Genomic DNA, 144,179 nt, shown 5'->3' with positions numbered 1-144,179 from the left:
ACAGTATTAACCCTATACATTTCTCCTATTCACCTTCCTTTCTGTATCACCCATGCACTTGGGTCTGTATTCCCTAGTGCTCTGCACACAGTAAGTGCTCAGTAAATACTATTAAATGAATGAATGATCCTCCACACTCAACCCCATAGCACTTAAGTATACATCCCTGTACTCTTCCCCTTTCCTTGTCTGTAATCTATTTTAATGTCTGTCTCCTCACTAGATTGTTACTCCTTGAGGGCTTGTACTCTCCCAAGTGCTTAGTAGTGTTCTGCACTAAGTAAACCCTCAATAAGTGCCAATCAATCCATAATATTCTTTGAGTGCTTTGTGCAGAGCACTGTACTAAGCACTTGGGAAAGTTCAATACAACAGAGTTGGTAGATACGTTCCCTGCCCACAAGTATCTTACAGCCTAGAAGAGGAGGCAGAAATCAATATAAATAAATTACAGGTATGTTCACAAGTGCTGTGGAGCTACCACTGATTGATTATGGGCTGCAGGATGTATTTTGGCTATCCTTATTCTAGAACATAATGCTCCAATTCTGCCCAACTCAAATGTTCAAACTTTCTAAAGCAGAGATATTCACATATCCCAGTTCACTAGTGGACCACCTACCTTCTTCTCCTTTTGCAATTCCTTCATAAATCCCTATATTTCTTGGGTCTTAATGAAGATGTGAAAATTCCTAGTTGCTGATAGGCTGCAGATGGCTTTATGTAAGTCAGTCAGTGGAGAGTAAATTATACAAGGCAATAATATGATGGTCAGGAAAGAGCACAGGCTTGCGAGTCAGAGGTCATGGGTTCAAATCCCAGCTCCGCCACTTGTCAGTTGTGTGACTTTGGGCAAGTCACTTGACTTCTCTGTGCCTCAGTTACCTCATCTGTAAAATGGGGATTAAGACTGTGAGCCTCTTGTCCAGAGCTTAGAACAGTGCTCTGCACATAGTAAGCGCTTAACAAATGCCATCATTTTTATTATTATTATTGTGGGACAACCTGATCAACTTTTATCCTCCCCAGTGCTTAGAACAGTACTTTGCACATAGTAAGCACTTAACAAATACCAACATTATTATAATTATTATGTACAAAATGTTACTATATAATTGAATAATGGAATTTGATTCAGGGAAAACTATTGTTCACACCTAACAGGCCAATCCGAGCAGCAAACACAATCTAATGAAGCTATCCTTGGTGCCCATGGCTCATTTTTAATAAAGTTGTCAAAGGATAAATAATCATACTTTTGAAATTTGTGCCATCACCAGTTTTTTCAGCGGCAACTGTACTTGTGTGGTACTTTGTGAGTGAGAAATTGTGCTCATTGTGTCCTGTCCTTAGCTCCAGATTTGTCCAGCTGTATGAGTGTATTTTGATTAGTGCATGAAAATTTTCATCCCCAATATTTTGCTGTAATTCAAAGAAACCTAAAAGGGTTTCTCAATCCTTTAAACTAGAACAAAAAATCAGAATAAAGGTCTAAAAATTTGGTCTTTTTGAATGTCTTAATATTTGGATATTGAATAATCTTTCAGAGTATCTGAAAGTATTATTTTTCTTTTGACCCAATTTAAGTCAACACCCTAGGCTAAACCTCTCTTTTGGTGATTAACTATTAATTTGCCTGGAATAGAGAATAAACTGGACCAGATTATTTTTTGAGCATCCCCTAGGTCTATGATTCAAAAATATAGCCGCAATCTACTAAAATGCTACTAATCTGATTCATTCCAATCCAATTTGGGGAAAGAACTCCTTTGAAAATTCAAGGCATTTGCATGCACAACTTTACTGACCTTGTAAGAATATGATTTTTGTGCCACAGAATACTGTGGTTTATCTAAGAATGCTCATTGAAATTTTTGGAAGTGAAAATCAAGTAGGCAATACTAAAAACAATTTTGGGGGTTAAAATCAATTGATACAATTATTTGGCATAATTCTGTTTATACCAGTTCACCATCAAGAAACACTGTATAGTAGAAACAAAATTAATTAATTATTTTATTATTATTAGTAGTAGTAGTAGTTAATGTTTTAATTGTGTCACAGTGGGCACTTAATAAATGATATTGATGAAGCTGAAGATAATGATAATAGTGATAAAAATTATTTATTTCCATTATCGACCAGAAAAATCTCAGTGGAGGAACACATGACTAAGTCTTGAATCTGAGGCACTAAGGAGAGTCAGAGATGTTTATGAAAATAATGGCAGTGGTAGTGGTGGTAAGTAGTAATAGTAGTAGTAATAGTGGTAGTAGTAGTAGAATTTATTGAGCCACCATTTGGGGTGGGACACAGTATTAAGAGCTTGGGAAAAGTGACTAGTTCCCTGCCCACAAGGAGCTTACACTTTAATGGGGAAAACAAACATAAAAATATTTACAACCTGGGTTCAGAAGTTAATAATATGCATGAGTACTAAGGAGGGTTCAAATAAATGTATAACTGGTAGAGTTGGTTAAAGGAAGGATATGGCTGATAGTGCTGGGAAATTCACTGGGGAAGGATTGTTCGAGGAGGTGGGATTTAGAGGGGCTTAGAATGGGGAAAAGCTGTGGTCTAATGTGGTGTGAGAGAGCGTTCCATAAGGAACTTCCTGAAGAAAAAGACTGTGCCTCTTACTTGTACTAGTCTGTGCTTTGTACTCGTTATGGGCAGGGAACGTTCTGCTAATTCAGTTGTACTGTACTCCCCCAAATCTTTAGTACAGTGCTCTGCACATAGTAAGTGCTCAATGCATACCACTGATGGATTGATTATACTGTGTCTCACACACAGTAAGATTCCAATGAATACCTTTCATTGATCGTTTGATAGCCAAGAGCTGCTGTGTATGGTTTCCTTTGTATCTGGAATTGTGTTCACTTCACATCCTTCCAGATCAGGAAAAGAAAAAAGCTTCCACACTCTCAGTCAGTGGTATTTATTAAGTGTCTACTGGGTGAAGTAGACAAAGTAAGTGATACAATAGAGTTGGTAGACATGATAGCTGCCCACATGGAGTTTACTATCTATGGGGGAAGACTAACATTAAAATAAATTACAAATAGGGATAATAGTAGAATATAAGGACAGGTATATAAGGCCTGTGGGACTGGGGAGAGTATCTAAGTGCTTAATGGGTACACAGCCAAGTGTTGACTGTAAGGAGAGGGAGGAGAGGGCAAATGGGAACTTAGGGAAGGCCCCTGGGAGTAAATTTTAGGAAGGTTTTGAAGGTGGGGAGAGTGGTGATCTACTGGATATGAACGGGAAGGGAGTACCAGGCCATAGTGAGAATGTGGATAAGGGGTTGACGGTGGGATAGATGAGACTGTGGTACACTGAGTAGATTAATGTTAAAGGAGTGAAATGTGAGGACTGGGTTTAGTAGGGAGAGGACTCCGCTCTCTCATTCACCCCTCACATCCAAGCCATCACCAAAACCTGCCGGTCTCAGCTCCGCAACATTGCCAAGATCCACCCATTCCTCTCCATCCAAACCGCTACCCTGCTCGTTCAAGCTCTCATCCTATCCCGTATGGACTACTGCATCAGCCTTCTGTCTGATCTCCCATCCTAGTGTCTCTCCCCACTTCAATCCATACTTCATGCTGCTGCCCAGATTGTCTTTGTCCAGAAATGCTCTGGGCATGTTACTCCCCTCCTCAAAAATCTCCAGTGGCTACCAATCAATCTGCACATCAGGCAGAAACTCCTCACTCTTGGCCTCAAGGCTGTCCATCACCTCACCCCTCCTACCTCACCTCCCTTTTCTCCTTCTCCAGCCCAGCCCGCACCCTCCACTCCTCTGCCGCTAATCTCCTCACCGTGCCTCGTTCTCGCCTGTCCCGCCGTCGACCCCCGGCCCACGTCATCCCCCTGGCCTGGAATGCCCTCCCTCTGCCCATCCGCCAAGCTAGCTCTCTTCCTCCTTTCAAGGCCCTACTGAGAGCTCACCTCCTCCAGGAGGCCTTCCCAGACTGAGCCCCCTCCTTCCTCTCCCCCTGGCCCCCCTTTCCATCCCCCCCATCTTACCTCCTTCCCTTCTCCATAGCACCTGTATATATGTTTATGTTTGCACATATTTTTTACTCTATTCATTTATTTTACTTGTACATATCTATTCTATTTATTTTATTTTGTTAATATGTTTGGTTTTGTTCTCTGTCCCCTTCTAGACTGTGAGCCCACTGTTGGGTAGGGACTGTCACTATATGTTGCCAACTTGTACTTGCGCTTAGTACAGTGCTCTGCACACAGTAAGCACTCAATAAATACGATTGATTGATTTGATTGATTGATAGTAGGAGATCAGCAAGGTGACATAGGATGCGGGTGAACTGAGTGAGTGCTGTAAAGTCAGTGATAAGGAGTTTCTGTTTGATTCAGAGGTGGATGGGCAGTTACTGGAGGTTTTTGAGGATTAGGGAGGTATGAACTGAATGGTGTTTTAGAAAGATTACCTGGGCAACAAAGTTAAGTATGGCCTGGAGAAGGGAGAAACAGGAGGCAGGGAGGTCAGTAAGGATGCTGACTCAGTAGTCAAGGCTAGATATAGCCATGCTTGACTCAGAGTGATAGGCAGATTGTAATATCAGTATCAGTAGCCACGGCTGCTGCATTTATTGCACTATGAGCTCAAAATTACATCAGTCTTTTGAGGAACATGCAATAATAAACTAGTTAATCAGTGGTATTTATTGAGTGCTTATTTGGCACAGAACACTGTAATAAGTATGATAAAGTTTCTAGACATGATCGATACTCTCGAAGAAGCTTATCATATAACAGGGAAGACAGACATTAAAAAGAAATTACTGGTATGAGAAGCAACTGAGTACAAGGATATGTACATGAGTGCTGACAGGAGTTTACCATCTATGGGGGAAGACCAACATTAAAATAAATTACAAATAGGGATAATAGTAGAATATAAGGACAGGTATATAAGGCCTGTGGGACTGGGGAGAGTATCTAAGTGCTTAATGGGTACACAGCCAAGTGTTGACTGTAAGGGGAGGGAGGAGAGGGCAAATGGAAACTTAGTCAGGGAAGGCCCCTGGGAGTAAATTTTAGGAAGGTTTTGAAGGTGGGGAGAGTGGTGATCTACTGGATACGAACGGGAAGGGAGTACCAGGCCATAGTGAGGATGTGGATAAGGGTTGACGGTGGGATAGATGAGACTGTGGTACACTGAGTAGATTAGTGTTAAAGGAGTGAAATGTGAGGACTGGGTTTAGTGTAGAGAGGACTCCACTCTCTCATTCACCCCTCACATCCAAGCCATCACCAAAACCTGCCGGTCTCAGCTCTGCAACATTGCCAAGATCCACAATTGGGTGGCAGGACCCAAGTACTGGGAAGGCTGTTGGTAAAGTGGTCATTGGAGCTGCAGTTGTGACTATGGATTCTGAATTTTTATGGTATTTGTTAAGCACTTACTATATGCCAGTCACTGTTCTAACTTCTGTGGGGGATACAAGTTAATCAGTCTAGATATAGTCCCTGTCCCACGTGGGGTTCATAGCCATAAACTCCATTTTACAGATGAGGTAACTGAGGTCCAGAGAGTGAAGTGACTTGCCCAGGGTCACAAAGCAGACAAGTGAAAGATCCAGGATTAGAACCCTGGTCCTTCTTACTACTAGGCCCTTGCTCTATCCACTAGGCCATGCCACTTTTTTCCAGCACTTGGTATAGTGTTCTGGACATAGTAAGTGCATAATAAATACAATTACTCCTATTACTACTATGTGCTTGAGGTTGGGATTAAGTACAATAGGGAGAGAAAATAAGGTGAGGAGATAAGAATTTAATCCAGGAAGACTTCCTGGAGGGGATGCAATTTCAGTAAAGTTTTAAAGATGAAAAGAATGGTCTGTCAGATATGTAGGGAGAGGTAGCCCAGGCAGGAAGGCGGGTATGAGCAAGTTGTCAATGGAGGATAAGGCCAGAGTGAGGGACAGTGAGTAGGTTGGTACTGGAGGAGCAAAGTGTGCTGAACTGTAGTGGGAGAGGAGTGAGGATAAGTAAAGGGGAGAGAGCTAATTTAGTACTTTGAATCCAATGATTAGGAATCTCTGCATGATTTAGAGATGAATGAGTGATGAGTGGATCATTTGAGAAGGGGGGAGACGTTCACAGAATGTTTTTAAAGAAAAATAATGAGGGCAGCAGAATGAAGTATGGACTGGAGAGCTGAGAGTCAAGAGTCAGGGAGGTTTGCAAGGAAATGGTCAACAAGGAGATGGGATAATGAGAAGCAGCATGGACTAGTGGCAAGAGCATGGGTTTGGGAATCAGAAGACGTGGGTTCTAACACCGGCTCTGCCACTTCTCTTCTGTGTGACCTTGGGCAAGCCATTTAACTTTTCTGTGCCTCAGTTCCCACATCTGTAAAATGGGGATTAAGACTGTGAGCCCCAGGTAGGGCAGGGACTGTGTCCAACTGGACTACCTTATACCTACCCCAGTGCTTAGAACAGTGCTTGACATATAGTAAGTGCTTAACAAATGCCATTATAATACTGATAACAATAATCAAGTATTTGAACCAGTGTGGCAGCACATTAAATGGGGAGGAAGGAGTGAATTTTGGAAATGTTGTGGAGGTGGAAGTAACAGGACTTGGTGACTGACTGAAGAGTTAAAGGTGAAAGATGAGTCAAGTATAATGCCAAGATTGTGGGCTTGTGAGACAGGAAGGATAGTGGTGCTGTCAACAGTAATGGGAAACTAGGCCAGGGGACAGAATTTAAGAGGGAAGATGAGACATTTAGTTTTGGACATGCTATTTTGAGGCATCAGTGGGTCATACCATAGAGATATCCTGAAGGTAGGAGGAAATGCAAGATTGTACAGAAGGGCAGAGGTTGATACTGGAGTTGGAGATTTGGGAATCATCCATTTAGAGATGGTAGTGAAAACCATGGGAGTGCACAAACTCTCTAAGGGATTATAGAAATAAAGGGAGTAGTCCTACTTTAAAAGATCTCATAATTCTCTATTCTACAGTGCCTCCAGAGTTTTGGCAGAATACATTATGCAAAATGCAAGAATTATGTTTACCAACTCCATTGTACTTTCCCAAGTGCTTAGTACAGTGCTAGGCACCCAACAAATGCTTATTAAATACCACTGATTGATTGATGTAATCATAGAATCTCTGAGTTGAAGTAATCTTGAGCGGCCATTTAATCCATTCCTATGTCTTTAGGAAAAACTTTCTAAATCATATGAGAATCAATGCTACAATTTTTAAAGACCTCAGAGGGAGAGATTCAAAAGGCAGCATGAGAAGCAGCATGTCCAAGTGGAAAGAGAACAGGCCTGGTAGTCTTTGGGCAAGTCACTTAACTTCTCTATGCCACAGTTACCTAATCTGTAAATGGGGATTATAATAATAACAGTAATGATGGTATTTGTTAAGCGCTTACTATGTGCCAAGCACTGTTCTAAGCTCTAAAATAATGATGGTATTTGTTACCATTTGGTACTCCAAGTGCTGTTCTAAGCACTGGGGTAGATGCAAGGTAATCAGGTTGTCCCATGTGGGGCTCACAGTCTTAAGCCCCATTTTACATATGAGGTAACTGAGGCACAGAGAAGTTAAGTGACTTGCCCAAAGTCACACGGCTGAGAAATGGCAGTCAGGATTAGAACCCACACCTCTGACTTCCAAGCCAGTGTTCTTTCTACTAAGACACACTGCTTCACGGTATGAGCCCCATGTGGGATAGGAACTATGTCCTATCTGAGCAGCTTTTATCTATCCCAGCACTTATTACAGTTCCTGCTGCATAACAAGTGCTTAACAAATACCATTAAAAAAAAATCCCTCTCAGAAGCCAATTTCTGACTCTCATGGTCAGGAAATTCTTCCTCGTAGCTAAGAGAAATTCCTCATAGATGTAGCAAGTCGTCACGGGATCCATATTCCAAAGGACAGCTTTAACTCTGTCCCATGCCTAAGAAGTATCAACCTCAAGATCAGTCTTTTCAGCCACACCCATCCATATCCAGAATGAGTCACTGTCTGTTTGTGGTCTTCAAATATGGACAGTGCTCTAATCCCTTCCTCCAGTAAGAAAAAAACCCTTTAGATCCACCCTCAAATTCAGTCAATCAGTAGTATTCATTGATCACTATACCAATCTTTTGGCAGAGAACAATAGAGTAGGTAGCCCTAATCCCTGCCCTCTAGGAGTTTACAATCTAGTGGGAGAGGCAGACACTAAAATAAATAGAGGCAGGGGAAAGCATTAGAATATAAAAATACATACGTAAATTCAAATGTGGAGTTTGTGTGTTTGTGTGTGTGTGTGTGTGTGTGTATGTGTGTGTGTGTGTGTGTGTGTGTGTGTGTACCTGAGTGCTCAGGAAATAGGAAGAGATGAAGTGGACAAAGACACTGAGATCAGTTTGTCCCTCTCCTCTAAGCCATCTACCATCTTGAAGATCATTGGCATTTTTGATCTGTATATTTTTCTTGGAAAAATACATTGTCTCAAAGCAACGTGTTTTGAGTATGCCTTTTGTATTTTTTGTTTTTTTGTATTTAAAATTCCAGTGAGTGTTTAAAGTAAGAACATTTCTCTGCTCAAGGGAATCCAGAGTGATTCTGCAGCCTCAGTAATCTTTAAGTCTCCTCTGATAACTAGTCATGCTAACTTGTGCTCACTTGTTTGTGTTGCTCTTTGCTATCTACTTTTCAAAGATCCAGAATTTCCACTTGCTGTTTCATCTACTGGAAAGTATGCATTTACCAACGATTTGCAAGTATGCTTTGCTTATGTTTTTATTCCAAAATGTTTTCCTGACATACCTAAAAATCCTCACCTTACAAAACTCAAGTGCTCTACTGTGAACACTGTACTGCTCTACGATCTGGGAAAATTTATTGGAAATACCAGCAAGTTTGTCTCTGATCTTAAAGTGTTTTCACTCTAAATCCCATAAGCATGTCTATTCATTTTCCAATTTTAAATTAGATATGCTATTTCTTAAACACTAAGTACATTACAACCACTGAATTAATTTCTGGGGCAGTTAAAAAACAATCAGATCAGATGCAGATCAGACACAGTGCGTGTCTAAGAGGCTAGTCCCACTGACTTGTAACTAGGTAATAATAATAATATTAATGATAATTGTAACATTTGATAATAATAATAATTATCATGGTATTTGTTAAGTGCTCACATGCCAAACACTTTTAAGAACTGGGGTAGATACAACATAATCAGGTTGGACACAGTCCCTGCCCCACATGGGGCTCACAGTCTTAATCCCCATTTTACAGAGGAGGTAACAGGCACAGAGAGGTGAAGTTCCTTTCCCAAGGTCACACATCAATCAATCAATCAATCAATCGTATTTATTGAGCGCTTACTATGTGCAGAGCACTGTACTAAGCGCTTGGGAAGTACAAATTGGCATCACATCAGACACATGGCAGGGCTGGGATTAGAACCCATGTCTTCTGACTCCTAGGCCCATACTCTTTTCACTAGACTATGCTGCTTCCTGTGCCAAACACTCTATAAAGGGCTGCGGTACCTACAAGAAAATACATGGGGCTCACATAAGTGGGGAGGGAGGGACAACAGGTATTAAATCCTCTTTTCCTAATGAGGAAACTGAACAATGGAAAAGTTAAGCAACTCACTCAAGGTTACAGAGCAGGCAAGCAGTAGAGTCAGGATAAGAATAAAGTTCTCTGACTCCTCCCACGATTGAGCTCTTTCCATTAGTCTGTGTTGCCTCTCCAACTTTCTTCCCCATATGTGGAGCTGCTGCGCTCTCTCCATTCCCTAATCTGATTTTTCTAGGCTATATTCTGTATTTCAATTACTACTGCTTTGCCCTGAGGACAGGAGTCGGTGGAGCTGTGAGCTGTTTGGCTACTGCCCTGAATCCTGAGCCCGTAGGATATGTAATAGTAATAATAATAATAATGATGGTTTTTGTTAAGTGCTTACTATGTGCCAAGCAGTGTTCTAAGCCCTGGGGTAGATACAAGGTAATCAGGTTGTCCCACTTGGGGCTCACAGTCTTCACTCCCACTTTGCAGATGAGGTAACTGAGGTACAGAGAAGTTAAGTGACTTGCCCAAAGGCACACAGCTGACAAGTGGCGGAGCTGGGATTAGAATATGAACATAGTGGCTGGAGCAGTAGCCAGAGATGGGTGGTCCCTGAGAACAGACAACCCCTTTACTTTTAATTGCTCTCTCATTCTATTTCCAGTGAGAAGAGGGAAGTATCTGAAAGATGAGAAAAGTCACCAGCCATGTTACTATGTAATTCAAGAGGTTCAAACATTTATGGAATTTCACATTTTAAGTTTGTAATGGATTCAGTTGGATCATGACATCACTGGAACTGACAATAATGTTCCCCCACTAGATTGTAAGCTCCTTGAAGGCAGGGATTGTGTTAACAATTTGAATTTATTTGTACTCTCCCAAGTGATTAGTACAGTGCTCAATGCCACTGATTGATTGATTGACTTCAGAAGCAGTAAACAACCATATCTAAGGATGGTAAAGTGATGAATGTGGCAAAACTCTTTTGAGAAGTACTAGGGATGTACCCTAGGTATGGGCCCTGGCACAATTAATCATGGGACCCAGGCCTACATACAGCACCCTCCCTCCACCCCATTCCTGGGCACCAACAGAAAATCAAGGATCCCTGAGATCATGCCACCTCTCTCCTCAAAGTAAGGATGAAGTTATAAAGGAAAGGGGGAGAGAGAGAGAGAGAGAGAGAGAGAGAGAGAGAGAGGTAAAAATCAGAATGGGAAAGAGGGACTCTTGAGAAAGAACAACGAGTAGGAAAAAGAGGAAGGTAAGGAACATCAAGAATAATAACAAAAAAACCCCAAAAGAACAAGAGGGAAAATCAGAGAACAAAGAAGAGGAAGATATAAGGAAAGGGCACAAGAAAGAACTCAGTTAAAAATGAAAGGAAAAATAGGCTGAAATAAAGGATGCTGGAAAATGGAAGAAGAAGAAATGGGAGGAATATTTAGGAAAAGGGATGGTGTGCTGGTGTCAGGGACAGAGTTTTGGATGGGTGAGAGAGGCCTCAGGCCTGAAAATGATGAGGTAAATCAGATGGGAAAACTCTCCCATATATTGAAATAGGTGAGTTTTTTTCTGCATTTTAGAATCAATCATTGCACTCAGGGAATTCAGTTTTTGGATCACCTGAATTTGAAGATCCTCCTTACCTTTTCTCTCTCCCCCAGAAATACTGTCTAGCAACATAATTTGATAAAAGTTCCCAACTCTCTTTTTTAAACCAGAAAAAAGGTCCCACATATCTCCGTGACAAGGAATATGAGAACATATAAAGTTTTGCCTTCAGCTAAAAGGAATTGTTTGTACTAAATCCTAAAGCATTTTTTCATGTGTGCCTCTTGCTAATTCCATTCAATTATACATGTTGTAAATCTTCAAGGGGGAAACACTTGATATGGTGAAGAGTACTCTCTCTGCCAGAAGTTGAGGCCCTGTGTCTTTCAGAGCTTACAGATGCTTAGTGCTTCTTTTGTCTGTAAAGGATGGGTTTGATCCTGTCTAAACTGCTCAAGGATCCTCCCATTAACAGTTGGCAATTAAAGAAGGAACCACCTGTGGATCATTGTTAATTGCCTTGGTTATGTATTCAAGGGCTTTGGTTATTTAGGGCAGGGTGTGCAAGTGGGCCTTTATATATTTATTTACTTATGTATATTAATGTCTGTCTCCCCCTCTAGACTGTGGGCAGGGAATGTGGGCAGGGAATGTGTCTATTTATTATTATATTGCATTCATTCATTCATTCAATTCAATCATAGTTTTTGAGTGCTAACTGTGTGCTGAGCACTGTACTAACTGCTTGGGAGAGTGTAAGAAAGGAACCACTAAATCCTGGACCTTCCCTTTTTTCATCAGAGTTATCAGGACAACCAACCACTGATGGTCTTTGTGGATACCACATACCCAGAAGCACATGATATTATGGGCATTTCTCTGGGCATGCAGCATAGCACAATGCTATTTCCTGGAACATTCAATGGACAGTTGACCATATCTAGAGTGTGTTGAAAAAGCACACCTAACTCCCCCCTGCTTGATCCAGATCTGTTGCATTCTCCTGCCAGATCAATGGGAAAATTGGACTCTGCTTCTAAGACATGGAACTATGCGGCATAACTGGAGTTGTTGGGAGGCTGGACATTAACAATAAAAATACTGGACATGAGGTGTCCAGTGCCTTATCAGGTCTGGGAAGACCAAATGAAACCTGGACTTTCCTTATAAAACCAGTGAATTGGTTACAGTATTCATTGTTGAACTCTCCATTCTACAGAACAATGGAAAGAACTGAGGCATGTAATTATTGTTTGTCACTTAACTGACTTTTGATTCTTCCTTAAAAGCAGTTGGTATATTGAAGTCATGTATAGTGTATATAATAATAATTAAGAATGCATAGATATACCATTGTGTAAGTATAGAAATAGAAGTTGAAATTTTTGCATCTGTAGGACTTGCAGTTACGGATTTGCTCTCCCCCTCTAGAATGTAAGCTCATCATGGGCAGGAAATCTATTTATTGTTATAGTGTACTCTCCCAAGCACTTAGTACAGTGCTCTGCATGCGATAAGTTCTTATTAAATATGATAGATTAAATGAATGAATGAATGAATGGCAGCCCCACTATTACACTATTACCCTAGAGGCTCCACATCATCAGCACTTATTGTGCACTTAATGTGTGCACAGCACTGTACTAAACACTATAGTAGAATTTGTAGATATAACCCCTGCCCTCATTACCAACAGCATGAATGGACTGAGGACCAGCAATGTGCTGAACTCTGAACTGGGCACCTACCACTGTGGGCAGAGATCACCATAGCAGATGCCCATTGTTTGAACAGCACAGTTCTCAGCACTTGAGAAGTAGTGTGGCATAGTAGACAGAGTGCAGTTCTGGGAGCCAGAAGGACCTGGGTCCTAATCCCTCTCCACCACATCTGCTGTGTGGCCATGTTGCCGATTTGTACTTCCCAAGCACTTAGTACTGTTCTCTGCACACAGTAAGTGCTCAATAAATATGATTGAATGAATGAATTATATATGCTATTTCTTAAATAGCAAGTGCTCAATAAATACAATTGAATGAATGAATGGGCTAGTCACTTAACTTGAGAAGCAGCGTGGCTCAGTGGAAAGACCATATAGTCTTGGGAGTCAGGGGTCATGGGTTCAAATCCCCATTCTGCCTCTTGTCAGCTGTGTGACTTTGGGCAAGTCACTTAACTTCTCTGTGTCTCAGTTACTTCATCTGTAAAATGGAGATAAGACTGTGAGCCCCACATGGGAAAACCTGATTACCTTATATTCTCCCCAGTGCTTAGAACAGTGCTTTGCACATAGTAAATGCTTAACAAATGCCATAATTATTATTATTATTAGTAGTAGTAGTAGTAGTAGTAGTAGTAGTATTAACTTCTCTGGACCTCAGCTCAACTGTAAAATGGGAATTAAGAGTGTGAGCCCCATGTGGGACAGAGACTGTGTCCAACCTGAGATTAACTTGTATCTACTCCAGTGTTTAGAACAGTGCTTGGCACATAGTAAGCACTTAACAAGTACTATTATTATTATATCATTATTATTATTTTTATAATTATTGAGAACAGACCAGAGAAGTAAAAAACTTGGACTTTGCCCCCAAGGAGCTTATAGTTAAATGAGGGAGGTGAACATTTTAAAATTGCCAAATCTCCCCACCTTCAAAGCCTTACTAAAGTCACATCTTTTTCAAGAGGTCTTCCCCAACTAAAGCACTCACCTCCCCTGCTCCCTCTCCCTTCTGTATCATCTATGCACTTGGATCTGCACCCTTTTTAGCACTTAATAGTCACCTCACTTTCAGTCCCACAGCATATAAGTACAAATCCATAATTTATTTTAAAGTCTGTCTTACCCTTTAGATTTCAAACTACTTGAGGGCAGGGATCACATCTCCCAAATCAGTTGTATTGTATTCTCCTAAATGCTTAGTAAGGTGCTTTGCAAACAGTAACTGATTGATATACATCTATATTATATGTATACATATAGAGAAGCAGCATGGCTCCGTGGAAAGAGCACGGGCTTTGGAGTCATAGGTCATGGGTTCAAATCCCGGTTCCGCCAACTGTCAGCTGTGTGACTTCAGGCAAGTCACTTAACTTCCCTGTGTCTCAGTTACCTCATCTGTAAAATGGGGATTAAAACTGTGAGCCCCCGGTAGGACAACCTGATCACCTTGTAACCTCCCCAGCGAGCGCTTAGAAAAGTGCTTTGCACATAGTAAGCGCTTAACAAATGCCATTATTATTATTATATATATGTATATACATATATACATTAGGAAAAAGAACAAGAGCACAGATACAAATGATAAAAAATGAAACAGATAAATAAAAAGATACATGCCCAATGGCTAAATTGGCTGAAGGGTTATAATGACAAGAGGGGTGCGAGGAGACCCTAAATATGGACAGAAGAGCACAGGTTAACCAGGACACCCTCTCTCTTCCCACCAGTTGACTGAGGCCTCTGTAGTTGGTGGGTCCAACCTGGTTTATGTTCATGAACCTGTTGGAACATGTGACAAATGCCTTCAGTAGAAGGAAATTCCTCTCAGAGACCTCTCTGGTACTGGGACTTAACCAGATGATGACAGAGGAGGTTAAAATATAAAGTAGCAGGCAGAAAGTTGGAGATTTACCATATATTTTATTTCACTAAAATTCAAATATTGGATAGAATATGGGCATGGGAGACAGAAAGACCTGGTTTCTAATCTCAGCTCTGCCATTCATCTGCTGTGTGACCTTTGGCAAGTCATTTAACTTCTCTGGACCTTAGTTACCTCATCTGTAAAATGGGGATTAAGACCGGGAGCCCTATGTGGGACAGGGACAGTGACCATCCCGATTATCTTGTCTCTATCCTAGTGTTTAATACAGCGCTTAGCATATAGTAAGCATTAAACAAATGCCACAATTATATAGTAAAGTGCTGATGCACAGCCATTTTCTAGGCAATAGGTGGGAAGGATATCATAGAAAAAGTGAAATCTATAGATAATACTTAAATCTCATAGAAGTCAGTGGTTTCAGCTGAAATAATCATTTTACCTTAAAAAGGTATTATTTTCTCAGAGCTGGTTTTACATCAGAAAATTGAGAAGTTTGTCATTTATATAGCTTTATTTCCCTGCCCTTTGGTGGGATGGCAAGCATTAGTAAGCAATGAAATAAAGTTGTAAATAATCATGTCTGTCTTCCTTGATACAGTGCACTAATGTAAGTGGTCAGGGAGCGGGTCTTGTGTTTTTGTCATATTTTCCCCAGAGCGTAATGCAGTTCATTGTATCCAGTAGGTGCTCAATAAACACCACAACTGCTATTTATTACTAAAGGCAGAGAAACAGTGAAGAAATAAAGAAAAAAAGGGCACAAGGGTTGTGTCTAAATTGTCCATGCCTGAACATACTTTGCTATCGTTTTATGATTTGCCTTGTTATTTAAAAGATAAGTGGTTTCCACTTTGGTAGCTACAAACAGCTGCAAACATTCAAGTTAACAGTAAACCGAACATGAGTAACTATGGCGTATTTTTGTCATTGGCATTATAACCGAGGCACCCAGTTGTGACAACAGACAAAATTATTTCCTCCTGCATATCAAGTCTTGTCTAGAGTTATTGTAGGTCAACAAAAATATAAAATTGTTAATAATGTATCAGTAATTATAGTGCACCTCTGACGACAGTGTCTAGGATTATTTTTGCAGTATGTCTGGTACAAGGGAGTGGTTCCAGCTAACAACTCTCTCAGTAAGCTATTGGCACCATATTCAGCTTAACAACAAAGCCACTTATGATGAGACTCTACAGGTTTGTTGCCACTCACCTTAAGTCAGCCGAAGAAAGAAAACATGACATAGGGATGTTTTGTTGAAGTTGAAGAATAGGCTATTTGGGTAGGCTAAGACAGGAACAAGAATGCTATAAAGCTGCATTGTAGCATAACCTGAAACAGTGTAATATAGTTGTCACAAGCAGTAGCAAATATTGTGAAAGGACTGTGGTTAAATTGATCAAAAGAAGTCATGCTGTCTACAGAGAAAATTCAAAGTGCTGCTGCTCTCCGAATCCACCCACTTCAGTTATGTCTCTGACCCTATTCTCCCTCACCTCCTAACAACACTTGGTTGCCTTTCCCTCCCTAACTGATCTGTTCAACCCCTAACTCCCCACTGGCTCCTTTCCTTCTGCCTTCAAATAGGCTCAAATCGACATGATTCTAAAATCCCTCTTGTGAATTTAAATGCTCTGCCCAACTCTCAGATTGTCACCCATTCCCAGATTCATTCATTCATTCAATTGTATTTATTGAGTGCTTACTGTGTGCAGAGCACTGTACTAAGCACTTGGGAAGTACAAGTTGGCAACATATAGAGACAGTTCCTACCCAACAACACAGTCTAGAAGGGGGAGACAGACAACAAAACAGAATATATTAACAAAATAAAATAAATAGAATAGTAAATATGTACAAGTAAAATAGAGTAATAAATCTGTACAAACATATATACAGGTGCTGTGGGAAGGGTAAAGAGGTAGGGCCGCGGGGACGGGGAGGGGGAGAGGAAGGAGGGGGCTCAGTCTGGGGCCCTCAGACTAAGAATCATCTCAGACTGAGAATCATCTCAGTCTCAGATGATTCTGACTTTTGTGAAGCAGAGTTACTAAGCAGCCTATGCTGTCAGAATGTTTTCTACTTCCCCTTCAATCCTCTGAACTCCGTTTCTAGCTCCAATATAAATCTGAACACTGTCACAACTGAGGCTCGGCTAACATTGTATGTGTGATGTGGTCTTTGCTTTATATAACTGGCAGACTTCCTAAATTTGTTGCCCAAATGATAATGCACAAGAGCACACATTCAGATCTTTGTGTATTTTGAGATCTTTTACTGTACGTTTAAAATTGTGTGGGAATGCTAAAGCCCGTATACCTAGATGTGGGTAGATATTTTAACCTGGTTTAGTTTTCTCCTGTTTCCTCTTCCTGAATATTACACTAAACTTCTTTGCTTGAGCTCTGAGTGTTTGGAAAATGTCTGGAGGTAAACTTGTCTCAGATTCCTCCCCCATTAGCTCTGACAGGCCAGCTCTTATTACATGCCACATGGATGGTAATGCAGTCCTGTGGTGTGTGAGAAAAAATAGCTGAGCGTTGAAATAGAAATCAACAAACAAGGAAGGGCATTAACTCTTTGAGACCACTGGAATAACCTACATATAACCAGGCCAGGATGTGAAAGCTAGCATTTTTTCAACCTTAGTTAATTTTTCTTGAATAAACATAACATGTTTTCATGATTAGTACCTCTAACCATATTGAGGACAAGCACACTGTCACATTTTTGAAAATCTAAATTTTAAATTTTTTTTATGGTATTTGATAAGTTTACTATGTGTCAACACTGCTTTAAGCTCTGGGCTAGGTACAAGTTAATTTGGTTGGACATAGTTCCTGTTTCGCATGGGGCTGACAGTCCAAGAAGAAGGCAGAACAGGTAAATCCATTTCACAGTTGAGGAAACTGAGGTACAGAGAAGGTAAGTAATTTTCCCAAGGTCACACAGCAGACAAGTAGTGAAGACAGGATTAGAACCCAGGTACTTCTGACTCCTAGGCCGTGCTTTCTCCACTTTTTATTTAAATATGGACTCAGGTCATCTGGACTGTCATTTATAGGTATGTTTGATTTACCCACATGATTTAGCCCTTTTTAGCCTTAGTATTTCCATCTGTCAAGAAGGAGCATAGCCTTGCAGAAAGAGCACAGGCCTGGGAGTCAGAGGACCTGGGTTCTAATTCCAACTCTACCACTTACCTGCTGTGGGACCTTAAGCAAGTAACTGAACACCTGTCCCTCAGTTTCCTCATTTGGAAAATGGGGATGAATTATCTGTTCTCCCTCCCCCTAAGGCTGTGAGCCCCCTGCAGCATAGGGCCTATTTCTGACCTGATATAGTTTGTGTCTACCCCAGGACTTAGCACAGGGTTTGGAACATAGTAAGCACTCAACAAATACCACAATTATTATTATCAAGTATGATTTTTCTGGTTGTTCTGCAGTTTTCAACGACCTACCACATTTCCCCCTTTACTGCTTTGTTTGTTCTCAAATGACCAACTAGCCAACTGACAGAACAGACACCAGGCCACATATTCCTCAATGGTAGCATTAATGGAGGACACCTTGAGGGTGACCTTCCTTACGTCTTTGTACCTTTTCCTCTGGCCACTTTGGCATGATCCCCAGGACTGAGCAAAGGCTCATCTAAGGAATCTTTTTATCTTCCATTTGCATTTGATAACCACACCATACCCAGCTGAGTTCTGATCACCATCACTTCAGTGCTTGTGATCATGCAAAGTTGGAGGGCCTCAGTGTTTGAGATGGGATTTTGTTATTTTTTCTTGGCTATTTGTACAGATCCCAGTTCCAGTTAGTTCCTGTTCAGTAAGTACTCAATAAATACCACTGATGGATTGATTCCAGTACTGCTGTCTAAGAAAGTTAATATATGATTATTTAATGTAGGATCATTAAGTCTCATTCTTCTATATTTTGAAGACCATGTCAATACAGATCTGGAAGATCACAAGGAGAAAAGGTATTAAATAACCACCATGTACTGGTCCAAAACAGCTTTGCTCCCCCCAGCCCCACGCACTTGCCCTTCTAAGCATGGGCTAATCAAGCCTTGATTCATCATAATATTATTTTGTTAAAAGGAAGGCTATGAATCACATACATCTAAATAGCAAATATCTATTACCACCTAAGTAGGAGATGTGACAGCGGACTGTGGAAGGAAGTAGCATACTGAAAGAATGCTGCTGTCTCCCTTTCCTCCTGGGAGATGTGATGGTGGAGGCAGGAAGGGAAGACCGGTAGGTTACCTGAAACCCTAAAGACAATAGATTCAAAACAAGCCATAGGAAGCAATTTTTGACACTGCAGATGGCAAACGTATGGGATTGATTACTATTGTGCCTGAAGAAACCAAGTTTGAGGAAGATTTGGATGAATTCATAGATGATAGGTCCATGTTGGTTTATTGGATGGACCAGTAAAGAATATAGGGGGAAAGGTTAGAAATGTTTGATGGCCCAGCTGCTATTTTGAGGTGGGCAACCATTATACAGTTCTTTCAAGCATCTGACTGTCACCGTTAGGATCAGAATATTGACTAAAAGGACCACTGACTGACCCAGGAATAGTACTGCTCATGCTCTTAAGAAATGGAGGCTATTTTATACCCTCCCTTCCACCCCCAACCCCCCCTCACCCCAGCCCAAATCTTTTTTCTTCTGTTTTTGTCTTTCCAAATGTAAGCTTCTTTAGGGCAGCTGGATCCCAGGGAAAGTGTGATACTTTAAGTATAGATACTTAAGAATAAGTAATACCACACACTGATAAACCGAACAGCATTTGGGAAAGGTTGTGAGACCAAAAAAATGGAAAATTACCTTAAAGGCCACACTATGGATGAAATCAATTTGCTTCTCCCTCCCTATTTTCAGTATTCCCCTGCTTTCTTTTAGCTTTCACTTCTTTCTCAGGAACACACCCCATATTATTTGGCACCATCCAGCAATTGCCCCATCTCCCTTCTCCCATTCATTCATTCATTCTTTCAATTGTATTTATTGAGTGCTTACTATGTGCAGAGCACTGTACTAAGTGCTTGGAAAGTACAATACAGCAATAGAGAGACAATCCCTCCCCACAACAAGCTCACACTCTAGAGGGTGGGAGAGACACATCAATACAAATAGACATGAATATAAAGAAATAAAATTACAGATACACACATAAGTGCCATGGCAGGGAGGGGGGAAGAGCTAAGGAAGCAAGTCAGGGTGACACAGAAGGGAGTGGGAGATGAGAGAAAGTGGGCCTTAATCTGGGAAGGCCTCTTGGAGGAGTTATGCCCTCAGTAAGGCTTTGAGGCAGGGGACAGTAATTGCCTGGTGGATTTGAGGAGGGAGGGTGATCCAGGCCAGAGCTAGGACGTGGGCCATGGGTTGGGGGCGAGACAGGAAAGATCGAGGCAAAATGAGAAGTGTGAGAGAAGTAAAGTATGTGGTCTGGACTATAGCAGTAGAGAACCTTGGTGAGGTAGGAGGGGGCAAGGTGATGGAGTGCTTCAAAGCCAGTGGTGAGGAGTTTGAGGAGTTTGTGTCTGATATGAAGGTGGATAGGCAACCACTGGAGATGTTTGAGGAGGGGGGTGACATGTCCTGAACTTTTCTGTAGAAAGATGATCCAGACAGTGGAGTGAAATATGGACTGGAGTGGGCGGAGGCAGGAGCTTGGGAGGTCAGTATAGAGGCTGGTGCAGTAATCGAGGCAGGATAGGATGAATGATTATATTAACGTGGTAGCAGTTTGGTTGGAGAGGAAAGAGCAGATTTTAGCAATGTTATGAAGGTGGGACTGACAGGATTTGGTGACAGATTTTCGATATAATAATAATGATGGCATTTGTTAAGTGCTTACTATATGCAAAACAATCTTCTAAGCACTGGGGAGGATACAAGGTGATCAAGTTGTCCCACACGGGGCTCACAGTCTTAATCCCCATTTGACAGATGAGGTAACTGAAGCACAGAGAAGTTAAATGACTTGCGCAAAGTCACACAGCTGACAACTGGAGGAGCCAGGATTTGAACCTATGACCTCTGACTCCCAAGCCCGGGCTCTTTCCACTGAGCTACGCTGCAATGAATGACAGAGAGGAGTCAAGGATAAAGCCAAGGCTATGGGCTTGTGAGATGGGAAGGATGGTGCTACCATCTGCAGTGATGGGAAAGTCCAGGAGAGGAGAGGGTTTGGGTGGGAAGATAAGGAGCTCTGTTTTGGACATGATAAGTTTGAGGTGATGGGAGGACATCCAAGTAGAGATGTCTTGAAGACAGGAGGAGATGCAAGCCTGAAGAGAGGGAGAGAGATCAGGGGAGGCGTTGTAGATTTGGGTTTCATCTGCATAGAGATGGTAGTTGAAGCCATGGGAGCAAATGATTTCTCCAAGGGAATGAGTGTAGATGGAGAATAGAAGGGGACCGAGAACTGATCCTTGAGGGACCCCACGCAGCTAGGGGGTGGGAGGCAGAGGAGGAGCCCATGAAGAAGACTGAGACTGGACGGCCAGAGAGATAAGAGGAGAACCAGAACAGGACAGAGTCAGTGAAGCCAAGGTTGAATAACATTTCCAGGCGAAGGAGGTGGTCCACAGTGTCAAAGGCAGCAGAGAGGTCTAGGAGGAATAGGATGGAGAAGGAGATGTTGGATTTGGCAAGAAAGACATCACTGGTGACCTTTGAGAGGGCAGTTTCAGTGGAATGAAGGGGATGGAAGCCAGATTGGAGGGGGTCCAGGAGAGAATTGGAGGAGAGGAATTTGAGACAGTTGATGTAGATGACTTGCTCAAGGACTTTGGAAAGGAATGGTAGGGAGGTGGGGCAATAAATGAAGGGAGCTGTGGGGTCAAAGGAGAGTTTTTGTAGGATGGGGGAGACATGGGCATGTTTGAAGGCAGAGGGAAAGAAGCCATTGGAGAGTGAACAGCTGAAGATGGCTATTAGGGAGGGAAGGAGGAAAGGGGTCAGAGAGTTTATAAGGTGTGAAAGAATTGGGTCCAGTGCACACGTGGAGGGGGTGTCATTTGAGAGGAGGCAGGACATATCCTCTAGAGATACTTCTGGGAAGAATGGGAGAGTGGAAGAGGGGGCCAAAAGTGGGAGGGAATGAGGAGGGGCAGGGACGATTTTAGGGAATAAAATAAATAAAAATAAATAAATAATGGCATTTGTTAAGTGCTTACAATGTGCAAAGCACTGTTCTAAGCACTGGGGGGATACAAGGTGATCAGGTTGTCCCATGTGGGGCTCACAGTCTTAATCCTCATTTTACAGATGAGGTACCTGAGGCTCAGAGAAGTTAAGTGACTTGCCCAAGGTCACACAGCAGACATGTGGCAGAGTCGGGATTCGAACCCATGACCTCTGACTCCAAAGCCCGTGCTCTTTCCACTGAGCCACGCTGAACTCACTTGATGGTGTAAATTTTCTTAATAAAGTAGGTGGCCAGGTCACTGGGGTAAGGGATGGGAGAGATGGGAGGACAAGAGGCCTGAGGAGGGAGTTAAATGTCTGGAATAACTGGTGAGGGTGATGGGCATGGGTGTCAATAAGGGTAGAGAAATAGTTTTGCCCAGCAGAGAGGGAAGAGTTAAAGCATGCAAGGATAAACTTGAAGTGGACAAAGTCAGCCTGACATTTAGATTTCCACCAGCAGTGCTCTGCAGCTCGAGCACAAGAGAGAAGGAGGCTGACCGTGCACGTGATCCAGGGCTGTGGGTTAGTGGTACAAGATTGACAAAGGGATAGGGTAGCGAATGATTTGAGTTCAATGGAGAGGGTGATATTGAGAGCATCTGTTTGGTCATCAGGGGTGGGTAGTTTGGGTATGGAGGCTAAATGGGGCTTGATGAGTTGAGAAAATTGAATGGGGTCCAGGGATTGGAAGTCTCTATTGGGGAATAGTACAGATTTATGGGGAGGAGGTATATGGGAAAGGAGGCAAATGAGGAGGTTGTAGTCAGGAGAGAGATTTCAGAGTTGCTGAGGGTAGAGATTGTGCAGTGGTTAGAGATGATGAGATCAAGTGTGTGTCCAAGTTGATGAGCGGGTGAGGTGGGGTGGAGCAGGAGGTCAGCGGAGTTGAGAAGTGATAGAAGGTGGGCAGCAGAAGGGTTATCAGGTATGTGTATGTGGATATTGAAGTCTCCAAGGATCAAAGTGGGCATGGAGAAGGAGAGAAGGAATGCGAAGAAAGGGGTCAAAATGATTCAAGAAGTTGAAGGGGGGACCTGGGGGGTGGTAGATAACAGATACAAGAATTTGGAGTGAGTGGTAGAGGCAGTTGATATGGGCTTCAAAGAAAGGGAAAGAAAAGGATGGAGGGTGGTGAAATGGTGCAAAAGTGGCATTGGGGCAGGCAAAGGAAGCCAATACCTCCTCCTTTCCCAGTGAGTCTTGGAGAGAGGAGGAAGAAGAGGTCCCCTCTGGAGACAGCAGCAGGGGAGACTGTGTCTTCTGGGGAGAGTAGTTTCAGTGATGGCAAGGAGTGACTCAGACAGGAACAAGAAGAGACAGGTCAAGGATGAAGGAGAGCTTCCCATGACGGAGTGGGGGTTCCACATGCCACACTTGGCAGCAGCTATGGAGGGGGGAGTGGGGGAGAGGCCAGCAGGAGGGGTGGAGAAGGTTTGAATGGGAGTGAGTTGATGGGAAACGGTGCGGGGGGATGACAACAAGGAGTGGAACTGGGATAGGAAGACAGGGATAGGGCGAGATGGGAGGTGGGGGTGGCACAAAGGGTGGGGAGGGGTTAGAGGAGAGGGTGGTCCCCAGTGTCGAAGGCAGCTGAGAGGTCAAGGAGGATTAGGATGGAGTAGATGGAGTAGAGTAGAGGATGGAGTAGAGACTGTTGGATTTAGAAAGAAAATCATTGGTGATGTTTGAGAAGGCAGTTTCTGAAGGTGAAGGTGACAAAAGCCTGATTGGAGGGGTGTCAAGGAGACAACAGGAGGAAAGGACGTGGAGGTATAGGAAACTTGCCTGAGGAGTCTGGAGACAAATGGTGGAAAGGAAATAGGGTGATAACTGGAGAGAGCCATGTGGTCCAGGGAGGAATTTTCTAAAATAGAGACATAGGATGCCCATTTACTTGTTTTGATGCCTGTCTCCCCTCCTCTAGACTTTAAGCCTGTTGTGGGCAGGGATTATCACTCTTTATTGCTATATTGTACTTTCTAAGCACTTAGTACAGTGCTCTGCACACAGGAAACACTCAATAAATATGATCAAATGAATGAATGAAGTAGTGGGCAAGGAGCCCTGGAGAGTAAGTGGTTTGAAGATGGTGGTCAGGGAGGGAAGAAGAAAGGGGGTGTTCTAATAAGAAGTGAATGGATGCTCACAGTAAGCACTCGATAAATACCATTAATTGAATGATTGACTCAAGTGCTAGTACAATGCTCCTCCCTACACAGTAGGTGCTCAATAGGTGTGTGTTGATTGGTTTTCTAATTCAACTTTCCTTTCTGTACCTATGTTTGATCTTGGTGACTTTTAACTCTTCATGGGTCCACTTGATTTCATTCTCTTCCAACACTAAAAATTATGGTTAATAGAATTAATTCCAGTTGCAGGTGAATAATTTTGTTAATTACTGCTCCTTTAAAAAATTCATTTACTTTCAAGAGATTGTAGAAGTACCAATGAAATAGAGTACTCTATTGAGAATACGCATTATGTGAGAAGCATTTCTGTGCAAGTGAATTTAATGACGCCTTGAGGCTGGGATGTGAAAATGATCAGAAATAGTGGGAAGATATTCAATACATAATATGAAAGAATCATGCAAATAATTTGGAAGAAAGTGTTACAAATCTTCCAGTCCAACCAGCCCAATGGTAGGTCAAAAATTTCTCCTCGAAGACACTCCTAGTCTCCTGTTCAATCTAATTTCAAGTACAAGTGGAATCCAATTTTCCCTAAGAATCCTGTTATTATGTGAAGCTTCATTTCCCTGAGAAAGTTTGTCCGTGGAGGAGGGGTGTGGAGCTAAAGTGCAAACTCTGGCAAGGAAATTTTAAACGGAATAGTAGCTACTTCATTAACTCCGGGTTTATTATCGCTGCTAAGTGGTTAATCGATTTTCTAGCACTCTTCCCCCTGTCAAAGCCCTACTTTAAGCTCACTTCCTCTAGGAGATGTTCCCAGACCGAGCCCCCCTTTTCCTCTCCTCCTCCTCCTCTCCCCATCGTCCCTACTCCCTCCCTGTGCTCTACCCCTTCCCGACCCACAGCATTTGTGTACATATTTATTACTTTATTATTCTATTTATTTAATTAATGATGTGTATATAGTTATAACTCTATTTATTTATATTGCTATTGATGCCTGCCTACTTGGGGTTTTTTTGTTTGTTTTGTTGTCTGTCTCCCCCCTTCTAGACTGTGAGCTTGTTGTTGGGTAGGGATTGTCTCTGTTGCCAAATTGTACTTTCCAAGTGCATAGTACAGTGCTCCACACACAATAAGCGCTCAATATGATTGAATGAATGAAATGAATGATTATCTGTGGCCACAGAGCATATTGATGCAGAACCTGAGGACAATTCTGGACATGTGCTAAGGTTTTATGGAGGTCTGACTGCACAAGGTTTATCATCTTCCTGCTGTGTGACCTTGGGCAAGTCACTTAACTTCTCTGTGCCTCAGCTACCTCATCTGTAAAATGGGGATTAAGACGATGAGTCCCACTTGGGACAACCTGATTACCTTGTATCTACCCCAAGCGCTTAGAACAGTGTTTGGCATGTAGTAAGTACTTAAAAATACCATAATAATAATAATAATTATTATTATTATCTGCCAGCTTCAGGCAGACCTATTCCCAAAGAGTAACTTCACTCGTATTGATGTCTGTCTCCCCCCGCTCTAGACTGTCAGCTCGTTGTGGGCAGGAAAGCAGCGTGGCTCAGTGGAAACAGCCCTGGCTTGGGAGTCACAGGTCATGGGTTCTAATCCCGGCTCCCCCACATGTCTGCTGTGTGACTTTGGGTAAGTCACTTAATTTCTCTGAGCCTTAGTTACTCCATATGTAAAATGGGGATTAAGACTGTGCACCCCACGTGGGACAACCTCATCACCTTGTATCCCCCCGCGCTTATAACAGTGCTTCGCACATACTAAGCGCTTAACAAACGCCATTATTAGTATTATTATTGTTTTAGTGTACTTTCCCAAGCGCTTAGTACTGTGCTCCGCACACAGTAAATGCTCAATAAATACGACTGAATGAATGAAGTGCGATTAGTGTTTTCACTTGACTCTTCCACAGCCCCACCCTTGCGAGACAGAGGAGTAAGTGTCAAGAGTTGGGGACAGCCCACCTAGTTATCTGCCCAGCCCAGTCCTCATTCCCCAGGCAGAAGCCGGGGCACAGGGGACTTTGGTTTAGCCGAGAGGGGGGAAACTTGTAGGCCCCGGAACCTCCTCGTTGCCAGGTGGGGAGAAAATAATAATAATAATAATGGCATTTATTAAGCGTTTACTATGTGCAAAGCACTGCTCTAAGCACCGGGGAGGATACAAGGTGATTAGGTGGTCCCACGTGGGGCTCACAGTCTTAATCCCCATTTTACAGATGAGGTAACTGAGGCACAGAGAAGTTAAGTGACTTGGCCAAAGTCACACAGCGGACATGTGGTGGAGCCGGAGTTTGAACCCATGACCTCTGAATCCAAAGCCCGTGCTCTTTCCACTGAGCCACGGGGGTCGACCTTGGCCTCCAGTCTGGGTCCCCCAACCCCGCTGCGTCCCCAGCCCGGCTTTCAGTAATAATAATAATAATAATGATAATAATAATAATAATAATAATGGTATTTGTTAAGCTGTTACTATGTTCTCAGGCACTTTACTAAGCACTGGGGGTGGATACAAGCAAATCGGGACACAGTCCCTGTCCACTCTAGACTGTGAACCCGTTGTTGGGTAGGGACTGCCTCTATATGTTGCCGATTTGTACTATCCAAGCACTTAGTACAGTGCTCTGCACACAGTAAGCGCTCAATAAATACAATGAATGAATGAATGAATGAATGTCCCACGCTGGGCTCCCAGTCTCAATCTTCATTTTACAGATGAGGTCACTGAGGCCCAGAAAAGTGAAGTGGCTTGCCCAAGGTCACCCAACAGACGAAAGGCAGAGCTGGGATTAGAACCCACATCCTCTGACTCCCAAGTCTGGGCTTTTTCCACTATGCCACACTGCTTCTGTGATGATGGTATTTGTTAAGTGCTTACTATGTGCCAGTCACTGTACTAAGCGCTGAGGTGGATACAAGCAAATCGGGTTGGAGACACAGTCCCTGTCCCACGTGGGGCTCACAGTCTCAATTCCCATTTTACAGATGAAGAAAGGAGGCCCAGAGAAGTTAAGTGACTTACTCAAGGTCGCACAGCAGACAAGTAGCGAAGACAGGATTAGAACCCAGGGCCGTTAAGTGGCAGGAGCAAGGGGTTTGATCCATTAAATGGTATGTACTGAAGCCCAGTTCAGCAACAAACAGGGACAATCCCTGCCCACAAAGGAATCAGAGGTCATGAGTTCTCATCCCGGCTCCGCTACTTGTCAGCTGTGTGACTTTGGGAGAGTCACTTCGCTTCTCTGAGCCTCAGTTCCCTCGTCTGTCAAATGGGGATGAAGACTGTGAGTCCCACGTGGAACAAATCTGATAATAATAATAATAATGGCATTTGTTAAGCGCTTACAATGTGCAAAGCACTGTTCTAAGTGCTAAGTGATTAAGACTGTGAGCCCCACGTGGGACAACCCACAGTCTCACAGTCTCACAGTCTCAATTCCCATTTTACAGATGAAGAAAGGAGGCCCAGAGAAGTTAAGTGACTTACTCATGGTCGCACAGCAGACAAGTAGAGAAGAAAGGAGGCCCAGAAAAGTGAAGTGACTTGCCAAAGTCACACAGCTGACAAGTGGCGGAGCCAGGATTAGAATTTACAACCTCTGACTCCCAAACCCGTGCTTTTTCCACTAAGCCACGCTACTTCACTCATAATTATTTATTATTATTATTATTATTCCACGACCTTGTGACTCTTAGAGCCGGGCTCTTTCCACTAAGCCATGCTGCTTCACTCATAATTATTTATTTATCATTATTATTATCAATAACCCACGACCTTGTGACTCCTGAGCTGGGCTCTTTCCACTAAGCCACGATGCTTCACTCATAATTACCATTATTAATGATTTATCACTTATCATTATTATTATCATTATTATTGTTATTATCATCATCATCATCAATAACCCACGACCTTATGACTCTCAGGGCCGGGCTCTTTCCACTAAGCCACGATGCTTCACTCATAATTATAATTATTAATTATTTATTATCATGTATCATTATTTATCATTATTATTATTATTATCATCAATAACCCACGACCTTACGACTCCCAGGGCTAGGCTCTTTCCACTAAGCCAGGATGCTTCACTCATAATTATCATTATTAATTATTTATTATCACATCATTATTCTATTTATTTTATTTTGTTCATATGTTTGGTTTTGTTCTCTGTCTCTCCCTCCTAATCAATCAATCGTATTTATTGAGCGCTTACTGTGTGCAGAGCACTGTACTAAGCGCTTGGGAAGTACAAGTTGGCGACATATAGAGACAGTCCCTACCCAACAGCGGGCTCACAGTCTAGAAGGGGGAGACAGAGAACAAAACCAAACATACTAACAAAATAAAATAAATAGAATAGATATGTACAAGTAAGATAAAAAATAGAGTAATAAATATGTACAAACATATGTACATATCTACAGGTGCTGTGGGGAAGGGATGGAGAGGGGGAGAGGAAGGAAGGGGCTCAGTCTGGGAAGGCCTCCTGGAGGAGTTGAGCTCTCAGTAGGGCCTTGAAGGGAGGAAGAGATCTAGCTTGGCGGATGGGCAGAGTGAGCCCACTGTTGGGTAGGGACCGTCTCTATATGTTGCCAACTTGTACTTCCCAAGCGCTTAGTACAGTGCTCCGCACACAGTAAGCGCTCAATAAATACGATTGATTGATTGATTATTTATTATTATTATAAATAACCCACGACCTTATGACTCCTAGGGGCGGGCTAGTTCCACTAATCCACTCTGCTTCACGCCTTCTCTCTGATCTCCCATCCTCGTGTCTCTCCCCACTTCAATCCATACTTCATGCTGCTGCCCGGATTGTCTTTGTCCAGAAATGCTCTGGGCGTGTTACTCCCCTCCTCAAAAATCTCCAGTGGCTACCAATCAATCTGCTCATCAGGCAGAAACTCCTCACCCTGGGCTTCAAGGCTGTCCATCACCTCGCCCCCTCCCACCTCACCTCCCTTCTCTCCTTCTACAGCCCACCCCGCACCCTCCGCTCCTCTGCCGCTAATCTCCTCACCGTGCATCGTTCTCGGCTGTCCCGCCATCGACCCCCGGCCCACGTCCTCCCCCGGGCCTGGAATGCCCTCCCTCTGCCCATCCGCCAAGCTAGCTCTCTTCCTCCCTTCAAATCCCTACTGAGAGCTCACCTCCTCCAGGAGGCCTTCCCAAACTGAGCCCCTTCCTTCCTCTCCCCCTCGTCCCCCTCTCCATCCCCCCCATCTTACCTCCTTCCCTTCCCCACAGCACCTGTATATATGTATATATGTTTGTACATATTTATTACTCTATTTATTTTACTCGTACATATCTATTCTATTTTATTTTGTTAGTATGTTTGGTTTTGTTCTCTGTCTCCCCCTTTTAGACTGTGAGCCCGCTGTTGGGTAAGGACTGTCTCTGTATGTCGCCAACTTGTACTTCCCAAGCGCTTAGTACAGTGCTCTGCACACAGTAAGCGCTCAATAAATACGATTGATTAATTGATTGATTGATTGTTATTACTGTTATTATTATGATCATCATCGTCGATAACCCCCGACCTTTGTGACTGCCAGGGCCGGGCTCCGCCTGGTCCCCCGCATCCCGGTTCGGGCCGGTGGGAGCCGAAACCGCATGCGGGCCCGCCTCACACCCTCCGGGAATTGTGCAACCCGAGGAGCGGCGCCGAGGCCCGGCAGCTCCGCGGCCCCGGGGGCAGGGGGAAGTTTCCAGCTCCGCCCGCCCGCGCACGGGGCGAAGGAGCCTTTTGGGACTTTGTTCGGGAGGGGCTGGGTGTCTCTCCTTCTCCTCCTCCTCCTGCCCCGGCCGGCCCGGCCCGGCCCGGCGGGACCCTACCCTGCCGCCGCCCGCTCCGCCCGCCTGGCCCGAGGATTTCTCCCCTCCCCGTCACCGGGATTCGGGAAGAGGAGCGGAGGCTCCCTGTCCGCCCGCCCGTCCGTCCGTCCGTCCGTCCCTTCCTCCCTCGGCAGGCGGCCGGACGCCGGGGTCCCCGACCGGTGAGTGACGCTCCCCGGAGGGGAGGCTCGGATCGCGGCGGGCAACGGAGGGAGAATTTAGGGTCCTCCCACCCGCCCCGTGGATTCCCCCTCTTTCTCTCTTCTCTTCTCTTCTCTTCTCTTCTCTTCTCTTCTCTTCTCTTCTCTTCTCTTCGCCCAGTGTTGGGTAGGGACTGTCTCTTTGTGTTGCCGACTTGTACTTCCCAAGCGCTTAGTACAGTGCTCTACACACAGTAAGCGCTCAATAAATACGATTGATTGATTGATTTCTCTCTCTCCCTCGTGGATTCTCTCATCTCTCCCCTTCCCTCGTGGAGCGTCTCCCTTCTCGTCTTTCCCAAGTGGATTTTCTCTCCCACCCGCCCCGTGGATTCTCCCTCGTGAATTCTCTCGTCTCTCCCTTTCCCTCGTGGAGTGTCTCTCTTCTCGTCTTTTCCAAGTGGATTCCCCCTCTTTCTCTCTCTCCCTCCTGGATTCTCTCGTCTCTCCCTTTCCCTCGTGGAGTGTCTCTCTTTTCGTCTTTCCCAAGTGGATTTTCTCGCCTTCTCTTTCCCTCGTGGATTGTCTCTCTTTCCCTCATGGATTCTCTCTCTCGGTCTTTCCCTCGTGGATTGTCTCTCTTTTGGTCTTTCCTTCCTGGATTTTCTCCCTTCCTCTCTCTCCCTCGTGGATTCTATCTTTCCCGCGTGGATTTTGTCTCTTTCCCTCGTGGAAATCTCTCTTTTTGTTTTTCCCTCGTGGATTTTCTCTTTCTCTCTTTCCCTCGTGGATTGTCTCTCTTTCTCTCTTTCCCTCGTGGATTTTCCCTCTTTCTCTCTTTCCCTCGTGGATTTTAGACTGTGAGCCCACTGTTGGGTAGGGACTGTCTCTATATGTTCCTAACTTGTACTTCCCAAGCGCTTAGTACAGTGCTCTGCACACAGTAAGCTCTCAATAAATACGATTGATTGATTGATTATCTCTTTTTTCCTCCTGGATTTTCTTTCTCCCTTTCCCTCGTGGATTGTCTCTCTTTTTGTCTTTCCCTTGTGGATTTTCTCTCTTTCTCTTCTCCTTTGGCGTGACTCGGGTTTGAATCTCCATTCTCCCGGGATGGGGAAGTTAATTGGGCTCTCCCCACCCCTGTGTTTCGGCCAGCCGCTGGATTGCCGCCATCCAGGCCCCTCAGGCCCAGTTCGGGGGGCGGGGGGCACGTGGGGTGTTGGGGGCACTGCAGGGGGATGGACGGGGTGGGGAGCAGTCTGGAGTGGCTTGGAATAGTGAGCTGGGGGTGCTATATACCGACGCCTGTGAGCTCGTTGTGGGCAGGGATTGGCTTTCTTTATTGCTGTAGCTTACTTTCCCAAGCGCTTAGGACAGTGTTCTGCACACAGCAAGCACTCAAGAAATACAACTGAATGAACTCCAATCTAGGATGAACTGGAACAATAATAATAATAATAATAATAATATTTGTTAAGCGCTTACTATGTGCCAAGCACTGTTCAGCACTGTTCTAAGTGCTGGACACTGTTCCAAGCCCTGGAGATGAAGGGCCGGGACTGCCCCAGGGACCCAGCTCTTCATGCCTTAAACTTGTCTTGGGGGGCGGTCCCTGCTTGGCAGGGTAAACTGGGAGTTTGGTCACCTTGCAGCCCGGAACTTGGGAGACAGGGAGCTGGAATACAAGTGATCAAGTCTCTGTACAATCTCTGACCTAAATTTCCCCGGGCTTCCAAGCATACCCAATTTATAGCGCTCCATCCAGGCAAGAGTTTTGGTTTAAAATTTTATCAGACTCGGGCGCCTGGTGTCAGTTGTATGCCTTAGCAACAGAATGTTGCCTTATAAGGATAGTGTGGCGAGTAGGTATCACTGAAGGACGTAGTGGCTAGCTGCACCTTAGAGGAGAACCAACTTATCAATCAGTTGTATTTATTGAATGCTTTCTGTGTGCGGAACACTGCACAAGGCACCTGGGAGAGTACTGCATAACAGAGTTGGTAGACGCGATCCCTGCCCACAGTGAGCCGGGGTACAATCTCACTTTAGGTCAGCAATGTAGTGAATCTGCCTCCCTCTGTGCGCGTTCAAACCGTGTTCCCAACCTTGCAGGCTTTCATGGATTGGTGATAGCCTTTCCAGAGAAAAGGGTGTAGCGGGAACAGCTATAATAAATGGGTAACAGTTGAGGGCTACTTTAGGTACATGTGTTTAAACAAAACCCGAAAATTGTGGGGTAGTGAGACCAGCTATAAAAAAAGAGGGAGCAGTCTGGGTGCTACTTTTGATACATGTGGTTAAACAAAACCCGCAAACTGTGGAGTGGAAGAGGAACTCTAAGATAATGACAATAAGAAGGTTAGGGTTAAAGTCAGAATTCTGGAGCAAGAGGCATTAATAGCAGAACTTTCAGGAAATAAACTGGTAGCAGTTGCCAAGGGTCAAGGATTGGGATGACATTAAGAGCCCATTTCCTTTTCAAATACCAGATCTATGGAAGTAGGAACTTATGACTCCATTTAAAAGAACTATAGTAATAATATAGTAATAACAATAATAATGTTTACTGTGAGCCAAACACTACACAAAAATTGGGATAGATGCAATACATGGTGATCAGACACAGCTCCTGTCCCACATGGAGCTCACAGTTTAAGTTGGAAAAGGAACAGGTATTCAGGTCTCATTATACAGAAGAGGAACTTGAGGTACAGAGTTTTAGCAACTTGCCCAAGGTCCCGCAGCAGACAAGTGGCAGAACTGGGATTAGAACCCAAATCCTCTGAGTTCCAGGCCCGTGCTCTTTCCATTAGGGCATGCTGCTTTATAGTCTGTCACAAACTTCTTTCTTCCCAATAGCCCCAGCTACTCTGTGAGCAGAGCAGGTTTATTTACACCCTACCTGGTCTACCAGGTGCAGCAAAACTTCTCACATATATGGGCGTACACTCCCTTTCAGGGTGCGGTCTGCACCAAACAGAGTCAGCCCCAGGGAGTAAGGTGATGAATGTCTTGAAAACAGGCTGGGCAACAGAGCATATTGGCCCAGGGTTTACTGTGGGAGGCACCACCAGTTGGATGGTTATTGAAAAGGGGAACACACATCTGCCAGTAAACCACCTCTTCAGTTTGTCAGGTCTGATGGGATTACTGTCGTGTATTTATTGCTTTCAACATATTAACTGATTAGAATAGCATGTGCTGGGTTGCCATATTGTGTTACTTCCCCATACGATATCCCTTCCCTCTATGCAAATTATACTCCATGAATAACATTCATTATGCATGGTTTTCCCTACACCTGTTCCACCTAAAACATTTACCAAACAATCCACAATTGCCAAAAAGTGTCTTTGCCCTTTGTCTTTGTCCCTGACCCTTCTTTATGGTTTAAACGAATCCCCCAAAATGTAGCTTTGAGGCTTGCCAATAAATGGGTTTTTTGGGAAAGTTGGCCTTGTGATATGGAGGAGATGATGATTAGAGAAAGCTTTTCTTTGCCGTACCACTATTTTATTCTGAAAATCATTATGCATTTAAAATAGTTATTTTTAAAAAATTTCCAATGAAATTAAACCCAATTCATTTGACCCAATTTCCAATGAATACTATGATGGAAGTCAAATTTGTTCTTTGAACCCAAATATCGGGAAAATATGTATAGGTAAAAGGTATCCATTTTAAGGCCCTTGGCACACAGTGGGACGGCATTTCTTGTCTTGTCTTATGCTGCCGAGTCATTTCTGACTCACAGAGACTCCATGTACGCCTCTCTCCCAGAACGCCCCACCTCCATCTGCAGTCATTCTGATAGTGATCCATAGAGTTTTCTTGGTAAAAATATGGAAGTGGTTTACCATTGCCTCCTTCCACGCAGTAAACTTGAGTCTCACCCTCGACTCTCTCCCATGCCACTGCTGCCCAGCACAGGTGAGTTTTGACTTGTACCAGATTACCTTCCATTCACTAGGAATGGAATGGGTAGGCCTCTGCTTGACTCGCCCCCCGCCAGCCCCCCATAGCCAGGACTGGTAGAGTACTGGAAACTCTCCAGGTGCGATCCTGAGAGGGGTGGGACTGCATTATCTGCAGTGAAAACGTGTTGCAGCTGGGGCTGGGCAACAGGAGAAGGGACCAAAGAAAGCTGACATGGGGGGATTTGGGAATCATAATAATTATTATTATGGTATTTGTAAAGTGCTTTATATATGCCAAGCACTGACTGTAAATTCGTGGACCAGAAATGTATCTGCCAAATCTGTTGAATTGTTCTCTTCCAAGTGCTTAGTTCAGTGCTCTGCACATAGTAAGTACTCAATAAATAATGTTGATAATGTTAATGATTAAGGAGCTGGGGTGGATGTAACAAACAATTTGGACACAGCTCTTGTCCTGCATGGGGCTCAGTCTTAGAGGAAGGGAGAATAGTTATTTTAATTCCATTTTATAGATGAGGTAACTGAGACACAGAGAAATTAAGTGACTTTCCCAAGGTCACACAACAGGCAAGTGGCAGAGCTGGGATTACAGCTCAGTTCCTCTGAGGCCCATGCTCTTTTCACTGGGCCACAGGAGAGGCAGGAAGATCATGTGAAGCCCAGCTCTTCAGTTTTTCTCTGGACTCACTACTGAATTGGGGAGAGATCCAGCCATAGCGGGAATCACTGGTTCTCTCAACAGTTTATAAGGGGGCTGGGGAAGAACTCTGTTATGATCTGCTGCTCTTCCTTGGCCAACTCTCTCCTTGTGGGGAGTGCAAGGCAGGTTATTGATTGGGCAGAAGCTCCTGACTCATGCTCAGGAGCATCTGACGACCAACTAGTGTCACTGATACTAAATATAAGATCGTTATAAATCATTCAGGGAGTGTTTTATACTATGGATTGAACATTGAACATGATTGATTGATTGATGTAATGATAATTATACACCTGTGTTGCCCCCCCATCTGGCCCAACCTGTACCTTAGCCCTTTCTGAGTAAGGAAGTGAAGAAGGAAAAAAGTAATAATAATAACAGTTATGGTATTTGTTAAGTGCTTACTATGTGCCAGGCATTGTTCTAAGTGCTGGGGTGGTTACAAGCAAATCGGGTAGGACACAGTCCCTGTCCCACACAGGGCTCACAATCTCGATCCCATTTTACAGATGAGGTAACTAAGAGAAGTGAAGTGACTTTCCCAAGGTTATACAGCCGACAAGTGGTGGAGCTGGGATTAGAACCCATGACCTTCCGACTCCCAGGCCTGGACACCTTGGTTGGCAGCCCGACATCCCAGCCCGCACCAAGTCTTGGGATCTGACATGGAGCGGGGACCACCCTCTAGGTCTGGACTCTGCCTCCGGGGACTTTCTCTGAGCCTGGATGGGGCACCATCGGGTGTCTCTTTTCTCCTGGATCCCTGCTGCCCAGGTGCTGGAAAATGGGTTGTGAAGGAGGGGCTCTCTGGAGCAGAATCAGAGATGGAGCATGCCTGGAGGTGGAGAAAGGGAAACTGTTGGACACCTTCCTTCCCTGGCTCCAAGACAGCTATTCTCCCCACCTCTGGTAATGCCACCGAATGTTCCAAAGCCTGTTTTCCACTGTGGTTTCTGAGCATTTCACCAAAGTTCTGAATTTGTATGTTCTCACAGCACCTCTGGGATAATGGAGGCAGAGAGTGGTTAATTTTTCTTTTGATGGTTTTGCAGTGCTGGAAGCAGGAGAATGTTTTTAAAGGGAATTTCCATGTAAAATTTTAGTGTTGGCTCTGCCTAGAGCAAACTAAAGTTAATTACTGACCTAAAGTTAAGAGGTGATTCCTTTAAGGCCAGCAGGATCAACACCTGCCCTAGAGATCCTGACTTCAGCATGTCCTTCCCTCCTTCCCCGCCCAGATTACCAAACTGTATCTGGGCTGTTCCTCCTCCCACCCCACACTGCCTCCAGGGCCCTTAGAACAATCCCCAGAGACCAGGCAGACTGGTGGGAAATACAGGGCTGTCCACAGTAGCTGCAGCATTGTAAACTTTGCGAGGGAAGGGATCGTTTCTATCAACTGTTTTATTAAACTCTCCCAAGCACTAAGTACAGTGCTCTGCCCAGGGTAAGTGTTCAGTAAATAGGATTGATTGACTGATTAGGTTCCTGGGCCAACCGTTGGGGCTGAAGAGGGCCATACTATCCAGTTGGTATCAACTAAATCAAGCACGTTTTGGTAAATGAGATTTAAAGTACTAGGATTATATTTCAACTGGTTTGTAGATGAGGTAGGTTTTAACCTGCTAAGTCTTGAGCAGATTCTGGGGACTTTTATCAGCCTATCATTAGATTTGGACAGTCCTGCTTGGGAGCGGCAGGGTACTGTCAGTACCGTATACCTTCCACCAAATTGTGCTAATCACTAGACAAAATTGTTCATAAATCAATCAGGGGTATTTTTAAGTCCTTTTGGTGTGCAGAGAATCAATCAATCAATCAATCGTATTTATTGAGCGCTTACTGTGTGCAGAGCACTGTACTAAGCACTTGGGAAGTACAAGTTGGCAACATATGGAGACAGTCCCTACCCAACAGTGGGCTCACAGTCTAGCACAGTACAACAGAGTTGGTAGACATGATCCTTGCCCTCAAGGAGTGTACAACCTAGTGATGAATGTTTTGGGGCTAGATCACTAATTTCTCACTTAGTGAACCTCTCAAAGGCAGAGTGTGAAGTCAAATGTCCTCTTAATAATTTCCTCTTGAGTGCTTTCCCTAAAGGATTCTGTTCCAGGGCACCACCAGAAAGCTAAAAATGTGATGATTATTCCCTTAGCAAGGATTAAGTGATCTCTAAGATCTCTCCAGTTTATGTGCTATTTTAGTGCAAAAAGCACAGGCCTGGAGATTAGATGATACAATCCTACTACTACTACTACTACTACTACTACTACTACTACTACTACTACTACTATCATCAATCATCATCAATCGTATTTATTGAGCGCTTACTGTGTGCAGAGCACTGTACTAAGTGCTTGGGAAGTACAAGTTGGCAACATATAGAGACAGTCCCTACCCAACAGTGGGCTTACAGTCTAAAAGGGGGAGACAGAGAACAAAACCAAACATACTAACAAAATAAAATAAATAGAATAGATATGTACAAGTAAAATAAATTAATAAATAAATAGAGTAATAAATATGTACAAACATATATACATATATACAGGTGTTGTGGGGAAGGGAAGGAGATAAGATGGGGGGATGGAGGGGGGAGGAGGAGGAGAGGAAGGAAGGGGCTCAGTCTGGGAAGGCCTCCTGGAGTAGGTGAGCTCTCAGTAGGGCCTTGAAGGGAGGAAGAGAGCTAGCTTGGTGGGTGGGCAGAGGGAGGGCATTCCAGGCCAGGGGGATGACGTGGGCTGGGGGTCGATGGTGGGACAGGCGAGAACGAGGTATGGTGAGGAGATTAGTGGCAGAGGAGCGGAGGGGGCGGGGTGGGCTGTAGAAGGAGAGAAGGGAGGTGAGGTAGGAGGGGGCGAGGTGATGGACAGCCTTGAAGCCGAGGGTGAGGAATTTCTGCCTGATGCGCAGATTGATTGGTAGCCACTGGAGATTTTTGAGGAGTACTACTACTACTACTGCTGCTAATAATATTAGTTTTTGTTAAGCATTTACTCTGTGCCAAATACTCTACTAAGCACTGGGGAAGATACAAGTTAATCAGGTCAGACACAATCCTGGTCCCTCAAGGAGCTCAGTCTCTGAATGAGGGAGAAAAAGTACTGAATTCTCATTTTTCCAATGAGGAAATGAGGCACTAAGAAGTGAGTAGACTTGCCCAAGGCCACATTGTGTGAAAATGGCAGAACTGTGAATACCCCAGGTCCTCTGACTTAGGGCCCCAAGCTCTTTCCACTTGGCCAAACTGCCCCAGCTCTGCCATATATCTATTGTGCAACCTAAGGCAAGTCATTTTATTTCTCTGTGCCTCAGTTTACTCATCTGTAGAGTAGGGATTCAATACATATTCTCCCTTCTACTTAAACTGCGGGTCTCATCTTGAATAGGGATGGTGTCCCCCCAGTTAGTATCTACCCTAGCACTTAGTTCAGTATTTGACACATAATAAATGCTTAACAATTATTTATTATTATTATTATTATTATTTTATGAGTGCACACACTCAGCTAAATATGCTTCAGGGGTATGCTTGTTTGGGATTCCCTAATAAGTACTCATCCAGATTTTACCCTGGTGAAGCAGCCTGGCCTAGCGGATAAAGCACAGTCCTGGGAGTCAGAAGAGCCTGGGCTCTAATCCTGGCTCCTCTACTTCATTAATTCATTCAATCATATTTATTGAGTGCTTGCTGTGTGCAGAGCACTGTACTAAGAGCTTGGAAAAGTATGATATAACAATAAACACACACATCCCCTATCCACAGCGAGCCACTTGTCTGTTCCCTTACTTTGGGTCAGTCATTTCACTTCTTTGTACTTCAGTTACCTCCTCTATCAAATGTATATTAAGACTACAAATCCCATATGGCACAGGGACTGTGTCCAACCTGATTACTTTGTATGGACCCCAGCTTAAGTCAATGCCTGACACATAGTAAGTGCTTAAGCAAATACCATTGTTATTATTATTATTAATACTATACCCCTCAAGACTGTGAGCTCTTTGTGGAAAGGGAATGTGTCTACCCACTCTGTTGTATTGTACTCTCCTAAGTGTTTATACAGTGCTCTGAACACAGTAAGCATTTAATAAATGTGACTGATTGATTTGCAAAGTTAAATCTGGTCTCAGTCTGGTTGTAATAAATGTAAGATTTATTTGGAAAAAATACATTTGCCAATTGTGGCTTAGTGGATAGAGCACAGACCGTTAAATTAGAAGAACCTGGGTTCTAATCCTTTCTGCTATGTGACTTTGGGCAAGTGAGTCCACTTCTCTGTGCCTCAGTACCTCATCTGTAAAATGGTGGTTAAAACTCTGAGCCCCAAGTGCTACATGTACTGTGTCCAACCTGATTAGCTTGTATCTATTCCAGCCTTTAGGACAGTGCCTGGCATACAGTAAGCACTTTAGAAATGTCAAAAAAATCGTAGCCAGCATTTAATACAAGAAGAATTTGAATTGCTTTGTTTTTTTTGTTTTAGAGAGGGAAAAGTTCCTCCTATTTAGAAGTTTTCCAAAGCACACAAAGAGTTCAGATTTCCTAAACTAGAGCCAGCTAATTAATGGTTTCAAACTCTTATAAAACCATCCCTCCAAGAACTTTTAGTGATGTATCATCAGAATGTCTCTCATACTCTGGAACCCAAGTATTACTCACTTGGGAGGTAAAAGCAGTTTAAAACATGCTGCAGACAACATCTTCCACCTCAGTGACTGTAATAGAATCAGCCAGCGTGGGGATTTTAGTTTGTGCTGTCACTCATATACAAGGCACTGATGTCTTTAATTTCTAACAACAGGTTGCTCCATATACTTAGTCTCATCTGACTCGTTAAACAGCTGCTCTCTGCTGGTTTAATGACATTGGTTTTCTCAAGGAAATCTAACTTCTGGTAGGTTTCTGATGGAGAAGGAAAAGAAAACTAGCACAATTGTCCTTAAAGTAAAAAGCCATCGGAAAACTGTGTTACAGGTCATTATGTTTCTTGTATAAAATATACACACTGTTTAAATAGTTTAAGCTCATTAAAATAAGCCTTGCGTGAGATACAAGCCTATCGAGCATCCATTAAATAGATCACCTATTGGAGAGGCCTACAGCCTCAGATATGGCCTCCAAAATGGATCGGAGCAGTTACAAAACTATAGGCTGTTTGCAAATAGTCTGTGAGCCCTTTGTTTCTAGACTGTAAGCCTGTTGTTCGGCAGGGATTGTCTCTATTTGTTGCTGAATTGTACTTTCCAAGTGCTTTGTACAGTGCTCTGCACACAGGAAGTACTCAATAAATACGATTGAATGAATGAATAGAGGGTAAGCTGACTCCTTGTTTTGTTTTGTTGTTTGTTTCCCCATTCTAGACTGTGAGTCCATTTTTGGGTAGGGACTGTCTCTATATGTTGCTGATTTGTACTTCCCAAGCTCTTAGTACAGTGCTTTGCACACAGTCAGCGCTCAATAAATACGATTTAATGAATGACTGTTTTTCAGAAGGAGGATCCAGGGAGACCAGAGCCAGATATTCAGTGGGAAGTAGACAGTAAGATTCTTGAGGGCAGGGATCAGGGACAACCAACTCTGTTGTATTGTCCTCCCCCAAGTGCTTAATACAGTGCTCTGCCCACAGTAAGCACTCAACGATTGCCATTGATTGACTGAGGTCTAGGGTGAAATTGGTGGTAGATTCTGATGCTATCAGGAACATTTAGCCCATAAGCTTCCTGGATCATTTTTCTATAAAAAACTTTATTTCACATCTCCTCACTTAAAAACTTCCAGGGATTGCCCACCCACCTCTGTATCAAACAGAAATTCCTTACTATCTGTTTTAAAGCACTAAATCAGCTTGCCCCCATCTACCTTATCTCATTTATTTCCTACTACATCCCCAGCCACACACTTCATTCCTCCAGTGCCAATCTACTCATTGTACCTTAAGCTTGTCCATCTCACTGCTGCTCTCTTGCTCACATCCTACTTCTGGTCCGGAATTCCCCCCTCCCCCTTGTTTCGGACAGATCTCCACTCCCTCCACCTTCAAAGTCTTATTAAAATCACATCTCCCCAGGAGGCCTTCCCTGACTAAGCCCTTATTTCCCTGCTCTTCCCTAGAAGAAGCATGGTGTAGTGGATGGAACACAGGTCTGGGGGTCAGAAGGTCATGGGTTCTAATCCCGACTCAGCCACTGTCTGCTGTGTGACCTTGGACAAGTGATTTCACTTGTCTGTGCTTCAGGTACCTCATCTGTAAAGTGGGGATTGAGACTGTGTGCCCTGTGTGGGACAGGAACTCTGTCCACCTTGATTTGCTTGTATCCACCCAGTGTTTAGTACAGTGACTGGCACATAGTAAGCCCTTAACAAATGCTCTTATCATCATCAGCAGCAGCAGCATCATCTTTCTCCCTTTACGTCACCCATACACTTGTATCTATCTTTTAAGCACTTGATATTCACGCCACCCTCAGTCCTTCTGTACATATCTGTCATTTATTTGTTTATATTGATGTATGTCTCCTCCTCTAGATTGTGATTAACAGGAAACAAGTCTCACAACCCTGCTATAGTGTACTCTCCCAAGCACTTAGTTCAGTGCTCTACACTCAGTGTTCAATCAATGCCACCGACTGATTGATCGATAAGCACAATGTTCCCAGGATCCAGGTTTTAGAACCCTTATGGGAAAATGGAATGGGATAACCTCGTTGAAATTAAAACAATATGACTATTCTACACCCCACTGGGGTTGGGATGGGAAGGAGGTAAAGCAAACAGAAGTAGGGGAAAATCCGCTGGTTGTATGGCATCAGTGATGGAGATCTCTGAAAGAAGTCCTTCCTAGAGGACTTCCTACCTCACCTCCCTTCTCTCCTTCTACAGCTCTGCCCTCACCCTCCGCTCCTCTGCCGCTAATCTCCTCACTGTGCCTCGTTCTCGCCTGTCCCGCCGTCAACTCCCGGCCTACGTCCTCCCCGTGGCCTGGAATACCCTCCCTCTGTCCATCTGCCAAGCTAGCTCTCTTCCTCCCTTCAAGGCCCTACTGAGAGCTCACCTCCTTCAGGAGGCCTTCCCAGACTGAGCCCCCTCCTTCCTCTCCCCCTCCTCCCCCCTCTGTCCCCCCATCTTACTTCCCTTCCCCACAGCACCTGTATATATGTATATATTTGTACATATTTATTACTCTATTTATTTTACTTGTACATATCCTATTTATTTTATTTTGTTAATATGTTTTGTTTTGTTCTCTGTCTCCCCCTTCTAGACTGTGAGCCCACTGTTGGGTAGGGACCATCTCTGTATGTTGCCAACTTGTACTTTCCAAGCGCTTAGTACAGTGCTCTGCACACAGTAAGCACTCAATAAATACAATTGATTGATTGATTGATTAGAGTATTTTGCATGATGGCCAGGCCCCACAGGAATGGGGATCCTCCTGTTCCTGGGCCATGTGTAGAGATTGTAATGACTTTCCCTAGATTGTAAACTCAAGCCAGTTGTTGTGGGCTGTGAAGTCCTCAATGGTTCCTGACACAGCTACTCTGGCACCCGCCTGCTTGATTAATAATAATAATAATGACATTATTAAGTACTTACTATGCACAAAGCACTGTTCTAAGCACTGGGGAGGTTACAAGGTGATCACATTGTCCCATGTGGGGTTCACAGTCGTAATCCTCATTTTACAGATGAGGTAACTGAGGCACAGAGAAGTTAAGCGACTTGCCCAAAGCCACACAGCTGACAAGTGGCAGAGCTGGGTTTTGAACCCATGACCTTTGACTCCAAAGCCTGTGCTCTTTCCACTGAGCCACGTTGGTTATGGGGCTAAATCTGAGCAGACATCATGGCACGGTCGCCATGTAGAATTATTGCCTGTCCTTACCATGTCCTGCACCCCTGGTCACCTCTTGAAGTTTGCCCCCACTACCGTAACGGTAACACGACTAGCAGGGATTAGAGCATATGAGTGGCATTCCCCAAACACATCATGATAAGCAATTCCTTCTCTTGGGATCTCTGTCCCTAAGTCTTCTTGGCTGGACCAAGGCTCATCCATCGTTTATGGTGGGAGACGCTGTCAGTCATCATGTGGTGCTTGGTACCCACCGGATTTAGTCTTTGATTCCTGCCAGTAGTATAGATACTGATACTGCACCAGTCTCATGGCCCCGCAGGGGAAATAGGTGCCACCTTCCAGGAAGCATACTGCCATTCATTCATTCATTCCTTCAATCAATCATATTTATTGAGTGCTTACTGTGTGCAGAGCACTGTACTAAGTGCTTGGGAAGTACTCTCCTTGAGGTTGTGTAGTTGGAGAAGAATCGGTCCAGTTCCTGGGCCATGTGTAGAGATTGTAATGACTTTCCCTAGATTGTAAGCTCACTGTGGGCAGGGAATGTCTCTGTTATATGGTGTTGTACCCTCCCAAGAGGTTAGTACAGTGCTCTGCATAGAGTAAGCACTCAATGCATAGAGTAAGCACTCAATAAAAACTGCTGATTAGCACGTCGCTGACATTACTCAGTGCTATTTCTGGTAGTACCCATTACTACTGCTCTGGGCTGACAGTGGTTCTGCCACCTCACCTCCAGGGTTTCTGGCTTGGGTCTGTTCCCCATTTTTGGGAACCCCTGGAGTGATTGAGACCCATCTTCCTACAGCTCCACAAAAGGGGAACTGGCTCATAGAGGCATATTCCCCCTGACATCTTCAGGAAGACCTGGATCCTGACCAAGCACCTGAGCATCTCTGCTCCTTGGGTTGTGCAATTTGAGAGACCAGAATGTGTTACATCGATTCTTAACTTGACTGAGGCTGGTAACTAGAGCCTGACTTTCTTTTTCCTGTTACTGCCTTCACTTCTCTTATCACAGTGCTCCAGCACTTAGAACAGTGTTTTGCACATAGTAAGCGCTTAATAAATGCCATTATTATTATTATTATTATTATTATTATTATTATTATTATCATACACTCATGCCCTTGGGGAGCTTATCTGCTCCCTCAGCTTCAATACCATCTCTATGCAGAAGACTACCAAATCCATCTAACTAGCCCTGACCTCTCTCCTTCCCGGCAGTGTTTCATATCCTCTTGACTCCAGGATACCCCTAACTGTATATCCCTCCTCCAACTCAATATGTCCAAAGTGGAAATCCTCATCTTCCCTCCCAAATTTTCTCTTCCTCCTAGCTTTCTCATCACAGTTGCCACCATCTTCTCTGTCTTCCAAGCATGGCACCATGGCATTTTCCTTGCCTCCTCCATTTCTTTCTCAAACCTGTATTTTCAGTCTGTCACAAATCCTGTTTGTTCTTCCTACACAGCATTTATAGAATCCCCCTTCCTCTCCATCCAAACTACCAAAACATACTTGTCATATTCCAACTCGATTACTGCATCAGCCTCCTTGCTGATCTCCCTGCCTCCTTTCTCTCCCAGTTCCAGTCCATATTTCACTCTGCTGCTTGCTTTTTCTACAATTATCATTCTGCAAATGTCTTCCCACTCCTCAAAAACATATAATGAGTGCACATTAAGAAGAAACTTCAGCTTTAAGGTACTCAATTTACTTCATCCCATGTATTCTCTCTCTTTTCCCACTCTTTCCACTCCACTCCAGGTGGCAGATCTCATTCACCTCAAGCTAAGCTACCTATTGTGCCTCATTCTTGTTTCTCAGACAGCCAGTCTCTTGTTCACACACTCCCTTCTTCCTGAAACTCCCTCTTGTTTCATATCCAGCAGTCCACTGCTTTCATTCTGAGTCATTCTGAAATCATATATATTCATGTCTCCACCCTGAAATGCTACTTTGGCACTTCCATATCATATAGACTTTTGGGTACTCAGGGCTCTCCAGATACTTATACTCTTTTCCTTCCTCCTGCCAGTAATTTATTTTAATAACAGTGGTCTTTGTTAAGTGCCTGCTATGTGCCAAACAATGTACTAAGCTCTGGGGTGAATTCAAAACAATCAGTTCAGATACTGTCCATGTTGCACAGGGTGTTCACAGTCTAAGTATCTGTCATTTATTGGTGTTTACTGTGTGCAGAGTACTATACTAAGCCCTTGGGTGAGTATAATATAACAATATAATGACATATTCCCTGCTCACAATGACCTTACAGTTTAGAGGGGCAGACAAACACTAATATGAGTAAATAAATTATAGATATGTGCATAAGTGCTGAAGACCTGGGTGGGGGGATGAATAAAGGGAGCAAGTCATGGTGATGCAGAAGGGAGTGAAGGGGAAGGAAAGGAAGGAGAAGAGGTTCGATTCCCATTTTACAGATGAGGAAACTGCAGAAAAAAAAAAGTTAAATTGATATGTTAAACTGTGAGTGCTCCACAGCAAGCAGGTAGAGGAGCTGAGATTAGAACTCAGGTGTCCTGAATCCCAGTCCCAGGTTCTTTCCATTAGGTCATACTTCCTTCCATGTTCTAGCCACACTACCCATGCACTGAAGAGACTGGAGTGCAGTGACTTTTTACTAACTACCTGGACCGATAGAGAATTATTTTCCGCAAACCTTCCCTACATTATTTCATTTATTTCCTAAACATTATAAGATACAGGAAGTATATAATTTTCCAGACTTTTCAAATGGGGAAATCTAAGGTGAGGAGAGTCTAACGTTGTGGGCAGGGAATGTTTTTGTCAACTTTGTTATATTGTACTCTCCCAAGAGCATAATACAGTGCTCCACACACAGTAGCCACTCAATAAATATGATTGATTTACTGATTTAAGCAATTCCTTCTAGTGAAGGATTAGAATCAGTGTCTCATTATAACAAGATTTCCTTCTTTGTCATTGTAATGTGGCTGCATCCTAGCCTGCTTTCATTCAGCAGGGTTTAGTTGCTCTTCAGTAATAAAGGGAGAGATTTCGGAGCTACTTTGAAATCAGTGGGAGTTCTGCAATCAGCTACATGGGGGGCACACAAGAATAAAAGTAGCATGTACCAAAACAACACTAGGGAGCTGGTAAAATTACCATAACAAAGTGATCACCAAGAAAAGAATAATGTAAAAAGAAAACATTCCGCCTTCCCTTTGATTCTCACAGTGGCACTTTACAAGCAAATAGGATTCCAGGGAATCCAGCCAGGACCATTTTCTGGTTCTGTTCTTTTTTGCCTTTGTCTGTGACCAGTGCTGTCCTGTCTTGGCTCCCAGTCAAGTCAACATCTGCTCTGATTCACTGGGCCTATTCGTATCAGAAAATATTTTTGGGAATAAGTTGTTGACTTCTAATTGTGGCTCCAGTTTATTATCATTGTTAAATACATCCGTTGTCCGATATATGCCGAAGATTTCGGGTTGAAGATTACCTCTGTGATAGTGAAGTTTGCCTGTACATATGCCAATGTGGCTGAAGAAATCAGTAATACTTATTGACCATTCTCAGTTATATTACCTTACATTAATACTTTACAAAGTATCAAGAAGATTTCCAAGATTTCATAAAAGCACAAATAATAGTGCTTAGAACAGTGTTTGGCACATAGTAAGTGCTTAACAAATACCATTATTATTATTATTATACTTTTGTTGTGAGCGTATTTCTATTGGAATAGGTAAGGGTAAGATTCACTTCCAACTGATCAGGGTAGGACTCATAAAGCAGTTACACTCATTAATAATAAAAATTGTTTGATTGGTTAAATGTTTACTATGTGCCAAGTACTGTACTAAGCACTGGGGCAGGTACAAGATTATCAGGTTGAATACAGTCCCCATCCCATGCGAGACTCCCAGTGTAAGGGCTTTGAAGGAAGGGAGAAAATGATTTGACTGATCAACAGTGGAAAGGTGGTCCAAGCAGAGGAAACTGCTTGAGAGAATGTACGTAATGGGAGGACAGCAGAGGATGCAGGGGTATTTAGAGCCAAAAGTAATAGGTTGTTTCAGGTTGGCTTTTTGAGTGGATTTGGATGGACTTCCTGAGTAAGAGAACTGGAGCTTTGTCCCATTCTTATCATTTTTTAGGGTGGAGGGCTACAAACTACCCTAAAATGAGGGGATTTTTAGGGAATAAGGCAAAGGAGAAAAAACGACAGGTATTATACAAGATTCAGCAAACATTGGTTAATCATACTTGTATGCCACGGTTGCAGACCTTTAAAGTTTTTCTTTATATCTATAGGGATCAAAAGGTAGTAACCAATTTTCTGTACGGGCTTAAACAAACCTGGATTTATATGCATAATGTTAGGGTTTGCACAATAGTGACCCTCCCTAGGGTCCCTTAAACCAGTAATGAATCCTCCTGCTGAAATATTTTGAGTAATAACATGATTGACACCAGTGGATTACAGGCAAAATGACTCATGTATAACAGTGAAACTGTGGCAGCACATTTTGGAAAAATAAAATTTGCAACCCTATTTCATTCGATTAATTTAAACCCTACTTAGATTGCTTGCACAATCATTTTGAGCATTACTGAGTTATTCAAAACAGTGTTTTGTTACCGATAAACATGCTGCATTGATTGCTAAATTAATTCTGGAAAACCTACTCACTGAGAGAAGGAATAAATATAATACTTGTTTTCCCTGAATGTGTTAAGTCTGACTGTTTCCAATATCCTAACATTTTTTTTTTTTTTTTGCCATATGCCCTTTAGCTGCAGCCGCAGTAGTAATTGGATGTATTGAACCCCTACTGGGCATATCAAGCAAAAACTTCTCACTATTAGCTCAAAGCTCTCCATCACCTTGCCCCTTCTTATCTCACCTTCCTCATCTCCTTCTACATCCCAGCCCACACACTCCACACACTCTACACACTCCGCTGCTCCTCCATGCTAACCTTCTCGCTGTGCCTCGTTCCTGCCTGTCCCCGCTGTTGACCCCTGGCCCATGTCCTACCTCTGGCCTGGAATGCCCTCCTTCCTCCAATCTGCCAAACAATCACACTTCCCCACTTCAAAGCCCTACTGAAGTCTCACCTCCTCCAGGAAGCCTTCCCAGACAAAGCCCCCCTTTTCCTCTGCTCTTCCTCCTCTCCCCATGGCCCCAACTCACTCCCTTTGCTCTGCCCCCTCCCTTCCCACAGCACTTGTGTATATATGCACATATTTGTAATTCTATTTATTCATATTAATGATGTGTATATATCTATAATTCTATTGATTTATGTTGATGCTGTTGATGCCTGTTTACTTCTTTTGATGCCTGTCTCCCCCTTCTAGACTGTGAGCCCGTTGTGGGCAGGGAGACTGTGAGCCTGTTGTTGGGTAGGGACTGTCTCTATATGTTGCCAACTTATACTTCCCAAGCGCTTAGCACAGTGCTCTGCACACAGTAAGTGCTCAATAAATACGATTAAATGAATGAATTGTCTCTATTTGTTGCTGAATTGTACTTTCCAAGTGCTTAGTACAGTGCTCTGCACACAAGGTAAGTGCTAAGTAAATAAGACTGAGTGAATGATTGAATGTACTAAACCACTTGGAAAACAACAAAACAAGCAAGTGACACATTCCCTGCTCACAAGGAGTTTTCACACCAATGAGCAATAAGTATTTACAAACAAAGTAATCAAGATAATTGAATGCCCCTTTGAAAAAGTGCTGAAGGTAGGTATAATAAATAAGTTCTAGAATTGGCTGATGGGTTTATGTGACTTTGGTTGCTGGGTTTATTAGGGGAAAGCTTGTTGGAGGAAATGGACTTCGAGAAGGAGAAGTAGTACGAATTGTTTTTATTAAGTGCAATATTTGAGTGTGCAAAGCACTGCATTAAGCACTGGGAGAGAATGCACATGTGGGAATTAGTTATCATCCTTCAGGGGGCTCACAATTTACAAATACAAGAAACTGGTGACAGATACATAAGGAGAAATAAAATAAACCACTAAGGCAACAAAAAAACAAAAACAAGGATCAGTAGGGTAGTGGCTGGAACAGAATTCCAGCTCCATGTGGTTAGGGTCCACAATCACAATCACAGCTACAGCAGAAGCCATGACAGCCTTCCCGAGATTTAATGAAGGTGGCACCGTGCTGTGGCTGCTTTTTTCCTTCCTGTTTGTGGGGCAGGTGTGCAAGGCTGGTTGGGCTGGAGATTCTTCAGTCATGTGGAAGAGAGCCAGACTGGGCTCCCTGGGAGACAGTGTTGCTGTCCGCTGGAGGAGGCCCTCGGGGCATTAGATGTTGCAATGGGAAGGTGGGAATTCTTCCTAGTGCCTTAGATGGTCACAGCTCACAAATGCACAGGGCACAAATGGAGCCGCAGCCTTGGGAGCCACAATGCGTTTGGGGAGACAGTAGATTCCCAAAGGATTTGCTAAGCTGTTTGGCAGAGTGTCTTAAATTTGGTACACAGAGAGTGTTTGCTGGGAGCAGGCCTCTACAAGTAGCAATGAGTGGGACTTATGATATGTGAACCACCATGGTCTGAAGGTTCTGACTGTTCAGACTGGTGCCAGTCTTTCTCTCTTTTTTTTAAAGTATTGTTAAGTGCTTACTATGTGCCAGGCACTATACTAAGCACCAGGGTCACACAGCAGACAAGTAACCCAATTTGCACTTCCCAAGCACTCCAACTTGTACTTCCCAAGCGCTTAGTACAGTGCTCTGCACACAGTAAGCGCTCAATAAATACGGTTGAATGAATGAATGAATGAATGAAAGTGGTGGAGTCGGGATTAGAACCCAGGTCCTTCTGACTCCCAGGCCCATACTCTATCCACTAGGGAATGAATATATCTGATTTTTAAAAAATGATTTACCCAGACTCAAAAAAAGTCCATGCCCCTGTCAACATGCTGTTATTCCTATATAATATCCTCCATAGGCAGTTAGTTCTGGATCAGCTTTTTGAGTAAAGTTAGAGAAGCAGCATGACCTAATGAATAGAGCATGGGCTTTGGAGTCAAAAGGACCTCGGTTATGATCTGGCTTCGTCTTAATTACATCATTCATTCAGTTGTATTTATTGAGTGCTAACGGTGTGCAAAGCACATTCCCTGCCCACAGTGAGCTCACCTGTATAGTGCAAATTAAAACTATGAGCCCCATATGGGACATGGACTGTGTTCCAAGCTGATTATCTACCCCATCACTTAGTACAGTGCTTGGCACATATTAAGTTCTTAACATGTACATTAAAAAAAACCCCTCCCATTTCTCATTGAGTAGAGCCACCCGTAATTTAAGGGTGCACGGATCCACTGTGTCTCTCAAAATTTAATTGTAAAGTGGATTTAATCGATCCCATTAGTTCTCTGAAGCACCAAGAATCGCTGATGGAAGCATATATCAGGGACCTGAAGTTTGTCAGGGCTGTGATCTGAATTTTCATTTAAATAGCCAAGGAACAATGCTTATTGACCGTCGGGGTCATCTGGGGGTCTGATCACCATGATTCCCAGACTTAGAAATGGATATTTGGGGATAGAAGAGAGACACTTAAAACTTAGAAGTAGCTTATCGTTTTCCACACTGGATGGAAAAGAAGATGGACAATATTATTCATGATAAAAATAAAAAAAATCCAACATAAGGTGTTTTTTTGGTGAATAAAGCTCGTCATCACAGCTACAGCAACACATTTGAAGCCTTAGGCTTTTTTAGACACCACTCACTTCTCAGCACGGCTCATGTTACAGTTGACTTGAGTTATTTCATTGTATGACCACATCCTGTGCATGCCATAATACAACCTATAGGCCATTTGAACATAAAATATTCCCTTTCCTAAGATGGGTTGAATGATCTTTTGTTCTCATTCAATGCCATGTTATGCAGAGTTTTCTCTGCCACTAAACTGAGAAAGAAACTGCCCATCCCATTAATGGAGCAGGTTGTTGGGGTGTAGTGAACTCAGCCTCCCTGTCAGTTTATGAGGAACTATGGTGGCTATGTAAGCCCACCCATTCGTAGCAGTGTCATATCCCAAGCATAGAGAAATCAAACACTTTTCAAAAACAGAATGTGTAATATGAACCTTGCTTCTTCAAAGTTCTTACCACAGGTACATTGCCAACCCCTTTAGAGCATCCACCATGGGCAAGGTGCTGCTCTAAGTACTTGTCTTGTCCTCTCAGTTTGAGGCCTAGTTAAAGTTCCTTAGTCCCAGGCTAATTTGCCTGGCTTCCTTGGTGGGAATTCCTCCTTCTCCCTTTCCCCTCCTCTTTCCATTCTTCCCCTCACCTCCAGAAATTCAGAAAAAAAAAAAGAACTTTTCATCATGAATTTTTCATCATGTGTAAAATGGGGGTTAAATCCTACTTCCTCCTTTTTAGACTGTGAGCCCTAACCACATGGAATACAGGGACTGACTGTAACCTGATAACCTTGTGTCATTATCATTGGTGTTTATTGAGTGCTTACTGTGTGCAAGGCACTACAGTAAGCACTGTCTACCCCAGTGCTTAGAACGGTGCTTGGCACATAGTAAGTGCTTAGCAAATACCATGATTATTAAGTATTATATGTTCCAGACCCCAGAGGCGTGGGAGCAGTAGTAGCTAATGCTTTGGAGCTGAGGAGCAAGTTACCCTCCCAGGAGGGTTTCCTCCCAAATTAACATGGAAATGAAAACAAACAAGTGAGCTAGCTTGCTGCCACCTGATCTGATAGTCACAATTTGCAGCTCCTATTTTGGAAGAATCTGATGCAAGTATCATAAAAGGATTTCAAAATCTACCACCATGGATATGGAGCTTGGGAATTTATAGCAAATAGGAGTCCACTCATTATTTTATTTTCTTCTGAATATTTTGAGTTTCACAGAAGTGGTATTTAATAATTTAATGACTATATAAAAGGGAAGGTATTTTATAAGGAACAGAAAAAAAATCATAATTTGATTTTTTAAAAGTTAAAACAAATAAGTCCATTGGCTCTTTCAGAGCTTAAAGGTGGTAGAAGTAATTTAAATTTTAAAATCTGGACTTTAGAAACAAAGGCTATCTTTTCCTACTTGAGAAGCACAAAGAAGGAATTGATAACTAATCCTAAAAATGACGTTTTCAGAGATAGAACATGACCCAGAATCTGATGTGTGTTTGCGTGTCTGGATGTTCTGTTTTCAAATGTTGCTGACCGCTCCTTTCTGAATTGCCTATACTTCAAGATAGGTCTTTTTGTGGCTGCCATACATTTATTCCACATGAGATCTGTTTCTGCATTTGAACCTGCTTCTGTGTATCCCATTCTTCACAAAGCCTTGGCTTAGGCAGAACAAACCTCTCTCCTAATTGTGGTCAGGTGGGCTGCTCGATCTGCTGGAGTGGCAGATCAAAGGACAATCCATCAAAGATACAGCAGATTCCATAAACCCTTGGAATGAAGTACCTGCCATTTTGAAATATTGACAGCTGGAATAGACAAGAGACGTAGTATGTTTGGAATCAAGCAGCTCCTGATTTCTTTTTCTTCTCCTTTATTTCCCCAGATACAACTGACCACTGCTTGAATGGAATTGTAAGAGTGCCTGAATGCTCACAAAAATGGAGTCGTCATCCCTGCTGTCATCTTTAAATGATGAATGCAAATCAGATAACTACATCGAACCTCATTATAAGGAATGGTACCGCGTTGCTGTCGATACCTTGATTGAAAGCGGGCTAGAAGCATACCATGAATTTCTTGTCCAGGAGAGGTTTGCAGAGTTCCTAGCCGAGGAGGAAATTAATTATATCTTGAACAATGCTAAGAAATTTGCCCACAGTACAGGGCATGCCTGTGATAGTTCTTGTGATGATACTTCTTCGTCGGGAACTTACTGGCCCATGGAGTCTGACGTCGAAGCTCCGAACCTTGACCTCGGTTGGCCGTATGTGATGCCTGGGCTTTCTGGCAGCACACACATCGACCTGCTTTTCCATCCACCACGAGCACACCTTCTCACAATAAAGGAGACTATTCGGAAGATGATCAAAGAAGCAAGAAAGGTAAAATCATTTTGCACATGAATGCATGAGTTTGATACATCTAACATCTAACAGAAGGCTCCATTTACCTCACAAAGCGGCATATATTGGCAGTTCTTTCCACTGGAAATTGTCATATGGACAGGCAGTATGTTTCAGATCACCTGCTTCAGTGGAATAACTCTTAGAGGAAGCATTGTGACCTAGAACATGGACCTGGGAGTCAGAAGGGCCTGGGTTCTAATTTTGACTCTGCCGCTTGTGTGCTCTGTGACTTTAGGCAAGTCACTTAACTTCTCTGTGCCTCAGTTCCATCATCTGTCAAATGGGGATCAAGACTGTGAGCCTTATTGTGGGATGGGGACTGTGTCCAACCCATTTACCTTGTATCTACCCCAGCACTGAGAACAGTGCCTGGCACATAGTAACTGCTTAACAAATACCACAATAATTATTATTATTGAGACATGGGACAGTGTGACACTGAATGACCAATTTTATTATTACTATTACTATGATAGCATTTGTTAAGTGCTTACTATGTGTCAAGCACTATTCTAAACTACACATGTTAATCAGGTCAGACACAGTCCCCATCCCACATAGGATTCACAGTCTAAATTGGAGGGAGAAGGGGTTTTGATCGTTTTCATCATTCTACAGATGAGGAAACTGAGGTACAGAGATGTTGGTGACTTGCCCAAGGTCACTCAGCAGGGCAGAGCCAGGGTTAGAATCCAGGTCCTCTGACTCCCAGAAAAGTCTTTCCATAAGAGCCACTCTGCTTCAGGTGGAAAGACGTTAGCAATTCCCTCACCATTGGTGAACTTGTAATTCATTGCATAGTTTTTCCCCCAACACCCTCTGTGCATGCGTGCATGCAACATTACCCACTTCTATGCATCTTTTGTAGTTGTTGGCTTTTTCAAAGATCAAGTTTGCCGAAGTGCAAAACACTTCAGACCATTGTCATTTTCAGGGACTAGTCAGCTCCTCAGACCTGAGCCATCTAGGAGCCGTCTGGAAAGGCATAATATGCTCATGGATGGGGTGCGCACAGAGAATTACAAAACCAGTTTATCTGGCTTGTCCTCTTCTCTTTTAACATCTTGTCCTCTTCTCTGTTAACCAACAGAAATTATGCTGAAGTAGTGTCCTAGAAATGCTGAAAGACAAGGCTAGCAGTTTTGCCCTTAATGCTGAACCCTAAAAAGGTAGCTTAATTCTGTAAAAGCTTTGTTCATCAGCTTGTTGATAGATTAAGTGGGCGGGTGGGAGGCAGACGCAGGGAGTGCATGTTATTCCGAATTTCCGTCACCTAAAGAAGCACCAGGGCTGTACCAATGGAGGTATCAACAACTAAAGAGTAAAAGGATTAGAAGAGGCCAATCTTACAGAAAGCCAACATTGGAATTCACTGCTACTCCTTCCCTTTAGACTTGGAGAATGCTTCCCAGAGAAGTTTTGCATAGTACTGGAATAAGGCTAGAGAGACTGATGTAATTAGGATTATTCATTCATTCATTCATTCATTCAATCGTATTTATTGAGTGCTTACTGTGTTCAGAGCACTGTACTAAGCACTTGGGAAGTACAAGTCGGCAACATATTGAGACGGTCCCTACCCAACAACGGGCTCACATTCTAGAAGGGAGAGACAGACAACAAAACAAAACAAGTAGATAAGTGTCAAAACCATCAGAATATATAGAATTATAGCTATAGGCACATCATTAATAAAATAAATACAGTAATAAATATGTACAAGTAAAATAAATGGAGTAATGAATATGTACATATATATACAAGTGCTGTGGGGAGGGGAAGGAGGTAGAGTGGGAGGGTGTTGGGGAGGGGGAGAGGAAAAAGGGGGATTAGTTTGAGAAGGCCTCCTGGAGGAGTTGAGCTTTCAGCAGGGCTTTGAAGGGAGGAAGAGAGCTAGTTTGGTGGATGTGTGGAGGGAGGGCATTCCAGGCTAGGGGAAAGACGTGGGCCAGGGGTCGACGGCGGGACAGGCAAGAACGAGGCACAGTGAGGAGGTTAGCGGCAGAGGAGTGGAGGGTGCGGGCTGGGCTGTAGAAGGTGAGAAGGGAGGTGAGGTAGGAGGGGGTGAGGTGATGAAGAGCCTCGAAGCCGAAAGTGAGAAGTTTTTGCTTGATTCGTAAGTTGACAGGCAACCAGTGGAGATTTTTGAGGAGAGGAGTGACATGCCCAAAGCGTTTTCTTTACAAAGATAATCCGGGCAGCAGAGTGAAGTATAGACTGAAGCGGGAAGAGATGGGCCTGTTGGCTGGAGGAAAGACCCCAAAGAGCAGACATCTAGAGAGTGGGAGTTCACTCATATGTCAAGTCCTGCCATATAGTAGGAATGCAGCTTCTGGAAATCTGGTCTATCATCAGCTCCCAAATCGGCTGCTAGAGAGAGGCTGCAATCAGCTTAGTAGAACATCTCACCATTTGTCTGAGTGCTACTGCCGCAGGCAGTCCTGCTAGACCTCCTGTGCTTAAAAGGAACTTCCCACAGGAGCTCTAGAAACACATACTGCTTGAGGATAAAATGAGATCATTGGTGTGAATGTGCTGTGGAAAAATGAAAGCGCTTTACAGATCAAGGTATTATTTTTGTTATCATTAGTCCCAGTCCCTCCTTCCCTCCGTCCCTCAGCGGGATGCCTCAGACACATCCTGGTCATCGTAGATTCCTCTGACTCCTTGGTGGGGGTATTCCACACAGAGGATCGATCAGTCAAGACTGCTCTTGAATTGGGAGACTGTATCTAGGATAGGAAAGTGCCAGATAAGTCAGCTTTTATTGTATCAATGTATGTGAATTTGCCCAATCTTCTATTGTGGGAAGCATGGATGAAGAGCAAAGGAGGAACAGCAAACTCCAGTGGAGCTATATAAAAGAGTATGACTTAGTTCCAAACAAGGGAATGAATTAGTCCTTGTTAGAGAAAGATCAGTAAATGAGACACAAGGGTCAACACTTATCTTGGGCAGTTTCAGGGTTGAGAACGCAATGTTTTGGGATTGAAATGTTCAGTGAAAAATGAACAGTACAACACAAGAGGTTGAAGGTGATTATTAAGGTAAGTACAATAATCATCATTACCACTAACAGACAGCCCAGTTATTTGTTTTGTGATTTTGGCATTCCAAATGATGAAATGCAGGTCCAGAGACATTTTGTATCTTTGTCCTTGAGCTGGCAAGTGCTGAAATCTCCAGGATGGAAACAGGGACCATGGGGGAAATAAATTTGCAGTGGCCTTAGAATTTGCCAGTTTAGACCCCCTCAGATTGCAAGCTGTTCAAGGGCAGGGGCCTTCCTTTTACTTTTTTGTACCTATCTAAATACCTAGTCTGGTGCCCTGATATAGTATTTATTCAGTACATTCTTTCAAATCTGTCAGGACATACACTGTCATTATGCTTTTGGATTGAATATCCCTGCAGAATTAGGGAATGTTCCTCCAGTCACATATGCATGTCTGGAGAGAGAGCAACATGGAGGTAGATAAAATGATTGTATGCATGTACATGACATTGGACACAGTGAGTACTACACTGTGTGTTTTCCTTAATGTGGGCCCTGCAGGAACACAGCCTCTGCATTTTAGAGGAACTGGGTGTATTCATGAATGAAGGAACTTAACCTATACCGTTAAAGAAAAGAACAGCATTCTTAACCTGTTCCTTAATTCTGGCTCACTTTTCTGAGAAGGAGCACCAGGGGATAGGGTCAGGGTTGAGACAAAGCCTTAGGAAACATTGGAGTGACTCTCCTCCTCCCCATGATTAAGCTGTGATAGTGTGGACCCCAGGAGTGGATGAGAATGTTTGTCTTCCAATTTATGGCATTCATCCCAGATTTCTGGGCTAGTCTAAAGGACAAAGAATAATTGGGAAACATTTGTAAAAGTGCTTAAAATTGCATATGAAGTGCAACAAAGAACTCAGAAGTTATTTCTGCTTTTGTTTATTAAAATAATGGTGGCTGTGATACTTTCTATAAAGGAAAAGTGATTGAGGTGGAAAAAAATTGGCGTTTATGAGAAAAGCATGGTGTTCTTAGAGATTTTTGCAAAAATATACACCACTGTCACTGTGGAAGCATTCAGACATTCAATAAAAGTCAGCTCAGAAATTCTTGCGTAATTCTTAACTCTCCAGCAAGCCATTTGACCCCAATTTTTCATAATTAGATGGCTTAGAACATAATTGGACGTGAGTGTGTTAGGGAAAATCTGAAAGAGAATTAGAAAAGGAGATTAAATATGCAATCAGAACTCCAGGTTAAGCAGATTTGTTAATAGAAAACATCTTCAAATAAAGAGAAAGCATAGTTTTACAATCTCTTGGTATGTTTAAATGCTTTGTTTACTCGTAGGAAGCCACATTCCTTGGGAATGTATGGAGACCATTTACTCATAAGCCTCAACTTTCTGTTTCAGACAGTTTTTCAAAGGGCATTTCACGTGAAGTAATTATAAATTAACCCCATAATGTTACAGAAAGACACTTTTTTTCCATTACATAGAAAGTACAAAGCTGTAGGTTTTTTAAACATGTTCCCCAACTAACTCACATTTTTTAAACCACCTTGTAAAAATACCTAAGAATGAGAGAGAAAGCAAACTGTGCTGTGAAACCAGCAAAAATTGCCCATGAAAGTTCTGATTTATAGAGTAGCATTTAAATCAATTTTCTCTTCATTATTTACCATACTGTGATAAAGAGCACATATGAAAATACGTATCATACTGTAGTAGTGCTATAAAATAGCAAAAGAGACCTGTAAGAAAAGAATCAGCTTGAAGGTCAAAAAGTTTGCAGTTTAAGCAATTATCCTTATCTAACCTCCATGCACTTAGGGTGAAGATTTGTATTTGGAATAGATTGTCTAGAATTTCTTGAGTGTAGATCCAGTACCAACGTCTGCTGGACCCTTGTATGACCTGTTTTTAATTTCTGGCTCTTGCCGCTCCCTCCTCTGGATCTCACAATGTTCCCCTTGTAGCTGACTCATTGTTTTTGGGTCAACTACATGGTGATTGATTGAAGACTGATAATGTCTACCAGGACTTTTCCCAGCTAATTATTTGTCTGTCAAGAAGCAGCCCTAAGATGATTTGTGCATCTCTTTCTAATTGCCTTGAACTGTCGTGGATGATGGTATACAATGCATGTTTTCTCAAAGTCACTTATAATTTCTAGCCTCTGTGATATTGCCCTCAGCCTCTCCTGTTGATAAATTCAGGGTTGATACATTTCAAAATCTTTGGTACAAGGCATATTAGGAGAAACAATTTTTAACTCTTAATCTCCCAGTTCATGAATTTATGCGTTCATTTTGCTCTTTTGAAATTAAAGGGTGAACTTATTTAAGTAGAAATGTGATGGGAAACAGGACAGGCAACTTCTGAGTTGATTCATCTTTGTAGGTCACACTAGCTGAGTTCTGGTCTCCTCCCTTAGCTTCTGTTCCAGGGTGTGTCCTCTACCCAGTTGTATTGTATAGGGATTGACATTTTACAGGGCCATTTATCAACTCTCACAGGACTTGAATAAATAACTGAAATATTACCATTTCATTACTTTGGGGATTGAAAATAGAGTAAGTGAATAATAAATCAAAAGAAGGAGTAAGTATTTGAATAGAAGAATTCAGCTGTGTCAGTGTGCTTAATATTCTTCCCATATATCTATTACAAAGATGCACAAAATTACATTTCTTGTTAGAAAGTAGTTATTTACTTTCACCCAAGGAGGGTCAGTATTAAATGCTTCCTTTCTTAACAAGCAGCTTCTGAACGGTACAGAAATTAGAAAGCAGGTGACTGTGCTAGCTGTCAGCTCAATGTCTTAATTGTTTTGTATACCTGCAAGGTATTTGTTAACAATCCTTGGGTTATCTAACTGTTGACTGCTGTGAGGATGCTTTGTATTCTTTTGTTTAAAAACAGAAAAAAAAGATTTTATGCTGCTTTATTCTAGTGTGCATAATGGTAACTAATCTACTTCCAGAATATTTTATCAAATGAAAATTTAAACTAATACTTTTCATGAGATGCTCATGTTTGAATAAAAATATCTGAACTCAGTGTGGAATACTGTGCAGCTCTTTAATCTGAACAGCAATCCTGTTTGCCGGACATTTAGAATATAATTCAAACAGTGATAACAAATCCTGCCTAAGGCACTGCTTGTCTGAACCTATTAGTTGGAAAAACCCAATTAAATAACAGAGAGGACATTATTTTCATGCTGCATAGAAATCTTAACTTTTGGAATGTGAAAAGAAAAATATGCAAACAGGTTAAGCACTCTATTACAAGGTCTCCAGGCAGGCTGGGTTAAGAATTTGACAGTTTCATTTGAAATAGTCTACCAGGCATAACATTTCAACAAATAGCACAAGCAGCACTAGCTTCAAGGTGTAGCAATTGTTTATTGAAGTGCTCCATGTTTAGGATGCCTGAACAATGCGTGATGCCAACAGTTAGGATTTGTAATTTTCAATTGAAGAACTTGCTTATTTTGTAGTACCCATTTTGAGTACATTGATTCATTCATTCATTCAATCATATTTATTGAGCACTTACTGTGTGCAGAGCACTGTACTAAGCGCTTGGGAAGTACAAGTTGGCAACATATAGAGACGGTCCCTACCTAACAACAGGCTCACAGTCTAGAAGGGGGAGACAGACAACAAAACAAAACATGTGGACAGATATCAAGTCATCAGAATAAATAGAAGTAAAGCTAGATGCACGTCATTAACAAAATAAATAGAATAGTAAATATGTACAAGTAAAATATCTCGCCTGTTCCACCGTTGACCCCTGACCCACGTCCCTCCACACATCCGCCAATCTAGCTCTCTTCCTCCCTTAAAGCCCTACTGAGAGCTCACTTCCTCCAGGAGACCTTCCCGGACTGAGCCTCCCCTTTTCTCTCCTCCTCCTCCCCTTCGCATCGCCCCCCTCTGCCCTGCCCCTTCCCTCCCCACAGCACTTGTGTATATTTATACATATATATTTCTCTATTTTACTAATGATGTGTATATAGCTAAAATTCTATTTATTCTGATGGAATTAACACTTGGCTACTTATTTTGTTTTGTTGTCTGTCTCCCCCTTCTAGACTGTGAGCCCATTGTTGGGTAGGGACCGTCTCTGTATGTTGCAGATTTGTACTTCTCAAGCGCTTAGTACAGTGATCTGCACCCATCAAGCTCTCAATAAGTACGATTGAATGAATGAATGAATGAATGAGTTCTGTCCAGTTTCATGTTACAGACAAGATTTTCAGAATCCTCTTGTTAAAACATACACGGAGGCACGGTGATTATATTCTGATTAATCTTGAGTTAAAACTTTTTTAAGGAATTTTTTGAAAGACTTCATTTTACTCTTTTCTCTTTTTCCTTGGAATATCACATAATTTGTTTAGGATAAAGTGTGAGGGAGATGCATAATGGGACTCTCCTCCATTTGTTGTGAAGGGCAATTGCTTTCCTAAGGAAAGCTTAGTTATTGTCTTTTTTAACTGAACACAGTCAAATGGTATCTCACTTTATCTCACTGTAAAACCCTGAGGTAAAAAGATGATGACTAATTGGTTCTCTCTTCTGTCAAAGCATTTTTGAGCAAGCATCTGCTTTAGCTTCTAATTGAAATAAATTATGTTTTCAGAATGCCTCACCTTCAACTTCACTATTCAGCATTGAAATATGTTAACGGGCAATAATAGTATATTTACCTGAAGCTACAACCCTGATATAAGGCTGAGGAGCATTGTTCAAGAACAGTATATTATCACCGAAAGAGAGCGCTTGCCTCAATAAATTCTGAGGTGTTTTGCACAATCAACCAAATTGCCTGAAGTACTTTATCAGTCCCTCTCATCCTATTTTCCTAATAGTGTGAGAAAGAAAGAACAATGAAAAAACAGCTCTGGGAGCATTCAGTAATAGAGGGTATAGAAAAGATGGTGGTTTGATGCGTTCCATCCCCAGAACTTGTTCAATCAATCATATTTATTGAGTGCTTACTGTCTGCAGAGTATCGTAATAAGTGCTCAGGAGAGTACAATACAAGAGTTGGTAGACAAATTGCTGTTGCTGAGTGAGTATAGAATACAGTAAGTGGAGCAGTTGTTGTAGCCCCCTGCAGTACAATGGGTTGAGATGGATTTCCAACCAATCAACAGTCAATTCTTTTATATTTTACTCTCCCAAGTGCTTAATAAAGTGTTTTGCACAGAATAAGCACTCAATAAATACCACTGATTGATTAAATCAACCATATTTATGGAATGCTTTGTGCAGATAACTTTACTAAGTTTTTGAGACACAATCCCTGTCTGCCCTTAAAAGGCTTACATTACAATAAAAAGCTTACAATGCAAAGCTTTAGTGTCTGCAGGGGAGGCAGACACTAAAGTAAGTGGCAAGTAGGAGAAGCAACCGAGTATACAGATCTGAACATAGTTATTGTGGGGAATTGAGTGGTGTTCCTCTCCCATTTGCATCACCGATACACTTGGATCTGTACCCTTTAAGCACTTAATATTTTGCCCCATAATAGACTCCATGGCACCTATGTACATATATCTGCAATTTATTTGTTTAGATTAATGTCTGCTTCTCTCTCTAAACTGTGAGCTCCTTGTGGGTAGGGATTGTGTCTACTAATGCTGTTGTATTGTACTCTCCCAAGAACTCCCAAGTACAGTGCTCTGCAAAAAGCAAAAACAAAAAAAAATGTAATAAATACCATTGATTCTCATATTCTGGGGTAAGGACTCAAGTGCACAGTTGATCCATTAGAAAGGGAAAGCAGGTGGGGAGATGAGGGATTAGTCAGGGAAGGCTTCAAGGAGATATTGTTTTAGTAGGCTTTGAAGATGGGGAGAGTGGTGGTGTGAGGGATTTAAAAGGGGAGGGCTAGTCATGTAGGAGAGGCCCTCATGGTTCAGGCCTGGCCATAAGTTTTACCAGTCCTTACTTTATGGAGAAGCAGCCTAGTGGACTAGTGGAGAGAGCACAGCCCTAGGAGTCAGATGGACCTGGGTTCTAATCTTCCCCCACCACTTGTCTGCTTTGTGACCTTGGACAGTCCACTTCTCTGGGCCCCAGTTATCTCATCTGTAAAATGGTGATTAAGACTGTGAACTCCATGTGGGACAGGGACTGTGGCCAACCAGATTAGCTTGTATCTACCCCAGTGCTTAGGTACAGTGCCTATAACATAGTAAGTATTAACAAATACCATGAGAGAGAGAGAGAGAGAGAGACTGTCACTAGTCCGTAGAGTCAGGTTCAGATGGCAGACAGTCCTTTATCCCTGGCTCTTGAAGCCCCCTTCACCCAGATGTTGGACTCTGAGCTCTTTAAGATGTCTCTGATCATGAATCTGGAACCCAGAACTGCAGTCATTTTCCTCTGGGCATTTGAAGGTGGCTGGTCTGGAAGGAGTAATTTGAGAGGAAGCTGAGAAAGTTTCTGCCACTTCCAGATATTTTTCCAACAATGGCAGCTCAGATGCAGAAATTTAATGCACAGGGAGAGGAAGGAGGGGAAAGCTAAACCAGGTCACAATGCTGATCTTTCCACTGATTCTGCAAATATCCCTGTAGACTATAAACACCTTTTCCTTTTAGACCGTGAGCTCCCTGTGGACAGGGAATGTGTCTACCGATTCTGCTGTGCTGTACTCACTTGAGCACTTAGTATAGGGCTGTACACACAGTAAGTGCTCAGTGAAGGCCAATTATTGGAGAAAATAATTGGCAATTCATATGTCTGTTTCCCCCCTAGACTGTGAGTTCGATGTGAGCAGGGAATGTGTCTGTTTGTTGTTGTAGTGTACTCTCCCAAGAGCTCAGTACAGTGCTTTGTACACAGTAAGTGCTCAATCAATCAATCAATCGTATTTATTGAGCACTTACTGTGTGCAGAGCACTGTACTAAGCGCTTGGGAAGTACAAGTTGGCAACATATAGAGACAGTCCCTACCCAACAGTGGGCTCACAGTCTAGAATAAATATGATTGAATGAAATAATGAATGAATGAATAAATGGATACATGGGTGCTAAGGAAGGTATGATTCATTTCATAAGTGGTAGAGTTATCTGGAAGGATGATATGGTTCAGTGTGCTGGGGAAATTAATCAGGGAAAGCTCTAAGTTTGTGGGTTCTCAAATGTCCTCAGATCTAAGCTACAGAATATTCGGAGTTATCTCCCCTGACAAGCTCATCAGTAGAAGTGGGGGAAAGGTAGAGCTATTGCAAATGATGATGGAAATGCTGCGTAGGAGGGGTAGCTTAGCAGGCACAATGTTTTTGCTGGGAGCATTACTGTCCTTCTGCCAGTGTGATATAGTTAAATTGAGCTCTTAATAAATGCCATCATTATTATTATTATCTATCGTAGAAGAATAATCTTATTAGGTGCCAGCAAAAGAGATTTCTGGATACACAAATACCTAAATAGGAGGCTTCCGAGGTGATCTTATTGTGAAGTGGATGCGTGTACAATTTCTCAAGTTATTTCCTTTAAGGTTCAAATATTTGTAAATCCATCTTTTTTTCTGGATTTGGGAACATTCTGTGAACACTGGTGTAAATAAACTCATTGTTTTTTTCCAGCTGACAGCTGCCATCAAAATAATTGAAACAACATTGTCCTAGAGAATTGCTTATATGACATTGTCTAGTTTATCTTGTTGAAAAAAATGTTTTTGAGACATTATGGTTGGTGTTTTAAATTTCCTGAACCTGTTTGATTTGGCACTTTATGCTTTGAGGTGATTACAGGATTAGAATATTCTTTTCAACAATTGTGGTTTCACTGGGGGAGTGAATATGAACATTCTGTTCTACAGAAATCATATCTGTACATGTTGTGCATGGCAGGTTGTTTCGTCTTGTTACAAATATTACTAGCTAAGTTTTACATTATACTATGCATAGCTGTGCAATCCAGTAAAACCATAGGTAGCTAAAATTCTGTGAGTGATTCTTTAGAACAAAGATTAAAAGGGAAGTGGAGACTTTCTCTAATATTGATGAACAAAGATGACAAATTAACTCAATGTACATCCTAAACTAATGGTAAGTTAAATTTTTTTAATTGAAAGCATTAATTGATAATTTAGACCCTAGCTTGCATTCATTGAGATGAAACGAGTTCAGTAGAATTTTGGTTTGAATATGACTTGTGTGATTGAGCAGTTCAAAGAAGATTTTCAGGACAATCTGAGCAGGAAAATTGAAGAACAGGAGGATAACCATGCAGGCTATGCCCCAGGTGAAAAGAGAAAACAAGAAATCTGCTTTAAAATTTGAATCACTTAATATTTTAGTGTCCAAATTAAAAATGAAATTATGATGATTGTATCTGCTTTAAAATGTTGAATTCATTTTCTTTTTCCTTTTCACAAGTCCTCTATCTCAGATCAGTGGCCATTTATTTCACTGTATAGATTTAATTATTATCAAGACTCTACAATTATTGGCTTAGTTCTAAGCCAGCCAATTGAAAAAGCCACTTCACCAGATGCTCTCTTCTTCTACTTGTCTAGTTGTTTTTGTTTTTGCTTATTTTCCTCAGTAGCTTGTTCCACTTGCTGCAGACAGTTGAGTGTATTTGAGGATTGTCTCTAGTTTCTCTTACTCAATTTGTTGAATATAAAAATATGAATATGTATACTCATTAATAGTGAGTGTTTAAATGTTGGTCCAGAAAACTCGGATGTTATATACAAATAGGTATTTGATTATATGCAGTTGTTATTTATGATTACATAGTCTATTACTTGTTCAGCTGTTTTACACTCATGATGTGTTTTCACTGTTTTCTACTTTATATTCATTCATTCATTCATGTTTATTGAGAGCTTACTTTGTGCAGAGCACTCTATTGACTGCGTGGGAGAGTACGATACAACAATATACAGACACATTCCCTGCCCACCACAAGCTTACAGTCTAGAGGGGGATACAGACACTAATATGAATAAATAAACGTACTTGCTCTTCCTCAGAATTTCACTATCTGGAAATAACTTTTGGCCTGTTTTCCCATTGATTGTAAGCTCCTTGAAGGCAGGGAACTGGTGTACTCCCCTAAAATAGAGAAGCAGCATGGCCTAGTGGATAGTGCACAGGCCTGGGAGTAAGAAGGACCTGGGTTCTTCACCTGTCTTCTGTGTGACGTCGGCCAAGTCACTTAACTTCTCTGTGCCTCAGTTACCTCATCTGTAAAATGGGGATTTTGACTGTGGGACATGTGGGACATGTGGAACAAGGACTGTGTCCAATCTCATTAACTTGTATCTACTCCAATGCTTAGAACAGTGCCTGGCACATAAGAGCTTAAGAAATACCATAAAAAAGTAATACAGTTCCTCCTCGCTCTGTCAGCCCAGTAAATATCATTGATTAAAATAATTAATGAAACAAATGCCACTGATGGATTGAAATAAAATAAAGTTTTAAACCAGTAATGACTAAGATAAATTTTTCACTTTACCCTTGATTAGTGAGAATTAGACATTGTAACCAGTTCTGGTAATTGAACTTTAAAAAAAGTTGTAAAAAAAGTGGAGAAGATGCTGAGGTCTGACCATTGTGTTCAATGGATTGGAACAGTTACCTTACTAAGTGCTTGTGACAATTACAATACAATAGAGTTGGTAGACAAGATCCCTGCCCACAAAGAATTTAGAGTCTTTTGAAGGTTATGGAGGTTTTTATAAGGAGAATGCTGACCAGATTTTTTTCTTAGCCCTCTGATAACCAAGCAAAAGGAAATAACCTTAAAGAGATATGGATTTTAGTTGACCATAAGGATGTAAAATTGAATATCAGGTGATAAAGCAATCCAAGAAGTTTCCCAGAAAACTGTGGATTCTCTATCACAGGAAATATTTGAGAAAGGAAGAGACAACAATATGTTCTGTATCATTTCGTCACATCAATGTGAAAGCAGAAGACTGAACAGTTGTCCTCTCTCACAGGGACTTCTAGTTCTATTATTCCACCACGAGAGTATTCAGCTATAATGACCATTTGGTATTGAATATGACTATCAACCATCTCCGATGGTGCCTTTGCGCTCAAAGAGCTATATCTATCTCTGAGCCTGAACTATCTAGAAAAAGATTGAACAGAGATGGTCCTTTCATCTTTATCTCTGCATCATTCTACTTTTGAAGACTTTAATGTAATCAAATATGATCTGAGGGAACTGAGTATTATACTCATGTTTCTACAGTCTAACTCTACACTCAGTTGGGCCAGAATTAATGTTTTCGCTATAAATTTAGGATAGAATGTGATGGTAGAATGAAGGACATGTTTTTCTTACAATGAGTGCTTGAATACAGCCCAATGAAGTATTTGAAGAAATGATTATGCGCATACTTATGGACAAGTACTATCTTGAGTTTTTCTTATCGGTGGCTTCGGTAAGAAAGTAGGAAAACTGGGTTTATTATATTACTCTTTGAGACATTTATTCCTCTTTTCAAAGTTCAAGACTGTTAAATACGTTAATCTTAGAATTACTTCTTAATGAAATTCCGGCCATAAGAATAGAGCACGCTAATTAAGAGAAACGACTTCATTTGGCCCTCAGGTATATTCTTTATTTCAGTCCATGCTTTCAGGGTGATGACATTCATAATTTCCCAAATATCAGTGATGCTATTTTTCAGTCATAGGTCTGCATTATTCATCTGCCCAAATATGCACTTGTTAGTTCCCTATATTCTGATTTATTGACAGAATTGTATATTCACTAGAAATGCATCAGGTCCAATAGAAATTATATTTACATTTTTAAAAACCTTTTCTGGGTTAAAATATGTTCTGTCACTTAATTCTGCAAAATTATATAAATAAGTGGAAAGTGGTGTGTATGTACATATGCATGTATATGTATGTTTGTGCATGTATATATATGTATGTATGTATGTATGTATCTATATATATGTGTGTATACACATACACATTCATATATGTGAATTCACTCAGAGGGGAATTCATCAGTTGTATCACCTTCAAATATGAGGGCAAAAATATAAATATTATATTGTATTATATGTTATAATACAGGATGTAATATAATAGACTTTACATAAGCGCTCAATAAATACGATTGATGATGATATGTACATATTTTCACCCACTTATATGATGATGACAGCACTGATGATGAATTAACCTCTCAGAAGATATGTGGGTGAAAAGTTTAATGTGGGACCTACAGTTCCAACTACACTGTGCACACCGAAAAGCTGTTTTCAGTACCTCAGTGCTGTTTTTCACTCATGCCATTTCCTACCTTGTCTCTTTTTCCTTATGGAGCTTTTGACCAAAAAGAACCCTTCCTTTCTTGAGTTACTCTTTCTTTATGCACATCTATCCTCAGCAACTGAGTCCCAGTTTTAAGCTGGATTGGAACGTTGGCTTAAGCATTGCCTATTACAGCCTCCTTGCTTTCATTTTCCAAATTCAGCTCTCCCTTCAGCAGTTGTTTAGGTATCTTGTTATTCATTTCCCTTACATGCCCATCCAGCATAGCCATGTTAAAGTGAACCTAGTATCTATATTTGGAAACTAACTGTGTTCCAATTTTTTTTTAATGAAGTGGAAAAAATATTTTATATATAAAATAAATCACAGGTCTAATTGATTCTTCAGCTTTTAAATCTATGACAGTGATGGCCTAGTGGAAAAAACACAGGGCTTGGAGCCAAAGGAATTGGGTTATAATCCCAACTCTGCCACTTGTCTGTTGTGTGACCTTAGGCAAGTCACTTAATGTGCCTTGGTGCCCTCATCTGAAAAATGGGGATTCAATAACTGTTCTCCCTCCTAAATAGAGTGTGAGTCCCACATAAGACTGGTTATCTTTTATCTGATGCTTAGCACAATGCTTGGCACATAGTAAGCACTTAAATACCACTCATCATCATCATCATCATTGTCTAATGCTCATTAAAAAACTTTTTTCTAAACCACAATAGGGCACATTTGTCATATTGCTGCAAGAATAATGCTAAGAATAATAATGTGTGGTAAGCTTTTCCACAAGACTCATTCATTCATTCATTCATTCCTTCAATCCTATTTATTGAGCACTTACTGTGTGCAGAGCACTGTACTAAGTGCTTGGGAAGTATAAGTCGACAACATATAGAGACGGTCCCTACCCAACAACGGGCTCACAGTCCACTTGGGCATCACAGACAATTCTAAGATTGACATATGAAGAATTTGTATGCGCAATTATTTAACATTCTGATCTTTGCAACAGTTAAAGCCAAATCACTGTAAAATTTCAGGACAAAAAGACCTTTACCAATAAAGTCAGAGGAAAAACAAAGAAAAACTGTACTTACATAGTGAAATTTGAAAATCATTCTGCAGCCTATTTTACCAGATCTTAATTAACTCTGTATAATTAAGTGAATGGCTCACCAGAATAGGAAGAAAATAGCTTCTATAAGTAAGAATAGAAGTTCATCTCTTCAGAAAGCTCATATAATCTCTAGGCTATAAACTTGTCCTCTAGACTGTAAGTTCATTGTGGGCAGTGGAAGTATCTGATGTGTTTTATTGTACTCTTCCAAGTTCTTAGTACAGTCCCCTGCACACAAGGAGTACTTAATAAATAAGATTGACTAACATAAGATTGAATCATTTCAGTCTGATGCTGTGGCAAAGGAAGAACTGACCAATAAGGGTTCTGTTGGACTAAGCAGATATGGCAGAAGGTGCTGTATGCTTTTGACGGAAGATAAGATAAATTCATTAATCTCCAGGGAATCAACATGTGTGGTTTTAGAATCTGGAAATCCAGGCAAAAGCTTTACTAATCTTTAACTAATTAGACTTTTACTTGTAGTAGAAAGCAGTTGGATGGTATTTGCTGTGTATTTTTTGTTCTGCAATTTTGTTAGTGGTGGGTGTTTATAAAAAGCTTTATCCTTTTTGTATTATTTTCCTTAGAGTGGTAATTGTTTCAGTTCCATTCAAGTCCTGAGTTACTAATATACTGTGTTTTAGGAAATTCAAACTCTAGTTGATACAAGGCTACAAGAGGGTGCTAGAAATTTACTTAATAGAATTCTTTAATGAATCCTCTTGTTTTAGTTTAACTGTGTGTACTTCCACATCTAAACTATTTGTCCAGGATCCTGATTTTTCTCTAGAATCGATAAGATGGTGGAGCAGAAGAAGAGTAGAAAGGGGAGCCTTTCTTTCTTTTTTGGCCCTGTGTTAAGGAGAGGGAAAGCTTACCTCTACCAACAATAGCAGTCTAGGAGAGAAAAGAGGAGAGCACCAAGGTTTTCAGTGGTTATAGTCCAGGTTGGTAATAATAATAAAAAATACATTTGTTAAGCACTTATTATATATCCAGTACTGTTCTTAGTGCTGGAGTAAATACAGGATAATCAGACACCATCCCTGTTCCACAAGGGGCTGACAGTCTGAGGAGGAAAGAGAACAGGTTTTTAATAACAGGTTTTTAATTCCCATCTTACAGATGAGGAAAGTGAGGCACAGTGAAGTAAAGTGACTTCTTGCCCAAGGTCACACTGCAGGCCCGTGGTAAATCCAGGATTAGACCCTGGATCAATGAATTACCAGTTTTGTGCTCTTTCAGTAATCTGAAAAGACCACAATTCTGGTCTAAAAATCCATCTTCATTAAAATTTATCACCAATACTCTAATAGGTATGGGGATGAGCAGGAGGTGACTTTTTAATTATAGGATGTGCTAATATGACTAATTTTTGGAGCCTGAAGGTCTTGTGAGGTAGCACTTCTATATACAGAAGGGCTTAAAAAATCTCCAATGGTCCTATTTTAACTCTGTGCTGCACCAAAGTTATTCTTATCAAACAAAAGCGTCACATACCCAGATCCTTCACTTAAGTATCCCTCCCCAAGAACTTTGATTTTTTCCTTCCAGAATGGATATTTTAATCTCTATTGCCCTAGTAGAGAAATAGGAACACACCTATCTCATCTGGCTTTGATCTATGAAACAGTTTCTCATTGCTGTAGAATCTAAGTGCTCTGAACAATGCCTTTTATGTAGACCATTTAGAGGATTATAATTATATCCCCTATCCGCGGATTCTGTGGTTTGTTTTTGTGATCAAGGTTTCTAGAAGGGTCATTTAAGGGGAGTGCAGTTAATTTAGGGTTAATTCTGTAGATCATGCCTTTTATGCTTTAATTAGGAGGCCCCCCCCCCCCCATCCCTGCCCAAGGGAGAGCCAGTGCAATTCAGCTCGTGGGCAATCAGTGACAAAAACTAGCAATGCATAATTGTTCTTATAAAGGATAGAATAATCCCAGCAAATGTAAATAGAAGTATATATTGTAAGAACCATGAGTAGGTCATCCAAATATGGCACCAGTCATGATCTTAGGATAAGACTTTGCCCTGTTCTGACCTCTACAACCTAATAGGGATGGAGAATTTTAGGTAAGTCCAAAGAAGAGCGAAAAAGAATTGGCTGAAAACAGAAAAACAATGCTTTATAGCTTATGAGAACTGAGTATGCAAAATGCTCTCCTCTGCTTCACATGAGATATATAAAATTTCCAGAAAACATTTCTACCCCTTGTTTCATTTTAACTGCTTTAGACTGTGAGCCCTGTGGGAGATGGGTACCTTGTCCATCTGATTAACTTGTAGCTACTCCAGCACTTAGAACAGGGTTTGGGTAACTGCTTTACAAATACCATAAAAAAACAAACAAACAACAAGTCCTTGACTTTTGTCCAAGTCCCCTGAGGCAATTTACTAAGATTGAATGTTTTCATTCATCCTTTAAATCATTGGGTATTGATCTTAGAAGAAATCCACATTCTTTGCTGGGATTCAGTAAACATTGCAGTGTTGCACTCTTGCCTATTAACATGTGGGACTTCATCTTCCTCCCCAAGTTACTTGTTTGTCAACCCCTCCCAGTCCTCTCTTCACTCCTCCCAGTTGCCTCTTTCTTCACTCTTTCTGAGAGACATATTAAAGATTACTGAAATTATTTTTTATGATTATATTCTTAAAAACAAAAATTAATTGTTTGGCTTGACAGATTGGTTAGCAGTGTTAGTAAACTCTGTCTTTCAGGTGGCTCTCTGAGGAGCCTCCCAAAATCTGTAAAAAATAAAATAAAATAAAATAAAATGAACTGGCCAATTTAAATTAAAAAAAAAGGCTTGAGAGGAAGTATAAAATAACCAGAATCCCTGAAACTCTGACCAGGAGGAGACGAGTTGAGAGACGTGACTCCCATCAGCTCTGAAAGGCCCTTTGGTTTATTATTACCTGTGTGTGGAGGTAAGCATATATTTCAATAAATCAATTAATGTATTTATGGAGTTCTTACTGTGTTCAGAGCACTGTTCTAAGTGCTTGGAAAATTTCAATACTACAGTTGGCAGGTGTGGGCAGGGAATGTGTCTATTTATTGTTGTATTGTACTCTCCCAAGCACTTAGTACTGTGCTCTGCACATAGTAGTGCTTAATAAATACAATTGAATGAATGAATGATCCCTGCCCACAAAGAGCTATAGCTAAACAGAGTGAATTTTCTATTGACCTTAGTCTCACAGGAGGTGGGGCTCCTTTCTGCCTTCCTCCAACTGGGATGGCAGGGTTATCTAAGGAAAACAACAACAAAAAAATGGAAATGCAAAATGTCTAGCACAGGAAAAACTGAAGTTTAGCAGATTTCATGCTTTGTTTCACTGCATTAACTTTGTTGTTACTAAACCTGAATGTAAATTAGAATTTTTTTTCCAATATGTAATTCTACATGACCAAAGGAGCTTCAGAAGTGCTATGTGCCTAGTGTTGTTGAAATTGGCAGTGCTTATCCTGAATCAGCTATTTTTCTTTGAACATTATCATTGAGTGGATTGTTCAAAGTGTACACTTTTATAAAAGACTAAAATGCCTCAAAACATTGAGATAGGGTGGTTCTCTGAGATGATTCCCAAAACATTCATTCATTCAATCGTATTTATTGAGCGCTTACTGTGTGCAGAGAACTGTACTAAGCACTTGGGAAGTATAAGTTGACAACATATAGAGACGGTCCCTACCCAACCGTGGGTGAATTCCAGTCCTTGACCTGCCGTGTGATCCTAGAAAAATCCCACTTTGATGGTAACTGCTACCATCTATGGAACTTGATTTTATTTCATGGTGTCATCCCATTTTCCTAGGAAGATTTATCAAGATGTTACCTATCTGTCCTGGGTTTGAATGACACTAGCCTTGCCTTTCCCCAGCCAATGGCCCATATCCATAGTTTGAGGTACTCTTGATGTCCCTTTCCATTAAGTGGAATAATAGTTTCCCCCCACAAACCCCTTCCCCATTAGCCAAGGAACCTCATGGGTATATTATGAAGACAAATGAGATCCTTGATGCAAAGATGTTTTGGAAAAAAAGCTGTATAAATACAGGTTGTTATTGTCAGTATTATTGTTCATACGTATTGTATGCTTCAGAATGGTCCTACGCAGGTTGATTTGAATTTAGACCTAAGATTCATTCAGTGTCCAAACACATGCTTTCTTGCTTTGATTTGATAGTTATGGTTTACATTTCATTATTTTCTGAAATTATAATGTTCTATTCAACTTGGAATCCAGCTGGTTATGGAAAAGGAAATGAGTGCTAGTTAAAACTTACTTCTAACAGAAATCTTCAACCCATCTAAATTGTGTTCACAAGTGCCATTATATGGAATTTCAATTTGCACTTTGGTGGTCAAACCAGTGCAATTGTCCTAACTAGAATTGCCACTGATGGCACTCAAAAATAACAGAGACACATATGACATCACATGCCTCACATGCCATCATGTGGCGCACCGATCAATGTAGAGTAATATAGTAATATCAAAAGTATCAGTTGGTGGAAGTTGTCCTGAACCTAGAGCATTTATTTGGAAGACCCTTAACCGTTTATAGGAAACCCCCTCTACAGGGGTGATGAGAACAAATGCTCCCACATGTTTTTGAACTGGATTCCCAAGTTCAGTCATCCCAGGTCTCTGAAAAAATCTAAGCGCTCCAATTAAAATGCCCCAAATGGTGGCTTCCTGGCTTATTAGTTCTTGTGGAAATTTGTCATTTCCCTGTTCTCATCCATTCATTCATTCAATCTTATTTATTGAGCTCTTACTCTGTGCAGAGCAAGGGAGAGTACAATAGACAGACATATTCCCTGCCCACAGTGATCCCTGCCTGAATGATCTCTGCCTGAAATCTCTGTCCCCATTTTATTCCTGCACTTGAAGTGGAAAGTTGGCATAACTGCTAACCCCCACCACCAACCTTGTTCTAGAGCCTTTGTGCTCTCCTATCCTGCCCCTTTGACAATGGGTACTGCTTCTGAGCAGGAGCCTTACAGGAGTGAGGCTAGGTGCATATCTCAGACATCTGGCATCTGTACCAGATGAGACACAAGAGCTGAAAATCAGACTGTACAGTAAAAAATGGCTATACTGTTAATAAAAATGAAGCCTATGGTGAAGAAAATGGCACTATTCAATGGATGTGGTTTCAAAGCACCCTGAAACAGATGGGAATGGAACTCTTTGTAAGGTCCTTAGGAGGGTCAGGGCTGGCAGTAGAGTTTTGGACAAATCTCTTAGCATTACAGATTAGTTGCCATATTTAGACTAGACTTAATTCCAAAAGGTATAGGGAGAATGGTTTAAAGAGCAAAGATACTTACTGGTACTGGTACAGTAGTTTTACCTTTCACTCTGATGCCCCCAGACCAATCCTGGGGATCACTTGCTTCCAAGCACCCCAAAGAGGATTTTTTTACTACTGGTGGCCCCCAGAATTGGTGGTCCCCAATGACTGTCCACTTTACTCACTCCTGAAACAGGTTAAAAGAAATAATTACCACATATTATGATATATTAAAGGAGAAATTTTATTAGACTCAATATCTTTTTATTTTTAAATGGTGCCATTTTCTAGCAGTTTAGATTTATTTATTGCCTACCCCTATTTTGAAAAATTGGGTCAGGATGATTTAGATAGAAATGGAGGACAATTTGAATGCAGGAAGACCAGCCATGTTGAAGTCCTTTTACTACAGTGTTCTGCACATAGTAAGCACCCAATAAATACCATTGATTGACTGATATGCTGTCCTTTAGTTTGGCTCTGGACAAAAAAATACACAATTGTAGAGATTAAAACATATCAGAGGTTAAAATAATCTTAAGGGAAGAGTTGACACTGCCCAAGATCTACCATGACCTGTAAACAATCAGATAACATGTAGTAAAAAATCCAGGATTATGCGTAATTGAATGGCAATATGCATACCAGAATGGACCTTTGGCTTACTGGATTCTGGATTTGGATTCTGGTCTATAGTTGTCTGTTTCCAACAAAATGCTGATGAATCTACTATCATGCCCAGCCTCTTTGGTTAAAAGGGAAGGGAGAATGACCCAAGATTTATACCAGGTAACAAATAATTCCACCTGAAAAGAGTAGGGGCCATCCATGCTGTCCATACCTGGGATCTCCTTCCATGATTCCAGGTTGGCTGTCAATCCACAGATGAAACTTGGCACCAATGTGTGCACAACCCAAGCAGGTTTGGAATACATGAATGAGGATGGGCCCTAATTGCAGCTGTGTTTTTACCAGCCTTAAGGGATCCAGATGTTTCAGATCAAATTCCTTCCCCTATGCACATTGGCCTTTTTCTAATGAAATGAATTTGCACTACTTGGTTGGTTTTGTTATCTGTCTCCCCCTTCAAGACTGTGAGCCTGTTGTTTGGTAGGGAATGTCTCTCTCTGTTGCTGAATTGTATTTTCCAAGCACTTACTTCAGTGCTCTGCACACAGTAAGCGCTCAATAAATGCGGTTGAATGAATGAATGAATTCACATGATCTGTATTTCAGTGGGTAACCTGGACACTTAGTGAATCCTGATGAGCCCATAGAAATTCAGAGGTGTGAGGTAGATTTCCAGGTGTGGTTTTATCTCAGCGATATTCTGAGCAATAAATTGAAACCAAACCTGTTATTTCTCCCTGGGTGTGAACTGGAGAAGTGTTTTGGTTTTTTTATTAAAGAGTCCCAGATAAGCGCACCAAGTATCATTTAAAGTTAAACCTAGGTTCTGCATTTTGGCATAGAAGTGGGGATTTGAAATTGCTATCGGCAAAAGCTGCTACTGCTGAATTCTCTACATGCTGTGCCCGAAACACCACATCTCCATTTGAGCCTCACGTCTTCGGTAAGAACCGGGCTGTTTCATACTAATGACCAATCTGGCCAAGAGCACACTCTGAGGCCCATGTGCTTTGCCCGTGGGTTTGCCTTTGCCCTCCTGGGGTGAGATCCACCTCTAGAACCAAAGGACATAAGTAATCGTAAGCACTCTGGCTTACTCTGTGGAAGCAATTTTGCCACCACAACTGAATATGATGTTGATTCTACCCGGGAGGCAGCAACGTAGCAGCAATTTGCAAAATTTCTACTCCAGCACTGAAGATGAAAGCAGTAGCAGTTTTGTACACCTCTCACTTCACTGTCTATGTGGAAATGGTCTCAAAGCGGGCAAGCAAGGGAAAGGGCTTCACGGCTGGGCTTTCCCACTTGCCTGCAGGGAAGAATTGGTCAAGAGAGGCAGCCTGGATCCTGGATAACTGGTAGGGTCAATAAATTGTGATCCTGACGGACAGAATGGTTTGTTCTTAGGTTTAACCGTAGAAAAATGATTTATTGTTTGGTCCTTTAGTTGCTAGCCTGCCTGGAGGGGAGAAAGACTCCTGCTCCTCTATGACCTCTGTCTGTCTACTAACACCTCCTCATTTGTCATACTCAAATAAAATCCTGAAAAGAAAAAAAATCTAAAAAATAAAAGTAAACTTGAAAAGGAGCCAAGGTAGTGTGCGTGGTGGTTGTACAATATATGCTGAACACAGCCACATTTGTGTTCTGTTCTGCACTTAGCATATTGGGACTCTCAGGAAATGCTAGGAGAAGTAGCTGGAGAGAAACCATTTCAAAGAGAATCATCATTAGGAAAGAACTTTGCACTAGATGTTTAATAAAATGGCCATTTTTCCCTTAGTTCATTCCTCTGAAATCGCAACTCACAGGAATAGATGTGATGATTAAATAAGTCACTGACGTATTAGCCTAATGAATGACCTTGAAGAAAATGCAGTATTTTCAATTCAGGTCATTTATCTTAACCAGGTGTAGTGAAATCATTTAAGGTAATTAAATACATTGACACTGACAGATTGATGTTATTTAATGACAGTTGTGTCATTTATGTGACAAGCCAACTAATGTGACAGAATATCTTTCCTTTTGGAGGAATATTTTGCTGGAGACTGTGCAGTTTCTCATTATCCAGTGCTGCAGATAATGTCAACCCACCTTTTAACAGGGCAGTCCGATGTATTTCATTTCCAAATTTGTGAATTGGCTTTCTGATCAAGTGACTCTGATGCGGGGCATTTGTAGGCTTTAACTATGTGGCCCAAGCCTATAAAGAAGTTGAGCAATGTATACTGTGCTGAGTAAAACAGCCTGTGGAAACAGTGATCAGGCTGCCCAGAAGCATTCCCCAGAGTAAGGTAAAAATATTCACTGCTGTCTTCTGGACACCCAAATCAAGTAATTTCATTAAGATAGCTTTTGTTTTGTTTTATTTTGTTTTTCCTTTGATGTGAGGTCCAGGTATTGTGGACATCAGTGTCTGTGCATGACAAATAAATGGGGTTAGGGTCAGGTCAGGAATGCTTTCAGACTGTAATAAAAGTAAGCAGTCACTTCAGGGCAGCATGCAGCATGGGGTATGTGGGGCAAGGCATTGCACTCCTCCTACCACATTCAAAATGGCTATTTTTGGTGACATCAAAAAGATGGCACTCCAAACTTGATTTTATAAAGATAGCCATCAAACATGCTCAGAATCTCCCACCACCCTCATCTGACTTTATACATGGATGGCAGCCATATTTATTACCTTTATTAGGGAGTCTTCATCTGTTCCCATCTGTTCTTTTACCTTCTGAAATAAAAATGCCTTTACCAGAAGGTTTTTTGTCTTCATTTAGGCACCTTGAGATCCAGTTTGAGGACTTCAGTGGCAGGGCGTACTGGTGTGTGATGAAACTTGGGTAGGTGGCCAATTGGGAGATGACAGTCATTGCAGTCTGAGCTCAATCTGAAAGGAACAGGAGCTGAGAGGACTTAGCCAGGCTGAGAGAAGCAAGAACTGAGTTGGGGAGCTGTGGAGTGGAGCAGGAGGGAAGAGCCTGCAGGGGGTGAGTTGAAAGACGCAGAGTCTCAGGGAATGGGAGTTTTCACCTGTGTAGAGTGGGGAGGCCTTGCCACTGCTCTGTCCTGGTGACCAAATGATGTTTCCTGCAACTAGATAGGGAGTGGTGGTGACCCTTGCCCCTCTCCCCCCGTCTAGACTGTAAACCGGATGTGGGCAGGGACTGTCTCTCTTTAATGCTATATTGTACTTTCCAAGCACTTTGTACAGTGCTCTGCACACAGTAAGTGCTCAATAAATAGGATTGAATGGATGGTGATTATTGTATTTGTTTTGTTCTCTGTCTCCCCCTTTTAGACTGTGAGCCCACTGTTGGGTAGGGACTGTCTCTATATGTTGCCAATTTGTACTTCCCAAGCGCTTAGTACAGTGCTCTGCACATAGTAAGCGCTCAATAAATACGATTGATGATGATAATGATTTGTTAAGCGCTTACTATGTGCCAAGTACTGTTCTAAGCACTGGAGTGTATACAAGGTAATTAGGTTGTCCCACTTGGGGCTCACAGTCTTAATCCTAATTTTACAGATGAGGTAACTGAGACACAGAGAAGTTGAATGACTCTCCCAAAAGTCACCCAGCTGATAAGTGACAGAGCAGTAATTTGAACCCTCAACCTCTGACTCCCAAGCCCGGGCTCTTTCCACTAAGCCATGCTGTGAATGAAACTTCAGTTCAGCAACTGGGTTAAGCTGGTTCACTTTGTGTTGGGGTGGTGGGGGACCAAAGTTTCCTGCCATTACCACACCCTAGGGACACCTAGAGAGTCTTTCTTCCTCAGCTTGGCACCTACCGTGACCCCACTGTTGGGTAGGGGCTGTCTCTATATGTTGCCAACTTGTACTTCCCAAGAGGTTAGTACAGTGCTCTGCACACAGTAAGCGCTCAATAAATATGATTGATTGATTGATTGATTGATTGATTACCAAAGTCCAGTGGATCGACAGGTGCTGCCCTGGATCAGAGTGGAGTAGACTGGGTGAACTTCCATCAAGATGCCTTAGAAATTACTTATGTAAATATATGTAATTTATTTATTTATATCATTGACTGTGTCTCCCTGCCACTGTAAACTTGGGAGCAGCAGTGAGTCTGTTTATTATTGTACCTTTCTGAGTGCTCAGTGCAATGCTCTGCAAACAGTAAGCTCCCAATAAATAGGCTTGAATTAAAGAATGAAAGTAGTCCCAGCTTGGCTGTGCTAGTGGCCCAACGCAATTACATCAGATGGTGTGCATTGCATGAGGTCACATGTCGGGGGTTGCAGGGAGCCTGAGTTCTTACCTCATGTTATGTCACACTGAAATCATCATGAGTAAAATTCCTTTAATAATAATAATAATAATGATGGCATTTATTAAGCGTTTACTATGTGCAAAGCACTGTTCTAAGCGCTGGGGAGGTTACAAGGTGATCAGGTTGTCCCACAGGGGGCTCACAGTCTTCATCCCCATTTTACAGATGAGGGAACTGAAGCCCAGAGAAATGAAGGGACTTGCCCAAAGTCACACAGCTGACAAGTGGTGAAGCTGGGATTTGAACCCGTGACCTCTCACTCCAAAGCCCGGGCTCTTTACACTGAGCCACGCTGCTTCTTGGTCCAGGAGATGGAGTTGGGACCTCTGAGATGTTGTATGGTATTCATATGGATAGGTGGTTCTTTAAAAACACACAAAAAATCACATAACTTTTTCCCTCTATTTTACCTACTAGGAGTTTGCACCTCCTCCTATTAAAAAAAAATGTCAGAACTCTGTTGTAATGTGTGCCTCCCAGAAAAAAGAAATGCCCTGTCTTTGCTTCGTACTCAAGAAACCAAAACAACATCATGTAGAGCTGGTAAACAACTCTTTTAAACTTAGAGATCCAGCAGCTATGTTAAACAAACAAATATGTTAAGCCCCATCCTCCCTTACATAAGAAAAATGGTCAAATTAATTCACCTGGAGTTTTACTAGTGCTAAGTAACCATATGGTCTTTGGGACCAGCCATTTCCCAAACTCCTCCCCACCAGCTGTACAGAAAATAAAAACCTCTGAAGTAGAGTGGTATTCCATTTCAAAGAGTCCCTGCCAAGAGTCCTAATGGACTCAAACTCAGGAGTTTTAATGGTCAGAAAATTCTCTTCCAAGAATTCCATAATTACTTGGGATCATGAAATTTTCAGACCCCAGACACCAACAGCAACAGCCATCATCTTTTGATCTGCATCGAAGGCGGTAGCTGGAGCTGCTCAGATAAGATTTTTGTTCCCCACCACAGGGAACTTGAGAGCACTGCTGGCATAGGCTGGGTTGGGTTTTTGAGGTCTATGTGAGGTAATGTGTCAGGACACTCATTTTACTCTCAAGCATCATCTCTGTACACGTGCTTTTCCCACCTGTCTTAGCATGAGAATTAAAGAAGATGGGCATTGAGGTTATAGAGAGTACTAGAAGTAATAGATTCAATGGTATTGGTTTAATGCTCACTTCATGCCAAGCAACTGTCCTAAGTGCTAGAGTAAAGACAAGGTAATCAGATCAGACACATTGAAAATAGAACATATGGGGTTAAAAACAGCTTCTGATCACGGGGAAGACCAAAATCAGAACTTTAGACACTTGTGTGAAAATATGGAGCCATTGATGAGAAATTTTCAGGATGGCATAGATCAAGTATTGGTTCAGGTGCCCCATTTTCTGAGCCATGCTCAAGTCTTTGATGTCTAGGGCCTGAATTTGCTACTTCCTCTACTCCCTAGTCCACTCCCATCCCTCCCCATTTTTCCCTATTTTCTATCTGAGTGGTGTGAGCCACTGCCTGAGGGCTTTACTCACTTTTTTCAGACAATCAACCAGAAATATATTTATTGAGTGCCTACTGTATGCAGAGCCCTCTACTAAGGACTTGGAAGAGTACATTACCAGGACACATATTCCTCTCCTCAAGCAGCTTACAATTTAATGCGGAGACAGACAAAATGTTTACAGTACTGAAAATTAGTATGCCATCTGGAAAGAAATTACCTCGTTCCCATGCATACACCTCCTTTCTCCCTCTGAAAGTTCCTCTTTCAGATCTCACCCTTCCAGTGCAGACAAATGACAGCTGAGGAGCAGGGAATGAAAACTTATGCTCTCTCTTCCCCCTGTGCCCTTCCCCAAGTCCCTTGGGAACAATACCAGGGACCTGGCCAACTCTAGAACATCTCTAACTTATGTCTACCAGCCGTATTGCATTGTACTCTCCCAAGTATGTAGTACAGTGCATTGCGCAAAGTAAGTGCTCAGTAAATACCACTGAAACTTCACCACCACTTGGCATCTCTGCCAAGAAAGATGAGGCCCATTTTACAGCCTTCTCCCCAGGTGCCAGGCCACAGACCCATGCCCTCAGGTGTACCCTCAGGTGATGAGCCAGCTAGGGTGCACTCAACATTGCCCTGCCTTGCGAGAGAACATCCAAGTCACTCAATCACTAAATATTTATGGAGGTACGATTCTTTTTTATTTCATTGTTTATTACTCCTTGAAGATTCATTTTATGCCAATGTCCTCTAGGTGTGAGGCAACCTCATTCATTAATTTTCCAGGTTCAATTAAGTTTTATGTCCACATTAAGCAGTCTCTCTGAATTTGATATTCTGCTTGAGAATGTCTGGCTATTCAAGCAAGAAAGACTCTAATTTTGTGAAGGAAATAGCTGTAATAGTGCCACAAGGAAAATCTTTATTGTTCTAGGCACCTAGGGTCCAACTGCATTCATTCCAGCTGTGCGGCATCATCACAGTTGTGGAAAAGGGGTATTCTCTTATGTGGGTGACACTACTTTCTTAGATCCAATGATTTTAAATCCAGGGAAGTAGTCTGGAATAGCTGAGGAAACTTTGACCCCTGTGTCGAGGTAGGGAAGACAGGAGAAGCACACAGGAACAGTCTTTAACTGAAGCACTTCTTCTGCTAATAGTTGGGCAGTTGCAGCTTCAACCATGGGTAAAGGGCCATCTTTGGGAGCATCACGTAGGTGCAATAGAGCAAGAGATGGAAACATTTAATATCTGGGGATTTGTCTCCCTGCCCTTTTTAACTCGCCCCAGGAGGATGGAGAGGAAGAAGTAGGTGCTAAGCAGCATACCTTTCAACTTTCCTCTTTTCATCATCATCATCATCAATCGTATTTATTGAGCGCTTACTATGTGCAGAGCACTGTACTAAGCGCTTGGGAAGTACAAATTGGCAACATATAGAGACAGTCCCTACCCAACAGTGGGCTCACAGTCTGAAAGGGGGAGACAGAGAACAAAACCAAACATACTAATAAAATAAAATAAATAGAATAGATATGTACAAATAAAATAAATAAATAAATACATAGAGTAATAAATATGTACAAACATATATACATATATACAGGTGCTGTGGGGAAGGGAAGGAGGTAAGATAGGGGGATGGAGAGAGGGATGTGGGGGAGAGGAAGGAAGGGGCTCAGTCTGGGAAGGCCTCCTGGAGGAGGTGAGCTCTCAGCAGGGCCTTGAAGGGAGGAAGAGAGCTAGCTTGGCGGATGGGCAGAGGGAGGGCATTCCAGGCCCGGGGGATGACGTGGGCCAGGGGTCGATGGCGGGACAGGCGAGAGCGAGGTACGGTGAGGAGATTAGCGGCGGAGGAGCGGAGGGTGCGGGCTGGGCTGTAGAAGGAGAGAAGGGAGGTGAGGTAGGAAGGGGCGAGGTGATGGACAGCCTTGAAGCCCAGGGTGAGGAGTTTCTGCCTGAGGAGGAGTTTTTGAGGAGTTTTTCCTCAAAGACTTCTCACATCCCATAGGAATCTTTAAGCCGGGACATCGGTATCTCTTGTCGATTATATGTGACATCAGTCAGCACGACTAGACAATGGACTACAGTATTTTGAGATACCATTGTTTTCAAGCATTGAGATGTTTCTTGTGGCAGTCCAAATTTGCTAGGCTGGGCATGTGAAGAAGAATGGATGCCAATGGGACAGTCAACTAATTGCTGTATGGTGGGCGGATGTGGGGAGATCATAGTGTTTAAAACAGATGTTGAAGCCCAGTGACAGATGATGCAACTTAAGAATGGGAAGTTCAGAACCAAATCTGAAGCCTTGGAAGGATCTTGACACCAGGCAGCAGAACTTAAAGCACACCAGGTCACTGGAAGATTACAGTCTAAAGAATCTTCAGTTAGGCAGACTGTGGAAAATGTCAAGCCTTTCATTTATATGTTATTTAGTTGTTTGTTTCTTGAACCACTACTGTGTGCAGAACACTGTACTAAGCTCTTGGGAGAATACAATACAGTTGGAAGACACAATCCCCACCCTCAAGGAATTTGCAATCTAGTGAAAAGGTAAGACTCATGCATCAATCTGTTCAGTGAGCCTAGTCCCCTGGATAAAACCCTACTATCATCAGGGCCATTCCAGAATCAAAAGAACAATCACTCATTTATATATTGCAACAGTATATGCACCTGACTGACTTGAAAAAGGTATTGTCCCTCCCTAGGTGCCTAATTTAATTTCAGGGAATTGTCCAGTGCTTAGAACAGCAGTGCCCAGTACTTAGAACAGTGCTTGGCACAGAGTAAGTGCTTAACAAATGCCATCTTTATTTTTAGACAGAAGAGAGTGTCAGGTTCAATTTGTATTTAAAGTGTAAAATGATAACACTGATAACAACATATACTCAAACAATATTCTAAACCATGAAGGGACAAAGGCTAGTTATTTTTTTCCACTAATTTTGTTAAGTCCTATTTTAAAGCTATTTTAATAGTATACTTTTAAATACATGACTGTTTTAATTGCTTTTTCCAAATCTGATCAAGATTGTGAGAGTGAAGCCCCATGTTAAATTGTAATGATTAATTGAACATTGCATTTGTATTTGTGCCCCCAAACAAACAAAAAATAAAAGTAAAAATCCAGGACTGCTTCTGCTTGATATAATTAATCCTCATTGAATTCTAAGAGATCTCAAGAAATAGAGGAGGAAGCAAGATAACATAATATCTTATGTTAGCTTAAACTTCACTCCAAAGGATCCTGCAAGGTACTGAGAAAAATATTTGACTTCAATGTAGGAGTCGCTTTTCTCATCTAAAACATTACTTCTTCGTGCAAGTGCACCTGTTTGAATGGGAAATCAGTGAATGCAAAGTTAAGGTGATGCTTTAAAAATGTTTTAGGGAATAAGAGTATAGATTATGTCTCCGTAATCCTGGTTGGTCGTTTGTTTGGTCCTCTGTGGTATTCAGTGTGCTGTAAAACACTCCACCTAGCGTGAAAGACAAGTTTAATTGGAACGCTGCATGGGCTCAGGACCCAAGACTTCAGGGCCAGGTGAGGCTAGCATGGAACTTGACTGAACCCCTTCAAGCCTCCAACGTTAATCTTTCATGTTTGGGTTGGATATGCTGATCTTCAAAATGGTGACACCCACTGCTTCTAGGTAGAAGGAGGGGTTTTGTGGTTATCTCAGTGGTGTGGAGGGCATTCTGTGGGGAAGTAGCACTGTGGCTAGAACCTTGTGGATAAAGCATGAACCTGGGAGTCAGAAGGAACTGGGCTTTAATCCCGGCTCTGCCATTTGTCTGCTCTGTCACCTTGGGTAAGTCATTGAACTTCACCATGCTTCAGTTACCTCATCTGATGATCTGTAAAATGGGGATCATCTGATGATGATCTGTAAAATGGGGATGAGTGTGAGCCCCATGTGGGACAGGGACTGTATACCACCTGACTAACTCATTATCCCTGTGCTTAGAACAGTGCTTAATACATAGTTCTTGCTTAACAAATACCATTATCACTCACTGTGTTCTAGGGCATTGTTGTTATCTTTTCCGGTCATTTAAGGTTGGCGGTGGTTCATAGGTGACCCCGGTGAAACCCTTCCAGAAGATGGATCTGTCTTCCTCGAGGGTAGGGGCTGTGCCTTTTACTGTGACAAATTTCCACTGAACCCTTTCTCACAAATGACTGGTGACTAGGCAGGACCTTACAAGTTTCGTTTTTAGTAAAATCCAAGATCAACTGAATTTCCATAGCTTGGTCTTAACATAACTTGGAATGAAAGCATATGAAAATCTTGCCATGGCACCGTGCTGGATGGTCAGTAAATATTGAAGGATGTGATAGGTTAATCTGCTACTTAGATGACATCTTGTCATGTGTGAGCTCAGATGAAAGCATTGCGAAGACAACCTAATCTGTTATTAATGCAGAATTGCTTTCCTACCACAGGTGTAACACAGATATATTCCTCTCACTTCCAGTGTGCGTATTTCTTCTTTCTTTGTGAATATTTTCAGAGACTTATTTTGAAATGTGTTCAGCTCTAGTAGTGCTCTTGTCTATTTTTGAATTGCATTTGTTTGTAATGCGCAGACAGAACAGAAAAAAGAGTCTCTTAGACTAACGTCCATGTTGTAAAAAAATGCTCAGGGTTGTAGTCGTGTTTTCCATTTTGCATCTTTTCTTGAATAATGGGTAACAATTAATGTAATTGTACAGAACAGTCAAGAAAAAAGTGTGTAGTGCCTTTTCTTGAAAATTAAGAATATCATTTTTAGGAGGTTTATTTTTATCATTTGTAATTTGCTCCTCTGGCAATAGCTATCCAAAAGCAAACATCCTGATTTATAACAATAACATTGGGTTGACCTTATTTCAGTAGTTTATAAAGACATTCCCGTGGCACCATCTGACTGAGTATATACAATATAAAAGAAAGCCTGTAATGAAAGGAGAGTTTAGCATATCTGAACTTTAGTGAAGATTTTTTGCTTGTACTAGTAGCCTCAGTGTATAAGCAGAACTGCAGCTCTTCCCATTACCCAAATTTTCTTTCCTATCATTTGATTTTTAATTGAAGTTTTCACACCTTGCATCTCATTTGCTTCCGTTTTATTCTAAATAATGAAGCTGAGGTTCTAAAAAGAAGGCTGGCACAATTTACACATGATTTTTGTGAAGTATTTTCATTAGGTGATGATCTAGATTAATTGAACCCCTTGCATCATTAACCAGATTTCAAACTGCATATTAATACTTGAAGGAGCATTGTTTTCAGGACTAACATTTTTCTGAGGTGACTCGAAGCAAACAGAGATTGCATTGCTTAAATTCCAGGAAACATATGGAGTTTAAGAACATTGCCTGGTGCCTTTGAACAGAGGGGATACATAAAACAAGCATGACATGAAGCCACATACCTACAAAAAGAGCACAAAGGGATTTAAAGTTCCACTGCTAATTCAGGGGTTTTCATGACCAAATTTGATGAGGGAGATAAATCAATCAATTGTATTTATTGAGCACTTACTGTTTTCAGAGCACCATACTGAGCCCTTGGGAGAGTACAACATAACAGAGTTGGTAGGCTTGTTCCCTGCCCACAAGTAGCATATAGTCTACAGGGGAAGTCAGAAGTAAAAATATATTATAGATATGTACACAGGTGTTGTGGGGCTGAGGGTAGGGTGAATGAAGGATAAAGATCCAAGTGTAAGGGTGACACAGAAGAGAGAGCAGGAGTAAACCAAATGACAGCTCTATCAGGGAAAACCTCTTGGAGGAGATGTGATTTCAACAAGACTTTGAGGGTGGGGAGAGTGATAGTCGATTGGATATAGACGGAAAGGGAGTTCCAGGCCAGAGGAAGGATGAGGGCGAGGGGTCAGTGGTAAGAAAAATGAGATTGAAGCACAGTGAGTAGGTTGGTGGTAGAGGAGCAGAGTGAGCGGGATGGGTAGGAGATGACACAAGCAAGGATGACTCTGTTCAGGGAAGACTGCTTCATATGTCTGTGAACCACCATCCAATCTGTTGTAGTTTTCTCTCATATAACTTGTGTGAAGTAGAAGTGTCTGGCAGATTCAGATGTTTATTTGGCTTGAGGCAAATTCCTACTGGGCTTTCTGCTGATTCAAAAGGAGAGTCATGTCCATACATTTATTTCTGAGTGACAGAGCAGAAAATAGATCTGTAGACCAATTCTATTCAGGTAGATCTGATTGATATGAAAACACTGATACCTGGCAAGGTATTCCCTCGGAGAGGATAATTTCCCACATTTGAAGCCTAGACTGTGAACCCCATTAGGGGCAAGGACTGTGTCCAACCTGTGTATCTTTTGTCTACCCCAGAGCTTAGTACAGTGCTTGGCACACAGTGAGCACTTAGCAGATACCATTATATATGCCCCATGTCCCCATCAGCCATGCAAATATAGGGATATTTGATAAATAGCTGAAAATCAAAATATCTGAAAGTTCACATTGACAAGTAGGCTTAATTGACAATGACAAAGAGTAAAAGCCAATCATGACATAAATCAATCACTGAAAAAACTTCAATAGGAAAAGGCTCATGTCTACTGATAGGGGTTCAAGATTTTTTTATGCAGCTCTATAACGTGGTGATGGTTTAGCTACTAATGTCTCACCCCAGGTTTTCGAAACCCTATTAGCCTATACTTGAACCGGAAATTATAATGGCATTTCTCTTTTGTTGATTCCTTTAATTTTTTTCCATTTAAAAGCAACTGTAGCTTGTGCCCATTTCAAATGAAAATACTATTTTCACAAACATAATTCTTATCTGTCAAATTTAAGCTTTTCTAATCATTCAGGCACCAGCAGTAATAATCATTAATGTAAGGAGGCTCTTTTTAGCTGTTCACAGGCTTATGCTGTTTATAAGTAACAGCTTAAAATCCCCCACAAAATTCCACTGGAGGTAGTGGCATTTTGACCTCTACCTTATCTCTAGTCTCCTTAGCAACCTGGTGCTTTCAAATTCCTCTCCTGCTGATTGAAAGTAGGGGCAAGAAAACCTAATTTAAAACAGAAATTCTTCCTTGTTCCCCACTTTCTTGAAGGTGGAGAAAGCAAACAAAAATGAGGATCAAGGAAGATATAGCCTTCAAATTGATGATATTTATTGAGCATTTACTCCACGCGGAGCACAGGATTAAGCATTTGGGAGAGTGCAATAAAATAGGTTGTCACAAATTGCCTAGGGTAAATCAGAAAAATATTTTTAAGCTGCACTCCAAGTGCCCAACTTGTAATCTTTTTTAATTTCAAAGGTTAATAAAAATAAAGTTTTGAAAAATAGTACAGTACATTTTTTTAAAAAAAACTTACCTCATCTCCCATAAAGCAGCTTCATCGTTTAATGAGAATTTTAGATTTTGTGTGAAGTCACCAGAATAGATCCATCTGTCTCAACATACTGCAACAGAGCTATGATTTCATGGAACAAAACTGACAAAAAATTTAAGTTTAAAAGCAATTGTATGATGAATGTCTCACTTATCCTGCCTATCTGTGGCATTCAGGATGTAATTTTGGCTATACCACATTAAAAATGTCAATAGAAAATGACCTTTGAGTCAATTAGTGTTATCATATTTTACAAGAAATATGAGGATTAAATATTTGGTAAGCATTAGAAGAATAATAAACAAAAGAAATAAATACTGGTCTCAGTATTACCGCCTTACTCTCCCCACCCTCTGTTGTAACTCCTTTTCCTCCTACCTCTCCTGTTGAAATGTTGAATGAGCCAAAAAATGATTTTCTGTGAGAGGTTTAAGTGCAATTCACTAGTAGAAAAATCGTAAGTTTTCAGGTGACTTACAATAATTTACTTAGCCAAAAAGTACTTGCCTGCTTTAACTGCGCTGTCCTCTATCTGGCAACATTGTTTTGTCATCTCCATTGACTCCCATGGCCATTACCTTCACCAGTTGTTTCAAATGTTTAATTCCCTCTACAAACCCCTTGTCCCCACCCCCAACCCCCATCTCTTGTCCCAATGACCTCGCCATGTACTTTATTGAGAAAATTGAAACCATGGGGCATGATCTTCCAAAATCTCCCCTAATCCTCCAGTCCCTCCCTCTTACCGCACCCACTCTTAAAATCCATCCCCTTCCCCTTATCCTGAGCTTCTTACCCCATCCTTTTGCATCTTATTAAAGCAGTTACCCCCTCCCCTCTTCCCTCCCTGACCACCATCTTCAGCTGTTAACTCTCTAGTGGTTTCTTCCCCACTGCTTTCAAACACACCCATGTCTCTCTGTCCTAAGAAAATCACTCTTGACCCCATGGCCCCTTCCAGTTTATTGCTCCATCTCTCTCCTATCATTTCTCTTTAAACTCCTTGACTTAGTTATCTACATCTGCTGCCTCCAATTCCTCTCCTCCAATACTCTCCTTGAATCCCCCCACCAAATCTGGCTTCCACGTCCTTTACTCCACAGAAACTGCCCTCTTAGAGTTTAATTAATAATCTCCTTGACAAATCCAGTAGCCTCTACTCCATTGTAAACTTCCTCAACCACTCAGCTTCCTTCGACACTGTCCACCATCCAGTTTTCCTGGAAATGTTATCAATCAATCAATCAATCAGTCATATTTATTGAGCGCTTACTGTGTGCAGAATACTGTACTAAGCGCTTGGGAAGTACAAGTTGGCAACATATAGAGATGCTCCCTGCCCAACAGTGGGCTCACAGTCTAGAAGGGGGAGACAGAGAACCAAACAAAACATATTAACAAAATGAAATAAATAGAATAGATATGTACAAGGAAGATAAATAAATAGAGTAATAAATATGTACAAACATGTATACATATATACAGGTGCTGTGGGGAAGGGAAGGAGGTAAGGCGGGGGGGATGGAAAGGGGGAGAGGGAGGAAGGGGCTCAGTCTGGGAAGGCCTCCTGGAGGAGGTGAGCTCTCAGTAGGGCCTTGAAGGGAGGAAGAGAGCTAGCTTGGCGGATGTGTGAAGGGAGGGAATTCCAGGCCAGGGGGATGATGTGGGCCGGGGATCGACGGTGGGACAGGCGAGAACGAGGCACGGTGAGGAGATTAGCAGCAGAGGAGCGGAGGGTGCGGGGTGGGCTGTAGAAGGAGAGAAGGGAGGTGAGGTTGGGGGGGTGAGGTGATGGAGAGCCTTGAAGCCAAGGATGAGGAGTTTCTGCCTGATGCGTAGGTTGATTGGTAGCCACTTGAGATTTTTGAGGAGGGGAGTAACACGCCCAGAGTGTTTCTGGACAAAAACAATCTGGGCAGCGGCGTGAAGTATGGATTGAAGTGGGGAGAGACTGAAGAGTGGGAGAAGAGATTGAAGAGTGGGAGATTGGAGAGGAGGTTTATACAGTCGTCCAGACGGAATAGGATGAGAGCTTGAACGAGCAGGGTAGCAGTTTGGATGGAGAGGAAAGGGCGGATCTTGGCAATGTTGCGGAGCTGAGACCAGCAGGTTTTGGTGACGGCTTGGATGTGAGGGGTGAACAAGAGAGTGGAGTCGAGGATGACACCAAGGTTGTGGGCTTGGTAGACAGGAAGGATGGTAGTGCCATCAACAGTGACGGGAAAGTCAGGAAGAGGGCAAGTGTTTGGGAGGGAAGACAAGGAGTTCAGTCTTGGACATGTTGAATTTTAGGTGGCGGGCAGACATCCAGATGGAGATGTCCTGAAGGCAGGAGGTGATGCGAGCCTGGAGGGAGGGGGAGAGAGCAGGGGCAGAGATGTAGATTTGAGTGTCATCAGCGTAGAGATGATAGTTGAAGCCGTGGGAGCAAATGAGGTCACCAAGGGAGTGAGTGTAGATCGAGAACAGAAGGGGACCAAGAACTGAACCTTGAGGAACCCCCACAGTAAGGGGATTGGAGGGGGAGGAGGAGCCTGCAAAAGAGACTGAGAATGACACTCCAACACTATCCAACTCTAGTTTCCCTCTCTTGGTTCTCCTTCTAACTCTTTGGTCTCTCAGTCTCCGTTTCTTTTTTGGGCTCCTCATCCTCCCACCCCATAAGTGTAGAATTTCCTTAAGGTTCCATTCTGGGTCCCTTTCTATTCTCCACCTACACCCATTCCCTTGGAGACCTAATTTGCTGCTATGGCTTCAAATACCATTTCTGTGCAGACAATTCCCAAGTCTACATCTCCAGCCCTGATGGTTCTCCTCAGCAATCTCCATCTCCTCTTGCCTTCAGGACATCTTTGCTTGGATGGTCCTCCTACACCTCAAACTTAACAGAACTCCTTATCTTCCCACCCAAACATTGTCTTCCATCAGACTTTCCAGTCACCATGAACAGCACCAGTCAATCAATGCTTCAGTCATATTTATTGAGCGTTTACACCACCTTTCTCCCTGTCTCACAAGTCTGTAACCGTGGCATTACCCTCAACCCATCTCTTATTCAACCCATATATTCAGTCTGTCACCAAATCCTGAGAGTTCAACTTTACAGCATCTCTGAAATCCACCTTATTCTCTTCATCCTCACTGCTACCACATTAATTCAAGCACTTACCGTGTCCCACCTGGATTAGTGTATCAACCTTCTTGCTGACCTCCCAGCTTCCTGTCTCTTCCCACATTAGTCCATACTTCACTCTGCTGCCTGGATTATTTTTTCTGCAAAACCAGTCAGCCCATGTCTCCCCACTGCTCAAAAACCTTCAGTGGTTGCCTATCCATACCTGCATCAAATAGAAAATCCTAACCATTGGCTTTAAAACACACAATCAGCTTGCCCACTCCTACCTCCCTGATTTCCTGCTACAACACAACCTGCACAATGTGCTCTTCTAAACCACTGTACCTTGATCTCATCTATCTTGTTGTCAACCCCTTTCCCATGTCCTACCTTTGGCCTGGAACACCCTCTCTCTTCATATCTGACAGACAATCACTCTCCCATCTTTAAAGCCTTATTAAAAAATAGTACATTTCCTGCAAGACACCTTCCCTGACTAAACCCTCATTTCTTCTTCCCCCTCCCTTCTGCATTTCCCTTGCACTTGGTTTTGAACTTTTATTCACCTCCCCCTCAGCGCCGCAGCACTTATGTATATATCTGTAATTCAATGTATTCATTCATATTAATGCCTGTCTCCCCCTGTAGACTGTAAGCATATTGCCTGTCTCCCCTATAAATTGTAAGCTCATTGTGGACAGCAAACATGTCAACTAACTCTATTATATTGTATTCTCTAAGCACTTAGTACAGTGCTATACACATAGTAAGTGCTCAATAAATATGATTGATTGATTGAAGTTGAAAGGGAAAAGGAGAAAAGCTAAAAGACCACATAACAAAAGTGTTTAGGATTGTACCTGTTGAAGGTATTGTCCTGTACAAGGCAAATTAACCCATTGATACAACTCTTGGCATCATGGAAGGCAAAAGTAAAAAGATAAAGTGCCACTCAGCAAAGTGAGAACATTAAGATTTTCTAAATTCGTTAGATGTAAGAATTAAAGTGTTTTATTAGGTGATTGAAAGTCAGAAGTGAAATGGCGAGAGCTGTTCATCAGAATAATCATTGTTCACTGTGATTAATTTGTGTGAATCAGAGAAGATATGGAAAAAGTAGATGAAAAATTTGGTGAAGAAAAAGAATTAGGAGGGCCTGAATCAAGACTTTGACCTCAGGGTTGTTGGGAAATGAAGCTATAATAATAATAATAATAATAATAATAGTGATGTTAGAGCTTTACACACAATTGACATGGGGTGAGAAAAATTTTACGGATGGTGAGTTAAAACGGTGTACCTACCATCTGTACTGCAGTGATAGCACACTTCATGGGTAAAGATGACCCAGCGACAGATCCTTGCATAGATTTGTTCATTTACTAATTGCCAAAAGACTACCCTGGCTCAAACCACCAGTGGCCCTCCAGCTTTGCTGTGACTCACCCTGTTTCCCAGCTCTGTATCTCCAAGAGAGAGTAACAAAAAAAGAAGAAAGGTTTCTCTCTTTTTTTCCTGTCTGCCCTCCCTGTTTTCTTGCTGTCTCAAATCTGTGATAGTAGCCTGTAGCTCGCAAAGCCAGTGATTTCCCCAAATAGAAACCCACTGATCCCCATACAAATCTGTACATTTTTGCATATTCTTTTCTACCATTTCTCAGCCAGCAGCATAAAAAGAAAAGTTGTAAATAGTGGTAGGAGCTATTCTTAAAATGGCTTTTCCCTGCAGGAAGTTTGTCATTTGGACTGGCTGTACTCTGGGATGGATTAATGTAGGGTTTCATGGGTCTGAATGTCAGGGACCCTCTGTTAAAGGGGACTCATCCAGAATACCCACAGTGTCCATACCTCTTGCAGATATCCCCAATTCCCACTGTACTGCCAACACTCTATCCCTCTCCTCTTCCAAAAGCCACTCTCAACCAAAATCGGTTGGAGCAAATTTTTCTCCGAATCTCTCGTTGTGGGCAGGGAATGTGTCTGTTATGTGGTTTGTACTCTCTCAAGTGCTTAGTATAGTGCCTTGCACACAATAAGCTTGTAATAAATTTGATTGTTTTACCCCCTCAGTAAGGCAGATTTCCCACCACTGCCTGCAGCCCTGACCTATTGCCTAGAATAGCTTGCAAGAGATTCACAGGGAGTTGTGACCTCACATTTGCACAGAAGCCACATCGAAGCCAACTCAGAAGTCTCTGCATCCACTTAGGTCAAGTCGGGAAAGGGGTGAGAACCCCTACACCTGTAAGGAGAGAAGCTAGAGTAAGGGGTCACTCGTCTTGAAGCAGCATGGCTTGGTTGATATTGCACGATCCTAGGAGTCAGAAGGACCTGAGTTCTTTTAGACTGTGAGCCCACTGTTGTGTAGGGACTGTCTCTATATGTTGCCAACTTGTACTTCCCAAGCGCTTAGTACAGTGCTCTGCACAGAGTAAGCGCTCAATAAATACGATTGATGATGATAATGATAATGCCGGCTCTGCCACTTGTCTGCCATGTGACCTTGGGCACTGTACTAAGTGCTTGGAAAGTACAATTTGGCAACAAATAGAGACAGTCCCTACCCAACAACGGGCTCACAGTCTAGAAAACTGCTCACTGAGTCTAGTGAGGAGTCAATAATCTTGCTCAGAAAGTTCAAATATACATTTTAAAATATAAAACTATAGTTCTTGTTTTTTTTCTTTTTATTGCAGACATTTTCTAATCGAATAGAATTACAACGGAAAGTTGAAACAATTAATCAAATTTTGAAAAACAGCTTATTTCTTGAAAGGTATTCCCTGAATTCATGACATTATCCCTGTGGGTTGTTTTAGACACCTGCTCAAAATTATTTATTTGTTTATTTTAAATGGTATTTGTTAAGTGCTTACTATTCATCAAGCACTGTTCTAAACTCTGGAGTAGCTACAAGTTGGGCACAGTCCTGTCCCACGTGGGGGTCACGATCTACTTAGGAGCGAGAACAGGCATTGAATCCCCATTTTGTAGATGATGTACCTGAGGCACAGAGAAGTTAAATAACTTGCCCAATTTCACATAGCAAGCAATTGGCAGAGCTGGGATTAGAACCCAAGTCTTCTGATTCCCAGGCTTGTGCTTTTTCCCCTAGGCCATGCTTCTTCTCTTTAGTACAGAGTAAAGGCTCCCCCATATCTGGAGTCTCCAGTCAAAAAATCCAAAGCAAATCTAATAATAAAATCCAAAAACTGAATGCAAAAATCAGTAATCTAACAAGTAGTTTTATATTGGAAGAACTGATATTTTTACCCCTCACCTTTTTCACCTTGCAACCTTTCCTCAGTAACTCCTCTGAACTTCCTGATGGAATTGCTTCCACTCTGAGCCCTCTGGTTTACTTAAAATGACATTTCAAACATAGTCCTGTGCTCTTATTTAAATAGAAACTTTGCATTAGATAAATGCTTGTGAAATTTAATCTCGAATTTAAAAAATGTTCTCCTCCTGCCTTGGGGTGTGCAGAGGCAATGGTGTGTCCCTCGTAAAGGCAGAGATTCTGCAGCAGGTCATGTTTCAGCCAGGGTGTTTGTGAGGGTTCTAAAAGCCGAGGTTAGGTAGGCAATTGTTCTACCTTTTTATAAATCTATGACTCTGTTCCTCATGATTAGTGTTCAGGGAGTGTCCATCTTATGGACGATGATGATGGTATCTCAGACTAGCCTATAGAAGCATTCTACCATCTTGGTTGAAACCCCGTTGCACAGTATGTGGAGAAGAAATTAATTGTGGAGGTTGATGTGTCCTTGAATACAGCGGAGAAGAAGTTCACCTGTTTACTGATGATTCTGATGGTTGACTGGAGACTGGCTCGTGCAGTGTATGATAATATGGATTGGGTGAAGGAAAGGAAAGAAGATGTTCTCTAAATGGGAAACAGCTTAGCCTAGGATAAAGAGCAGAAGTCTGAGAGTAAGATAACCTCATCATATCCCGACTGGATTACTGCACCAGCATCCTTTCTGATCTCCCAACCTCCTGTCTCTCCCGACTTCAGTGTACATTCCACTCTGCTGCCCGGATTATCTTTCTACAGAAACTCTCTGGGCGTGTCACCCCCCCACCCTCCTTCCTTAAAAATGTCCAGTGGTTGCCTATCAACCTTCATACCAAGCAAAAACTCCTCACTATTGGCTTGAAAGCTCTCCGTCACCTGGCCCCCTCCTTCTTCCCCTCCATTCTCTCCTTCTACAGCCCAACTCACACACTCCGCTCCTCTGCTGCTAACCTCCTCATTGTACCTCGTTCTCACCTGTCCTGCCATCGACCCCTGGCCCACATCACACCTCTGGCCTGGAATGCCCTCCCTCCTCACATCCGTCAAACTAGCACACTTGCCCTCTTCAAAGCTTTACTGAGAGCTTATCTCCTCCAGGAGGCCTTCCCAGGCTAAGCCCCCCTTTTCCTCTGCCCCTCCTCCCCTTCCCAATGCCCTGACTCCTTCTCTCTGCTCTACCCCCCTCCCCGCCCCATAGCACTTGTGTATATATGTACATATTTATTATTCTACACCTTTTATTAATGATGTGTATATATCTATAATTCTATTTGTTTATATTGATCCTATTGATGCCTACTTGTTTAGTTTTGTTGTATGTCTCCCCCCTTCTAGAATGTGAGCCCGTGGTTGGGTAGGGATTGTTGCCAAATTGTACTTTCCAAACGCTTAGTACAGTGCCCTGCACATAATAAGCACTGAATAAATACAATTGAATGAATGAATGAATGTATGAATAACCTGGGTTCTAATCCAAACTCTGCCAGTTGCTTTCTGTGGGACCATGGGCAAGTCACTTCACTTCTTTCTGCTTCAGTTTCGTCATCTGTACAATGGGAATTTAATACCTATTCTCCCTCCTACTTAGACTGGCAGCATCATAATAAAGGTAGTATTTGTTAAGTGTTTGCTATGTGCCATGCACTGTAATGCTGGAGTTGGTATAAGCAAATCAAGTTGGACACAGTCCCTGTCCCATGTGGGGCTCACAGTCTCAACCCCCATTTATAGATGAGATTCATTCAATCATATTTATTGAGCGCTTACTGTGTGCAGAGCACTGTACTAAGCGCTTGGGAAGTACAAGTTGGCAACATATAGAGACGGTCCCTACCCAACAGTGGGCTCACAGTCTAGAAGTGTGGGCTCACAGTCTGGATAACTGAGGCACAGGGAAGTTAAGTGACTTGTCCAGGTCACACAGCAGACAAGTGGCAGAACCAGGTTTTAGAACCCCATGAACTTCTGACTCTCAGGCCCGTCGTCTAGCCACTGTGCCATGCCGCTTCTCCGGAACAGTAACAGTATCCAACCTGATAAACTTTGTATTTACCCTAGGGCTTTAGAAGAATGCTTGACACATAGTAAAAACTGAACAAATGCAAAGATAATAATAATGATGATAATAATAAACAGCAAAAGTAACTGAAGATGGGAAAATAAGGCCAGAGGCTGAAGTTACATCTTTTAAAGAGAGGGTGAAGAAGTGTCTTCTGTCCTTAAGGGTTATTTTGAGGAGAGTGCTGTCCCAGTTGCTTGCCATTTCCACAAAAGACAGGGTTAGGTGAATAGGTCTTCAATTTCAGGCAAAGAAACTTAGACAAGCTAGGAGAAGGAGCTTACTAGAAAGTAAAATACTTTACCAAAGAATGCTGAGGAAAGACCAATTCCTGAGATTCTTTTTATATCCCTTACCATCACTTTAAGGCATTCAATCAGTTCCCCCCAACCTGCTTTACCTCACTGATCTCCTACTACAACCCAGCCCACACACTCTAATGCCATCTACTCTCTGTAACTCAGTCTCATCTATCTTGTCTCTGACCCCTTTTCCATTTCCCCCCTGTGGCCTGTAGCTCCCTCTCTCTTCAAATCTGACAGACCACCACTTTCTCCAACTCCAAAGCTGTACAAAAATCACATCTCCTCCAAGAGGCTTTCCACAAACCGTCATTTCTCCTATTCACCCTCTCTTCTCTGTCACCTTTGGACTTGGATCAGTACCTGTTACGAATTTGTTATTCATCTCATCTGCAGCCCCACAGTCTTTTTTTGTATCTTTATACCCTACTATTTCCTCTAGCTGTAATTAATTTTAAGGTCTGTCTTTCCCTCTGGACTATAAAGGTTCTTGTGTTCAGAGCATTGTTTCTACAACTTTATTGTAATGTACTCTCTCAAGTGCTAAGTTGAGTGCTCTGCACACACTAAGTAGTCAATAAATGCCATTATAGCCAACCATCTCTGATAGTTTGTTTGGTTCTCCCTGGACGCAGGGACTGATTCTCTGTTTAAAAATACTATTTATTTCCATGAAAACTATATTATAGTAGTGAAAACGGTGCATCTTTTGAGGTATTTAATTCCAGGAAGTAATTTGCATAATTCTTTGTCTCTTTCATTCCAGAGTTTAATTTGTTTGAACTTCTTATCAGTTGTAATGTTTACTGGAGCCTTTGATCATCTGAATAAAAAGCTTAGGGTTAGATTTCCTTTTGAACTATTACAGGTTTTATTAATTTGACTCATCTTTTCTTGTCTTTAAGGTTATTCTGCTGCTTTTAAGTCAGCTCCAGGTTAATTTTATTTTGCTATTTGATCTGGTTTTCAGATATGAAGCTCCAATAAGTTTAAGGTCACTGCTTTCGTTCAACTAAAACCAAAACCAAAAAAAATCCAGTTGAAATTTAGAGAAATTCTGAGCCCTGTAGCCTGATGAGAATGGGAATTCTTGCTTTAGTGCTCTCATGTTTTTGTCCTCATGTTTTTTCAGTATACTAAGTAGCTGGATTTTCCCCTTGCAACTCCAGATGACCCAATAACAAAGTTACAGAACTGCAGATAAGAGAATAATCTCTTTATTTCAACTCCTGAACACTTTCTTTTCCCCCTTCTCACACAAGGATGTTTCCTGGTGTCCACTTGAACTGCTGATTGGGAAAAATCTCTACCTGGTCTTGGTTATTCTTCCATGGCTCATTGCTAAAGCATTACAAAATCTCAGAGGAACCTTCCTCACCCTTTGTCATAGACAAGAATAGTGAATGGAAAGCTCTCTTACGTGACCACTAATTCAACAATCAGTGGTATTTATTGAGCACTTACTCTGTTCAGAACAGTGTGTTAAGAGGTTGAGAGAGTATGGCATAACTGAGTTCAAGGACACAATCCCTCCAATATAGTTTACAATCTAGTGGTGGAGAAAGGGGAAGCAGCAGTGTACGAGGATATATATGAATGCTGTGGAGTTGGGGTGGGGTGAATTTCAAAGTGCTCAGGGAATATGAGTGTAAGTTCAAAGGAAATGCAAAAGCTACAGGAAATAGGGAACAGGGAGATGAGAGATTGATCAATCAATCAATCGTATTTATTGAGCACTTACTGTGTGCAGAGCACTGTACTAAGCGCTTGGGAAGTACAAGTCGGCAACGCATAGAGACAGTCCCTACCCAACAGCGGGCTCACAGTCTAGAAGATTGACATGAATGGGGAGGGACATCTAGGCAGGAGGAATGACATGAGCAAGGAGTTGTGGTTGGGGGAAATGAGATTGAGGTACTGTAAGTAGGTAGGTGTTAGAGGATTGAGTGTGTGGGTTTTGTAGGAGAGGAATGAGCCTAGGTAGGAGTGGTAGACCTAACAGTGTCTAAATCCTGTTGGTAAGCAGCTTGTGTTTGATGTGGAGATGGATAGGCAACCATTGGATGTTTTAGATGAGTGGGGAGACCCATTCAGAACATTTTTTTTTCTTTAAAAAACTGACCTAGGCAGCAGAATGAAGTATGAACTAGAGTGGGAAGAGGCCAGAAGCATGGAGGACAGCAAGGAGGCTGAGGGAGGAATTGAGGTGGGCTAAGACAGATGTATAGACCAGTGAGGTAGCAGTATGGATGGGAAGGATGCAGGTAATTCCAGGGATACTGTCAATTAGTCAATCAATTAATTGTATTTATTGAGTGCTTATTGTGTGCAGAGCATTGTACAAAGTGTCTGGAAGAGTGCAACAGAACAGAGCTGCTAAACATATTCCCTGCCCAGAAAGAGCTTACAGGCCAGACAGGGAGACAAGCAATAAATATATTACAGATAGGTGCATTAAGTTCTCTGGGACTGAAGGTGGGATAAATATCAAGAACAGATTTAAGTGTGAAGGTGACACTGAGGGAGAGAGAGTAAGGGGAAAAAGGAGGGCTGAGTTGGGAAAGGCCTGTTGGAATAAATATGATTTTAATAAGGCGTGGAAGGTTGGGAGAGTAGTGGTCAGTTGTACTTAAGGGGGAGAGAGTTCCCGACAAGAGGGAGGACATGGCTTATTGAAGGCACATCTCCTCCAAGAGGCATTTCCTGAATAAGCTCTCTGTTCTTCTTCTCCCACTCCCTTCTGCGCTGCCTTGAGTTGCTCCGTTTATTTATCCCAACTCCCGGCCCCACAGCACTTTATTTACATATCTGTAATTTTGGAAATTTATATTAATATCTGTTTCCCTCTCTAGGCTGTAAGCTCGCTGTGATCAGGAAATGTGTCTGTTATATTGTACGCTCCTCAACGCTTAGTTCTATACTCTGCACACAGTAAGAACTCAGTAAATACGATTGGCTGACTGACTGACTGACTGACTTTGGGAGGGAGTCAGTGGTGGGATCAGTGAAATTGAGATACCGTGAGGAGGAAAGTATGAAGACTGGGTTGTAGTAGAAAATCTGTGAGGGTAGGTATGTTGGGGTTAGCTAATTGAGTGCTTTAAAGCTGATGGTAAGAAGTTTCTGTTTGATGCAGAAATAGAATAGAATTGAAGACAAAGGTAGCTGGGCAGCCAGTGGAAGTTCTTGAGGAGTGGGCAGATATAGGCTGTACTGATTTTAGAAAAATGATCCAGTGATCAGAGTGAAGTAAGGACAGGAGTGGGGAGAGAGAGGAGGCAAGGAGGTCAGTGAGGAGACTGACGTAGTAATCAAGGAGGGAAATGTTGAGTGGTTGGATCAGCAAGGTAGCAGTTCGAATGGAGAGGAAAGAATGGATTTTTGTGATATTTAAAGGTAGAACCAACAGGATTTAGTGACAAAGTGCATATGTGGATTGAATGAGAGATGAATTTAGGAAAATGCCAAGATTACCAGCTTGTGATAAGCGAGGATAGTGGTGTTGTCTACAGTGTTGGAGAAAGAACAGGGGAGGACAGAATTAGAACCCAGGTCCTCTGACTCCCAGGCTTGAGCTCTTTCCAATAGGTCACAGTGCTTTTTGTTACACTAGCTTCTAGCTTTCACAATGAATCACAGTCGTCCACTTTTGAGCAAGTGGGAGAAAGGTAATGGGGGTACTCCTAAAGATTTCATTGTGTACTGTGTGTACACTTTGCCAGTGCCATTCTAATGAGTAGGTGGGTAGGGACAGGACTGATTAAAATCTTTAGGCAATTCTAATTTTCAGAACCTCTAAATATCACTTTTCTTAGAAGTTAATTAGGCAATGGTTTCATCAACTCATAATCTTTAAAGAAGAGGCTGAATTCCAGCCTTAATCTTTTGATAAGTAACAGATAATTTTAATATGAACTTTGATTTTCTCTTATTTGCTGTCATACATTAGTATCAAGTTTCCAATCATTGTTTTTTGAACACATTTTGCAAGGTTTATCATGTGTGTTGAAGTATTTTGCTTTAAGAGATGATTCAGAGGTTGAATTCTGACATATTACCTAACAGAAATCTCCAGTGATCCATCATAGTTAACAATTTAAAAAAGATAAATGTTTTTACAAGTGCACTTCTATAATAATAATTTGAAATTATATTGTTATCCATTCACTACTGTGAGTTCTAAGAGAGATGTTAAAGCTTAATTCTAAATTCCTTATGAAGAAGTTCAGGCTTCAAGTTCTATTTTTGTAATCCGTACAGGATTGGCTCTAGAGAGTCATTCATTCATTCTTTCAATAGCATTTATTGAGCGCTTACTGTGTGCAGAGCACTGTACTAAGCCCTTGGGAAGTACAAGTTTGCAACATATAGAGATGGTACCTACCCAACAGCGGGCTCACAGTCTAGAAGGGGGAGACAGACAACAAAACAAAACATATAAACCAAATAAAATAAATAGAATAAATATGTACAAGTAAAATAAATAGAGTAATAAATATGTACAAACATATATACATGTATACAGGTGCTGTGGGGAGGGGAAGGAGGTAAGGCGGGGGGGATGGGGGGATGAGATCCTTATTTAGCATTTTTTAGTTTACTTCTGGGTGACTTCTCAGGGATTAATTTAGATCCAAAAGACTTTGGCTAATTTTAGCTTTGGTTATCTGCTTTCTCTTTTAGAACCATTCAAATAATTGGAATGAATTGAAGGTTTGAGGGTTCATTCATTCATTCATTCAATCATATTTATTGAGTGCTTATTGTGTGCAAAACACTGTTACTAAGCACTTGCGAGAGTACATGCAACAACAGACACATTGCCTGCCCACAATGAGCTCTGAGTCTAGATGGGGTTAGATAGTCTAGAGGGTTAGATAATTATTCCTGGAAATTGTCAATCAGTCAATCAGTTAGTGGTATTTGTTAAGCATTTACTGTGAATAGAGCATTGTACTAAGCACTTGGGAGAGTACAATAGAGTAGGTAGACATGATCCCTTCCTTCAATGTGCTCAAAGTTTTGTGTCTTAAAATTGCTTGATTTAGTTTTGGAAGAACTGCAAGTTTTAGTTTATAGTGTGAAGAGCTGATTATTTCAAATTACATCACATCCAGGCTTCAAATTCTTTCTAAAATGGATTTCCTTTTGGGGCATTCCTGGAGTAATCCCCATCTGTCATCAAATAATTTCTCAGCCACCCTTATCACTCATATACATACTGGTTTCTTTATTCATTTATTCCAGGTATTCATTTTTTGGTTACTTTTGTTGTTACCATTTATAACTATGTTTTGCCTCTTGTTCACACAGTATGTAGATGATGGGTGTCCACTGATCTCCTTCACTGTAAGCTTGTAACCTTGTAAGCTCCTTGAGAGTTGGGAACACTTGTTCATTCTCAAGCATCTAGTATCGTATTCTTCATCCACAGCTGGTTCCTGGTAAATGATGATGTGATGATCATCATCAACCTATGTCAGCATCAGGCAAAAACTCCTCACCCTCGGCTTCAAGGCTGTCCATCTCCTCGCCCCCTCCTACCTCACTCCCTTCTCTCCTTCTACAGCCCAGCCCGCACCCTCCGCTCCTCTGCCGCTAATCTCCTCACTGTGCCTCGTTCTCTCCTGTCCCGCTCCCAACCCCTGGCCCACATCCTCCCCCTGGCCTGGAATGCCCTGCCTCCGCACATCCGCCAAGCTAGCTCTCTTCCTCCCTTCAAAGCCCTACTGAGAGCTCACCTCCTCCAGGCCAGGAGGCCTTCCCAGACTGAGCCCCCTCCTTCCTCTCCCCATCCTCCCCCTCCCCATCCCCTCCGCCTTTCCTCCTTCCCCTCTCCACAGCACCTGTATATATGTATATATGTTTGTACGTATTTATTACTCTATTTATTTTATTTGTGCATATTTATTTTATTTATTTTATTTTGCTAATATGTGTTGTTTTGTTCTCTGTCTCCCCCTTCTAGATTGTGAGCCCACTGTTGGGTAGGGACCGTCTCTATATGTTGCCAAGTTGTACTTCCCAAGTGCTTAGTACAGTTCTCTGCACATAGTAAGCGCTCAATAAATACGATTGAATGAATGAATGAATCTTCATCGGGGTGGATTAAACTGGGCAGAATAGAAGCCACAATGTGACACACCAAGTGATCCACTCTGGTCTCCACAGAAGTGGCAGACTCAGCTTCATTTCCATTTGTGGTGACCATTAAGTACCTCCAAATCTATTGGGGTCACAGTCAGGAATCCTTACATACTGAGATCTTTAACTCACCCCAACATCTCCGAGAACGTTGGCATGTGAGGCTTTCTGACTGAGCCAGAGATGCCTCGGAGAGGCTGAGGAGTCAGAGTCACGTCAGCCAGGAATGTAGCTTCTTCAGCTTCATTAACTCCCTACCCAATTTACCAGGCAACAACCTGCAGTGCTTTCCAAAATCTGCTTCCCAGAAAAATAGTACTCCATTCCGGGCCAAGGTGGTGGAGAAGTCACTGTGTACAGATGCAACAGAGTCAAACCCTCCTAGAGTTTTGTTTCTTTATTCGACTAACTCCAGGAAATGTTGAAAGAAAAACCAAACAGATTGTATCTCAGTTTAGTGACATTGTTTCCTGGGATTTCTATGTATCTGCTTGAGTCCTATCTAATCTTTTATGTAAGAAGTACACTACTTGTGCCTTACATCTGACAGATGTTGGGGTAAAGAAGGAGAGAGTAAACTGTGACAGGAGGGAACTTGGGGGCAGCAGGAATTACAGACTCCAGTGAAATTTTAAAATTATTTTGCTTTAAATTTCCAGCTTATAATTCTTTTTACCATATGTTTTAGGGAGGGCAAAATAAGTCATTTCAATCAACACAGTAGGTACTCTTTTTCAGAGGTTTCATTTTACTACCATTCCTTCTACGCAGCCGTGAATTGTTTCCAGGGAAATTGGGGCTAATGGAAGGACTTTTTTCAGCTTGCCTATGCATGTAAAGATGTCTCTTGGCATCACCAGTATTTTAGCTAGATTCAAATTGCCTAGTTATACTGGACACCTTCTCTAGTCATCAAGTGCACGCAGTCCAAGCTAGACTATAAATTCCTTGGGGACAGTGATCGTGTCCCCCAACTCTAATGTATTGTACCCTCCCAACCACTTAGTTCAATGTTCTGCACACAGAATGTGCTCAATAAATACCATTGATTGGTTGACTGATTTAAGATTATTTAGTTAGTGAAGCTATAAATAAATTTGGAGCTGAAGAATTTCCCTCAGGAGCCACTGTGCTTTCATTTTCAATCCATTCCAATACTTCATATTCAACATAGTCTTAATCCACAGATAAAGTCTCAGTATCATTTCTGTTTTTGCTCTATATTCTAAGCGTAAGTTTTCCTACTCTCATCGTTAATCAATGTTGAACAAAATAAAATTTTGAGGGAACCCCAATGTACTAATTAAACTTCCCTTTGAGGTTAGAAATTTGAGAATTACAGTTTGGGCCAATTGAATCATTTAGAACAGTAATTATTATAATGAAGTTCTTTTCATCCAGCAATTGTTTTCCCTTAAGGAACATTATTGGAAATAAGCAATTGCATTTCAGATCTGAAATTCAAAATATGAAAGGTTAATTATAAGTCAGTGAGGAGAGAAGTACAGTTGAAACTACTCACCACTTGGAGTTAATGACCATTTTTCCTTTACATCTTCATAGGCAAAGAGGATGTTTCCCTCACTAGCTTAAAGGCATGTGGAGAGCCTATCTAAGCCACCCCTTGGAGTAGTAATTGGGCCTGGAATCCTGATTTTGCTTCGACTATTACTGAAATTTGACTAAAATCTCTGAAGATTTAGTATTCTAATTGTCTATACCTTTGAGTTGCATTCTACTGACATGAGGATGTCATAAAAATAACTGGTAAAGCTTTGACTCTTAAAACCAATGACCATGAACATTATGCACACTTTATGCCATTGTACTGGTTCTACCTCTTTGGTAGTAGTCACAAGTTTCTAAATCTTTTCTTTGATCCCCTGCAGTATTGGGAACTCAATATTGAGGTCATCTTTTACTAGAATCATCCAATTATATTTGTATTATCTTGTGCGGTGTGGTGGAAAACAGTGCTAATTTCATTTTATAGTTGAGGAAACTGAAGAGCTGGATCCAGAACCAGATTCCACCTTGTTATTTAGATACTACTTACCAGTTTTGTGTGGTTTTAATGTCACTAAAGACAAAAGGTCTTGAATGTAGAAGGCCCAACTGTGTGGGAAGTCTGTGTCTGATTCATAGGCTGGGTATTTTAATATTGTGCAAATGAAAGCAAATTTTATAACTTCTTGGTCTGATCCTGATTGTACTATTAGATGGAAGTTGCTAGTTCTAGTGGGAAAGGGAGGATTCAAATAATGAGAGATGGCTATTATACATAAGGATTATGCATGAAAAAGTTGTGGGCAGTGAGGGTAGGTGATGAAGTTGAAGAAAAATTAGAGACTATTCATTCATTCAGTCATATTTATTGAGTGCTTACTGTGTGCAGAGCACTGTACTAAGCGCTTGGGAAGTACAAGTTGGCAACATATAGAGATGATCCCTACCCAACAATGGGCTCACAGTCTAGAAGGGGGAAACAGACAACAAAACAAAACATGTGGACAGGTGTCAAGTTTTAGACTGTGAGCCCACTGTTGGGTAGGAACTGTCTCTATATGTTGCCAACTTGTGCTTCCCAAGCGCTTAGTACAGTGCTCTGCACACAGTAAGCGCTCAATAAATACGATTGATGATGATGATGATCAGAATAAAAAATAAAGAAATAACCAACCAGTATTGTAACCTGTGCGTAGTACTCTGTCACAAAGCCACTAGGTTTTCTCTATAGAGTTCTTGACCCTGAGTAAACAGCAGGTAGGATGTGGTTGCAGGGAGGCTAACCAATAACAGGGTACTCCCTGCAAATAAATGTTTCAAGTTGTGCCTTAATGGGATGGTGTATCCCACCAGGAATGATGGAGGAGTCTCACTTCTGAGACCGCAGAACCAAGAATTTGCCTGAGGTAAACTGATTATAGTGCTAGTGACTCACACAGCAGCACAAGCATTCTCTTGTTCCTGCCAGTTATGTTCCCTGTGGGGCCTGGGTTTAAACAAGTGAGCAGTCAGTCAGGCAGGGGTGAAGGATAGTGCATGTGCCTGGTGACCCTCAAGCCTGCCCTTCATTGTACAGTCAAGTCCTAGTCAGGTGAAGTTCTTGAAATAATTCTAATAATCTCTCGATAAATTCAATTGTATTTAGAGTCTTCATATTTTCACTGTGAACTGGATCTGGGCTGCTCTTTTTGTGCTGGTTTGGGAATCGTTTTATCTAAGTGTAGATCTAGGAACAAGGAACAAAGTACTTATAGCATAAACCCCAAAATCTGAAGCCTCTATTTTCCTATTTTCTACAAAAGTCTTCAGTACAGCATACACCTTTGTCCCTCCTGGAGCCAAAGATGATGCTAATGATGGTGGGCATTAATCCTGCTGTTCAAGTAAGGCTGAAAAAATAATTCTGGGCAGCAGAGTGTGTAAATTACATAGCAGAAATCGCAGTTAATAATGTTCAATGTCTGGGAATACAGGCATTGAGTCCCCATTTTTCAGCAAAGGAAATTGAGACATAGAGAACCCAAGTGAGTTGCCCAATATTTGAACCCAGGTCCTCTGACTCCCATGCCAGTGCTTTTTCACTTTGCCTTGCTGCTTGGTTGTCAGTGCAATAGTGTGAGTGATTGACAGCCTCAATCATCTAATTTTTTTAAAAAAAAGTTTACTGGGGTTCCACAATTTAGCAAACTAAAAGTAAGGATTGAAGTGCAGGGGGGAGCTACAGTTATGCTACTGGATGTGTGGTAAACAAGACCATGACTCTGAGATATTCAGTGGTCAGAGACAGCCCTCACAGAAACAAGACAAAGAGACATATGTGACATCACGTGTGCTACACAGGGCATAGAGCATAACATAATGTCATCATATACTCCATTTTATAGTAAGGCACCCAAGACCACCTGAATCTTCTTTCCCCCTCTCACCTCCTCTCCCCATGAACCTAGGTGCAACTTTTGGGCTACAGACTTCAATGGAAAAATCTGAGGCACCTGGGACTTGTTGCCTAAAATAAAATACCAGACAAAACGGAGTCTGCTGTCACATCCCTACTTGGCAAAGGGGGCAGACAACCCTACTGAGCTAGTCAATCCACTTAAAGAGTGTTTTTTGTTTGTTTTGTTTTTTTGTTTTCATTTTTTGTTTGTTTTTTGTAGGGAAAGCTCAATAAAACCGTTTGATCATTCATCCACGAAGCATTAGTGTTCGAGAAACTGACCAGATTTTCCTCCAGTTAATTGAACTATCTAGCAACTTTAAACTTTTGTGGGGAAGTTTTAGTTTTGATTTCTTTTAGGATCCAATCAGCTTCACTTTCTGGTCAGGCTAGAAAAGAATGTGTAATCATTTTGTGCTAGAGACTACTTATGATTGGGAAATTAAACTATGGAGTAGACCACAAAGATGTCCCCTTGAGTTTAATCATATAGTAGATACTGTTCAGAACAGAATAGTCTTTATAAAAAAGTATTTCACATTATTTCAAGGAGGTGGTGATTCAAATGTTAATTCTTTGTCATTTTCAACATGGGGTGGACTATGTTTTTCTTAAAACTTTGCTTCCTCTGGTATATTGTTTTGATCTTGACCCTGACACATGATATCTTAACTGTGACATGGATTTTCTTAGACCGACTTACTTTCTCACTAACTCACCAAGACACTTCTCTTTCTTCATTGGCTTACTGTTATTTAGTTATTGGAGTAGAAGATGTTCTTCCCTGACATGATTTAGAAACTAATTTTCCCAGATCCAATATAGGGGATGCTGAAGTGGAATCTAGAAAATTCAGAGTGTATATAACCACATTATTATTAATAATAATGATGATGGTAATAATAATAATAACATATGTTGAGTGCATACTAAATGTTCTAAATGCTCTGGTAGATGCACATATTAATCAGTTTAGACAGTCCCTGTCCCACAAGGGGCTCACAATCTAAGTAGGAAGGAGAAAAGCATTGAATCTACATTTTGCAGATGAGGAAACTGAGGCACAGAACAGTTATGTGAATTGCCCAAGTTCACACAGCAGACAAGTGGCAGATCCAAGATTAAAATCCAGCTCCTCTGATTCCCAGGCCCATGATCTTTCCAGGAGGGTATGCTGCTTTCCAGGTGCTTCTCACAGTGTTGCACCCCTGCCTATCTATTCATTTGTTGCACTCCGTGTCCCAGCAGCAATGTGACCGGCAGGGTTGAGAGATTGTGAATGGAGCTGTGCAAACCACTACCATTTTAATTAATTCCTTCATGCAGCTCCTGTGTCCTAAAATCTCAGAACTGAGGTTCATCTTCTGTTCCTGATAGGAGACTCCATCAATACTATGCAGAGAAAGAGAGAAAGTATTTTGCTTTGCAGTTGTGTAAGAGATAGTTTTCTTACTCAAGTATATGGTTCACCTAATCTTCCTTCCCCTATACTAATTTCCTTGTCATTTTTTGGAAGAACTGTACTTCAGATTAGTTCCTTGTCTCCAGGAAAGATTTATTTTTGTACTTTAATACAAAGTAATACACTGATAGACATGTACAATATACAAAGTTGCAAATGTTAGTAATTATTATGAAAGCAAGCCACTTAAATCTCTTTCTAAACTTAGTGCTTACTTCCAGCCCACAATATTCTAAAGTTGTGAATTTTTGAGTAGGAGCAATTTCACCCCATTCAGCTTTACAAATTTTTCAAGTATCTGCTACTGTTTTTGAGACACATGGAAGTTATTCCTAATTCTTGTTTCAGTAGGCTTTATTGAAAACCACCTATACCTGTGTATTTAAGTGCTTAGTACAGTGCTCTGCACACAGTAAGCACTCAATAAATACAATTGAATGAATATTATCTTTAAATCTGGAGGCAGGACATACACCCTGTGCTTTTACTGTATTTTCTCAACAATTAATAAATGTAATACACTCCCGTAGATGCCCAATAAATATCTTTATTACTACATATAGATTTGATTAGTTCTAACCTTTCAATGAAAAGCATTTAATAAGGAATAACAAATAGGTTTCATTCAAGTCCCAGATACTTATATTTTGAGAATCTTAATGCAAAAAAAGTCATACTGTGCATGGCCACATCACGATGTTTACAGATTGAAAGCTCACGTGGGAACAGAGCTCTTTATTTGTGAAGGAAGAACCAAAAACGAACAGCCTTCCTAAAGAGCTGCTGGTATTTTTTATTACAAAATCCACTCAACATATCACTTCTGACAAGATTCACACAGAACAAATGAACCTCTTTGCTTTGTTATTCAAACTAATGGACTCCTTTTGAATATGCCTACTTCTGGAGAATTTTGTCATAAATACAGAAATTATAGCCACTAAACCATTTGTACCTGGGAGGGCTATATTGTGTCATCTCATTAAAAGTTCTGCAGTCTTTATTCAAGCAAATTCCCAGTAAGAACTCACCCAGATTGTGCTTGGTATTTTGAATAGTATTTCAACCTGTAACCACATAAAAGAGAGAATATGTAATTTTGTAGCACGGTAATGGTAGTTCAGTGACTAAAACACATTCACCCAAAGTACTCTTAAGTGTCATTAAATATCTCAGTCATATGAAAAAGTATATTACTAATAGCTTTATATTATCAATGATTATAAAAAAATCAGATATTAAAGGGATGGGAACAGAAATAATCAAGACATAGAAGCATAATCCTGATGGTATATGTGCATATTCCTTGAATGAATGTTCACTCACTACTGTAAAAAAGAAAAAAAAATTCTTACAATAGTGTACCCTCATTTCTGGTTTCCCTTCAATTTTTTTCATTGCCACTTTATTGCATACTTAGGTTTTTTCACATTTGCAAATACTTCAAAGAAGAAGGTAGGTATATTTCTGTTGAGATTCAGTAGGTTGATGCCAAACTTGATTGAGCTCCAAGTCTCCTGTCACTTGTTTCATGGACAACCAAAGAGTCAAAATCAGGTAGATGGCTTCAGTTGGTTCCCTGAGTGAATACACATTCAAATTCCTGCTGCATATATTAACTTCTTTGGTGAATAGTCATTATTTTTCAATTTAGGAACCTCATTCCCTAGGGTTATGGATGTTATGCTTCGATCATTTTATTAGTACAGTCTTTTTTTTTTTACCTGAATACCATTTGAGTACCCTGAATTAGGTAGGTATGGTCCCTGAAGGATCCTGAAATAAGCCTCTTTCCAGTGTAACCCTGAGTGAAAGCTCCAGGAAATCCTACTGTCTTTCCATCTCGAAATCTACTTCTCCTTGCTCCCAGCATGCCCTATGAACTCCAGATTATGAGTGATTTAAACAGAAGAATTTTGCATCCTTCACAATTTTTAGTAGGACTCTATAGATCCCCCTTTCCTCTGTATTTGTTGGACTCTGCATTTTTTGGTTGTCTTTAACATTGTTTTATACTCATATTAGTCCATCTTTTCTTCTGTGGCTGTCATCAAATGATCCCCATCTCTATTTTTAGACTGGAGGGACCATGTTTAATTCTCACATGTATATTTTTCCCAGTACTTGGTACAGTTCTCTGTTCAGAGTAAATGCTTAATAAATATTAGTAGTACTAGCATTGCTACTCTTATTATGCTTCTTTTATTCTTTTTGTCTTCCAACATTAAATTTTATTATGATCACACAGGTGGGTGGGAAATATGGTCAATTAAACTCTGGAATGGGTAATATCAGTTGGTGTTATGGACATGGCCACTAAGCTGAGCATTGAAGCAGTATTGAATATAACACAGTTTGTATTTAAACATTGGTTTAACTCTGGCAACTCGTGGGTAGATAAGGGAACAATTATCTATTACTTGTATTACAATGCTCCTTACTCATGAAGGAATAACATTTGAAGAAGCACGTTAACTCTCAGTGTATTGCAACTATCTAAAATTCAACTCTCTCTTTTCTTAAACCAGGTCATTGCAATAGTAATGGATATATTTACAGACGTGGACATCTTCAAAGAGATCATTGAGGCCTCAACTAGAGGGATTTCAGTCTATCTTCTGCTTGATGATTCCAACTTCAGTCACTTTCTAGGCATGGCTGAAAAACAGGGATGTCAAATTCAGAGACTCAGGGTAAGGACATCTGTTCTTTAAATTCAGTATGCTATTGTGTTATTATTCATCAGAACTGCAGGGAATGTTTCTACCAACTCTGTTGTATTGTATTCTCTTAACTCAATCAATCAATCAATCGTATTTATTGAGTGCTTACTGTGTGCAGAGCACTGTACTAAGCGCTTGGGAAGTACAAGTTGGCAACATATTGAGACAGTCCCTACCCAACAGTAGGCTCACAGTCTAGAAGGGGGAGACAGAGAACAAAACAAAACATATTAACAAAATAAAATAAATAGAATAGATTTGTACAAGTAAAATAAATAAATAAATAGAGTAATAAATATGAACAAACATATATACATATATACAGGTGCTGTGGGGAAGGGAAGGAGGTAAGGCGGGGGGGATGGAGAGGGGGAGGAGGGGGAGAGGAAGGAGGGGGCTCAGTCTGGGAAGGCCTCCTGGAGGAGGTGAGCTCTCAGTAGGGCCTTGAAGGGAGGAAGAGAGCTAGCTTGGCGAATGTGGGGAGGGAGGGCATTCCAGGCCAGGGGGATGACGTAGGCCGGGGGTTGATGGCGGGACAGGTGAGAATGAGGCACGGTGAGGAGATTAGCGGCAGAGGAGTGGAGGGTGCGAGCTGGACTGTAGAAGGAGAGAAGGGAGGTGAGGTAGGAGGGGGCGAGGTGATGGAGAGCCTTGAAGCCAAGGGTGAGGCGTTTCTGCCTGATGCGTAGGTTGATTGGTAGCCACTGGAGATTTTTGAGAAGGGGAGTAATATGCCCGGAGCGTTTCTGGACAAAGATGATCCGGGCAGCGGCTTGAAGTATGGATTGAAGTGGGGAGAGACAAGAGGATGGGAGATCGGAGAGGAGGTTGATACAGTAACAAAACAAATCATATTAACAAAATAACTCCTTAGTTCAGTGTTCTACACACAATATGTACTAAATAAACACCGATGATGTCAACAGTGATGGCAGCCATGTTTGGTTGTACCCATTGCTCACATGTCCATTTACTTTTAAAAAGTTAAATTAAGACAAATGAAAGCAAAGGAGATTTGTATCTCCAACATTTGAAGGTTGGATATGCCAAAATATAAGGGAATGATTGTCACAGAATAGGTGGTCTGGCTGTAATTTAGAGGTGGAGCAGCCAGAGCTCATTTGTCCAACTGTAAATTGCAATCTGTAGTGGGATGCTGCATATTCTTTAACTTTGTGTGTGGATCACATTAAGAAAAATAATTATTTCAAGGGGAAAATGTATGGTTCTGCTGTAGAAAGCAAGTATAAGTAGCATTTTAATGTTCTGGGCTTTCTTTCATGATGGCTATTTTGTAAGGAAATTTCACATTTTGATCAACAATTGCAGTTTCCAAGAGTTTTGGGGGATTATTGCTCTATTAACCTAGTAAAAATTTGTGAAATGGTTTCCTAATATCACCTCTAAGAGTATATATTTTTGTTTTGAAGACCTGACCTGTGAACAGACTGCTCCAATGAATGAAACCACGTGCCTTGTTAAACATGCATATGTTTGCAATTAAATTTGCATGAACTAGTTGGGAAAACAGTAGCATAAAGCTGTACTTTTATAAAATGGGTAAATAAATCCCATTTTGTTATATTTTGATTAAAGGAGACTGATTTTTCAATTCATATTGATATGAGTTAGGAATCTTCAGGGTCCTCTTTCAATGTTAGGAACAACCAGTACCTTAATGCTGACTATAAAGGTGTCTTATTCAGACTCAGAGATATCATTATATTCATCATTCATGAATAAGTGTCTCAAAAGGCAATGATTAAAATATTCCAGTGTAGGAGTGTGATTTTTGTTCTGTAGAATTAAAATCCATTCTTCTGAGTTCATTCTGTCCTATTTTGTTAGTCCTAACTACCTCATTTTGGAAAAAACAAAACAAAATACAATACTGGTCCAGAACACCTTGTTAACATCCTTTGTGGAATTGCTACAGGGTTTCGGTACTCATAAGTAGATGGCTATATTCTAGATTCAAATTTGTGCATTAGTGTTCTTTTACGCATTGACTGTAAATATAGTGGCGGTTAAAAAACGGGTTAGAAATTTTAATGTCTTGATTTGGACTTTAATTTGAAGAGCAAATGTGTCACACTCCTCTTCATATATCATGGTATCTTAATGATCTTTTTAAGGGTACAACATAAAAGACTCCTACACAGCTTGCATAGGGGCATGATTCAAGCCCATGTGATCTTCTGTGTTGTTACCTCTCCTCATTCTGTATTGGCACAGCTATTTAGAGAATGGAATGGTTGAGCGAGCTTGTTTCTGAAAGGACACTTGAAAGCTAATGTTTAAGCTAGTTTTCTTTTAAATTGGATTGATACCCTGACATGTACTACTTCTTCTTTTTTTGTATTTTTTCCCCTCAAAGGCATAGCTTTCAAAGGAAATTTTCAGCTATACCAGAATAAAATATATGTTAATAGTTTTTCTACAACCATGATTTATTTGGGGAGATATATAATCTAATCCTTCCTGAGGGCTAAATTATACCTTGCAGGTATTTCAGCACTTGGTAAAGTTAGGGATCCTCTCTACCAACTGTATTGTATTGTTCTCTCAAACATTTAATAAAGTGCTCTGCACACAGTAAGCACTCAATAAATACCATTTGCAGACCAATAGGGTCTGGTGAATAAATTCTACTCCCAATTAAATTAGTCTTACTGAACACGAACTGTGTGTAGAGCAGTGTAGTAAGCACTTGGGAAACAATACAACAGAGTTGGTAAATGTGATCCCTGGCCACAAGGAGCTTACAGTCTATTCCCTTAAGAAGAAGTGTGACAGTGTATAAAATAATCAATAATAATAATAATAACAATATTAATGATATTTGTTAGGTGCTTACTATGTGCCAGTACTGACACATATGCCCCTTGGATGGTGCCTATTTTATCTAAAGGAATAATGTATGCCTGGGAAGGCTCCTTTTAGCATTTGTTCATTTCTTAGAATCACCAGCTCACTAGCATTCCAAATAAATACAATTTGACTATGTGTTGATGTTTGCAGATGAAGTGGATTCTTTTCTAGCCTCTTTTCAGTGTTTAATCACCCATGGTAAGCTTAATCAGGAATTTCATTCATTCATTCATTCAATCGTATTTATTGAGCACTTACCGTGTGCAGAGCACTGTACTAAGCTCTTGGGAAGTACAAGTTGGCAACATATAGAGACAGTCCCTACCCAACAGTGGGCTCACAGTCTAGAAGGGGGAGATGTGAAGATGATTTCATGTAGTACTGTATAGAGTCTCAAAGAGGGAAAACAAACTCAAATTGCAACATTACTGGATTAGCAGTGATCTTTGCATCAGGTTGCATTTTTGTTGATATTTGTCCTGTAAATGAAACAGGTTTGCTAATATTTTTCAAGACGTAAGGCATTTCCACTTAAATTATATTTCATGTTGATGACTCAACATGGATCAGGGTGTGTGATGAGAGATGTGGGTCTGGAACATGTTTTTTCATGAAAGGCAATGACAAGCCTGATGCTTCTTTGTGCTATGAAAAGCCTTTCAAGCATTAGGCAGCCACACAACACCACACCTTAGGGTGCTGCCATGCAAGATGGAATTAACTGGCTGGGTCACTTTTGTTTGAAATTGTTAATTTAGCTTATTTTATGGACCAGAATGAAGTTTGTAAACCAAAAGAAATAGAAGTCAAGTACCTACAACCAAATGATATTAAGACTCCTGTGTTCATGGGTCTAGTGTCATTTGTTGAGCACCTTCTTTGTGCTATACTATGAACTATAATGGAACAGTAAAGAAAAAAAACTTGTTTAGAAACATCTTTGAGATTTTTTTTAGGTAAAGACCTGTCCTCCCATACCAGCTATACAAATCTTTCATAATTGAAAATCTTTCATAATTTTGGATTTATGATTTGGAGATATATTATACACATTTCTAACTCCTAGTAGAAATGGTAAATTAATGGTAGTTTTATGAGTGCTCACTGTGTACAGAGCACTGTACTGAGCACTTGGGAAATACAAAACAATGGAGTTGGTAAATTGGATCCTTGCCCACATGAAGTTGGTTTAGAAACCAACAACAACAAAAAGTTACGGATAGGGGAAATAGTAGAGTATAAGATTATGTACCTAAGTGGTATGGGGCTGGACTATCGGAGTGCTTAAGGGGTACAAACTGGATTTTGGGAGGGATTCCTATCTAGGTATGCTTTCTTCTTGTGCTTTTTTATTACTATTATTATCATTATTTAACATTATTAATTTATTATTAATTTATCATATAATTCATTATTAATACTTATAACAGTGATAATAATAATAATAACGGTGGTGTTTGTTCTTCTTGATGGTATTTGTTAAGCACCAGGCACTGTACTAAGAACTAGCATAGATACAAGCTTATCAAGTCTGACACAGTTCATGTTAGAGAAGCAGTGTGGCTCAGTGGAAAGAGCCCGGGCTTTGGAGTCAGGGGTTATGGGTTCAAATCTAGGCTCCGCCAATTGTCAGCTGTGTGACTTTGGGCAAGTCACTTAACTTCTCTGGGCCTCAGTTCCCTCATCTGTAAAATAGGAATTAATACTGTGAGCTCCCTGTGGGACAACCTGATCACCTTGTAACCTCTCCAGCACTTAGAACAGTGCTTTGCACATAATAAGTGCTTAATAAATGCCATTATTATTATGTTCCACTGGAGGCTCACAGTTCTAAATCCACTTCACAGATAAGCTGAGACACAGAGAGGTTCAGTGACTTTCTCAAAGTCAAACAGCAGACAAATTGTGGAGCCAAGATTAGAACCCAGGTTCCTCTCACTTCCAGGCTCGGACTGTATCTACTGGGCTACACTGCTTTTCAAATAAGTATTAAGCACTTACTATATGCCAAGCACTGTACTAAGCACTGGGGCATATATAAGATAATCAGGTGAGACACTGTCCCTATCCTATACAGGACTCATAGTCTAAGTAGGAGGAAGAACAGTTCCCTATTTTATGGCTGAGAAAACTGAAGCACAGAGAAGTTAAGTGACTTACCCAAGGCCACATGGAAGGCAAATGATAGACACAAGAGAGAAGAAGGAAAAGGAAGAAAGAAGCAGAATGGAGAAAATCTGGTGGAGCAAAAGAATGAACTGGTGACAAAGAAGAGGGAGCGTTTCTACCATTTCTCAAATAGAGAAACAGGGACAGGTGCAAAAACACAGGCTGGGAGGAGACATGATTGAAGTTTACAAATAAATGAAGGGTGTGGATGGGGTAAATGCAGAATTGCTGTTTAGCTAGTCCCACATCATCCTGGTGAGTGAGAACTGATTAAAGGTGATGGGTTCAAATTAAATAAAAAGGAAACAGCTTCTCACAGCAGGTGCAAAACATGCAGCTATCCTTTCGACTTGAACCTGGGAGAGCCATACGAATCAGTAGGTTTGAGAGAAATTTGAAAAAATTCAGGGATGAGAGGATTACAGTGGTCTATTAGAGGGTAAGTGAGTGAGGTAGAGGGAAAAGTTAGGCAAGTAGGATGGCACATCCTTAAATATGAGGATGGATGTCCAAGAGGGCAACCATCATATGACTCTTCCAAGTATGCTGTTGCCATTTTTGGAAACAACATTTTTTTGTTGGTGAACCATTCGTCTGATCATGAAATGGCCACGCTTGCATTCATAGGTTCTTAAGAAGGAAGAAAGAAGGGAAAGAGGATAGCACTTGTTGGAAAAGAGAAATAGGCAAATAGGCAAAATGTTAGAGCGGGCAGACCAAGGTGGTGGAACCATAAGCCAATAAACCTTTACTAAAACCAGTGTAGTGTTTAGTTCTCCATTTTTTAAATAAAAATTCCACTGACACCCATTTTATAATTCAAAATGTATTTCTCTAGTGACAGCCAAATTTGCCTTTGCATTATCTTTTTATTTTTTAATTTTTCCAGAACATCAGAGTGCGGACAGTGAAAGGCCAAGATTATCTTTCAAAAACAGGAGCAAAGTTTCATGGGAAAATGCAGCAGAAGTTTCTTCTAGTTGACTGTCAGAAAGTAATGTATGGCTCCTACAGGTAAATTCAGCACTGTTGTTTTTATTTCTTTTAAAAAAAGTCTTTATTTCGATTCCATTCTTTCTCTGTTCCCCAAAGGGAATATTTTGATTTTTATGAAGGATATCTCAATGGTATTATTCATTTTTAAAGATAACATAGTATAAGTATTTTGTGGGCAATTAACATATCACAATATTTGTGCTCCAGCACTTAGAACAGTGCTCTAGCGCTTAGAACAGTGCTTTGCACATAGTAAGCGCTTAATAAATGTCATTATTATTATTAATAACCCCAGTTTTTACAGTGGGGAAAATCCCCAAAACATTGAACTCGTTCATTCAGTGGTATATGAGTGCTTACTATGTGTTGAACACTGTTTTAAGCACTTGGGAGAGTACATTGCCCCCTTCAAAGACTGTCCTTAGAAGATCCCCACCCTTTATGAATTCATTCATTCATATTTTTGAGCACCTTCATTGTGGAGAGCACTGTAGAAAGAATTTGAAAGAGTGTAATAAAAGTAAAATCACTTTCATTTATTGAGTACCTACTGCAAGCAAACCACTATACTAAGTACTTCTGTCTATCGTATTTACTGAGCACTTACTCTGTGCAGAGCACTGTACTAAGTGCTTGTATACTTGAGAGTATACAGTAAAAATATGTTGGATCCTGCAGGAAACCAGAGGAAGCATAAATGTAGTTATGCAGTGGTTGATGCCTTTGACCCAATCTGTGTACTTCCTCATCTTGAAATTGCAAATTTGCTTTATGTAGTAGTTTTAATAACACCTTATCATTATAATGATAATAATAATAATAATGGCATTTATTAAGCACTTACTATGTGCAAAGCACTGTTCTAAGCACTGGGGAGGTTACAAGGAGATCAGGTTGTCCCACGGTGGCCTCACAGTCTTAATCCTCATTGTACAGATGAGGTAACTGAGGCACAGAGAAGTTGTGACTTGCCCAAAGTCACACAGCTGACAAGTGGCGGAGGATTAGAACCTATAACCTCTGACTCCCAAGCCCGGGCTCTTTCCACTGAGCCGATTGTGTGCTCTAACACTTATTTATATCCTCCTTAGCACTCATGTATATATGTGTGATCAATGTATTTTGTCCATTCTAGTTGCAAATATGTCTCTGTGATCAGGGAATTTGCTGATTGTTTATTCTATAGTTCACAAGCATCTAATACAGTGCAGCACATCAAGTGAGTGCTCAATAAATGCTACTACTATTAGTGCTACTCAAGGACAGAGACCGTGCATTTTACTTCTACTTTCCTCTTCTGAAACCTTAGTATAGTATTCTACATATAGTAGGTTTTCAGCAAATGCTAAGTTGATTTAATACTTGGAACCTATTCGTAAAGGCTGCAGGTTTACAAAACTCAAGAGTTAATGGTTTGTTGGTCATATTAATAAACTGAAGTTTAAAATGTGTTAGATAATGCATTCACTGCTATTTTGCTTTATCTATATTCACTGTCAAATTTTAGTTTTTACGGGTAAATACTAAGAGAAGAATGTGGTGCCCATAAAGTGAGAGTCTTGTGGCATTGCTCAGGAAAATGTAATTTGTCAAAGGAACACAAAGCATGTATTATGGGATTGCCTGGTTTGCACAAAGAGGATGTTAAAAATGAACACTGACAGCTTTAAACAGACACTGTAGGCAACCGTACAAGGTTCTTCTCTTTATCCATCACTATACTTGCTTTTCAGAAAGTAATTGGAAAGTTGGGTTTAAATGTGCCTGTGAAACCTAGAATTTGAGTGGAAGTGCTTAAGCATTTAATCTTGAGAAATATTTAATACAGTTCAGATATAAGATAGTTGTGAATAATAGGCAATATCTGAATTTGTCAATCATTTCCCCAAACTCAATAGAGCTATTAAAGTTAATTTGAACATCCATTATTAAATCTGCCCAATTTCTCATTAGGTATATATTCTCCAAGGATAAAATTCCCTCTTCTTTCAGTAGGAGCTCTGTGCACAGAGATAGATGAGAAAAGCCAAATTATATTTTGGAGAAGCCTATATCATTACCCTTCCTATTAAAAGATGTAGATGGCGTTGCTGCCTGTAAATTTGATTGTACCTGAAATGATAAATATATGACCATTTTGACATGCTCATGTGCACTGTATTTTGCCAACTAAGGGATGATAGTCCATGACCTTGAGAGAGGTTTCTATTTTGTCAGGCTCTGAGTCTTACAGAGCCAGCAAGATAATTTTGCACAAACTGATATACTTCATCTCTGACTACTGAAAGAAATCTGGCACTCTTTCTGAAGCAAGCTGTAGTATGTGGAGAGGCAAGATGCCATGTAAGCCATCCCCATTGAGATCACCATATGGAGTGCTGTTCTAATGTCTTTAGTTTTCTTTGACACCATCCAAAATAATTTCAGGGGTCCTTGAACCCAGTACATTATTTTATATTCAAAGCATGAATATTGAACTAAGAGTTGCTAAGTTCTATTTTGCTAGAATGCATGACATCTGCCACATCAATTACCACAAGGACATATTTGCTATACTAATTACTATAGTGAAAAATCAAGAAAAAGTGCCTTTTTTACTCAAGAAACCAAACGAAATGATCTTTTTAATTATTATTTTTTTAATTTTCATAACATGATACTTGTTAAATTCTTACTTTGTGCATAGCAGCACTGTAGCGAGTGTTGAGGAACTTCATTTAGGCATAATGCCTGGCATGGAGGTCTAAAATCTAAGAGGCGAAAAGTAAGACACACTGGAAAGGGGCTGGGAAAATTCCATAAAAAAACAGCACTTGGGTAACATCTGTAAACTCTCTGAAGTCAGAAATCATCTCTACTAATTCTTTTGTACCTCCCCAAGCACTTAGCAAAGTGCTCTGTATAGAGTAAATGCTTAGTATACTATTGATTGGTCAACTTATTGCTTTATCAACTGCATAGCCTAGTAGAATGAATGTGGGGCTTTGAGTGAGACCCAGCTGTGTCACTTTAGTAAAGACTGTCAGCCCTGGGTGGGGTCTGAGATAGGTCCAATATGACTCTCCTGAATCAACAACACTCCAGAGTTTAGTACAGTGCCTCCAGTGCTTAGTACAGTACCTCCAGCATTTAGTACAGTGCCTGGCACATAGCAAGTATTTAACAAATGCCATAATAATTATTACTGTTATCAAATGCTTGGCCATCATAGGTAATGCTCTGCATACAGTAAGCACTTAATAAATATGATTGACTGACTGCATCCTATGTCAAAGCGATCATGTATATTTTTTTCTAAATAAGCTTTTATTTTGAGTTGTGCTTTAGATGACAACTAATTGTGATTTTTCTCTCCATATTTTCAGCTATATGTGGTCATTTGAAAAAGCCCATCTCAGCATGGTTCAGATCATCACTGGACAGTTGGTTGAATCCTTCGATGAAGAGTTCAGAACCCTCTATGCCAGATCCTGCATTCCTACTCCTTTTGCTCAAGAAGAATCTGTGAGAGTGAAAAATGGCAAGAGGCTCTGGGAGAATGGCACCTACCAGCGTTCAGTATCATCCTTGGCCTCCGTTTGTAGCCAGAGAAACCTTTTCAGCCGGCCAGACAACTTTCATAAGCTGGACTCCGGTTACTTAAAAAATCGAGGCATCTATGCAGGAAATGAATACGATAAATTTCACATGAGAGGTCACGGCTACAAGCCCCATTTTGTTCCAAACTTTAATGGCCCGCAAAAAATCCGCCAGTATCAGCCCAGTGGAAAAAATGAAAATTGGAAGAGACACAGCTATGCTGGAGAACAGCCGGAAACAACTCCATATCTGCTTCTCAACAGGGCCCTCAATCGTGCCAATAATCCATCAAGCCACTGGAAAATGCCCTCGGACAGCCTAAGCGTTGCCTCATCAACCCGAGGAGGCTATGTGAACCACCATCGTGACCCTGTGCAGAGTTTCGCTGATCGGCTCGCCCAGAGAAGGACGACAAATCTTGTAGAAAGAAATTCCAATGTAAGAAGGTCTTTTAATGGCACAGATAACCACATCCGCTACTTGCAGCAGAGGATGCCAACTCTAGAGCACACGACAAAATCCTTTCTACGCAACTGGCGAATTGAATCCTACTTAAATGACCATTCAGAAACACCCCCTGACTCAAATGGATCAACTCTAGGTGACAGGTTTGAAGGCTACGATGGATCAGAGAGCATCAAGGCAAGCGCCCTTTACTCCCATGCTCGACTTCGTTCATCTATTGTGTTCAAACCAACCTTACCAGAGCAGCAGGAAGTTAACAGTTGTACAACAGGCTCTTCAAATTCAACCATAATTGGCTCTCAGGGAAGTGAGACACCAAAAGAGGCATCAGGTAATCAGGAAAGCATCAACCACTCCAAGGACCAATCTGCGTCAGATTTGGACGCACAAGTAGAGTCCCAGGCAGATGCCCTCACAAGAAATAACCTTCAAGTTCCTGAAGACCACAGTGTTTCAAATCATTACACCAATGGCAATATAGGCTCTGACAAGCACGAGCACACAAGCTCCAGTGGAAACCGACAGACAGAAAATCTGAATCTTCCTCAAAATGAGACTACCTTGAAACGGCGAAGTTTCCCAATATTTGACAACTCAGTGACCAATCCAGATAATGAAGGTAGCAAGCATTACGTATATAGTACTTTGACTAGGAATAGGGTTAGACAACCAGAAAGTCAGCAGGCCAAAGACGATTTCCTGAAAGGCTCTAAAAGTATGCACAATGTTGCCAACAACTTAGAAGATGAAGATAAAACTAGTAAGGGAGACTCTCAAAATGGACCAACCACCAAGTCAATTTCTATTGCAGCTCTCCTTGATGTCAACAAAGAGGAGCCCAGCAAAGAGCTGTGTTTAAAGAAAGAAAATAAAGGCTCCCCAAGTTTTTTGAAAAAGGGATCCCAAAAACTGAGGTCCCTGCTCAGTCTCACTCCCGAAAAGAAAGAAAATTTAGCAAAAAACAAAGCCCCTGCTTTCTATAGACTATGCAGTAGTTCCGACACTTTAGTTTCTGAAGGTGAAGAGAATCAAAAGCCCAAAAAATCTGAACCCAAGGTAGATTCCTCTCCAAGACAGAAGCACTCATCCTCATCTAATTCTCAAGGGAGTGTCCACAAGAATAAAGAGGACATAGCCATCAGCCCACCTCCGATGCCAAAGCCCCCATCTGATGACATCACTCAGGTAGGACCTTCTGTGTGTCCTGTTGAAAACAAGTTCCTGGAAAGTGCCGGAGACGCCTCTGCTCCAAGATTCAATACGGAACAGATTCAGTACCAAGATGTGAAAGCAATGAAAACACCTGTGCCTCCTGAAAGGAGACCACCTGCTCCGTCGTCTCCCAGGCCAAAACCCAGTGAGCTAATCCGATCTCGCTCCACTGACAGAAGGGTTTACAGCCGTTTTGAACCCTTCTGTAAAATAGAAAGCACGATTCATCCAACTAACAACGTGCCAAATGCCAGTATACATCTCTCCGAAATGAAAAGCACAAATTTGGTTAATAATTATGGCCGCTCTAGTACAATGCTTAATTACAATTCTCCTGTATACCGCTCTTTTCAGCCAAATGAAAACAAATTTCGAGGCTTCATGCAAAAATTTGGGAACTTTATACATAAAAACAAATGAGGAACTATATCATTCCAGATTCACCCAGAAATTTCTAAAATCATCATAGCTGTAAATACTTAACTGGAGAAGACTTTGGACAGTTCTTGTAAATTGTCAATTGGTTTCTTTTAGGTGACAACATTTTGGAGTTAATGTATATATCTACCAGTGCATTTTGCCCCCTGTACATAAAGGATTCACTTTTATGGAATAAAGTTAGAGTTGTATTTAGCCACTGCAGATACAATTTGTCTAGAAAATGTTTTTAAAACAATGTTAATGTTGGTAATATTAATGAAAAAAATACATTTTTCTCTAGTAAGAGAAAGTTTCTAGAAAGATATGTAACCTAAAGGGGGTAAATATGTTTTAGCCACAAACTAATGTTGTTTAATTTTTTTTTGGAAAGTGGCCTTTCAGTATATGCAATTTTCTGGCATTTATGTATCCCCAGAAAGAAAATAGCAAAAAAAAAGTCACAACTTATTAAGTCTCCTTAATTAGTTTTGAAAATATCTGCTACAGGGTGGGTTGTTACATTTTATTTGCATGTTTTTCGTTCTCCTGCAAAGCATATCTAACTGGTTTGGCAGCAAATAGACAATCTAACTTATATACCTCACTGCATATTTCATTTTGCCAGAGGTATTTTAAAAATATCAGTTTCCTGGTGGAGGATTTCATTTCAGTGTCTGAAATGAAAATGATAATAATTTAACTCCTTTTACCCCTGGTCAAGGTAGCGAAACTTCACTAATTCACACTGCGGCTCTTCGGGCTTTCCTGAGGCCTAACAGCTAATGAAGTCAGTAGGCATTTAGGAGTGGTTTACAAAACTTTACTTTTTATTTTTTCCTGAATGTAAAATTTCAAGGCTTTTGGAAAAAAAATGACCGCATGGATTTCCATTACATGCAAATATGGTGCTACTACATGCTTTACTTTTAATGGCCTTGCTCTTCTCTGAGCACAAATATACACGATTTAGTAATGGAGTCCGGTAGAAGGAACAGTGGGCTGATGTTCCCAGCTGAGCCCTATACTGTGCGTATGACTTTGGGCAGGTCTCTAACCCCTTCGGCCCTCAGTTTCCCAGACTGTAAATTGGGGGATAATAGTGCACATCCCATCCTACTTCACAGGGATGTTGTGAGGATTAGTACAGTGCTCTGCACACAGTAAGCGCTCAATAAATATGATTGATTACGTGAGATAACAGATGTGAGAGGTTTGGAAGTAAACAAAATTTACAAATGCAATGCTCATCTTGGTGTTTCTTAGTTCACTGATTTGCAAGGCATCAACATAACATTAAGGAGAAAACTCCTAAAACCCATTCTTTATATTTTCTCAATCATGTTAAGGATCAAGACAATGGAAAAAAAAATCCCTGTTCAAAGTAACTTATGTAACCAGCCTTTCCTCTAGACACGGAATTAAACTGAATAGGGCAAGACTGATTAGCAGCCTGCCTACATTAGCATATTTGAGAAATTAAAAATTAGCTATCTCTTTTTAGCAAATAAGGAAAAAAGCCTTCCCCTTGTTAGCACATAAGTAGCATTTTGTAAGTACAGACATGAAATCCAGACAGCCAGAAATGAATGTTGCATCATTCATAAAACAATGTTTTAAACCCTTGCTGTTAAAGTCTTCATCATGGCATTATCATCTTATTTTGTTTTTGGAGAGTTACCCTGGGACATATGCTCAATTCTCTGGGAAAACAATGTTCCATGGCTTAGATATTTGACTTGGTGCAATACAACAAAACAGTTTCTAAGAAAAATTAGTGTTTTCGGAAATGCACTGGTTATTCACTCAGGGAACATCCTTGGTGTGCCCCAAGGATAATTTTTTGAAAACTACCAATGGGACTATGCTGTGGAAAGCTGAGCACAAAATTTTCCTGCACAAAATTCAAGTTGGTCAACAAGGACCATTTCCACATTTTCAGAGTTATTGAAGAGATTGGACTCACTGCCAATATGGACAAATTAATCATTTTAATAGTAAAAAGAACCAAGGTATCCTGTAAGTTACTAAAGTTGTTGCCTTACCAAAGTTACCTCCATGGTTAAATATTTCCCACTTTGGTAAAATATTCCCCACTTTATTATCCATGAATCAGGTTTTATCCCATTGATTGGATGAAATGAGTTCTTCACAAGTTGGAAAAAGATAAAAACTAATGACTGTCAAGCAGGACAAGTACAATGAAACATTGACTACACAATGTCTTAATTATTTATTCCTTCCCAACATCATCAAAAATAACAGTAGTAGCTTCAGATCATATATTTGTGGAGACACACAAAAATAACATGAGATATGAAACCCTACTTTCAAGGGAAGCAGCATGGCTTAGTGGAAAGAGAACAGGCCTGGGAGTCAGAATTTGAGCTCCCTAAAATCACCTTTGCCCCTCCTCATTCCCTCCCCCTTCTGGTCCCCTCTTCATCTCTCCCATCCTTCCCAGCAGTATCTCTAGAGGTGAGTTCCTGCCTCCTCTCAAAATCCAACCCCTTCACCTGCACATCTGCCCGCATTCCTTTGCACCTTAACAAAACTTTTGCCCCTTCCCTTCTTCCCTCCCTAACAGCATCTTCAACTGTTTGCTCTCCAAAGGCTTCTTCCCTACTGCTTTCAAACATGTCCATGTCTCCCCTATCCTAAAAAAGCCCTCCCTTGACCCCACAGCTCCTTCCAGTCATTGCCCCATCTCCCTCCTACCATTCCTCTCCTAACTCCTTGAGTGAGTTGTCCATACCTGCTGTCTCAAATTCCTCTACTCCAATTCTCTCGACCCCCTCCAATCCAGCTTCCATCCCTTTCACTCCACAGAAACCACCCTCTCAAAGGTCACCAGTGTTGTCCTTCTTGTCAAATCCAATGGCCTATACTCCATCCTAGTCCTCTTCAATCTCTCAGCTTCCTTCAAAACTGTGGACCACCCCCTTCTGGAAACATTATCCAACCTAGTGTTTACTGACTGTGTCCTTTCCTGGTTCTCGTCTTATCTCTCTGGCCATTCACTCTCATTCTCCTTCACTAGCTCATCCACTGCAACACACCCCCTAACTGTGGGTGTCCCTCAGAGTTCAGTTCTGGGTCCCCTTATGTTCTCCATCTACACACCCTCCCTTGAAGAACTCATTTGCACCCATAGCTTCAACTACCACCTCTGTGTGGGTGACACCCAAATCTACATCTCCAGCCCTGATCTCCCTCCCTCTCTGTAGTCTCTCATTTCCTTTTGCCTTCAATATATCTCTTCCTGGATGTCCTCCCATCACCTCAAACTTAACATGTCCAAAACAAAACTCCTTATCTTTCAAAACAAAACCTATCCTCCCCCTGACTTTCCCGTCACTGTAAATAGCACCTCTATCCTTCCTGTCTCACAAGCCCGTAAGCTCGGCTATATCCTTGACTCTTCTCTCTCCTTCAATCAATCACTAAATCCTGTCAGTCCCACCTTCACAACATCGCTAAAATCTGCCCTTTCCACTCCATCCGAACTACTACCACATTAATACAATCAGTCATCCTATCCCACCTGGATTACTGCATCAGCCTCCTTGCTGACCTCCCAACCTCCTGCCTCTTCCCATTCCAGTCCATATTTCACTCTGCTGCCCAGATCAGTTTTCTACAAAACTGTTCTGGACATGTCTCCCCACTCCTCAAAAAACTCTTGCAGTTGCTCATCCACCTCTGCATCTAACAAAAACTCCTCACCATTGGCTTTAAATACTCCATCACCTTGCCCCTCACGCATATATCTGTAATTTATTTATATTGTCTGTCTCCCTCCCTCTCCTGCCCCCCCCCCCACCAGAATGTAAGCTCATTGTGGGCAGGGAATGTGTTTATTGTTGTATTGTACTCTTCCAAATGCTTAGTACAGTGCTCTGAACACAGTAAGCATTCAATCAATATGCTTGAAAGAACGAGTGAAAGACCCATAGTCTAATCCCGACTTCACCACAGATTTGCAGTTTGACTTTGGGCAGGACACTTAACTTCTCTGTGCCTCAGTTACCACATTTGTAAAATGGGGATTTAATACTGTGAGCCCCATGTGGGACAGGGACTGTGTCCAACCTGATTAATGTGGCTCCACCCTAGTGCTTAGAACACTGTTTGGCATGTGGTAAGCACTACTAATCAAATACCATAATTGTTCTTAAGTAGCTTACACTTACATAAGGAAAATAAGCAGACCTACTTTGAGGAACATGGAGGAATTAATCAATCAATGGCATTTATAGCATGTTTATCATGTGCAGAGCACTGTATTAAGTCCTTGGGAATGTACGATTCAATAGAATTGAAAAAGCATGAAATAATAATAATAATGATGGTATTTGTTAAGCACTTACTATGTGTAAAGCACTGTTCTAAGCACTGGGGGGATACAAGGAGATAAGGTTGTCACACATGGGGCTCACAGTCTTAATCCCCATTTCCCAGATGAGGTAACTGAGGCACAGAGAAGTTAAGTGGCTTGCCCAAGGTCACACAGCAGACAAGTGGCAGAGCCGGGTGGATATAAGCCAAAGAGGATAAATAGATCAATACCAAAATAATAGTTGAGTATAGTAGAGTGATGAGATGGCAGGATTGTGTTACCTAGAAGTTAAATTGGAGAGTATTTCCAGGAGGAGATGGCATTTTAGAACAGCTACAAAGGCGAGGAAGAATTGGTTAGTTGGAGTTGACTGGGGAGAGCATTCCAGTCATGGGGTAAAGCGTGGAGTGTCTTATTATTTATTTAATTGTGTAATCATTCCTAATCATGATAATTGTGATAATTGTGGCATTTGTTAAGTGTGTACTATGTGCCAGGTACTGGACTAAGTGCTAGGGTGGATACAAGCAAATTGGGCTGGACAAAATCACAATTTTACAGGTGAGGTAACTGAAGCACAGAGAAGTGAAGTGACTTACCTGAGGCCACACAGCAGACAACTGGCAGAGCCGGGATTAGAACCAATGACCTTCTGACTTCCAGCTCCATGCTCTTTTCACTACACCATGCTGCTTTCTAGTTCAGTTCCAACTGAATGCTTGCCGTCCTTCCCTTCCCAATAGTCTGCTCTGCCACCCTGAAGGCAAAATGACAAAACAGACTTGTGATAATAGATGCAGGCTACCCAGCAGCCACTGAGCCTTGCGAATCGAAAGTCGTGAAGCATGGGAGACTCATTTGTTTACACACCAGCTTTTGGACAGCTCATCCATCTAACTAGGGCAGCTAGTGCATTGCAGAGCAGATTCATTCTCTTTTTTTTTCTTGACTTCTCTCTTTCTAACTCTCAGAATAAGCTAGCCTGACCCAGAGCCACTAAGCACAGCCTCATAAAAACTGCCAGACTCAGAAGTTATTACTTGATGGGCTGTCACTGATAGAGTTCTGGCTACTTTTTTCACTTCAGTCATTGGGTATGTCCAAAACTCACAGATTTAATTACAAGAATGACAGATGTTTTACAGCTGTATTTCGATTTGTTAAAATGATTTTTTTCAATATTCCATTCCACAAAAAACTGTTACTAGACCATGTCTTCTGTTATGAGCTAATACAAATATTTACTTTATACCTATCACAAATTAGGAATTTTATAGACTACCTGGATAGTTTTACATGAAAAAATGCACTAAGGCCAGTTGTCAGTGTGTCTCAACTGAATCTCTCTAAAATTGCTGAAGAGCTGACATTAATAGATTGGGAAGTAGGAGTAGATTGTGCTTCATAGTGATATGCTGACCTTGGGTAGGTTTCAGGTATTCGTTTCAGAATGTAGCATTTTGGCTTGAAACTTTTACTTTCTTTTAATTACTCAATCAAGCAATGCAGATGTGGGTCATCTCAAAATATCTATTTGTTTATCAGTGTTCATCTCCTGAAGATGATAGGTGTTGAAAATCAAATTGGACTGTTTCTTAGAGTGAATATATTTTATTGTAATCAATAATGCCCCCAAATCTAAAAGGCTTTGTCCATTCTGCCATTAATATTCCAGATGTGGGATTATTTTCTTGTATAATTATGGACTGTTTTAACTCCTAATTGCTGTTAGATTTATGGGATTTTGAAAAGGACATTAAGTATCTCATTCAAAGTATGAGATGGTAAAACTCAAGACAGAGAGGGTCTGTGTCCAATTCCTTGAAATGGAGAGAATTAGTAAAGGCACATTTCTTTCAGATTAGCTCTTGTCATTATCACAGTGAAAGAGTATTAAATGATTTTATGCTAAATATCAATATTTTGTAAGTTATTGGGATCACATTTTATATATGGGGCTCAATTTAGATTAATTTAACATAAATTATTCAATGGAGAATGAATCAATTGTATTTATTGAGCACTTACTGTGTTTAGAGTACTGTACGAAGCACTTGAAAGAGCACAAAACAAAAATATAACAGACATTTTTCCTCCACACAATGGGCTTAGAGTCTAGAGGGGGAGATAAACATTAATATAAATAAATTAGAAATGAATAAATAAATTATGGAAATAATAATAATAATAATAATGGCATTTGTTTAGCACTTACTGTGTGCCAAGCACTGTTATAAGCGCTGGGGTAGATACAGGGTAATCAGGTTGTCCCACGTGGGGCTCACAGTCTTAATCCCCATTTTACAGATGAGGTAACTGAGGCACAGAGAAGTTAAGTGACTTGCCCAAGGTCACACAGCAGACAAGTGGCAGAGCCGGCATTAGAACCCTCATCCTCTGACATACATATATATATATATGCATAAGTGCTGTGGAGAGAAGTATTCTTCAACAAAACATGGTAAATTCCATTTTCATATTTGAGATTGCATTCATCTAAAAATAAATTCATCTGGATTTACTGTTCACTAGCCATAATTTCTTTCACTTTCTCCCAGTCATATACATCAACCAATCAATCAATGATATTTACTGAGTGTTTACTGTTTGCAGAGCACTGTACTAAACACTTGGGAAAGTGCAATTCAAAGAGTTGGTAGGCATGATCCCTGCCCACAAGGAGCGTATAGTCTACAGGGGGATGCATACATTAAAATATATTAGATAGGGGAAATAGGAAAGTATAAGGATATGTACACTATGCAATGTGGAGCTGGAGTGAGTTTCAGCATCCTTAAGGGGCCAAATGCATAGTCAGTACAGAGGGGAGGGTGGATAGGAGAAATGAAGGAACTAATCAGGGAAGGAATTTGGGAGGAGATGTGAATTTAAGAAGACTTTGAAGTCAGGAAAGTGGTATACTGTTGGATATGAAGGGAGAGGGAGATTCAGGCCTGAAGGAGGTTGTTGGCAAGGGGACAGTAGAAAGAGAGACAAGAGTGAGGTACAGAATGCCAAGTTGGAGAAATACTGTAATATGTCATGTCTGTCTTTATATGACTGTTTTGAGAAATAATCAGATTTTCTATATAAAGCATGACCTTGTGATCTGTCATGATGGATGTGCCTCAAAAATTGGGAACCTTTGAATTCATTTACATTTCCAGCAAGGCTGAGTGAAGACAAATTCTACAGAAAAATAAAAATGGTAAATCTATTGTGACCAAGGTTAACAAAGTGAGTTTCTTTGAAGGCCAAGTCTATGCTAGACTCCTAACTTACTTGTGGGGATCTCAAGTCACTTGTTTCGTTCTACAGTCCATCAAGACAATAGGATTTATTCATGAGTAGGTATGAATTATGCCTGAATAGGAACATAGGGTTGGGGATTTGTTTATAGTGCCAAAATGAGTTTTCCTGAGGCATTGTGAGAAATACTGAAAAAACATTAAAAATGTGGCCCGTCATTCTCTGGAGGTTTGGTGGAAGTTAGGTTCACCAATCTTCTCACAAAATTAGCACTGCAAATTATATGATAGGTAGTTATTCATTTTTTAAATAAATCTGATTTTTAGGTCACTCATGATGTCACTGCCAAGAGCTAAAATTATTTTTATTCTTATTATCACATACATTTTAGCACACAAATATGAGTTGGCCTGTACGTTTTCTCCAAAGTGCACCAATTTTGGAACTTAAAATTCTAAAAATATTTTTCTAAGAGATTCTTTAGGTTACTTTCAGGGAAGATTGAATTTTGGCAAAAAAGGTGAGTAGAATGATCTTTTCATCTGTTTTGTTTATTCAAGTGTGAAAAGTGTGTTTTGCCCTTTGCAGAACACCCTCTTTTGCTATATTTTCATGCAACAGAGAAAACTCAAAGCGAAGAAGACATAAGTGTACTACATTCCAAATTTTAAACATTGAGCTTCCTCCACTGAAATGAATTTCAATTTGAATAGAAGTAGGAACAGACTGGATGGAGGCATGAAAATCTCAGTTTCCAGCTAATTCTTTTTTGACTATTCACCTATCCAGGCTCTATTCTTAGAAAAGTGCTTGGCACATAGTAAGTGCCTAGCAAATGCCATTATCATTATTATTACTATTATTATTATTCTAACAAATTAGAATGCTAATACCTTCCCCATTACTCAATAATTATGGTATTTGTTAAGCACTTACTATGTGCTAAGCACTGTTCTATGCGCTGGGGTAGATACAAGGTAATCAGGTTGTCCCACAGGGGGCTCACAGTTTTAATCCCCATTTTACTGATGAGGTAACTGAGGCAAAGAGAAGTTTAGCTGCTTGCCCAAGTTCATACAGCAGACAAACGGTGAAGCTGGAATTAGAACCCATGTCCTCAGACCCAAGCCCGTGCTTTTTCCACTAAGCTTTGCTGTGTAAGTATTGCTTAAAGGAATGCTTCCACAGTGATTTGAAATTGATAGATGAAAGTTTCTATAGGAAAACAAAGTAGTATTTTCAGTACTAGTATTATTTAAAATGCTTAAGTCTTCATTGATTAGATAACTATATAATTCAGTGAACTCTAAACTTATGCTTGCTGTTAGTCCACCATCATGGCCAAAGTATATACAGATGGCTCTCTGCGTATATCCCCTCTGAAATGCAAGTAGTTTTATACCCTCCAGTTCCTTAAAGACATCCATTAAGAAAGCGAGCAACTGATTCTCAGTAGTGGAAGCACGGTATGAAGTCTCTTAGCTCCCATTAGATCTGGAAAATGAACATCATAAATCTTTTCCATCTTCATTAAATCCTCGATTAGCACATTTTGTTCTTATTATTGTTATTGTTATGCATATCATTATCATCACCATTATATCGGTTAAAGCCCTTACTGTGTGATAAGCTCTATTCTAAGTGCTGGAGTATAGATACAGGTTAGTCAGGTGGACAGAGTCCCTATCTCATATGGGGCTCATAGTCTAAGTTGGAGGGAAAACATGCATTGAATCCCCATTTTACAGATATCTCCTTGATGATACCCTGGATTCATCTTTATCCTCTCTTCCACCTAACTTTCCCAGAAGAGACAATGCCACCATTCTCTCTGTTTCTGAAGTCCAGAATCAATTAATCAATGAAGTGTATTTATGAAGCACTTACTGTGTGCCTATCACTGTACTAGGTCTTGTTTTGTCTTATGCTGTTGAGTCATCTCTGACCCATAGCGACACCATTCATTCATTCATTCATTCAATCATATTTATTGAGTGCTTACTGTGTGCAAAGCACTGTACTAAGCGCTTGGGAAGTACAAGTTGGCAACATATAGAGACAATCCCTACCCAACAACGGGTTCACAGTCTAGAAGGGGGAGACAGACAACAAGACAAAACATGTGGAAGGGTGTCAAGTCATCAGAACAAATAGAATTAAAGTTAAATGCACATCATTAATAAAATAAATAGAATAGTAAATATGTACAAGTAAAATAGAGTAATAAATCTGTACAAACATATATATAGGTACTGTGGGGAGGGGAAGGGGTAGGTAGGGTGGGGGGGGATGGGGAGGAGGAGAGGAAAAATGGGGCTCAGTCTGGGAAGGACTCTTGGAGGAGGTGAGCTCTCAGTAGGGCTTTGAAGGAAGGAAGAGAGCTAGCTTGGCAGATGTGTGGAGGGAGGGAATTCCAGGCCAGGGGGAGGATGTGGGCCAGGGGCTGATGGCGGGACAGCCAAGAACGAGATACAGTGAGGAGGTTAGCAGCAGAGGAGCAGAGGGTGCGGGTTGGACTGTAGAAGGAGAGATGGGATCTCTCCCAGAACACCCCACCTCCATCTGCAATTGTTCTGGTAGGGGATCCATAGATTTTTCTTGGTAAAAATGCATTAGTGGTAAACTTGAGTCCACACCCTCGAGTCTCTCCCATGCTGCTGTTGTCCAGCACAGGGGAGTTTTGACTTGTAGCAGATTGCCTTCTACTCTCTAGCCACTGCCCAAGATAAGAACGGAATGGGTATGGCTCTGCTTGATTCTCCCTCCGTAGTTGAGACTCGTAGAATATTGGAAACTCTCCAGGTGTGACCATGTGAGGGGACTGTACTAAGTGCTTAGGAGAATAGAGTATAACAGAGTTGGTAGACATGTGCCCTCCCACAACAAACTTACAGTCTAGAGGAGAATACAGACATTAGTATAAACAAATGAATTACAGATATGTACGTAAGTGCTGTGGGGCTGAGGGAAGGGTGAATAAAGTGTACACAGGCAACAAATAAAGGAGTGGGATAAAAGGAAACGGGCTTAGAGAAAGGCCTCTTAGGCCTCTTATTGCTTTCAATGAGGCTTTGAAAGCGGGGAGCATGATCACCTGTCAGATATGAAAAGAGAGGGAATTTCAGGCCAGAGGCAGGATATGGACTAGAGGTCAGTGGTGAGATAGATGAGATCAAGGTACAGTGAACAAGTTAGCCATAGAGTGAAATGAGTGCTTTGGTTTATAGCAGGAAATCAGGAAGGCAAAGTATGAGGAGGCAAGGTGATTGAGTGCTTTAAAGGCTATGGTAAAGAGTTTCTGTTTGATGCAGAGGTGGATGGGCAACAACTGGAATTTCTTTAGGAGCAGGGAAACATGGACTGAATGTTTTTGTAGAAAAATGATCCAGGTGGCAGAGTGAAATATGTCCTTGTGTGGGGAGAAACAGGAGGCAGGAAAGTCAGCAAGGAGGCTGATGCAATAATCAAGGTAGGATAGGATAAGTGCTTGGATTAACATGGTAGAAGTTTGGAGGGAGAGGAAAGGGTGGATTTTAATGATGTGAAGGTTGAACTAACAGGATTTGATGTCAAATTAAATGTGAGTTTGTTGCGGGCAGGGAATGTGATGTTATATTGTACTTTCCCAAGTGTTTAGTACAGTGCTTTGCACACAATAACCACTCAATAAATATGATTATTAATAATATTAATAATATGTGGGTTGAATTCATTCAATCATATTTATTGAGAATTTACTGTGTGCAGAGCACTGTACTACTACTAATAATAATGATGGCATTTATTAAGTGCTATGTGTAAAGCACTGTACTAAGCACTGAGTGAGAGGAGCTGAGTATACCACCAAGGTTACAGTCCTGTGAGACAAGGAAGCATGAAGCAGCATGGTCTAGTGGATAGAGTCAGACCTGGGAGTCAGAAGGACCTGGGTTCTAATTCCAGCTCTTACACTTGTCTGCTGTGTGACCTTGGACAAGTCATTTACCTTCTCTGGGCCTCAGTTACCTCATTTGTAAAATAGAGATTAAGACTGTGAGCCCTGTGTGCACAGGGACTGCATCCAACCTGATTATCTTGTATTTCCCCGGGCACTTAGTACAGTGCCTGGCACACAGTAAACCCTGAACAAGTACCATAATTATTATTATTACCATTATTGTTATTACGGAGGGTGGTGGTGCTGTCTACAGTGATGGGAAACTCATGGGGAGAACAGGGTTTGGATGAGAAGGTAAGGAGTTCTGTTTTGGACATGTTAAGTTTGAGGTGTCAGCCGATATGTCCTGAAGTCAAGGGGAAATGTTAAACTGCATTGCAGGAGAGAGATCAGAGCTGGAGATGTAGATTTGTAAATCTTCTGCATAGAGGTGGTAGTTGAAGCCATGGGAATGAATGAGTTCTCCAAAGGAGTGGGTGTAGATGGGCACCCTGACTTGCTCCCTTTCATTCACCCTCCCTCTCATCCCCACAGCAGATATGTACATATCTGTAATTTATTTATTTATTTACTGTTTGATATTAATGTCTGTCTCCCACTCTAAGACTGTGAGCTCATTTGGGCAGGGATGTGTCTATTGCTATATTGTACTCTCCCAAGTACTTAATACAGTGCTTTGCACACAGTAAGTGCTCAGTAAGTACGATTGTATGACTGAATGAAGGAAATAAAAGAATAGAATAGAGAACAGAATGCCCAGAACCACGGCATTATTCCAAACTCCTGCTCTTTCAACTCTCATATTCAGCATTCCACTTCTGTCAGTTTTTTCTCCAGAAACATTTCCCATGTCCAGTAGAGAATCAATCAATCGTATTTATTGAGTGCTTACTGTGTGCAGAGCACTGTACTAAGCGCTTGGGAAGTCCAAGTTGGCAACATATACAGTCCCTACCCAACAGTGGGTTCACAGTCTAAAAGGGGGAGACAGAGAACAAAACCAAACATACTAACAAAATAAAATAAATGGAATAGATATGTACAAGTAAAATAAATAAATGAGTAAATAGAGTAATAAATATATACAAATATATATACAGGTGCTGTGGGGAAGGGAAGGAGGTAAGAAGCAGCATGGCTCAGTGGAAAGAGCACGGGCTGTGGAGTCAGAGTTCATGGGTTCAAATCCTGGCCCCACCAATTGTCAGCTGTGTGACTTTGGGTGAGTCACAACTTCTCTGTGCCTCAGTTACCTCCTCTGTAAAATGGGGATTAAGACTGTGAGCCCCCCGATCACCTTGTAACCTCCCCAGCACTTAGAACAGTGCTTTGCACATAGTAAGTGCTTAATAAATGCCATCATTATTATTATTTCTTTCCATTCAAATGGCCAACATCCTGGTCAGTCAATCATCGAATACTTGACATCTGTAGTGATCTTCTAACTGGTCTCCCTGGTTCCAGCCTCTCCCCTCCCAAGTCTATATGTAACTCTGCTACTCAGATCATCTTTCTAAAAGTCATTCTGCATACGTCTCTCCTCTCCTCCTCATGCTCCATTTGTTATTCATCCATCTTATAAAATATAAACTTATAGTAATAATAATAGTAATTGTAGTATCTGTTAAACACTTACTATATGTGAAGCACTGTAGTAAGCACTGGGGCAGATAAACAATAATCAGGTCCTTCATGGGGTTCAGAGTTTAGGGGGGAGAAAGAAAAGGGATTGAATTCCTATTTTATATATGAGGAAACTGAGATATAGAGAAGTTAAATAACTTGCCCTATTCACATAACAGGTAAGTGAGAGAACCAAGATAGAAGCAGCACCTCTTATGCCCAAAGCCATGTTCTTTCTACTAGGCCACACTACTTCCCTTCTGATCACTGGTTTTAAAACACTCCATCAGCTCTCTTCCACTTCTTTTGTTTCTGCCAATACCCCAACTTGCATTTTCCATTGTTCACAATTTCTCCTTTTCACAGTATCTCCCTCTCAAAACTATCATTCTCACCCCTGAGTTACTTCTTTTCAATTGCCAGGAAATATTTCCCCATTCAAATTCATCAGAAAGTTTTCCCCATCTTCAAAACCACCTACTCAAGGAATCTTGACCTGACTATTTTTTCTTCTTCCCAGATCACATTCTCCCTACTTTCAACTCCGTGCTTTTGCTCCTGCTTAACACTTTTCAATTAATTATTTCTTGTTGCATTTTTGTAGCTATTATTTTACATAATTTACTATTTGAGTAAATCTATTGATAAATTATTTTTTGTCTGTCTCCCCCATTATGGGCAGGTAGTGTTTCATCTTTTATTATACTCTTGTAAGTGCTTGGTACAGTGCATAATGAAGGCAGTAGGCATTTGATAACTTCTATTGATTAATTTAATGTTATGACAAGGAATCCATAAGATGGATCAATAAATAGAAAACAACTCAGATAAGTAACAACTTGATTCAAGCTAGGTGTCCCTCATTACCAAAGGTATTTATTGAGAAGTTCAAAATAAGGTTCACTTCAGTTATTCACAACCTGATTTTGGTTGTCATAAAACAGTTCTAGATCCATCATTTTGAATTCCAGGCTCCCACGCTTTTGAGAGTGCTTGGATATAGAGGATGAAATTTATGGTGGTGATGCCAGCACAAGTTCAGGAAATATCAGGAAGCTACCCAGAATTGCCAATATGCCAAGATGCACTAAGATCACAAATGTCTAGTGGCCGCATACCTGGTTGGTCATATTTAAGTTGTTGATGAACAGATTGTTCTTTGCCTAAAAACCCAACAACTTTTTCCCCACATTTGTTAAAACATTAATACTGAAAACACACTAGCTGCTTTAGTATTCAAATTTAAAATAATTTTAACAATTAGGAGAAATAATCAGAAATAAGCTGAAAGGAATTGGATAGGAACAAGGTTAGAGTTGAATAGACATCAATTAATCAGTCAATCAATAGTCAATCAATAAATGAGTGTCCACTGTGTGCTGAGAAGTGTATTAAGCTCTTGAGAGAACATGAATAAATGTCACTTGATCTCTGCCTTCAATGATCTTACAGTCTAATAGAGGAGACAAGCAGTCACAAATCATTTACACAGCAGGAGAACTGAGAACGGGGCTGCCAGCGGAGATGCCGGGGTGGAGGGGGGCAACTTGGAGTGGTTGGAGATCGATCATAAACTTCCTGAGGGCAGCTTGAGGAGCAGCATGGCCTAGCGGAAAGAGCCTGGCTCGGGAGTCAGGAGACCTGGGTTCTATCAGGCAAAAACTCCTCACTCTTGGCTTCAAGGCTGTCCATCACCTTGCCCCCTCCTACCTCACCTCCCTTCTCTCCTTCTCCAGCCCAGCCCGTACCCTCCACTCCTCAGCTGCTAACCTCCTCACTGTGCCTCATTCTCGCCTGTCCCGCTGCCGACCCCCGGCCCACGTCCTCCCCCGGCCCGATATGCCCTCCCTCCGCACACCCGCCAAACTAGCTCTCTTCCTCCCTTCAAAGCCCTACTGAGAGCTCACCTCCTCCAGGAGGCCTTCCCACACTGAGCCCCCTCCTTCCTCTCCCCCTCGTCCCCATCCCCATCCCCTCCGCCCTACCTCCTTCCCCTCCTTCCCCTCCCCACAGCACCTGTATATATGTTTGTACATATTTATTACTCTATTTATTTTAATTGTACATATTTACTATTCTATTTATTTTCTTTTGTTAATATATTTTGTTTTGTTGTCTGTCTCCCCCTTCTAGACTGTGAGCCCGTTGTTGGGTAGGGACCATCTCTATATGTTGCCAACTTGTACTTCCCAAGCGCTTAGTACAGTGCTCTGCACACAGTAAGTGCTCAATAAATACGATTGAATGAATGAATGAGTGAAATTTACAAACAGCAGAAGCAGAAGGAATAAAAAATATACAGCTAATAAGCTAATTATATAGCTAATAACAATAAGAGTAAGGAAAGATAAATCGGTGGTGTTTATTGAACACTTAATGTGTGCAGAGCACTGTTCTAAACTTTTGGGAGAACATTCATTCATTCATTCAATTGTATTTATTGAGCGCTTACTGTGTGCAGAGCACTGTACTAAGCTCTTGGGAAGTACAAGTTGGCAACATATAGAGATGGTCACTACCCAACAGTAGGCTCACAGTCTAGAACACAAGAGAGTTGGTAGACACAACCCCTGCCCATGAGGAGCATACAGTCTAGAGGGCAAGACAGACATTAAAAAAAATCATGGATAAGAATACACAAATCAATATATGCATAACTCCTAAGAATGGCTGTATAAACATAAACATCAAAGAAGGTAACTCACTGAGCAAGAACTAATTGAAAAAGGACCATTTTGCTGAATATGTATTGAATAAAATATCTCCTGGAAAAGGACAATATGGCAACTAAAATTTGATTTCTGGCCTGAGTAATCCTCGGATTCCTACAAATACTCACAGAGAGAGCAAAGGAAATAGAGCAAAATTCACTGGAACCACAGACCATCGACCCAGTCTCAGAATCTACCTTCATTTCCACCACACCAGTACCTCTCCCTCATTCACAGAAAATCATTCAGGTTATACCAGTTTCCAACTGTACCTCCCAGTCCCTCTGCCAGCTTGAGGGAGCCTTTAGACAATCAATCCTCAGAGACTGGCAGCCTGGAAGTGGAATGGAGGGGACACTGTAGTGCCTCCAGTTCTTCTACCCCACATTTGTCAACAGCTTACAAGCCAATAAGAAGGCACGAACAGACTCCCTCACAGCCTAAATTCATTTGGAACCAATACCAAGCAAGCAAGTTTTGGTTGGTCATGGGATAATCACAAAATGAAAAGTTTGCCATTTGCTTTCTGTTGGACACATTAGTGCCATTATGAAATAAGGGCTAGCGATTTGGAGTGGGAAGGAAATAAGGGTTTTGACCTGTGTTTACACATTTGGGCCTTTATGAAACATGGGTTGGGGATTTGGGGTGGGGAAGGTATAGGGATTTTGACCTGTGTAAACCTCATTATATTAGAGCATATCGGACAAAAAATGAAAAAGAATTCTAGAGGATCTGAACCTGGTCATGAGCCAGAAATGAAACGTTTCTCTTCCAAAGGAAGATTAGCATGTAGGAATTGCAAAGTCATCCTTATATTCATTACACCTTCTCTAGACTACTGGGTGCAGTTCCAGGTGTCACAGACTGAAAGTCATGCCAAGACCTCTGAGGGAAGACAGATGCCACCAAGATGACCAATAAATAGGGAGAGTCTATCGGAAAGTGTTGAAGGGATAATTATATTCACTGGCAAGCAGAAGAGATTTTAATAACCATGTAAAGCCTAGGAAAATTTATTGTAGGAAAGGTAGTGAAAATTTATTGTAGGAAAAGTAGTGAGGAATAATTTCACTGAGGACAGAGGAAGAAAATCTGCCATATTATGAAGACTCTATCAATCAATAGTTTTTGTGAGTGCTTACTCTCTACTAAACCCTGAGGAGAGTATAGTAGATATACTAGACATGATTTTTGCCATCAAGGAGCTTACAGAAGAGCATAGGCCTGGGAGACAGAGGATCTGAGGACCTGAGTTCTAATCCAGCTCCACCAAATACCCACTGCATGACCCTAAGTAACTTAACTTCTCTGTGACTCAGTTACCTCATCTGTAAAATGGGGATTCAGTACCTGTTTTCCCTCCTGCTTAGATTGTGACCTCTGTGGGACAGAGACCATGACTTGATTATCTTGTATCTTCGCTAGTGCTTAGAAGAATGCTTGACACAACTTAACAAATACCACAATGATTAATTGCTAGTGTAATGTAATGGGTGACATAAACATTAAAATGAATTACAGTTAGGGGGAAGCAGCAGAGTGTAAACATAGTTCCATAAGTGCTATGGGATCCGGGTCTGGGGAATGTGAGAATACAAAGTGCTTAGATAACACCTAAATTGGAGGGGCCTTTAGATAGGTAATAGGGTGAGAAGATGAAGGATTAATCAGGGAAGGACTACTGGATGTGATATCTGAAGATGGGGAGACCAGATATGCCAGATATGAAGGAAGAGGAAATGGCAGGCAAAAAGGAGGGTATGAGCAGTAGGTCAATAGCAAAAGAGATGAGGCCAAGGCACAGTAATGTTTAGTTTGGAATGGGAAATTGAAGAAGGTGCTGGAATCTTTTGAGTGTGAAGTCTGCCATGAAGGCAGGAGGTGGGTTAGATGATTTTTCAATTCCCTTTCTCACTTTCAGACCAATCAATCAATCGAGCATTTAACTTATTTACTGAGCACTTAATGTCCACAGAACACTATACTAAGCATGTGAGAGAGTACACAGCCATGATACCTGCCTTCTAGTACCTTACAAAATAGTAAGGAAATCAAATGTTAAAATGTATTACAGACAGGAGAAGTGTGGTGAGCCCACAACAAGCTGCCTTATTAATGACTGTTTGTGATCCCACGAACAACAGGGAAGAGACTTGCAAAGGCACTGATGGGCTGTATGTGAGGGCAGGTGATTGCTGGGTCGTGGGGGCGGAGCACAGAGGGAGGTATAGCTTTCTCCCCCTGTTCTACCCAGTAATGGGCCTGGACCAATGACGGCCATGTAGAGCCACAGCTGTGAAGCCTAAAGCAGATAAAAGGCAGTCATTTTGAATTGCAAGTGGGCACCTGGAGGCATGATGGAGGCATGCAGGAGGCATGCAGGGGAATGCAGGCCTGCAGGAAAGCAAGGATGAAGCACTGTGAGAGCAACAGAACAGTAGCACTCAAAGGCAGCAGCACTTGGAAGCAGCAATAAGATGCATTGGCTGGACGGGCTCCATTGATCACAAACTGGTATTGGACCCTTGGTGGAGTGAGTGTGTGTATGTCACACCCTTGCATGCTGGTAAAACTAAGTAAAAAACTTTCCATGTTAACTTTGGTGATCAGAGGTGTGGTTTGACTTCTACTTCGTGTCGCCAAAGCTTCCCCAGTCCAGAAAGGTCCTGGTTGGTGTGAACTGGGTGCCCGTGACAGGAAGCAACAGAGTATAAAGATATACTGTGAGGGTGGAGGTGGGAAGAATATCAAAGCTTAGGCAGTATGCGCTCAAGTGTATAGGTGATACAGAAGGGAGGTAGAATAGTGTAGGGAAATGAAAAACTAGTCAGAAAAGGCTTTCTGAAGGAGCTATGGTTTGATTAGGGCTTTGAAAATAGAGTAGTAGTCTATTAGATATGAAGGAGGAGGGAGTTCCAGGTGGGAAAAAAACAGGAGTCAGTGATGAGACTGATGAGAGCAATGTACAGTAAGTAGATTGGTCTAAGGGGAGCAAAGTGTGAAGGCTGAGTTGTAGTGAAAGAGGAGAAAGGATAAATAGAAGCAGCATGGCCTAGTGGAAAAACCACAGGATTGGGAGTCAATCAATCAATCAATTGTATTTATTGAGCGCTTACTGTCTGCAGAGCACTGTACTAAGCACTTGGGAAGCACAAGTTGGCAACATATAGAGACGGTCCCTACCCAACAGTGGGCTCACAGTCTAAAAGGGGGAGACAGACAACAAAAACAAACATACTAACAAAATAAAATAGAATAGATATGTACAAGAAAAATAAATAAATAAATAGAGTAATAAATATGTACAAACATATATACATATATACAGGTGCTGTGGGGAAGGGAAGGAGGTAAGATGGGGGGGATGGAGAGGGGGATGGGGGGAGAGGAAGGAGCCCCTGCTCAGTCTGGGAAGGCCTCCTGGAGGAGTTGAGCTCTCAGTAGGGCCTTGAAGGGAGGAAGAGAGCTAGCTTGGCGGATGGGCAGAGGGAGGGCATTCCAGGCCCGGGGGATGATGTGGGCCGGGGGTCGATGGTGGGACAGGCGAGAATGAGGCACGGTGAGGAGATTAGCGGCAGAAGAGCAGATGGTGCGGAGTGGGCTGTAGAAGGAGAGAAGGGAGGTGAGGTAGGAGGGGGCAGGGTGATGGAGAGCCTTGAACCCGAGGGTGAGGAGTTTCTGCCTGATGCGCAGACTGATTGGTAGCCACTGGAGATTTCTGAGGACCTCGTTTCCCCCTTCTAGACTGTGAGCCCACTATTGGGTAGGGACCGTCTCTATATGTTGCCAACTTGTACTTCCCAAGCGCTTAGAACAGTGCTCTGCACACAGTAAGTGCTCAATAAATATGATTGAATGAATCCCAGCTCCATAATTTGTCTGCCGTGACCTTGGGCAAGTCATTTAAGTTCCCTGTGCCTCAGTTACCTCATCTGTAATATGGATATTAAGACTGTGAGCCTTATGTGAGACAAAGAACTCCTGACCTTCCCATCCAAACTCTGCCTTCCCCCTGACTTTCCCACCACTGTAGACAGTACCACCATCCTTCCTGTCTCACAAACCCGTGACCTTGGTGTTATCTCTCTCATTCCACCCACATATTCAATCTATCACTAAATCCTGTCCGTCCAATCTTCACAATATTGCTAAAATCTGTCCTTTCCTCTCCATCCAAACTGCTACCACATTAATCGAAACATTTATCCTAACCCTGTATGAGCCTTCTTGCTGACCTCCCTCCCTGTCGCTCCCCAATCCAGTCCATATTTTTCTCTGCTGCCTGGATCATTTTTCTATAGAAACTGTAAGTCCACATTTCCCCACTCCTCCAATGGTTGCCCATCTACCTCCACATCAAGCATCAGCTTTAAATCACTGAATCACCTTGTCCCCTTCTACCTTACCTTACTGTTCTTCTATTACAACCCAGCCTGCACACTGCGCTCCTCTAATGCCAAGCTACTCACTGTACCTGGATCTTGGCTATCTCACCACCAGCCACTCAACCTCATCCTACCTCTAGCCTGGAATGCCCTTTTCATATCCAACAGACAATTACTTTCCCCGCCTTCAAAAATTTGTTGAAGGCACATCTCCTCCAAGAAGCCTTCTCTGATTAAGTCCTCATTTCCTCTTTTCTCACTGACTTCTGCATTGCCCAGACTTGTTCCCTTTATTCACCACTTCCCCCCAAAGCCCCACTAAACCTATGTATATATTAGTAATTTATTTATATTGACACCTGTCTTCTCCTTTACACTGTAAGCTCATTGTGGGCAGGAAATGTGGCTGCTATATTGTTGTGTTGTACTCTCCCAAGCACTTAATACATTGCCCTGCATCCAGTAAGCGCTTGATAAATACAATTGACTGACAGGGACTGCATCTGACCTGAGTATCTTGCATCTAACCCAGCATTGCCTGGCACATAGGAAGCTTGTTATGGGTAGGAAATGTTTCTGCTAATTCTATTGTATTGTACTACCCCAAGAGCCCAGTACATTCATTGATTCATTCATTCAATCATTTATTGAGTGCTTACTGTGTACAGAGCACTGTAGTCAGCACTTGGGAAGTACAAGTCGGCAACATATAGAGACATTCCCTACCCAGCAACAGGCTCACAGTCTAGAAGGGGGAGACAGACAACAATTTTAAGTGCTCAATAATTACCATTGCTTGATTAACAAATACCACAATTATTATCATAATTATTAGTAGTAGCTGGGGGAGAGCTGATTGAGTGCCCTAAAGTCTACCGTAAGAGTTTCTGTTCGATGCCAAGATGGATGAGTAATTCCTGAAAGGTTTTGAGGGATCGGGACACAAGCACAGAACAATTTTTAGGAAAATGAATGAGGCAACAGAGTGAAGAATTGACTGGAGGTGGAGAGTCTGGAGGCAAAGAGGTCAGAAAAAAAGTGATGCAGTAGTCGCGGTGGGAAGAGACAAGTGCTTGGACCAGTGTGGTGGTAGTTTGGATGGAGAAGAACACACAATCTGTCTTTGAATAAAAGAGAACTTGGTAAAATGAGTTCAAGGATATTCCAAGAAACTTTTAATTCTGTTTCCCAGTTCCTTTCTGACAAGTTTCATTTTTGGCACTTCAGTTTTACGAGGCTCATCCCAATGTTTATTCAGCTAGGGCTTTTTGTATCTTTCACTTATCTCCAGGCCTCCTGCTTCTCCCTTTCCCAAAAGTTTATAAGCCCCAATTCCTGCCCCTTAGACTGCTGTTGACAGCCACATCTGTCAATTATAATGGCAAAGAGGTCAGGGAAAAACCTTCAAAGTCCCACCATCTTTGTCCTAATGGTTTCTGATTCCTGTTCTTACAGCAACAACTCTAGAACGTAGTCCAATCTTCAACCCTTCCTTCTTTTCTTCAATTTCTCCTCATTCCACTCCTATCCCTTAGGAGAATGTCTTTTTACAGTGCTGAAGAAAGAGGTGATGATGATGATGATGATGGTATTTGTTAAATGCTTACTATGTGTCAAGTACAGTTTGCTGGGGTAGATACAAGCTAATCAGGTTGGACACAGTTCCTGTCCTACATAGGGCTCACAGTATTAATCCCCATTTTACAGATGAGAGAACTGAATCACAGAGAAGTGAAGTGACTTGCCCAAGTTCACACGACAAGAGGCAGAGCTGGGACTAGAACCTGGGTCCTTCTGACTCCCAGGCCTGTGATCTATGCATTACCCATGCTGCTTCTTATGCTGCTGCAGAAGAATTCATCTCAGACTCCTGTTTGAATGGCTGAGATTCCATGTTGCACTAAGCATCTGCTTAGTAACCTGCTCTGCAGTTCCTAGCGTTGTCTAGTCTCCAATTACCC

At 41.4% G+C, this 144,179-nt stretch overlaps 1 protein-coding gene across 1 annotated transcript; it reads left to right on the top strand.

Moving 5' to 3' along the window:
• The first annotated feature begins 52,242 nt into the window (after positions 1-52,242).
• Positions 52,243-122,049, top strand: FAM83B (family with sequence similarity 83 member B). The gene is made up of 4 exons (XM_038748993.1): positions 52,243-52,686; positions 110,068-110,232; positions 116,192-116,316; positions 119,664-122,049. Exons 1-4 carry the CDS (start codon positions 52,243-52,245, stop codon positions 121,972-121,974), a joined length of 3,045 nt encoding a protein of 1,014 aa, XP_038604921.1. The 3' UTR covers positions 121,975-122,049.
• The last annotated feature ends 22,130 nt before the right edge of the window (positions 122,050-144,179 follow it).

The sequence above is a fragment of the Tachyglossus aculeatus genome, chromosome 1 (assembly GCF_015852505.1).
Source record: "Tachyglossus aculeatus isolate mTacAcu1 chromosome 1, mTacAcu1.pri, whole genome shotgun sequence".
NCBI classification, from domain to species: domain Eukaryota; kingdom Metazoa; phylum Chordata; class Mammalia; order Monotremata; family Tachyglossidae; genus Tachyglossus; species Tachyglossus aculeatus.
This window is presented reverse-complemented; position numbering and strand designations above follow the sequence as displayed.

What these genes read in the sequence shown, in the direction of transcription:
- FAM83B (XM_038748993.1), top strand. Translation starts at nt 52,243, where the DNA reads ATGGAGTCGTCATCCCTGCTGTCATCTTTAAATGATGAATGCAAATCA. An exon ending in GTCAAATTCAGAGACTCAGG is followed by an intron (nt 110,233 to 116,191) that starts GTAAGGACATCT and finishes TAATTTTTCCAG; the next exon opens with AACATCAGAGTGCGGACAGT. An exon ending in GTAATGTATGGCTCCTACAG is followed by an intron (nt 116,317 to 119,663) that starts GTAAATTCAGCA and finishes CCATATTTTCAG; the next exon opens with CTATATGTGGTCATTTGAAA.